This window comes from Aphidius gifuensis, linkage group LG1 (assembly GCF_014905175.1).
Source record: "Aphidius gifuensis isolate YNYX2018 linkage group LG1, ASM1490517v1, whole genome shotgun sequence".
Lineage (NCBI taxonomy): Eukaryota > Metazoa > Arthropoda > Insecta > Hymenoptera > Braconidae > Aphidius > Aphidius gifuensis.
Window position 1 is genome coordinate 11,272,067 of NC_057788.1, and position 144,179 is coordinate 11,416,245.

A 144,179-nucleotide genomic window follows, 5' to 3' on the forward strand; every position below is an offset into this window, starting at 1 on the left:
ACCTTTCTCTCCTATTTATACGTGTAATGAAGTTATAGAATTCTTCTATAACATATTCTTAAAAATACATACAAAATATGTTACCAAGTCGAAGACATTGTATACTATAACATTATTAGTAATACTTGTTCTCTTTATTACTTGAAATTATAAAAATTCAAATGTCAATGTTAATATTTTTGTAAAACAAAGTTCAATAATAAAAATACTTTCTTCAATAATTTTTTGTATGGAACAATTTATTTTTACTATTAATCGTACATATGTGATTAGTAATCACTGATTACAAGTTTTTAAAAACTATATTTTTATATTTTTTTACTAAAAACTAGTATTCATACAGCCAAAAACATTTATAAAGATTTGTCGAAAAATAAAAAGCGATCATTATATTTAAAAAATCATAAATATTTTCATCCAAGTACTCAGTAAAATTATTTGATGTAGTTTGATGATTTACTGGCTTTAACTTTTATCAGCTGACAATGCATTACATTTGGTTTATATATATTTTTTGACTACAATTTTGATTAATTAAATTAAATAGTTGAGTTATCAAGATTCAAAACTATGTTGGTAACGTAGACTTCCAACTGGGATCACGTTATCCCACAAGTGGATTTTTTTTTTTTTACATTTATATCCATTTATATTAATCCATATCAATGCATATAAATTTATTATCTTTATTTATTAAAGGTTAAGTAACAAATAACAATACATAGCACTGTACAAATGTAGCACTGTGTAGCACATTAAACGCTCAAACGTACGAAATTGTCTAATTAAAAGCGATCATCAAATTAATACATTTACTTTTTTTTTTAAATTCGTTACCAAGTAAATGACATGACACACATTGTCTAGTGAAAAAGAACAAAATTTATTGCATCAACTACTAAATTTTCACCTAATCGAAGGATCAATTACGGTAAATAAAAATTAATAATTTAACTAATTGTATTTATAAAACCATCACGTGTATCAAGTGTATTTTGACATGTTGCATAACAATCAATGTTGTTTCGCTTTAAATATATATTTATTGATGTTGATTTTACTGGTTAATCATCAACTTTTAATTGATCTGTATCTTGGACTATATATTTTTTTATGGTTATTTTTGTTCATTTTATTATTTAGGTTGAAAAAATGTGTGTTGAGAAAGACCTACAAATCTCTGATGATGGTGACAAGGATCCTAAAGTTGTTATCAACTCACTGGACTACGACTCATTAGCTAAAATCATCGTGCTGCTGCCAATAGCTGAAATGATAGACATGGAAAAAGGTATATATAAACATCAAAATTAAAATTTCTTTTGTTAATAAAATATCAACGTTTATATTATTAAGTTTTAAATTTGATGCGTTTTATACTAGTTTGTACCAAATGGAAAGAGGCATGTCGACTAGCTTGGTATAACATTAACAAATACAAATGTGAATCATCAATTGGGCGTTCTTATGATAACCGTTTGTTGACACAATCATACCTCGAGAAAATATTATTAAGATGTGGTAATTATCTGAAAGAATTGTCTCTCTCAGATGTTTGTGATTCAAGTATTATGCCATTTGTGAGTGATCACTGTAAAAATTTAACAAGTCTTGAATGTGAATTTGACGTCAAGTCATTAATTCATAATACTGATGACTTTGTTCGAGCATTTACACAGTTGGATAAATTAAAATGTATTAAAATATTAGTGAATCACCATACAGATTACATTGATAAAACAATTAGTCTTGTTGAAATGATTAATAGTCTTCCAGAAGAAATTAATGAAATTCATATACTTAATAAATATTGGTGGTACGGTAAACAAGCACTTCGTTTCGTAAGTTGTTAATAAATACAAATTAGTTGTTTATCACCAGTGACAAACATTACTATCAATTTAATACAAATTATTCAAATAATTTTTTATTACTTTTAGACTCTCCAAAGATTCAAAAATCTTCAACAATTATCATTAGTTGGCCTCTGTTTAGACGACATAAACCTACAAGAATTAGCAGACATAACAACACTTGTTCATCTTAACATTGGATTATATGATATACACACAAACCTTTCTCTATTTAATAAACTCGTTAATTTAGAGTATATTGACTTAACGATGGGTACAGCGTTTGAGGAAGCGAAGAACCTCTCCACAGAAATACTCAATACTATTTTTTGTACGTGCAAAAGTCTAAAACATCTTGATATTCCATTAGGTCCTTATGATGTAGCTAAAATTTCTCTCAAGAAATGGATAAATTTTCAAAACTTGGAATATCATGGTTTTTCTTGTAATATAACGCTCGACTTAGCAAATACAATTGTTGAATATTGCAAGAATTTAAAACACTTGCGAATACATAATAGTAATCTTTACCCTATGAATAATACCGCTGTAAAAAAGTTGACGAAATTGGAAAATCTTGAATGTTTAATTCTTTTTATAGTTCAGCTTCTCGAGGAATCAATAATCGCAATTTCAAACAATTGTAAAAAACTCAAGCGTTTAGAAATTCCTTCTTGTATTATAGTACCATCTATTGATGGTAACTTATTTTCTTTTTCATCTGTTTTTGATGAGCTATCAAAATTGGAATATCTTGAACATCTATATTTACGTACGGCATCAAAGCTTGAAGATAGTTCAATTATTGCTATAGCTAATAATTGTAAGAACCTAAAAAGTTTAGATATTCGAAGTTGTAAAGGTATTACTGAGACAGCTCTCGTTGCTTTATTGAGCTTGAAAAATTTAAAAAAACTTTATGTAAGCTTTCTTCATATAATTACTGACAGCTTCCTTATCAAATTGAAAGGATTGAAAGAATTGCATTGTGAAATTTGCAAGAATCTTACTGATACGGGTATCATTCAATTTATAAAAAATAATCCAGATCTCGAAAAGATTTTTGTCAGGGGTATAGATAATATTACTATTGATATGGTTATTGGTGCTGATCAGGCAACTAAAAATCGTACAAATGGTATTATTTTACAAATAGGAATATTTGATCCGTCAATAATAGAAGCTTCTAAGTCAATAATTACATCTCAATGGTTGATTGTTGGTTAGATTTAATTATAGTTATATACTTTTCTTTCTAATGTACGCGTAATATTCTTCAATAATTTATTCTTAAAAACATATTCAAAACGATATTGTGAAGACATTGTAAAATAACATTTTTATTGTAAATAACTTGTTTTCTGTAAAATAATAAAAAATAAAAAAAAACATTACATAGCTGTTGTGCTATTATTTTCCAAAGTTTCTGCATCTTTTTCTCTTTTTGGAATTGGAAATTTTTTGAGTTTCTCTACACATGAATCAATTTTTTCATTGGCAATATAAGTTGTTGCTTCAATTGGCAAAGGTAGAGAATGTTCAACAGGTGGCAATAGTGAATTTGGATCGATAGCACGATAAGCCAAATTGTTCCATATATGTTGAATTTTAACATCATTTATTTGACCAGGTTCTAAGACATCAGCATCTAATCACACAGTGTTAATTAAATTATCAACTGCATCATTTTCTTCCTTTTCTAATTGTTTTAAAATTGATCGATAAGGTCTTGGATCATAACACTTCTTTCATCAGTCCAAACTAATTCATACATATACATGCACTGAAAATAATTTAACACAAATTAATAATGATTATTCTTCATTGCAATAATTATCATTAATAATATTATTGTTCCAGTGTCATGTATCCACCAGAAACCTGTTGACAAAAAAACATAAAAATTATTTTAATATTTAATTTCAATTGCATTTTTTTGGGTTAATTACTTGATTAACTAAATACAAAATCATTTTTTCGCTCTTTTTTAGCTCGGTAGTGTCAATTGTTGTGGATTTTATTCCACTTGAAAAATAAAATATCAATTGTCATTATATGCAGCAGAAAATTACAAAATTAATAATATTTCTTAGATGCAAAGTAAATAAAGTGTTTCCTTGAGAATACTGTTTGAAATTTTTTGCATATAAGCTGCATTTAATTGATCAGAAGATGAATAATCATTCATCATGATCAATGTTGTTCTCAATGACCTAAAAAAAAATAACCACAATATTTTAACTTTATTTTTTTAGTATTTTGAATGATTATTTTTTGATATTTACCCTAAACATTCACTCTTTGCAACTTCAATAGCAGTATGAAGTGCCTTAATCCAATTTTTGATTTTTATTTTATTTATATTTTTTATTGTATTAATTGATACTGTTTGAACTGGCTGGAACTCTTCAATGATATTAAAAAATAAAACTATTCTGGGCTGCAACAGAACCCATTAGAATGATGACAGAAAATCTAAAAATATCTACGTCAACATAAAAAACCATTTGTTGTTACGAATTTATTTACAAAAAATATTATAATAACATATGTCTTCGTGTTGTTATTTATTGACATTTGGATCGTCTTGTTTAATTTCAACATCAGATAATAGTTTCTTGAAAATATATATTTATTAAGTGTTTGAATAATACTAATTAATGGTAAAATAAACAATAATAATATCTTACTTTCAGTGGTTGATCCTTCGTGGGATTTTTAGTTATTGATTTATCAGTAAAGTTATTTGATTGTGTTTGATGATATACTTTTGACAGGTGACAAGGTGGTTTTTTTAAAATATATTCATATTATATCGAAGATAACAATAAACAATAGCAAAATTAACGGGCAAACGTACCGAATATCTGAATAAAATTCATCATATGATTAAAACATTTATTAAAAAAATACGTTACCACAGTTCAAATGACATTGTGTGTTTAATAAAAACAACAAAAAGATCAATAAAGTAAATAAAATTTATAATTCAAAAAATTAGATCTATAAAACAATTGCTTATATCAACTGTATTTAACATGTTGCATGACATTCAATATTATCTAGCTTTAAATATAATTTTATTGATATTGATTGATGTTGATTTTGCTGATGAATCATCAACTTTTAATTGATCTGTATCTTGGACTACATATTTTTGTTGTGTGTTCAATTCATTCCAAAATGAATGCATATTGAAGACCCAACAAATCTCTGCTGATGGTGACAAGAATAAAAAAAAAGTTGTCATTAATTCACTGGATTACGACTCATTACCAAAAATCCTTATGTTGTTGCCAATACCAGAAAGGATAGACATGGAAAAAGGTGAATATTATTATCAAATCAAAATTTCTTTCTTTTTTAAGTAAAATATCAATGTTTCTATTAATAATTAACAAATCTACTGATAGTATAATTACTGCTATTGCTAATAATTGTAAAAACCTAAAAATTTTGGATATTGGATACATTGGGTTTAACTTTCAACAGCTGGCAATGAATTACAGAAAAATCTATTTGTTTATTACCATTTACAACTAATTTATAATTTTTTATTCACAATTTAAACATTTGACTACAACTTAAAACTTTGATAAATGCATTGTTAGTGTAAATAGTTAACTCATGAGTTATCAGAAGTCAGAACTGGTTAGAACCCTGTTGCCTTCGAGCTGGGATCAAGTTATTCCACACTTGGGTTTTTTTTTTTACATCCATATTAAAGGTTAACAAATGACATTATGACATTAGCACAATGAATGCTCAAACGTAAAAAATTATCTAATTAAAAGTCATTATCAAATTAATGTATTTTTTTTTTTTTTTCATACGTTACCAAGTTCAACTACTAAATTAATTATCACCTAATCAGAGGATCAATTAAGGTAAATCGAAATTTCTAATTTTAACAATGACATTTATAAAACAATCACTTGTATCAAGTGTATTTTAACATGTTGCATCGCATTCAACATTATTTAGCTTTGAATATGATTTTATTGATGTTGATTTTACTGGTAAATCATCAACTTTTGATTGATCTATATTTTGTAATATATTTCTGCTGTATTTTATTCTGGTTGTAAAATACATTTCAATTTATTATCATTTGTTTAATGTATATATTTTCAGAGTTTACTAAAAATGTGTGCAAAAAGAATATGTGTTGAAGAAGACCAAGATATCTCTGATGATAGTGACAAGAATAAAAAAAGGGTTGTCATCAATTCACTGGATTACGACTCATTAGCAAAAATCATCATGTTATTACCAATACCAGAAAGGATAGACATGGAAGAAGGTGAATATTATTGATGAATATCTAATTGAAGATTTTTTTTTTTGTTAATAAAATATCAATGTTTCTACTATTAACTTTAATCTTTGATACGTTTTATTCTAGTTTGTACCAAATGGAAAGATGCATGTCAACTAGCTTGGTATAACATTAAAGAATACAAATGTAAATCATCAATTGGACGTTCTTATGATAACGGTTTGTTGACACAATCATACCTCGAAGAAATATTATACTTTGTACCAGCATTCACACAGTTGAATAAATTAAAATGCATTAAACTTATACTGAAACCTAAATATCAAGATGAAACAGTTAATCTACTTGAAATAATTAGTAGTCTCCCAAAAGAAATTAATGAAATTCATTTATTTTCTAAATCCTTGTGGCAGCAAAAACGAAGAGTTATTATGATAAGTTGTTATTGAATACCAACTAGTTGTTTATCACCAGTGACTAACAATACTATCAATGAAATAAATACATTTTGTTCAAATAAATATCTAATATTTTCAGACTTTTAAAAAATTTAAAAATCTTCAAAAATTGACAGTGCAAGGCTTTTCTTTGGACAACATAATTCTTGAAGAAATATCAGAAAAAACTACACTTGTTCATCTCAACTTTCAACCATATGATGGAAACCACAGATTTCCTCTATTTAATCAACTCGTTAATTTGGAATATATTGACCTAGTGATGAACATGACTCGATATATATGGATAAATACGAATAACTTTTCTACAAACGTACTTAAAACCATTTTTTGTACATGCAAAAATCTAAAACATCTTAATATTCCATTAGGTCCTTATAATGTAGCTGAAATTTCTCTCAAGAAATGGATAAATTTTCAAAACTTGGAATATCTTGGTATTTTTTGTAATATAACGCTTGACTTAGCAAATACAATTGTTAAATATTGCAAGAATTTAAAACATTTGAGGATCTTACATAGTTTTAATCGCATTATAAATGATACTGCTTTGAAAAAGTTAACAGAGTTGGAAAATCTTGAAAGTTTAATATTGCTTTTTTGCAATTTACTCAATAAAGAATCAATAATCGCAATTTCAAACAATTGTAAAAAACTTAAACGTTTGGAAATACCTTATAGCTCTATAGTGCCATCTATTCATACTGAGCCACTTTTTTCTACATCAGTTCTTAATGAATTATCAAAATTACAATATCTTGAACATCTAAACTTGTGTTTTGCAAAAAATTTTGAAGATAGTACAATTACTGCTATTGCTAATAATTGTAAAAACCTAAAAAGTTTAGAAATCCAAGGTTCCATGGGTCTTACTGAGATAGCTCTCGTTGCTTTAACAAACTTAAAAAATTTACAAGAACTTAATGTCAGTTATCTTGATATAATTACAGACAGCTTCCTTATCAAATTGAAAGGATTGAAAAAATTACATTGTAATGAATGCAAGAAAGTTACTGGTGCTGGTATAATTCAATTTATAACAGATAATCCGGATCTTGAAAAGATCAGTGTCAGAGATATAGATAATATTACAATTGATATGGTTTGTAACTGATTTTTCCACCGATAAAGTAGAAGCCTCAGTTACTATGGGATCAACGAGGATTTCTCACCATCCTCCTCTCTTACCGCCAGGAGGGAGCCAGCTGGTGTATAACGGCAACCAACGGACCGTGGGGTAATTTCGGGAGCAATGGCCGCCGACGGCCATTTCGGTAGCGACTAGTTCAGTAAGAAAATGGTAGAGGGGCGCGGTCCACCATATTAGTTCCAAAACGTCACTCTGGCACCATTACTAAAATGTATATTGTTTTTAGCATTGGCCGGGAGCGTAATAACCTCACCCCGCGGCGGCGGTTATTACCGTGATCATTAACTTTGGTTTAACTCACTCGCACAACCTAAGTCAATACGAGAACGAGGATATTCGTACCTCACAGGCTTTACCAAATATCCTCCTATTGTCTACTCACTCTAGTGCACCAAGTAGTCGAACATAAAGTCCATCCGCAGCCACGCTGGTCTTACGCCGGACCACTCTATGCATCTGACTACTCGATTATAGGTTACCCTGACAGTAAGTAACCACACTAGAGCGAGAGAGCGAGTGATATACAACGTCCTACCTATACAGCGTAGCGACATCGTAAATCACCCCCGAGAGCATGCACCACGCATCGGGAGCTTGGTTGGACTCATCAGTGACATCAACTAGTTCCATCCTAGGACCCAGTCGACGTCATCGTCTAAGTCGGCTAACTCCACCAAGGAGTCATGCCAGCTTCACCAATGATATCAACTAGCTCCTCCATAGGAGCATGTCGACATCACCAAGTCACCAGCCAACTCCACCAAGGAGTCAGCTAGCTTCATCGGAAGCCAACCACGGACTGTCACCAGTCCTGGTGCCATCAGCCATCGAGAGCCGGCCGACGACTGGCAGTGAGATGCCAGCGATCACCAGTTTTATGGACTCTCTATCCCCACTCCCGTTTGACCCACTCCATACGACCATCTGTGCGCACACCTCGATGCGACTCTCCGGTGGGAGTGTCGAAGTAGGGGATACGAATCTGTCGTAGCCAGGGTAGGAATCCGGATTATCCACTCATGGTGGATGTCTACCAAGTCAACACTGACATTCAGGCGAAAATGGATGTCACTACCGAGGCCACTCACAAACCGGTGGTATTAATGGCGTCTTAGTCGATAAAACCCTCAGAGACCAGACCTCTAATTATTTTCGGGAGCGCGAGATCTGCCAAATCTCGTTACACCACCTTTCCCGCGGAAGTTTCGACCCGAAACTTAACAATCGTCAATTCTCAGGTCGCTCCTCTCTCCTCATCTCCTCGTCTCCTCCTGGGTCACGATAAAGTTTGAGGTCAACTATTGATAGTTTACCTCTATCCTTACCGCCGAGATCGGACAATCGATAGACTGTCCTCGATAGCTTCTGCGTTATAACCCACGGCCCCATGAATGGCTTGTTCAAGGCGGCCGTTCGATACGCTTGGGCTTTGGATAGTTCTCGATTTCGCACCAGTACTAACTGACCAACTTCGAATTCGACATTTCGATGTTTTCGGTTGTACTGTTCAGCTTGTCGATCACTCATCGAGAGCAAACCGGAAAGCTAGTCTTAGTGCGTCATGACACTTCATGTGTTCAATCCACTCCTCCGACCCGATTTCAACAGTTTCGAGATCCTTCGTCAAATCTCGTTGGAAGGGAACTTTCGATTCTAATTCTCGCCCAAGATTGGCGAATGCCGGGGTCGCCATAAAGAGAACTGTGTACGAAGTATTATAAGCGAATTGTATTTCGCTCATATACTTATCCACTCTATGGTCGAGATCAAGAAACGCACGCACCATCATCTTGATACTCCGATTAACCCGTTCGGTAGGGTTAGCCTGAGGATGATACGGCGGAGTCGTCGATAACTTCATCTGCGTTTCTTCCGAGGCGACAACAGGTCCTTGTTTCTGAACTCGGTCCCATTGTCCGTGAGCAATTCATGGGGAACACCCAACGGTGTATAACTCTTTCTTGTAAAACTTGACAGATAGCCTTACCTGTCGCATTTTTCAAGGGAGCTATTTCTACCATTTCGTGAGCGTATCTTGTATTACCAAGATATATCCGTGACCGGATTGGCTCTTCGTATACGGACCCATAATGTCCACCGTTATACGAGACCAAGGCCCCATGAATTTTCTGGGATTCATGTAACCCGCGGGAGTACTTTGTTGTTCCACTTTACAACGCTGACGGGTGATACATTGGCTGACGTATTTTACCACGGTTTTATACATCATTGGCCAAAGTATCTTACTGCCAATCGTTCATAAGTTCAGGTACGCCTTGATGTCCCGCCTGAGGGTCATCGTGGCATTCTCTCAAAGCACGAGATCGTAATTCCCTTGGTAGGACTAATTTCCATGCATCGAAATCTATATTCTCTGCAGAGGCTAGATGTCCTCTACGATGAAAATACAGCTGACCATGATCAATAGTCCAATTGGGGTATTTACCGGGAGCAAGACGTATTGCCTTTCTCTGTCTGATATACCAGCGATCTTTCGTAGACGTGATCGTGGTTATCGTCGCGAGAACAGCGCCGCCTTCGGGAGCACGCGAGAGCGCATCTGGAACATGATGTAGTGCACCTTTCCTATGCACTATCTCAAAATCATATTCCATCAGTCCGAGAGCCCATCTACCAAGTCGACCACCAGGGTCCTTCAAATTATGAAGCCAGCGTAAACTGCTGTTGATCGGTGATGACCGTGAACTTGTATCCCTCCACGTATGCACGAAATTTCTTGATAGCCCACACGACTGCCAAGCATTCCTGCTCCGTGACGGTATACTTTGTTTCGGGAGCAGTTAACCCTCTACTTGCGTAGGCGATAACTCTTTCTTGGCCATCTTGTACCTGGGTGAGTACAGCGCCAAGACCTACACTGCTCGCATCAGTTTGCAGTGTGAACGGGATCGTAAAGTCTGGACAAGCTAGTGTTGGGGCTGCAGTCAGTTTTGACTTCAGGATCTCGAACGCCTCTTGCTGTTCGGAGTTCCAATGCCACTTGCATTGCTTTCTCACTAGCTTGGATATTGGCGAGGCTATCGAAGCAAAGTCTGGAATAAACCGACGATACCAAGAAGCCATACCCAGAAACCTCCGTACCTCCTTAGTTGACTGCGGCGCAGGAAAGTTGCGCACAGCCGAGGTTTTCTCGGGGTCTACCTGGAGTCCTTCACTATTGATCTGGAACCCCAGATACTTTACCTGCGATCGGCAAAACTCACTTTTCTCTCTATTGATCGTGAGATTCGCGTCACGCAATTTGACGAGAACTTTCGTGAGCCATTCTATGTGTTCCTCAAATGTCTTCGTCACGATGATGATATCGTCTAAGTAGACAAAGACATGAGGATAGAATTCTGGACCCAGCAATCTGTCGAGAGATCGCTGCATCGCCGCGGGAGCGTTCGAGAGGCCGAATGGCATCCTTCGAAAGTGAAAGAGCCCTCTGCCAGGAACAATAAAAGCCGTAATTTCACGACTTTCAGGAGCTAGCCCTACCTGCCAATATGCTTTGCTAAGGTCAAGCGTAGAGATATAGTTCGCATGGCGCAACTCATCTAGCAAGACCGCCATATTCGGTAAGGGATAGGCATCCTTTTTCGTGATCGCATTGACTTGTCTAAAGTCAACGCAGAATCTTAGCGTACCATCCTTTTTCTTTACCATGACAACCGGGCTGGCCCAGTCGCTAGTGGATGGTTCTATGATTCTATTCGAGAGCATACTATCAGTCTCCGCCCATATCGCCATTTTCTTGTGGTGAGACATAGGACGGATCCTCTGTTTGATAGGATCGTGAGCGCCCACATTAATAACATGGGCCGGGAGCTTTGACAACGGGAGCAAAGAGGGGCGAGGAATGTACTTGTCTAACAGTTCCTGTAGACGACACTGCTCATCTTCTTTCGGGGCTTGAGACCATTACACACTGTTAAGTGATGGATGGTTTCAACGGGAGCAAAAACGAGAACATTTCCGTAGGCTGGTCTCGAAAATACCAGACTTGCCCAAAGAAATCGACCACGATTCCTGCTTCTCGTAGAAAATCGATCCCTATGATAAAATCTTCCGATAAAGATGGCATCCATAGAGTTTCCACGAGAATGGTCTTGCCGCCCAACGAGATAGGTGTCAACGATATTTGTCGAATGATTTCTATCTGTTTGTTGGCAACCAGAACCTTTCTACCTGGACAATCGATCGGCTCAATGTCTGATTTCCTGAGCAACTCGATGCCTCTGTGACCTGCGAAGGTACGAGTCGCTCCTGAATCCATTAACGCTTTGATCGAACGTCCTCCGATTTTAATCGTTAGGTAGAAAGTAATCTTTCGACCAGGACCGAGTGTTTTAACCTATCCCAGATAGGGTTAGGTTCCGGGGTAGCCAATTCAATGTATTTCCCTGTCTTGGGGTAATACTAACGGTCGATACGACAGGGTGCTTTACGACCGTTTTGGCGTTTCCCGGGTTGCAACGGGAGCATTCTTTAATGAGCCCCGGTTTTCCACACCGGTAACAGAACAATGTTGGTGGTTCTGGGCAAACTCTGAACTGGTGTTCAGTGCTTTTGCAATTATAGCAATGCCTTGGTCCCTGGAACCTCGGACGACCCAAAGCATCCAACATTTCGAGATCAGGATTGATAGCTTCCTCGTCATAGAAGATTCCATCTTCCTCGAGAGCGTGGGCATTGTGTCGTACATCTTTGGCCAGTCGAGGAGGTTCTCGATAAGCCAAGCTTGCACATAGATTCCTCCGGTTTACGCGGAGGTTGCCAACTACGGAGCATTCCATGTTTTTCTCCTGTCTTCGCAGTCTATGCTCTAGTGCGTCTAGAGCTAAACATTCATCGAACTGTAAACCCAATCGGAATTTGGGCAACAGATTTCGATAGAGTATACTACTCTGCGAGTCTCAGGCCATGGCGGGAGCGTCTTTGCGAATAGCGCTTTCATTTTAGAAATGTATTCGCAGACATTTTCATACCTCCCCTGGGTTCGGGATAATATCTCCATCTCCAGGGTGGCTTGAAAATCGAGATCAGAGAAACGAGTCCTGAAAGCCGTGCGAGCAGCACGCCAGCTACCGAATCGTTTCTCTCTAAACCATAATAGGGCTGTATCGCGTAGACACCCACGCAATACTCCTAAAAGGTCTTCTTCCCGTATAGGGAAACTTTCGAGAGCGTCTTCGATACGAGACAGGAAATATTCCACGTCTTCGCCTCGTTGACCCGAGAACTGTACGTTCCAGCGACTTAGTAACTCGAAGACTTTCGTTGGTGACATCGTTCGAGGTTCCCCATGATTATGGTTCCCCCCTTGACGCTCCAAGTCGATCCTCGGAATTTCCAACTCCGGAATATACACGTGGTCAACCACACGACCATTCGGTTGTGGGGGTTCTTCCACTCGAAGCTCTGGTGTTAGCCTTCCAGGAGAGGGCGCACGACTCCCGTCTTTCTTCGGTCTGCCTCTACCACGAGGCTCCAAAGCTTCAAGACGAGTTTCTATACTGCGCATTCCATCTAGGAGAGCCTGCACTGTCTTCAACAGTAGAGTGTTCCCAACATTTTTGGAGCTGCCTCCTATTAATGGTGGATTCACTACTTCTACCTCGGGAGCCTCCCCTGGTTTCTCGCCAGAGGCACCTGGTTTTTGGTCATCAGCCATATCGAGAGCGTTCAGAGAACCTTCCTCCAGCTCGTTGAAGCCAGAAGTGATTTCTCTTTACTCGGGATCGGCCTTATATACCCAGTTTTGAGTGGTGGGAGTCTTGCATCCCTCCTCTCTACTCCTGCGCAAAGCCCGTGAGCGCATCTTTCCCTGGAAGGGGAATGATGCCAGCGCCATCTGTTAATGTCCGTAGGTGGGGATCTACCGAACATTAGCGGAAATAGCCGAGAGCGTAGATTTCTGAAATATCTCAGCCTGTATGAGGACAGCCGAGATCGTCTTCAGAGACTACCGAGATCGTAGATCTTAAGACTGTCGAATCCGTACCAAACGGTTACGACCGTGTCCGAGAACTACCGAGTCCTGTATCCAAAGATACATCGGGAACCAACAACCACACGAGTCCAAGCAAGCATCCTGCAAGAACTCTGACAAATTGTCACAAGAGCGAATAACCAATGTTATCCATATCACAGCTTAGGAATTCGCTATCACACAAGATTATTCCAGAGCTGTATTCCTCATCGTGACCAGACAAGAAATGAGCTTCTTCACTCGAAGCAGCTCTTTATATACGCGTGGGAGCTCGATATTTCGCCCTTCCAATTGCCACAACAAGTATTAATCGTCTGCGCAACTCCAATCCTCCTCACCAAACACGCGAGGGGTTCACATGACCAATGAGAATGGAACGCACAAGCCCTGATGCGACAAAAGTTGGAACTACGGTACCAAGTTCCCGATTTTGCCGTGAGTGTCACTTTAAAACCTGCCATGGCAGGCCCCACGTTGGGAGCCATTTTGTCACTAATTTTTCCACCGATAAAGTAGAAGCGTCAGTTACTATGGGATCAACGAGGATTTCTCTCCATCCTCCTCTCTTACCACCAGGAGGGAGCCAGCTGGTATATAACGGCAACCAACGGACCGTGGGGTATTTCGGGAGCAATGGCCGCCGACAGCCATTTCGGTAACGATTCCAGTAAGAAAATGGTAGAGGGGCGCGGTCCACCATATTAGTTCAAAACGTCACTCTGGCACCATTACTAAAATGTATATTGTTTTAGCATTGGCCGGGAGCGTAATAACCTCACCCGCGGCGGCGGTTATTACCGTGATCATTAACTTTTGCGTAACTCACTCGCACAACCTAAGTCAATACGAGAACGAGGATATTCGTACCTCACAGGCTTTACCAAATATCCTCTATTGTCTACTCACTCTAGTGCAGCAAGTAGTCGAACATAAAGTCCATCCGCAGCCACGCTGGTCTTACGCCGGACCACTCTATGCATCTGACTACTCGATTATAGGTTACCCTGACAGTAAGTAACCACACTAGAGCGAGAGAGCGAGTGATATACAACGTCTACCTATACAGCGTAGCGACATCGTAAATCACCCCGAGCATGCACCACGCATCGGGAGCTTGGTTGGACTCATCAGTGACATCAACTAGTTCCATCCTAGGACCCAGTCGACGTCATCGTCTAAGTCGGCTAACTCCACAAGGAGTCATGCCAGCTTCACCAATGATATCAACTAGCTCCTCCATAGGAGCATGTCGACATCACAAGTCACCAGCCAACTCGCAAGGGTCAGCTAAACTTCATCGGAAGCCAACCACGGACTGTCACCAGTCCCGGTGCCATCAGCCAGCTCCGAGAGCCGGCCGACGACTGGCAGTGAGATGCCAGCGATCACCAGTTTTATGGACTCTCTATCCCCACTCCCGTTTGACCCACTCCATACGACCATCTGTGCGCACACCTCGATGCGACTCTCCGGTGGGAGTGTCGAAGTAGGGGATACGAATCTGTCGTAGCCAGGGTAGGAATCCGGATTATCCACTCATGGTGGATGTCTACCAAGTCAACACTGACATTCAGGCGAAAATGGATGTCACTACCGAGGCCACTCACAAACCGGTGGTATTAATTAGCGTCTTAGTCGATAAAACCCCTCAGACCAGACCTCTAATTATTTTCGGGAGCGCGAGATCTGCCAAATCTCGTTACAGGTTATTGGTGCTGACCAGGCAACTAAAAATCGTACAAATGGTATCATTTTACACATAATGTGTAGTCCAATAATAGCAGAAGCTTCTAAGTCAATAATTACATCTCAATGGTTGGTTTTCCGAAGTGATTTAATTTAAGTTACCACATACTTTTCTTTCCAGTCTACGCGTAATATTCTTCTATAATTTATTTCTAAAAACTCATACGAAATGACATTGCGAAGACAATTGTCAATAAACATTTTTATTATAAGTTATAATAAAATAATTTATAACTTGTTTTCGATATCACTTGGAATCATAAAAATATTGTAAATAACGATGTAATGATCAGCTCCATTTATAACTCCAAATGAATAAAAAAGTACAGAATTATCCCATCGTGTCAAATTTAAATAATAAACACAATTTTATTATTTTGTCTTTGATGATGTTTTATTATAAAATTTTACCTTGAACATTAAACTTATTCCATTGACTGATGAATGAAAACGCTCTTTCCAGTCGTATACTCTGAATGATACGTGTAAAGAGCCTCTAAGTGTTAAAACCGTTGCAGCTGAAAATAATTATATTATGATAATAATAAATGTAAATTAATGTACATATTGATTGTTTGGCTATTATTGAGGCTAAGTAAAATATTGCTATAAGTAAAAGGCGGCGGAAGTAAAAAATCTCGCTGGTAAATTAAGCTACATATTTACTATTATTTATTTGGCTATTATTGAGACTAAATAAAATATATGATTTTTTTTCTAAGTTTTCGAAAGATCTAATTTTTTTTTTTTTTTTGAAGTCTCTTATTTTTAACTTGGGAAAACTAGTCAAAACCAGATAAAATTTTAAGAGAACCACGGATGGTAGAAAGGCGTTTGGTGAATAAAATTTAGAAGATTTTGGTATATTCGACAAAAATCGACAAACTGATTCTTCTAGCCACATATTCGTCTTCGAACAGTCTACCAGTCAGATTTTCGTCTTTCAAAGTATTCTACAGTATTCTAAATCATACCTTGGCAATCATTTATAAAACTCCATTATGCGTTTGGAGTACATAGTGCAGTACTAGTTTGTATTTACGTTGAATGTATCATGTAGTACAATATACCATCTATGTACAATATTTGATGTGCGCTTGTGTGAGTGAAAGGGAAATACACCAATATGTGCCAATATGTATGTAGCTGTCTCTGGTGACAACCCCCGTGCATTGGCTAAGCATCTTCCAAGTTCCAGCTGGTTCCAGCTATAGCTTATAAGTTTCATTACCCAAGTTCACCTTTCAGTTTTATTATCTTTATATAATATGTCACTGTTCTCCGATCTGCTCCACGCTATAGAAAATATAAACATAAACTGACTTAAACATGATTTTTTAATTGTTATCATTAGAATAAATTGCAATAATAATACAATAATATACAAAAACAAATATCAATTTAAATAATAATATTCATCGGTGCTTTCAATAGAGAAGAAGAAAAATAGCTGTACTGATTCAGGTAAATCAAAATTTATAATTTTAACAATTGAGTGCATTTATAAAATTTATAATAATATAAAGATATATAAAAATAGAGATGATAAGAATGTGCATACAAAAAAAAGTCGTGCTTTTGTACCACCGTCCAACACTGGTTTATTTTATCTATTTTATCATTCTGGGGATACGTTCGGTATTTCGAGATGTGTTTTATTTGCCATTTTTTTTTATCTTTAATTGATCTATAGATTTTAGAACATATATTTATTATTCTATTATTCTGGCTGTAATACATTTAAATTTATCATTAGATTTTTAAATATATATTTTTAGAATTTACTCAAAATGAGCGCAAAAAGAAAACGTATTGAGATAGACCAACAAACTTCTGATAATGATGACGATCAACAAGTTATCATCAATTTACTTCCAAAAATTTTTATGCCGCTGTCAATACCAGAAAGGATAGACTTTGAAGAAGGTATTTATTATCATCAGAATAAAGTTTCTTGTTTGTAAATAAAATATCAATAATTCTATTATTAAATTTTTAATCTGATACATTCTATTCTCGTTTTTACCAAACGTAAAGAGATGTATCAATAAGCTTGGTGTGACATTACAAAATACAAATGTGAATCATCGATTGGACGTTCTTATGATAACCGTTTGTTGACACAATCATACCTCGAGAAAATTTTATTAAGATGCGGAATTTATTTGAAAGAATTGTCTCTCTCATATATTTGCAATTCAAGTATCATGCCATTTCTTGGTGATCACTGTAAAAATTTAACAAGTCTTGAATGTACATTTGACGTCAATAGTCATTAATTCATAATACTGATGACTTTGTTCAAGCATTTACACGTTGAATAAATTAAAATGCACTAAAATAATAGTGAAACATGATAAAACAATTAGTCTTGTTGAAATAATTAATAGTCTTCCAGAAGAAATTAATGAAATTCATATACTTTATAGATGTTGGTGCCACCATATACGAGCAGTTCTTTTTGTAAGTTGTTACTGAATACCAACTAGTTGTTGATCACCAGCCACAAACAATACTATCAATGAAATACAAATTATTTATATAAATTTGTATTATTTTCAGATTTTAAAAAAATTTAAAAAGCTTCAAAAATTGGCTTTACATGGCCTTGGTTTAGACAACCTGATTCTTCAAGAAATAGCAGAAAAAACAACCCTTGTTCATCTTGACATTGAACTGTATAATGAACACATAGGGTTTTCTCTATTCGACAAACTTGTTAACTTAGAATATATTAAAATAAAAATTGAAGAAAGTTCAGATATACAGGATGAAGCGTAAGTCGCGAACAGTAGGTATACTACGAGATTGTACGTGGAATTTTAAATAGTACACAGTAAAAAAAAGTTGGTAATTCGTTTGTAATTTGTAGACTTTAGTCGTTTGTCAAATTTTTGTTTGTTAATTTAACAAAAAAAAATTTGTAAAATCTTTTGACAAACTCTGTTTGTTAATTTTACCAACAAAAAATTTGTAAAATGTTTTTACAAACTCCGGTTGTTAATTTTACAAATTTTTTTGTGTTAAATTTATTGGCTCGAAGCATATATAAATGAAGATTTAATGTAAAAATAAGTGGAATATTTGAAAAAATAATAAAATTTACGTATCAAAAAATATTATATAAATGAATAGACATTTATTTTTTTGCTTGTACAAAAAAAAAAAAAATTTAACAAAAAGTATTTGTAAAATTAACAAACAGCTGTTTGTAAATTTCATTTTACAAACAAAAATTTGTAAAATTAACAAACAGTTATTTGTAGACCTAATTTAACAAATAAAATGTTTGTTAAATTAACAAACGTTTTGTTGGTGGACCTAAATTAACAAACTGAATTTGTTAATTTTACCAACTATTTTTTACTGTGTACATGTTTTCACAGTTTGAATCTACGACGCTTTGTGCCTGAGTTATTAACGTTTTAAGTTGACCAATGAGAATCGAGCGTCGATAATTATTATCATTATGGCGTCTGAAGCCACGTGCGTGTTTACGCGCCATGGATTAAAATGTTTTTGTTTTTTTAATTAATTCAAAATTCGAACGATTAGGACTTGTTTATTGCACTATAGTACCAACAGGTATTGATGATGGTGACCTGTCTTCTCCATCTGTTCTTAATGAGTTCAGTAATCAAAACTACAATATTTTGAACATCTAAACTTGTGTTATGCAAAAAATTTTGAAGATAGTACAATTACTGCTATTGCTAATAATTGTAAGTACCTAAAAAGTTTGGAAATCCAACGTTGCACAGGTATTACTAAAACAAGTCTCCATGCTTTAACAAACTTGGAAAATTTAGAAAAACTAAACGTAAGCTTTCTTGATATAATTACCGACAGCTTCCTCATTAAATGAAAAGGATTAAAAAAATTGAATTGTGAAGGTTACAAGAACCTTACTGGTGCTGGTATTATTCAATTTATAAAAAATAATCCAGATCTTGAAATTCTTAAAAAAGGAACTCAGCTTAGCCTTAGATGTAGCGAAATAAAAAATCTAGCTAAGTAAAATAATGTAGATATTGGTTGTGTGGCTACAATTACAGCTAAGTAAAAAATCTAGCTAAGTAAAATAATGTAGATATTGGTTGTGTGGCTTCAATTACAGCTAAGTAAAAAATCTAGCTAAGTGAAAAATCTAGCTAAGTAAAATAATGTAGATATTGATTGTGTGGCTACAATTACAGCGGTAATCGGTTTTCAATAAAAAAAAGATCTGGTAACGTTTGTTGGGGCGTGTGGCCCGCGTTAGCGTTGAAAATTAAAAATTTTCAATACTCCGGCTAGGGCCGTGTTAAATTTCATCTCTTAAATGGTTTTTAAAAGTAACAATACAATAATAGTACATTTTTTTTTACTTTTCTGAAAATCGATTTTTTTTTTTTTTTTTCGTTCAAGTTAAGGCAAGCTATAACTTCTGTTAGAATCAACGGAATAACTTCATATTAGGCTCAAAAAACGTGGTTTTTAAAACTCTATCGCCCCTTAAAGAGTTTATCTTGATTTCAATAGTCAATTTTTTTTCTATTTTTGAAACAAAAAAGACAAAAATATTTCAAAAATTCTATTTTTTACTATTTTATGAAAACTATAATTTTTTTTGATAAAAGTTTCGACTAAAAGTTGTAGGATTTTACCACACATGCTTTTTAAGTCTTATACAAAGTATCTAGGCTGATTTTCTCGAAAGTTAGAGCGTTTTTCAAAAATTACTCAAAAACTAGAAAAGCAATAACTTTTGATAAAATTGTAGTAAAGACTTCGTATTAGGCTCAAACAACGCGTCTTTAGAAACTCCATCGTCCCTCATGAGAAAGAGCATTATCTGTTCAGTCACTTTTTTTTTTTTTTCTAAAAACTAAATTTGAAAAATGGTTTTTTTTTAATTTTTATGAAAAATGTGATCCATAGATCAAAATTTTTCCAGAGAGGCGATAGAATTTTCGAACCTAATATGAAGTCTCTAACACCATTTCATCACGAGTTATTGTTTGCCTAAAAAATTAAAACGGCACAAGCTATAACTCAAAATGGAGTAGTCGCAGAGGTTTCATATTAGGCTTAAAATAATCGTTTTTCAAAATTCTATAACTTTTTCAAATGAATTTTATCGTACGAATAGTATTTTTCGTGCAAAAAAAAAAAGAAAAACACAATTTTTTTTTTTTCGTTTTTTGGGAAAAAAAAAAAAATAGCCGAATAGATATCGCTTTTCTTTGTTAAGGGCGATAGAATTTCTAGAGCCGCATCTTTTGAACCAAATCCGAAGTCTTTACGACAATTAGTTTAGAAGTTATGAACGTTTTTTTTTTTTCGGGGGATAAATCCAATACTGCGGCTGAGCCTTTCGGCTCCTAGCCTCCGTAAAAATAAATAAATTGTATTAATATATTGTTTTGAAATTATATTTAATTTTATATATGGTATGTATATATATATATAATTAAACTTACTTTATTTAAGTCGGATATTTTTTTATCTTTCACAAGTTGATTCTGAAAATTGATTATGTATATGTATAGTGTAAATGACAATTTTTCAATTCATTATATACTTGAAGAACATTAGTGATTATAAATAATTAAATTTCAAAAATTACCCAAGCAAAACTTTTTTTTTCTTTCGTTTATACATATAAATGACACGGTTATAACGTTAATTATTCTAATATTGTTTTTTTTTTTTTTTACGAAGGCTAGGAGCCAAACAAGAAATAAATAAAAATCACCATCCTATGGTGGAGTAAAAGGATAAGGTAAAAAAAAGGGATGTACGGAAGGTTAGCAGGATCAACCTAAATAATAATCTTTGATTTCTGATTTTATATAAAATGCCCCATATATATATATTATAATAATAAAAATAACAAAAGAGAAAATTTTTAAAAAACAAATAAATTTCTTTAAAAAAATATGTCTCATTTTATTTGTGTCGATGCAATAGAAAAATTTTATCAGCTCATTAACAATAATTATTTTCATTATTTTTTTTATATCATAATTAAAAAGAACTGTATTTAAAATTTAATTATTTATAATTGCTAATGTTCTTTGGGTATATAATGAATTGAACAATTCTCATTTTCACTATATATATAAATAATCCAGAATCAACTTGTGAAATAGAAAAATATCCCACTTAATTAATAAAGTAAGTTTAATAATATAATATAATTCATGTACAAAATAATAATAATAATAATAATAATAATTCATGTATAAAATTAAATATTAATATTAAAATAATATATTTAATACAGTTTATTTATTTTTTTTAATTAAAAGTATTTAATCATTTTATTATATTTTAAATTTTTTTTAAATAATTAATTTCAGATGAAGAACATATTAATATTGGTATTAATGGTTGTTTTGGTTTGAGTACACTTTTTTGTGTAAATTCATTACCACAAAATTATTATAATGAAACTTCAAATGAACATGTCAAAAGAGACACGGCGCACAGCAACTACTTTATGGATGAATGTTCCGATACCTGGGGATGTGACGAAGGAAAATGTTGGGTAGAATGTGCTGGTCTTTTAAAAATGTGGTGCTGGTCAAGAGACACGAACCAAAAAAATTCCGAAAAACCTACTCCATGTGCAGTCAATGCTGCAGATTGCAGTCCATGTTGGAAATGTGCGGATAAATGTTTTTGGTTTTAATAATTAATTATCACCGTTCAAATAAATATCAATAGTAATTAATAATAAGTAAAAACTTTATATTATATAGAATCATAATATAAAATTAGAAAAATAAAGGTCTCTTTGTTGTTATCATTATTACACTTTTAATATTATATTATATAACTTATATATATTATAAATATTTTGCGGAACAAGGGTATTAGTAAATGAGAATAATACAATCAGATAAAATGACTATTCAATTATCAGGATATTTATAAAATTTAAATTGTTTATTAATGATGTTTCAATTGATGCTGGTAATCAGCAAGTAATCTTCCAAAAATGTTGTATTAAAATTTTAAAAAATATTGTTAACTGTAAAAATAAACTTATTATTCGAAACATAATTGTTCTTGATTATTTAATCGAAGAACATTAGCAATCATGAATAATTAAATTTTAATAAATACGAATAAACATAAAGTGCATTGTATAATTATGATAAAAAAAAATAATGAAAATAATTGTAAATTTTTAAATTTTAATTGGTCATAATCGCTAATGTTCTTCGAGCATATAATGAACTGAAAAATTATTGACAAAAATAATTATTATTAATTAGCTGATAAAAATTTTCTATTGCATCGATATAGTGTAATACTTAAAATTTACAAGATAAAATATTTTTTTTTGTTGATTTATCTCGATTTTCGCAATGTAAAACGATATTTTAAATTTAAGTTAATTAATATTTATCAGCATTTTGTTAAATTGTAAATTAATAAATTCTTTTCTTTTCGTTTTTGCTGAAACATACAATATTTTAAGTCTGTTGAACCTGTAATGTCCTGCGGTAAGCGCCGAACTTTTTTATTTTAGATAAATGGTATAGCACTACGTGTATTTCGGTGGGGGCTTATTTTTTGTAACCAGTGGACCGTACATCAACGCAGAAGACCAATTTTCGTCGTAGAAAGAGACAGAGAATGAGACAGATGGACAGATAAAACGAGACGATATATACTTTCTACAAGACCGACTTTTCAATAACTATTTTACCTACATTTCATTTATCGGCATTTTTTGAACTTATAAAAATTCATTGAATTTTCTATGCTTCTAAAGTTCTAATAATTTATTAAAACAAACAAAAAACTATGAAAAAAATGGTAACTAAAGAAAGAATGTTGTTTACATGTTAATTAATAGAAATTTAATTTTGCCAAGGAAATTAACATGCAGGCAACATCCTTTCCTTAGCTAATATTTTTCTCATAGCTTTTTATTTATTTGAATTAACAAAAAGCTATTGGAAAAACAGTAGCTAAGGAAAGGAAGTTGTCACATGTTAATTTATACGAAATTAATTTTGCCAAAGAAATTAACATGCAGGCAACATACTATCGTACTAGTTTGTTTTGACGTTGACTGTACAAGATTTAATGTGCGCATGCGTGAGTGAGAGGGAATGCCAACCAATGTATTGCTAGTGCTTTCTTTTGTGTATTTATAGGTGCTTTCTTTTGGGTGTTTATTTTTTTTCCTGTTTATTTTCACGCATGCGCAATCGAATGCGCAGTCAGCAAAAAGTCAGTTTGCAACAGCGTAGGACATGAGGGGCTGGATCAGCCATGTTTCAATTCTTATTTTTTAAGAATTATTTGTTTGACGCCACTGTTCTTTCATCAAGTTTGCATGACAGGCGCATGTGCATGATCATGCGCATTAAAGTGAAAAAAAATAAATACACAAAAGAAAGCACCTTATTTCTTTTCCTATTTATTTTCGCGCATGCGCAGTTGAATGAGCAGTCGCCAAAAAGTCAGATTGTAAAAATTTTTTTTATATAGATTTTATATACAAAAGCTTCACAAGCGCCACCAGTAGAAGAAAAAAGCTCTAAATTGTAATGCCCTGTGAATACGGGTGCAGTGGGTCAAACGTACAAAATACGTTACCAAGTTAATAACATTGTGTGTAGAAAAAAAAAAAAATTTATTGCATTAACTACTAAATTAATTACCACCTGATCAAAGGATCAATTAAGGTAAATAAAAATTTATAATTTTAACAATGGCATTTATAAAACAATCGCGTGTATTAAGTATATTTTAACATGTTGCATCGTATATTCAACATTACTTAGCTTTAAATATCATTTTATTGATGTTGATTTTACTGGTGAATTATCAACTTTTAATTGATCTATATTTTGTAATATATTTCTGTTGTATTTTATTCTGGTTGTATAAAATACATTTAAATTTATCATCATTTTTTTAATGTATATATTTTCAGAGTTTACTAAAAATGTGTGCAAAAAGAATATGTGTTAGGGAAAACCAACAAATCTCTGATGATAGTGACAAGGATCAAAGAAAAGTATTCATCAACTTACTGGATTACGACTCATTAGCAAACATCATCATGTTGTTGCCAGTACCAGAAAGAATAGACATGGAAAAAGGTGAATATGATTATCAAAATAAAATTTCTTTGTTGTTAATAAAATATTAATGTTTCTATTATTAATTTTTAAATTTGATGCATTTTATTCCAGTTTGTACCAAATGGAAAGAGGCATGTCAACTAGCTTGGTATGACATTAAAAAATATAAATGTGAATCATCAATTGGACGTTCTTATGATAACTGTTTGTTGACACAATCATTCCTCGAGAAAATTTTATCAAGATGTGGGAATTATTTAAAAGAATTGTCTCTCTCATATATTTGCAATTCAAGTATCATGCCATTTCTTGGTGATCACTGTAAAAATTTAACAAGTCTTGAATGTACATTTGACGTTGATTCATTAACGGATAATGCTGATCAATTTGTTCAAGCATTTACACAGTTAAATAAATTAAAATGCATTAAAATAAAACTGGAACATAAAATCCTAGATGGAGCAGTTAATCTGCTTGGAATAATTAATAGTTTTCCAAAAGAAATTAATGAAATTCATTTATTCTCTAAACCTCGGTGGAATCGAAGCGAAACAGTTTTTATGGTAAGTTGTCATTGAATACCAACTAGTTGTTCATGACATGATAATTAGTGACAAGCAATACTATCAATTGTATGAATACAAATTATCTGAATAATTTTTTATTATTTTCAGAGTTTTAAAAAATTTAAAAATCTTCAAAAATTGACATTACGTGGCCTCTGTTTAGACAACATAATTCTCCAAGAAATAGCAGAAAAAACTACACTTATTTATCTCAACCTCCAACCATATGATATACACCACGGGTTTCTCCCATTCAATAAACTCGTTAATTTGGAATTCATCGACCTAATGATGGACATAACTGGAAATGTACATGTCGATACGTTTGGCTTCTCCACAAAAGTACTCAATACTATTTTTTGTACATGCAAACATCTAAAACATTTTGACATTTCATATTGTTCCTATGATTTAGCTAAAGTTCCTCTAAAAAAATGGAAAAACTTTCAAAACTTGGAATATCTTGCTTTTTTTTGTGATGTAACGCCATCCTTAGCAAACGCAATTGCTAAATACTGCAAGAATTTGAAATATTTGAAGATACATGATAATATTATGAATAATGTTGCTTTAAAAAAATTAGCAGAGTTGGAAAATCTTGAATGTTTAATATTGCTTGGTACGGCTCAGCGCCATGAGGAATCAATAATTGCAATTTTAAACAATTGTAAAAAACTTAAACGGTTAGATATTCCTGGTTGCACTATAGTACCATCTATTGATGGTGAGGTAATTTCTTCTCCATCTATTCTTGATAAGTTATCAAAATTACAATATCTTGAACATCTAAACGTTTGTTATGCAAAAAATTTTGAAGATAGTACAATTATTGCTATTGCTAATAATTGTAAAAATCTAAAAAATTTAGAAATCCGAGGTTGCACGCGTCTTACTGAGGCAGCTCTCGTCGGCTTAACAAACTTAAAAAATTTACAAAAACTAGATGTAAGTCGTCTTGATATAATTACCGACAGCTTCCTTAGCAAATTGAAAGTATTAAAAGAATTGAATTGTGAAGGTTGCAAGAACCTTACTGATGCTGGTATTGTTCAATTCATAAAAAATAATCCAGATCTTGAAATTCTTAATATCTGCTCTATTGACAATATAACGATTGACATGATTAATGCTGCTGATCAGGCAACTGAAAATCGTACAAATGGTATCATTTTACACATAGAAATATCTGATCTGCGTATGAGAGAAGCAAGGTCAAAAATTAAATCTCAATGGTTACTTTTTAATAAACTTCATTTCCAGGCGTATAGATAATATTACAATTGATATAAATTGTAATATCTATTATAATAATATTGTAATATATATGGTTATTGCTGCTGATCAGGCAACTAAAAATTGTACAAATGGTATATCATTTTACACTTAGAAACATCTTATCGTACATATGACGTTGCAGGTGTGAATGTGCCTGTTATCGTTGATACTAACAAATTTGTAAGTAAGGTAAATTCTTCAACATGACAATCACATTTTATTGACAACATATTATTTCAATAAATAACGTATATATACTATCGACAATAAATAATTGATTAATTATTCACCTAAACAAATATTCATCCAGCCAAAAATATTTCTAAAGATTTGTCAAAAATAGAAAGCAAATATATTTCAAAATAATAAATACTTTTAATCATTAAAACAATTAATCATGAACTATCTTAATTTAAAATGAAAAAATAAATATAAGAAAATTGAATTGAATTTATTTAAACACCCAGGATCAAAACACGTCAGTCATCAAACTGAAAAAAAAAAAAAAAAAAAAAAAAAATTTCATTTGATTTCGATAGCAATGTATCTAGGTATATATTAAATTATTAAAAATAATAAAAATTTAGAAATCATTGCCCTGCAATTGTATTACTATATTCCAAAATTTTTGTATTTTTTTTTGTCTTTCGAATTAAGCTCACATACACTTGAAAAATGAAGCATGTTGTTAGTTATAACGAACTGTTTTATAAAGCTGTATTTTTTTGCTATAATTGGGCCTTGTTTATATCGATTCTCTCAGACTATATCCTCCTCATTCTCTCTTGTATATATATAGTTAGTTACATTGAAAATATTTGTATTATTTTTCAACTAATTTATTTAAACTCTCAATTAATATTACATTTTTTGACATTCATAATTTATTATTAAAAACAACCTTGATAATTAAAAAAAAAAGAAAAAAATAATGAAAAAAATAATGCGGAGTTTTTCATTTTGGAGTTGGGTCGTTGACATATCCTGTAAAAAGAATAACACGTTCCGTTGCCAAAAGAAAAAGAAACGGACGATTTACATGTATGTCAAGAGGACCGCCATTCGCTGACAAGACCACAGCACCCATATCTGTAAAAAATTTATCAAACTTATTAAATTAATCGTAACAAAAAAAAAAAAATAATAATAATAATATCACTGATGTAAAATTACATGTTGCAGCAGCAGCTTTAGTGCCATCCTCATTTACTTCGATGAATGCTTGTTGTATAACTTTACTGATAGAAATTTTATTTCGCTTAGTGATTCCACGGAAATTGGCTTTGGATGTAAATGCATCTTTGATTCCCATCTTTACGAAAAATAATTTATTTATAATAAAAGAATAAAGTAAATTTGACATTAAAAAAAAATTTAAATTGAAAAATAAGTGAGTGAAAAGAAAAAATATATATATACATACTTTTTGCAAGTGCTCATTGAGTGATAATTTTGTTTTAATCATAAATTTTGGTAAATGTAAATGAATCTCTGATGTATCAGTTGGATATAAAGACTCAAGTGTAACATTATTCAATTTTTTTTTAATATCGGACAATGATTGTTCCCAATTGGGTAAAATGATAATCATGCTCATTGGATCACAGCCATCTTTTGCCTAAATATATTTAACAATTAGGATAAAATTTTAGTATTGAATTTAGAATTATTATTTTTGATGATATAATTTTAATTTTACCTGATAAGGAAGCCGAACAATTTCGGCACCAAGTCCTTCATGGCTTTTATAAAATATTTCAGAAATTACTTGCATAGTTGGAACGTTCTTTTGAGTATTTTTATCAACATGGAAACTTTCGTCGAATGTGTTATTTTTATTGAAACTATGTTCCCACATTCCTTTGAAATATATTGCATTGATGAGAAAGAGATAAATATTTTCATCAATGTCATCTGCAAAAAATAAACAATATATCACATGATAATTATAATTTCTAGTTAAAATATTTCTTTCAATTTTCTTTCTTCAAATTTTTACGTAATTGAAACTTTCAAAGAATCTACAGAAAAAATTGTGGAACTTCCAGAGAAAATTGCTCACCACAAATCATATTTAAAAAAAAAAAAACATATATAAAAACCATAAACTCACCAACTTGAAGAAAATCTTTGATGTTATTATTTGTTTGTTTTTCAACCCATTGATTCACCTTTTTTGCTGAATAACTAGAATTTTTAAAACTCAAAAATTCCAATATTTCATTTTTATTTGTTTTATTTAAAATGTCAACAGTATTATCAATGAATTGTTTACGTATTGTATAGCGATCATTTATGTATATTTTATTTGCCATGCTTAAAATGTTTTTATCCCACTTCTATAAATATATATAAAAGAAAATTTGTTATCTATTGTATTTTTTTATTTTATTTTCAAATAATAATTCTTACCGATGTAAAATCAAGGCTGCCATGTTCGAAGGTATCTGCTGGTTTAATATGTAAAACTTTTTCAAATTGATGTTTTGTTCCACCTCGTGATCCAGTTGAAAGAATCATTAACAATTGAGAAACACTAAATGGTGAAGAAATAAAATTACCAGTTTGGGTTTCCAGTAAAATCTAAAAAATTCCACAATGTATTTAATATCATGGTGGTTATAAAAATTGGATTTAATTAATATGCAATTTATTTTTAATAACTATAAGATAAACTTACTTTGAGAAAATCAAGAGACATTGCATTTGCTGATTCTTCAAACTTCTTCAATTTTGCAGCGTCGATTAAGCCATTGAAAAGACCAAAACATAATACTATAATAACTAATAAAAACACAAAAAGAAAAATTATAAATATTCAACTGGCATCTAAAATTTATTTATTTACTATATATATATATATATATATGGGGCATTCCATGTCAACTCACAGGGTTTTTTCCCTCACCCTCTCAGATTCGAAAACAAATATTTTTTTTGAGTTAGTCATCGACTCAGATGTACCTCTGATTTTTTTTTTATTTTTACCATCATTAACTGCCGAGCCAGAATCAAAAAACGCCTCCTTCACAAGAGTAAACTACGATTTCGCCATTTTTTAAAATTCTGATTTTTTAACTGCAGATAGTAGAGCACAAGATTAGCTCAATTTCCAAATTTCATCATGGGATAACGATGGGTTCCCTATAAAAAATTTTTTTTTCCATGTGAAAATTACTAAAATCAAGCAAGATCATTTCCCAAAAAACAGGTTTTTTTTTTGTTTCTTATAGGAAATTCTCTCACGATTACGGGAACAATACGAAAAAAATTCCCACGCATGCGCAAAGTGGTTAAATAGCTGTACGATAAATAACCGATAAATCGCCGTTTTTTCGATAATTCAACTTGATTTTTAACCACTTTGCGCATGCGTGGTAAACCTTGTCGTATTCCTGAAAACAAAACCTGTTTTGGGGATATAATCTTTGCCTGATTTATTGTACACCATGGAAAAATTTTATAATAACCCATCGTTATCTATGAAAGTTTGAAATAACTGTATTCTTTCTATTCACAGTAAAAATCAGGGTAACAAATAAAAAATCTACTTAATGAGAAAACGATCCTTCGTCGATTTGTAATGAGGAAAATAAAAATCGATGACTAACACTCTGGAGGGGTGAGTTTTCCAGTGAGTTGTAGGAATACTATATATACTCACATATTTTCATTTTCAGATCAGAGTAGATAACTAATTAATTATCTTTATTATGTTAAATTTGGAATAAAAAATATTGTTCAAAGAAACTAAATATAAAAGTTGATAATCAAAACTAAAATAATCTATTACAGACGTTCGTTGATCAACTTCATGTGTCGCGATGTGATTAAGGTGTGTTCTTCCATAGTGGGTCTTTTGACGGATTTCCACTTCCACAATTTCCTCCACCTTCTTTTTTTACCCTCTCCACTATGTAAACTGCTTAATGCGTAAAATTTTAGTTTCTGCGCTGATAGGTTTGAGCATAATGATTGGTTCACGTTCTCTTACACACACATACATACAACTTATTTAAAATTATGAGCATATTATTATTAAATTAAAACTTATTATTATTAATAGCTATTATATATTGTTAATTTTACAATGTTTTTTATCTATAAATAATATTTTTTCAAAAAACAACAAATAAGAAATACGTGATTTACTTATAAACCAAATGATTAAAACCTATAAATCAAGGATTTATTTATTTATAAATGATTGAGAAGAGAAAAAAATTAATTAAAAAAAAAAAAAAAATTCATTTTGATGTTTTAATATTGGTTTGAATATTACCATATTTGGTAAAAAAATATTGTAATCATTGGGTAATGGGTATAATAATGAAATATTTTGAAAACAAATGATTCATCCATTATCAATATCGACATGAAAAATAATTTTGAAATAGTCATAAGTATATTATATTTGTGGGTTTTTTTTATTTTTCTATTCGATGCGTTGACGTGTTCTTGTATACTATGACGTATTTTGACTTATCAGTAGCCTCTGGCTTTCTATTTCGACTTTGAACTCAACACCTGATCGGTTATTTTTATTTTATTTTTTCGTTATCAGTATAATATTAAAAATAGTTTTAAAAATAATATTAATCATCTTTCAAAAACAATATTTCAATCATCTATTAAAACTCAAATATTATTTGAAAAATAAATAAATAAAATTGAATATTATTTAGAACTGATGCATGCTTTTTTAAATTATTGATATTTAAATTGATTTATTTTTGCATCTATGGTTTTTTTTTTTTTAATAACACCCCATATATTTTTTTTTAGCTATTTAACATAATTATTTCAGAAACTATATCATTCTTAAATATTTAAATTAAATATCATATAATAAACAAGACCACGCAGGCAGGCGTTCAGTCTCGTAAGTACAAAAATGCAGAAATAAACGTTTATGTCGTATTTCATATCGCTTTAAATATCCAAACAATATATTTGAGAATTTATTATACATGTATAAGACAAAGATAGAATAACTCGACAGTTTATATATATATATATGTTTATCAGCATTGGACAACAATTGTTTATATGACTATAACAAAGTTGAAAATTCAATATTCTTGAAAAAAGAAAAACGATGCAAATATTATCATTATTGGGTATAATGATGAAATGTTTCGAAAACGAATGATTCATCTATTATCGATATCGACACGAGAAATAATTTTGAAATGGTCATAAGTATTATTCGTTTATCATATTTGAGGATTTTTTTTTTTTTTTTTTTTCTATATGATCAGTTGACGTGTTCTATGTTCTGACGTATTTTGACTTATCAGTAGTCCCTGGCTTTCTACTTCGACTTTGAACTAAACACCGAATTGGTTTTTTTTTTTTTATTTTGTTTTTTTGTTATCTGTATAATAATAAAAATAGCTTTAAAAATAAGTAAATTGTCTTTCAAAAACAATATTTCAATCATCTATATTAAAACTGGAATATTATTTAAACAATAAATGAAATTTAATATTACTCAAAATTGATGCTAGAAAATAAACTTGATGATTTAAAAAAAAAAAAAGAAATGGAAGAAACAGCATGCTGAATTAATGGAAAACAAATATTGCAAATATCAATACAAGAAATAAAAAATTAAAAGAATTATCACAGGTGCCTGATAAAAATGCACAGACAATAAGGGTAGAATTTAAAACATACTAACATAAAAAGCTCGACAATCGACATACATGTATTTGCTGCAGCAAATCGTGAAAAAGCAAAAATAATATTCAATGAACGACTTCGTAGTCTAAAAGAAAAAACAGCATCAATGCAATGAAAAAATGTACAGATCTTGAAACAAAATTAATATAACACGCTGTAAACACTTGAATTATGCTAAATTGCTAAAGCAAAATTTATCTTTTTTTTTTTCATCTCACCAACGTTAAATCTTTGAAAGTTTTCATTTTGATTATACCCTGGCATCTGTTGGTATCGATTGAATATAATTGTTTACACTGTTTATCAATTTGGTGGTTTGCGGATTGATCAATCAACAAGTGATTATGTCAGCAATGTGCCTGCACACGGCAGATTGCTCGCTAATTGCTCCAACATCTTTGTCCGTATGTAGTCAATGTATAGTCATTCCCCAGGTAGGATCCCACAACCCGTGTAGGAATCGCCAAGCATGGAAACATGGCCATACTCTGGCCGATAAACGGCAGCCCATGATTGGTAGCCAAGCAAGGGCCATTAATGGGATATACTTGGCAAACGATCGGTCCATTATTGTGTTGCCAAGATTGGCAGTCTTGTCTTGGCCAACGTCTGGCCATTAATTGGCTGGCCATTTAATGGTTACCATTCATCGGCCAATTCATGGCAAATGCATTGCTGGCCATTTAATGGTTACCATTCATCGGCCGATTCATGGTAAATGCATTGCTGGCCATTTAATGGCTGCCGTTCATTGGCCGATCGTTGGCAAATTCATGGCTGGCCATTTAATGGCTACCGTTCATCGGCCAATTCATGGCAAATTCATGACTGGCCATTAATGGCTGCCGTTCATTGGCCGATCCTTGGCAAATTCATGGCTGGCCATTAATGGCTACCAACCATCAGCTAATTTTTGACAAAAAAAAAAACAAGACAATAGAAAAAAAAAATTCAACAATGGAGCATTAAAATTAAATGAATAAATAAATATATTTGTATTTGAATAATCATCTTCAAAAAAGTCTACCAAGTCTACGAGTGAACTTAATTACTACAAGAGAACAAAAAACTTCCGAAATATATATATCGCGCTCGTGGCTCAGTTAGTTAAAGCATCGGTTTAGTGTAGGTTTAGGTTTTCGGTCGAGAGTTCGCGCCCGGCGAGAGGCAGGAAAAAAAAAACATTTATTATAAAAAAAAACAGAGTTGGACTCGATAATCTATATATGCAATTGAAAAAAAAAATATTTTTTTTATTTTTATTTATAAAAAAGTTGATTTCGCTAGTAATGGGCCAATCTTGGCAAATGTTAATGGGCCAATCTTGGCAAATTTTAATGGGTCAATCTTGGCAAATGTTAATGGGCCAATCTTGGCAAATGTTAATGGGCCAATAATGGCAGCCAATATTAGAATGGTGTAACGCGCCAGGCCCGGCGTATGAGTGGCCCATTAATGGCAGCCCATTAATGGCAAAATTTCGCCATGCATCGGCCGTTGCATGGCCGTGTTGTAGTCTCCTACACGGGAAGGGTGAACGGCCGTGCCAGGCTTGTTACAAGCTTGTGTTTCCTAGCCTTGGTGGACTAGAATGTGCCTAGCTTGGCACAGAGAATTTTTCCAGTCATTGCACAAGACTTGTTAATCTAGGCTTGTACCAAGCCTGTGACAATCGTTAATTCCAAGCCTTACACAAGGTTAAAAATTCCAAGCTCGTATCAAGCCTGTATTTACAGTCATTGCACAAGACTTGCTAGTCCAGGCTTGTACCAAGCCTGTGTCAATCGGTAATTCCAAGCCTTAAACAAGGTTGAAATTTCCAAGATTGTGTCGAGCCTGTATTTACAGTCATTACACAAGACTTGTTAATCTAGGCTTGTACCAAGCCTGTGTCGATTGTTATTTCCAAGCCTCACACAAGATTAAAAATTTCAAGGTTGTGTCAAGCCTGTTTTTCCAGTCACTAGACAAGCCTTGTTAATCCAGGCTTGACACAAGACTGTCCTCATGATTTTTCCCGCCATCACACGAGCCTCGTAATACAGCCTTGTTTCAAGCTGGTGCCCATTGTTTCACCAAGCCCGACACGAGACTTGACTTATGCATATATTTGGCTCAAAAAAAAAAAATTATAGTAATTAGATATATAAATTTTATATAAATTTCAAATAAAAATTATCAGTCTTTGACTATTGTGTGAGGCATTTGCAAGGACTGTGTGTTCAGTTTCAATAGAATTTATTTATATAAAAAATTTTGACGATCACTTTCATCAATACCCTGATGGTCGACATGATAGTGCATTGGACTTCCACGTGAGGCCCTAGATCGATCCTAAGTGTCGCGTCCCTAGTTTTTCGTTTAATTATATATTATCGTTTAATAGAATTTTCTGAAATAAAAAATAACAATGTCGGAATTATTAAATTAACAATAATAATAGATTAACTATAATAATTCATTTATATTTTTATATAAATTGTTTTGGAAGCTTGAGTCAAGCTTCCGAGGCACAAGCTCCTAAGCACAAGGCTGGAATACGAGTCTTGACACGAGGCTGACACGAGCCTTGGCACAAGGCTTACCATCTGCTTTGTAAGATAGCAATATTTCCAATCACTTAACAACCTTGGCACAAGCTTGTAGCACAAGCTAGACACAAGCATGTGAGCCTTGTGCACAAGCTTGTGCCAGGCCTGGCACAATCGTTTACTCCTACCTGGGTCGCAGACCGTGCGGTCATTCGAAGTCAAAACTGATACGCCTGTAATCCATTCAACTTATTGAAAATTCCATCGTGCTCTTTATTTATAATTATATATATATATATAATTATAATTTTGTTTGTTACAATAATAGGTATATGTATATTTATATCTTTGTGCGAGTATATTATTCATATCCCCATTTGTTCTTCTAATTCTGTTGGTAAATGTGATGCAGGACTTTCTTTATTGACTAGGGGAGATGATAAAATAATAATATTATTCATATTATTTTGAAGTGAATTTAATGAATCATGTCAGGTGCTGTATTTATTGATCATTGAAGTTGCAGGCGATAACATTCTTTATCCATTTCTGTTGAAATAAAAATATATAGATATAAATATATCAATTATAATTTTTAATGTAACATAATATATAAAATTGAAAATAAATTATTTACCAACAATTTTATTTTAAAGACCAACTGATTTAAAATTTTTATCACAAAATATACCACCCCATTCATCGTATCACTTGATGATTAATGAAATAATAATTAAGTATTTAAAATTCATTAATTTTATTTGTTCAATATAATTCCTCAAAATATCGAAGAATTATTTTTATAAAAAGAATAAAAAAATACTTCTAATCAAAAAAAAATCTCCAAAGCTAAATGTAAATTTCCTTACTTGCTATTTAAATTTGGATGCTGCCATACATCCTGCTCCATGTCACGTGATCAAGCACGCTCAGTGGTCGCATCCCACTAGAAATGTTTTCGACCTATCCAGTTCAATTATAAAAATAGTAAAAAGGGATGATCTTTATGTAATTTCACACAGTATAAAACAAAAAAAAAAAATATTAATTTATAGTCGACTGATTTAATAAATTACATAAAAAAACAGATAGATAATCATATAAATATTTAGGTGTTTTACAATAATTTTCATGGATAATAAATACTGATCACTAAATACTGTTAATTTTTTCAGACTATTCATTCACGTCAAATGGTGTCAGAACTAAAATTATTGAATATTGTCCCGGCTTGTTTTTATTGTCAATAATATTGCCTTAGATTTTGAGCTGCAATGTTCGATGGTACTAATGTAGTAGAAGTCTCAGTCCATCACATTGTATAACAAAACTTATGAATAAACAAACCATTTATTTATTTACATCGCTTCCGAGTATAAGTTTTCAAACTTTACTGTATTTTTTATTTATTTTTTTTCATGTGGCATTTTTGCCATTTGTTCTTTTCACATATGAAATAGTAAAAAGAAAAAAAAAAAAAAAATCGAAAAACACCGAAGCAACTTAATTAAAATTTAATAATGTTTTTTTATTCTGTTCGTGGAACGTATAATTTTCTGAAAATCGAATGCTTACTCGTATGCACTTATGAATTTTTAAACTTCGAAAGTTTTTTTTCCTCGAAAAAAAAAAAAAAAAAAATGTAATTTTTTATTTGCATTGGTTTCATAACTTGCAATACAAACGCCTAACGTGTACTTTATAAATAAAATGGATATTGAGATAGACGAAAAAAAAACTTGGAGTAAAGACACAAAGTATGCGTTGGGTCTATTCAAGTATTTAACAAAATGTCTTGGTAGTTGGCCACTAGACTGTTATAAATCCACTTCATTGTTCATTTTTTGTTCAGTTATGTTTATAGACGTACGTATATTTTGAAAATTGTATAAGCATACTCACAACTCTGGGGAAAAAAAGTTTCCATGTTTGATAAAAAAATTTCTTTATTCAAGAATAAGTTTTAAAGTTTTATACACTGAGAGAAAAAAAGAGTTATTTTCTCCTGTAAATTTATTTATTTTCACGTGAAAATAACTCTTTTTTTCTCTCAGTGTAGTTATAAATTTTTGTATATATATTTTTATAAAAATTTCAATTTAAGCTTATATTAATATATTTTTAATATTGTAAAATACAGAGTGTCCCGTTTTTATTTATCAATGGATTTATTTTGAAAAATATAGCTCAAATTGAAAAATGTTTCAAGTAAAAGTTGTAGGGTTTGGAAGGGGACATAGAAAAAAAAAAAAAAAAATTCAAAAAATCCAAAATGGCGAAGTTTCCGGTATAAAAATAGTTTTTTTAAATGGATACTGTATTTTTTTTTCACACCAAAATGTTTATTACATCAAAACTAATACTTTTTATTTGAAAAATTTTTCGATAAAATCACTTTTTTTCCGGCCCAATTTTATCTGTTGATGGATTTTCTTAAAAAAAAAATGGCTTTGATTTAAATATAATATTTGGAAAAGTTGTAGCGTTTAGAAAGACAAATACGAAGAAAAAAAAAATATGGTAAAAAATTCAAAATGGCGGAGTAAGAAGCATGAATACAAAAAATGGACTTAGCCAAAAAATTTTATTTAGAAAAAGTGTTAGACTTGAGGCGAACAATTTTTTGGTAAAAAAAAATTATACCTAACTTCAAAAAAAAAGATGTTCATACTTTAAGCTCCGCCATTTTGAACTTTTTTGAAATTTTTTTTTTTTTTCCGTGTTTGTCTTCTTGAGCGCTACATTTTTTCTGAATCTTATTTTTTGATTAGAGCCATATTTTTTCAGGAAAATCCATAAACAGATAAAATTGGGCCGAAAAAAAAAGTGATTTTATGAAAAATTTTTCAAGTAAAAAGTGTTAATTTTGATGTAAAAAACGTAACGGTGCAAAAAAAACTTGTAGTATCCATTCAAAAAAAATATGTTTATACCGAAAACTCCGCTATTTTGGATTTTTCGAATTTTTTTTTTTTTTTTTTTTCTATGTCCCCCTCCAAACCCTACAACTTTTACTTGAAACATTTTTCAATTTAAGCTATATTTTTCAAAATAAATGCATTGATAAATTAAAATGGGACACTCTGTATATATATATGGGGCATTCCACGTGAATTCAGACGGTCGTGACCCTGACCCCTCCCGATTTTGTTCATATTTTTTTTTCAGCTTGTTTTTAGCTCGAAAATGACGCTTATTTTTTTCAGATTTTTTGGACATTTTTTCGACCCTTAAAAAAATAAAAAACAACAAAAATCGAAAAAAAATCGATTCCGACATTTTTTAAAATTCTGATTTTTTTTCCCTGAATTCTTAAGCTCATAAAATGAGGCTAGCCAAAATTTCAGAGTGGGATCTCAATTGGAACGAAAGACTCAACAAAAAACGTTTACTTCTGATGACTTTTGCCATTTTCATACTTATATTTTTTTTTCAAAAAGGTAAAATAATAAAAAAATAATACTTAGAATACACTCACGCCCTCTTGTAACTGAAGTGACAACACAAGAATTATTCATATTGATGTACGTAATGTATTACTTTGATTTATTTGTAAAAACTGAAAAAAAAAAATTAACTTTCAAAAAAAAATTCCATAAAGTTCCAATTGAAATCCCACTCTGAAATTTTGGCTAGCCTCATTTTATGAGCTCAAGAATTCAGGGAAAAAAATCAGAATTTTAGAAAATGTCGGAATCGATTTTTTTTCGATTTTTGTTGTTTTTTATTTTTTTAAGGGTCGAAAAAATGTTCAAAAAATCTGAAAAAAAATGAGCGTCATTTTCGAGCTGAAAAAAAGCTGAAAAAAAAATATGAACGAAATTGGGAGGGGTCAGGGTCACGACCGTCTGAATTCACGTGGAATGCCCCATATATATATATGGGGCATTCTGAGTCACTTCAGCTGGTCATCTGCCTGACCCTCACGGATTAAGTTGAAAATTTTTTTACATGTTGTTTTTGGCTTTTTATGCAGCCTGACTTTTTTTTAAAATTTTCCGACGTGTTTCAGCCAGTAAAGTAGAGTGTTTTAATGTTAATTCTCTTCTTTCATAAAAAAAAGCCCCAATTTAAATACATGAAATTTTTTTCATAAATTAAGGTACTCAATCCACGTATATTCGATTAAAAATTCGAGTGGGCTGAGACGTTTTTATGCTTTTTTTTCAAATACTTTGAAAAAAAAAAAAAAAAAATTTTAATTCTTAAATAAAAAAAAATAAAACAAAATTAAAACATATTTCGGTAAAATTTCATTTTCGGCGTACTTTAGAACTAAGAAGTGAAAAATTTCAATTTTTAACGAAATGTTCCCTGATCTGGTTCTGATCAGAACCTTAACTAAATTTCCACTCGGGTTCTCACTTTTTAGTTTTGAAATATGCCGAAAATGAAATTTTACCAAGATAAGTTTTAATTTTGTTTTATTTTTTTGTATTTAAAAATTAAAATTTTTTTTTTTTTTCAAAATATTTTGAAAAAAAAAAATTGAAAAAAAAAAAAAAGCATAAAAACGTCTCGGCCTACTCTAATTTTTAATCAAATATACGTGGATTATTGAATACCTTAATTTATGAAAAAAATTTCATGTATTTAAATTGGGGCTTTTTTAATGAAAGTAGAGAATTAAAATTAAAACACTCTACTTTCTAAAGTAGAAGCTAAAACACGTCACAAAATTTTCAAAAAAATTCAGGCTGCATAATAAGCCAAAACCAACATAAAAATTTTCAACTCAATCTGTGAGGGTCAGGCAGATGACCAGCTGAAGTAACTCAGAATGCCCTATATATATATTTTTTTTTTCCTTCGTGTATATACTATAGTTTTATTGATAAATTAGTAAAAAAAATTTCAATAATTATTATTAGGTTACTATGATGATTACGCTGATTATTGAGGTATGTTTCATATACAAAAATGAAAATAATAACGAAAAAGCCCATACAATCTCTTTCATAACAGCTATAACATTATCAATAACTAAAACACTATTTATTCGTTTGAAAAGTAAAAATATGTTCAAAATCGTAAATAACGCTATAAATGATTGGCAGTCAGTATTAAATCATGAGAGCAAAAATATAATGAAGAAATTTGCTAAAAAAGCAAGAAAAGTTTTTTTTTATCAAATGGGATTTTCTTTTATAATAATAAACATGATGATACTAGATTCACTCCCAGTATCACATGATAATTTAAATTTAACAGCTGACTCTCAATTACTCAATTCATTTCCAATGAAAACAACATACTATTTTGGCTATATTGAATTATCCTGGTACAAGTATACCGCACTTTTCTTTCTTCAAATTATCCAGATTTCATTTTGTGTTATTGGTAATGTTGGTAACGATTGTTATTTTTTTGGCATGGCAATGCATCTGTGTGGTCAACTTGTAACATTACAGTTGCAAACTAAAGATTTTGGAATTGAGATGAATAAGAATGATAATGGTACAAATCATATTAGAAATTTTGTTAAAAAACATAAACAAATCATGAATATTTTGGATTGTTTGAAAGATTCATTTAACTTCATCTTAATTGTACAACTAGCGAATAATGCATTTTCAATATTATTGATGGGTATGTTATTTTTATACATATATATAATTGATATACTTATATTCTATGTATATTTTCATAAAATTTATAGATTGTAATACTATACAGAATAATATAATCATTTAACATTTTGATTAAAGGTATTCAAATGATATTAAACATACAATCAGGTGATAATGTCATGGCAATTAATGCAATTGTGATAATTTTGGTAGTAATTATGCAGCTTTTTTTATACTGTCATGCGGGTGAAGAACTTAAACATCATTCGGAAAGCTTAACATTTGCTTTATTCGAATGTTCTTGGTATAATATGCCGATTTATAATGTTAAAAGTATTCTATTTATTATGATGAGAACATCCAAAACATTCAATTTGACAGCTGGAAGTATCTATCATATTAATATGGATACATTTACAAAAATTCTCAAAGCAATGGGTTCATATTTCTCGGTTTTACAAGCATTGTTTATTAAGTAAGTTACGAATACATAACATCATGAAGAACAAATGATATAATTACGAATAATTCGAGTAGTTCAGAAAATTCGAATAATTCAGTATCCGAAAACGAGAACGATTCGAGTTTTTGACTATTCACACACTTCTTGATTTTTGTGCAAAATTCGCAATATTTGTGGTTTTTTTGTTTTTTTTATGTTTTAGTTTTCAGTGTAAGTAAGCAAACTTTTTCAATAATGATTAAATCTAAATCAAAATAGGCCTCAAAATTACGTGTAAATTATGTGTGATTTATGTGCGTATATATATATATGTAGATGGGGCATTCCAGGTCAGATCACCGAGTCATCGGCTTGACCCCTACCGATTCAGTTGAATATTTTTTTCGAGGTGTATTTTGGTCCAAAAAACGAGCTTATTTTTTTTAAATTTTGTATCACCATTTTTATTTATTTATTTATTTAATTAATTAAAATGCCCTTAACAATTCATTTTTTGGGCTACATGTGATGACAATATGATAATGAAATTATCATACAATACTTCACATGTAAATTGATACACAATTACATAATAATTTTGATAAATACATGTAATTTCTTATACGTTAAGATTAACAAAGTTAAGGTACAACCAGGGCAAAATGAGAGACATCTGGCGGATGTTTGCTAAAAACATTATATATTCATGAGTGCGAAAAGGACGAAAGATTAGAAAGAGAATACTGTTTCTCACTTCCACTCAAGTATTTAGACAAAGACAAAAATTTATTATCCTCTATTAATTAAAATTGAATATTAAAACCTATATTAAATTTGGGTGATGATTTTTCGTCTTTTTTTCGAGTTTTATCCTTTAGTTTTTGGTAAATATGGCCTTATTTTTTCAAGTATTTCGATGGGGTATTATGAAAAGCTGAACATCATTTTCCATAAGAGCCTATGTTTAACCTCAAAAAAAAGGACCACCTTTAACAGTTAATTAGTCAAAAAAACATCTTATAACAAAAAAACTGATTAAAGAAAAAGGTGTATCGTTATTTCAATTATCTACTCTATAAAATTCGTGAAATCGTCATTATTTTTAATTTTCCCTGGTTGTACCTTAACATAAAAATATTTCTTTTTTTTTTTTTTTCAAATTAATTTAACAAACAAGTGTATTAATAATGATTAGATACTATTTCTTTCTTGGTTAAGTAAATGGTCTAGATAGCTATTTTTGAAAACATCTAATGAGTCTAACGACGTTAAATTTGATGGAAGATGATTCCAAAGCCTTGCACCTGAAACATATAGGCTGTTTTCCAAATTGTGAGAGCATGAAACTGGGTAATCCAGTTCATTAGTATAAACTCTTTTTCTCAATGAGCTTAAAGAACCTTGCCTGTGTTACGTCTTGGTATAATTAGCAATAAAAAATCAATAATAAATAATAATTTAATAAGTTCAACAGATACAATGATGCCGAACAAGCAATAAAATTTTTTTTTTTTTATAATAAATTATTTTTTTTATTCACACGAAATAAAAATTCACATTTTGCATTTTTATAAAATAATTGATTTTTATATTCTTTTTTATAAATTTTTGTAAGCAGTTTTCAAAGTCACCTCTGCAACGCGAGATGCCACATCCGTTGAAGTTACTAAATTATTATTTTTTAAATGTTTAAACAATTAGAATAATGCTGACTACTATGGGAACCGTTTAATTTGATTGGTTCAAGAAATGGCACCACTTTTCATCCCTACTTTACAATTAATTTTTATGGGAATATTTTTATTTTTAATTTCAAGGAGCGTCACTCTCGTGATAACTTTGATCTGAACAACATCTAATTAAATTTTAAATCAATCTAATTCGAATTAAATACTTAGCAAAATTTCATAAATTTATATTAAAAATTATTGATCATTTTAATCGATGAAAACATAAATAAAATAAATTTAATTCTTTCAAAGAAATTAATAACAAATAAATAATATTATCAGTGTATTAAAACTTAATTCAATAACTGTGACAAATAATTATTCCTACAAATTTTACCCTTCCTAAATCCTAACATTGACTGTGAATTTCTCCGGAGTGTTGTTTTTCTGTGCTACGAGTTTGTGTTACCTATCAGATTATTCTAAATTATCAACATCATCAGGTGACCATCCGGATTGACACGCTCTCTATAATTTAATTTTGGATAAACTACAACAACAAGGTAGAATCTACAATATTTACACATTCCCTCCTAACCCGTTACCCTATAGGGAATAACAAAATAAGAGGATTTTAAAAAAACTGTTAAATATCAAGTTGATTGAATTAAATTATTCCTAATAAATTATACTATTATTTTTCAAGTTAAATATTCTTCTTTTCTTTTGTTATTTTATAGACTAATTTAATTAAATCAACTTGGTACGTAACACCTGTATTTGATCTTTTCGTTTAGCAACATATTATCACCTGATTTTATAGCACTAAAAAATAAAGAGGCAAGAAAATAATTAATTCTATTTTTAAGTGAAAGCCATCCAAGGTCCACCCTATCAGCAGAAATATGTTCTCTTTTTCTTTTCTTCAAGATAAATCTCACACAAGAGTTAAAAGCAACTTGTAATCTTGATAATTGTTGATTTGAGATGTCTGTCAAAGCTAACAATGGATAATCAAAGATTGGTGTAATTAATGATGAGACCCCTGGTAGAAATAGTTCTCCAACTTTTCTCCAACTTTTTTCCAACTTTTCTCCGCCATTTCTCCACCTTTTTACGAAAATGACTCATGGTTGGAGAAATGGCGGACAAATTTCTCCAACCTTTCTCCAACCAAAAATTTACTCCAACTTTTTCCCAACTTTTTTCCGCCATTTCTCCAACCTGAAATGTACTCCAACTTTTTTCCAACTTTTTTCCAACCTTTCTTCAACCAAAAATTTACTCCAACTTTTTTCCAACTTCTTTCCAACTTTTCTCCAACCATGGGTCATTTTCGTAAAAAGGTGGAGAAAGTTGGAAAAAAGGCGGAGAAAGTTGGAGAAATATTTCTACCAGGGACCATTTTCCTTCTAATACTTTTGGAAATTAACAAGTCAGAATTCATATGTAACCTGTGTAAAGCAGCATATACTTGAGAACATGTGTACGAGACTTGTTTATTCCATGATAGATTTTCATCTAAATAAACACCAAGATATTTAACTACATTATTGAATTGTATAACAGAATTATTGACAATGACATCTGCACAAATATCAATTGATGTATCAGAATGTGATGTATGATGAGTAGATTGATAGTCAATGGCATGTAAATTGATAGACGATAGCATAGACATTAGTTGCACACCATCATCATTACATTTTGATATATCAGCGTTGAGATCACCAAATAATAATATCTCTTTTGATATTAATGATTGATTAATGAGGAATGTTTCCAGTTCATGTAAACTGCCTGACTTGTATGGTCGGTAAGCAGTAGACCATAGAATAGTATATTTCGTTACAAGTGCCCACTCAGAGAGCCCGCTCACAACTCATTTGTAGGGCTGGACTCGAGATCGATACCAGTATCGGTATCGTCTCGGTTTTCGACGATACCGAGAAGATATTTAAAATTTTAGAATTTTTCGATACCGAGACGATACTTGGCCAAATATCGTCTCGGTATCGTATCGTGCCAGCCCTACTCATTTGGAAGGGAAACACTCGCCAAGGCTCGTGCTTCCAAATTCGTTGAGAGCACACTCTCTGAGTGGGCACTTGTAACGAAATATACTATTCTATGGTCTAAAAATGGTGATACAAAATTAAAAAAAACAGAATTTGTTTTTGCAAGATATTTTTTGAACCGCCGAACCGAATTAGTTGATGTTAAATAAAATTTATGTTTTTTTTTTTTCCCAAAAGCAATCATCATATTTATTTTCAGTTTTTGGGCTTTATTAGATTTAATTCTCCCATTTTTCGATAGGGCCCAATTTCAAATATTGACAGATCGATTCCGGCAATGTTTAAATCGATGACGCTTCATCTGTAGACTTTACGTTATTTTTTTGAAATTTTCGGTCGTTTATTTTTTTTCATTAAACAACAGAAATAAACAACATTAGAAAATAAAACAAAACAAAAAAAATAGTCATTTATTTTACAATAAAATGAAAAAACAAATCAAACAACAAGAAAAAAAATAAAAAATCTTACGGAACACTTAGGGTGCACCTTGGGGGACTTGACTATATTTTTTTTTTTATAACATTGAAAACAAATTTTTTTACGAATTTCGAAAATAAACTTATTTAATAATGATTTCTTGTAGAAAAATTAAAAACAAAAATAAATGTTATCTTGATAAATATTGTTTTTCCCTATATTTATAACGGTACAGAGATAGAAAAACTGCGATGCTTAAAATTTAATTAATGAACGCTTCAGTCATTTTTTTTCAATGCTCAGTCATCTTTTTCGATGCTGGCCGATTTTTTTCGTAGTCATAAGTAGTCATTAATTTGGCGAGGAGAATGACTCATTTTAATACTCGCAGTGTTGGTAAGGACTCTTTTTTAATGCTGAAAATGACTGAAAATTTTATCCCGGGAATTTTCCGGTTTTTTCATTTGTAATTAATTGATAGTGTTGATTTTTATTATTCATAGTAGAACAATAGATTTTAATACTTTGCACTCCTAGCCACTATTTCAACTTATTTTATAAATTATAACTTATAATTATATAAACTAAAATTTCACCAACTTTTTTTTTGTACTTATTTCTTGTTTTTTTACATTATCTTAACACACCAATAAATACTAATCACTCGATGCTTTTAGAAGTAATACGTTTTAATTTTTACAGACTATTCATTCACGTCAAAAAAATATGAGAAATAAAATAATTGTTAATAACTATGCAATTATGAATAACACATGTTTCAAAATTTGATCATTCTGTTTTGGATTTTTATTTATTGTTAACAATATTTTACGCGCTCCTTAAATTTCGATGTGCAATGGGTTGAAGAAGCTCATATCTCAATCGATCACATCGTGACAAAACATTTCATTTATTCACATCACTTCCGCGAATAAGTTTTCAAACTTTACTGTATTTTTTATTTATTTTTTTTCATGTGGCATTTTTGCCATTTGTTCTTTTCACATATGAAATAGTAAAAAGAAAAAAAAAAAAAAAAATCGAAAAACACCGAAGCAACTTAATTAAAATTTAATAATGTTTTTTTATTCTGTTCGTGGAACGTATAATTTTCTGAAAATCGAATGCTTACTCGTATGCACTTATGAATTTTTAAACTTCGAAAGTTTTTTTTCCTCGAAAAAAAAAAAAAAAAAAATGTAATTTTTTATTTGCATTGGTTTCATAACTTGCAATACAAACGCCTAACGTGTACCTTATTAATAAAATGGATATTGAGACATACGAAAAAAAAACTTGGAGTAAAGAAACAACGTATGCGTTGCTTCCATACAAGTATTTAACAAAATGTCTTGGTAGTTGGCCTTTAGACTGTGATAAATCCACTTCACTGTTCATTTTTTGTTCAGTTATGTTCATAGAAGTACGTATTATTTGTAGATTGTATAAGCATAACCACAACACTGAGAAAAAAAGTTTCCGTGTTGAAAATAAAATTTTGAATTTTTTTATTGAAATAATTAAGCTCAAGTTCATGGATGTTTTCTGGTAATTGTATATCTATATGTATATATATTATATCGTTCCATCAAAACTATTATTCAACTCGACAGTTCTCATATATACATCTAAAATAAAAAAACTTAGCTTACATAATTTTAATTAAACATCATGGTAATTTTTTTTCTCTGTGTAGTTCAATTAAAAAATTAATAAAAAAAATATTACAATCATTATCATTAGCTCACTATGATGATGACGCTTATTATCGAGGTATGTTATGTCGATGAAGATAGAGATAATAACAAAGCTCAAAAGATTTCTTTAGTAACAACTGTAATATTATCATTAACTAAAATACTATTTATTCGTTTAAAAAGTAAAAATATGTTTAAAATTATAAATAATGCTGTTAATGATTGGCAATCAGTATTAAATTATGAGAGAAAAAAAATAATGAAAAAATTTGCTAAAAAAGCAAGAAAAATTTTGATTTATCAAATGGCATTTTCTTTTATGACAGTCAACATGATGATACTTGATTCGCTTCCAGTATCACATGATAATTTAAATTTAACAGCTGACTCTCAATTACTCAATTCATTTCCAATGAAAACAAAATATTATTTTGGTTATACTGAATTATCCTGGTACAAGTATACTGCACTTTATTTTCTTCAAATTATCCAGCTTATTTTCTGTGTTATTGGTAATGTTGGTAACGATTGTTATTTTTTTGGCATGGCAATGCATCTGTCTGGTCAATTTGTAACATTACAGTTGCAGACTAAAGATTTTGAAACTGAGATTAAAAAAAGTTATAATTGTACAAATTATATTAAAAATTTTGTTAAAAAACATCAACAACTTATGGATACTGCAAATTGTTTGAAAGAATCATTTAATTTCATCTTAATTGTACAACTTGCAAATAATGCATTTTCAGTATTATTGATGGGTAAGCTACTTATATATAATTCCAATCAATTAATTTATCTATTCTCAATACTATAAGCTGAGAAGCTATTCGTCAAGCTTTTATTTATCTTGAAATAAATAAATAAATGCAATGACCTAAACTACTAGAATATAATTGCACTGAAAGTGAAAAAAAAGCATAACACTAAAAGCTGATTGTCAAACAACTTGTTGATTGTATGCTGCAAGGTAATCTATCAACCTAAAATTGTTAAAAATAAAAGAATAAATATATGCTTTATGTATAAAAATTTGAAGAGGCGAAATCTTCAGCATACAATTAACAGTAAAAAAGCGTTATATTTCGACTCGATTAACATTTTTTTTTTTTTTTGCACAAGCAAAATTTTTTTTTCCAATGTGCATGCGGAGATATCCCTATATTTTTTTTTCACATCATTTGTTTCTTTGTTGTTTCAACAATGTAAAAAAAGTTAAAAGAAAAAAAATATGACAAAAAAAATTTGGGTACCCTGGCTTTACTTTTTTTTTTTGTACATTTTTTAGTACATTTTTTTTAGTATATGCTTTTTTATCTTCAGTGCGACGATATATAAACTATGAATAGGGTGATCGAAATAATAGCCACCTTTTCTAAAATTTAAATTTGAATAATATTAAAATATAAAAAAAAAAAACTTATTTTTTTGTTTTGCTAAAATAAAAAAATAGACAGCTGTCCATTTGTTTTTACTCTATTCATATAGTATTATATTGTTCACCTATTCATAAATGAATTTAAGTTTTTTAACAATTAGTATACAAAATAATATATAATTATTTTTTATTTAAGGTATTCAAATGATTTTAAACATACGATCAGGTGATAATGTCACGACAATTAATGCTATTGTGATAATTTTGGTAGTAAGTCTGCAGCTTTTTTTATACTGTCATGCGGGTGAAGAACTTAAATATCACAGTGAAAGCTTAAGAACTGCTTTGTTCAGATCTTCTTGGTATAATATGCCCAATTATAATGTTAAAAATATTCTCTTTATTATGCTGAGAGCATCTAAAGCATTCAATTTAACGGCTGGAAGTGTTTATAATATTGATATAAATAGTTTTACAAAAATTGTCAAAGGAATGGGTTCATATTTTTCAGTGTTACAGGCATTATTTATTGAGTGAATTACAAGTACATAAACATAATGAAAAAATAATAATATACATGTATGTATATATAATAATAAATAATTCACTCAATATGTGCACAAAGTAAATCTATTCAAAATGAGACTTGTTTTTATTATTTTTTATTTATTTTTTATATAAGAAATAAAAACATTACTATTATTTGACTTGATAAATTAAAGTACTTATGAATTCAATTTAAGTTTTTGATGCCAAATTCTAATTTTTGTGCTGTAAACGGAAATTCATGTCTTCATTTATATTGATAATGCTTTATCACTATCAAATGATATGTATTCATAAAATGATTGTGTCAATAAAATTACTGTTTAAATATAAATTGAATGTTTTTATTAAATTTATAGATATGTATGTAGAAGATGTTATTCACAAAAACTTTTAGCAGTTTTTCCTCAGTTACTATTTCGAAATGAAGCATAAATTATTATATCAGATTTTTGAAAAGTATACCTCAGATGAAAATAAAAATAATAATAATAATTTATTATTATTATATTAATTAATTAAAAAAATTATTTCAAATTCAAAGTCAATTTTTGGTTTTATTTTAAATATATGTAATTATAATATTAATTTTTTGAATAACAGAAACATCGCTTTTCAAAAGTTAAAAATTTATGTTTTTAAATTAATATTTATCGTAAACGAAAAAAGCATTTCACTTGTAAAAAATTTCCCAGGTTTGGTAAATTGAAATTACCACTGAGTAAAGCTAATTATGTGTAAAACTTGTATGTGTAAAATATATATGTGCATAATTTTAATTTGTATAATTAAATATATACGTGTCATATTTAAATATTGTAAATTCAATTTGTGTAATTTTTATATTTGTATATTTTTTATGTGTAATATAATAATGATATTTGTGTTAAATTAATTGGTGTGAATTATCATGTGTAAGACTATCATGTAATAATTTTGTGCTTTAATTTTTTTGTAATAAATTACACTTTATAAAACAAGTAAATTACTGATATGCAATGACTTAATACTGTATAATATTATTTTGATTTTTAAAACGCAAGAGAATTTCATGAAAATTATATTATATCATGGATAGCATAACTCTCCATCACATACAGTGGTTTATTCGTTGATAAAATATTTGAACCAACACCCAACTACACAACATACTGCACCAGTAACCCATAAACGCGATCTTGTAAAGCATTACCATAAAGTCCAATGGGGGACTACTGGGTGAATGGTATATAACTTGAATGTTTTTTTATGCAAAAAACAACAAACACCTGGACTAAAAAGTACATGCAAATAAGGGTTCACTATATGATTGTTGTAAACTAGGAAAAAAAAAACCTTTCGTGCTGAATCGTTGGTTTTTTTTTATCCTTTTTTTTTATTAAACGTACAAATGATTCAAGCAATTTTCGTCACTTTATACAGCCACTGATTTCGGTCTCAAAATGTATTTATATTTAAGTATTATTCTTATTAATTTCTACACTTGGATATAAATAAAAAACAATTATTGATGAAAAACTTTCAAATTTAAAATGGTTATATTTTAAATTAACTAGAAAGTTTTTTGAATAATTAAATCAAATTTTATATTATAATTATTTACGAAAATGTTAATGTTGAGGAACAATTGTGCCAATTTCGGAGTAATTCGAAGTTACCCGGAGTACTACGGAACGATCGAGAAAAACTCCGGTATTGAATGGTGATTTTCCGAATGTACACCGGGGAAATTTTCCTCACTAGAGATTTTATAAAGAAAAAAAATTTGAATTGGCTTTGGCAGCATCCATGTTGCTTCAGGTCACGTGATCGAACACGCCCATCATTCATAGATGAATTCACAACAAAAAATAGTAAAAGGGGATGAAGTGTATGTTCTTTCACATAAAAATGGAGAACGAAAAAAAAAAAAATATCAATTTAGTCGACTGATTTAATAGTTATTAGTTTTTTAAAAAACATTATACAAAAAAATACATACTTATTGAAAAATTTAAAACATATCTGGAAGATTGAGTTGCACAAAAATTATATTCCATATATGTGTTCTGCACTCCACTATTTTTACACGATTTATAATTTATATCTGATAATTATAAACTAAAATTTCATCAACTTTATTTTTTGTGCTTGTTTGTGGTATTTTCTTTTCATATTAACACACATATGAATACTAATCACTCAAGGTTTTTAAAGGTAACAACTTTTAATTTTTTCAGACTATTTATTCACGTCGAACGATTATAAGAAATAAAATAATTGATAATAATTATTATTATGAAAAACACATGTTTTAGAACTTGATCAATCTGAAAATTGCTCAGACTCGTTTTTATTCTTAGTAATATTGTAAGCTCGCCTCAAATTTCTATCTGAAATAAAAATTTAAAATTCAACCCTTCCATAGGTTAAAAAAGCTCATGTCTCAATCGATCACATTGTAACAAAACTTATGAATAAACAAAAAATTTCATTTATTTACATCACTTCCGAGTATAAGTTTTCAAACTTTACTGTATTTTTTATTTATTTTTTTTCATGTGGCATTTTTGCCATTTGTTTCTTTCCCATATGAAATAATGAAAAGAAAAAAAAAAAAAAAATCGAAAAAAGACGAAGCAACTTAATTGAAATTTAATAAAGTTTTTTTTATTCTGTTCATAAAACGTATAATTTTCTGAAAACAAAAAGCTTACACGTATACACTTATGAATTTTTAAACTTCAAAAGTTTTTTTTCATTTTAAGTTTATATTATATTTACGGGGCAAAAAACTTGATGAAAAAAAAAAATGTAATTTGTATTTGCATTTGTTTCATAACTTAAAATACAAACGCTCAACGTGTACCTTATTAATAAAATGGATATTGAGAAATACGAAAAAAAAACTTGGAGTAAAGAAACAACGTATGCGTTGGGTCTATTCAAGTATTTAACAAAATGTCTTGGTAGTTGGCCACCAGACTGTCATAAATTCACTTCACTGTTCATATTTTTTACAGTTCTGTTGATACAAGTACGTATTTTTCATAGATTGTGTGAGCATATACGTAACACTGAGAAAAAAATTTCTTTACACATGAACACGGTTTAAAATTGTAGTTAAAGATTTTTGTATTTATAAAATTTAAATTCAAATTTTTATTATTATTTTCTTCGGTTTATAAAATCCATGTATGGTATGTTTTGATGTATTTTTTTTTTTTTCGGTAATTCGTTATCGTGACTATTTTCTCGTTGTATACACTTGAAAGAAAAAGTATCAAAAGAAAAGTTTACATGATGAGCAAATAGTTTACATGATTTTAATTTAACATCATGGTATAATTTTTTTCTCTGTGTGATTTTATTGATATCAATTGATCAAAACTATATTGCAATAATCATTATTATAGATTGCTATGATGTTTACGCTAGTTATCGAGGTATGTTTTGCCTATGAAGATAACAATGACAAAGCTAATACAATGTGTTTTATAACATCTGCAACATTATCAATAACTAAAATATTATTTATTCGTTTAAAAAGTAAAAATATGTTTAAAATTGTAAATAATGCTGTTGATGATTGGCAATCAGTAACAAATTATGAGAACAAAAAAATAATGAAGAAATTTGCTAAAAAAGCAAGAAAAATTTTGATTTATCAATTGGGATTTTCTTTTATAACAATAAACATGATGATACTTGATTCACTTCCAGTATCACAGGATAATTCAAATTTAACAGCTGACTCTCAATTACTCAATTCATTTCCAATGAAAACAACATATTATTTTGGCTATATTGAATTATCCTGGTACAAGTATACTGCACTTTATTTTCTTCAAATTATCCAGCTTATTTTCTGTGCTATGGGTAATGTTGGTAATGATTGTTATTTTTTTGGCATGGCAATGCATCTGTGCAGTCAATTCGTAATATTACGTTTGCAAACTAAAGATTTTAAAACTGAGATAAATAAAAATAATAATTGTACAAATTATATTAAAAATTTTGTTAAAAAACATCAACAACTTATTGATATTGCAAATTGTTTGAAAGAATCATTCAATTTTATCTTAGTTGTACAACTTGCGAATAATGCATTTGCAATATTATTGATGGGTAAGCTATTTAGAGTATAATTGATATCCACTCACGTTCTTTACTATAATCTGAGAAGACATATTCATTAGGGTTTTATAGAATCACGATTCTAAGAATAAATGCATGGACGTGAATAAAAAAATTATGTGATTTTGATAATTTCAATTTCAAATTTGTGTGGACTTTAAAGTCCACATAAATTAATAACTTTTTTTATATTTATACTTTTACACTGTAAACTATTGTTAGTTTAGTTAAACTATTGATGATATATTTCGAGACATTTTAATACCAAAAAAAAAATTTTTTAAATAGCATCTCGAGCTATAAAATCTATCATAATCTTCCAACCAAAACCCAGATTTTTTACGATAATTTTTAACTCTTCCGTAGTATTCATAGACATATAGGGTTCATTTGTAGCCTTCAAGTAAAAAATTGAAAATAAAATTATTTAAAATAAAATAAAATAAATTATTATAAAAAACGACTTTGGGAGGCTGTTATCTTAAAATTAAAGACTTAGAAAATTATACTTTTACGCCTTTTTGTATTACAAAATACTGCAAAGATTTTGTGTATGACTAAATCTTTCTAGAACTTTGAAATCGTGATACTATTTTTACAATTATCATAATGAATTGCTTCTCGTCCAATCGCACTGAAAGTAAAAAAACTCGTTGTCAAACAACTTGCGTGTTCTATGTATATAACCATTAAAAAGGTTAATCTTCAGCATAATATTAAAAAAAATATTTATATGTCTCGATGATTCGATGAATTTTAACTTATTACATTTATATCAATTTTTTTTGCTTCATTTTTTTTTTTGACAATTTGAAAAAGCTAAAAAAAAATATGGCAAAAAAAGGTTTAGGTATAAACCCTTCTTTACTTTTTTTTTAGACATTTTTTTTAGTATATGCTTTTTTATCTTCAGTGCGACGATATATAAACTATGAATAGGGTGATCGAAATAATAGCCACCTTTTCTAAAATTTAAATTTGAATAATATTAAAATATAAAAAAAAAAACTTATTTTTTTGTTTCAATAAAATAAAAAAATAGACAACTGTTCATTTGTTTTTACTCTTTTCATAGTATTATATTGTTCACCTATTTATATATAAATTCAAGTTCGCTTGAACAATAAGTATACAAAATAATATATAATTATTTTTTTAAGGTATTCAAATGCTTTTAAACATACGATCAGGTGATAATGTCACGACAATTAATGCTATTGTGATAATTTTGATAGTAAGCCTGCAGCTTTTTTTATACTGTCATGCTGGTGAGGAACTTAAATATCATAGTGAAAGCTTAAGAACTGCTTTGTTTAAAAGCCCTTGGTATAATATGCCAAATCATAATGTTAAAAACATTCTATTTATTATGCTGAGAGCATCTAAAGCATTTAATTTAACGGCTGGAAGTGTTTATAATATTGATATAGATACTTTTACAAAAATTGTTAAAGGAATGGGTTCTTATTTTTCAGTTTTACAGGCATTATTTATTGAATGAATTAAAAGTTTATAAACATACCGAAAAAATAATAATATACACAAATTAAATCTACTCAAAATGAGACTTGTTTTTATTATTTTCCATTTGTTTCTATATGAAAAAGAAATTCATTTGACTCTATGAGTTAATGATAGTTTTTAGAAATTTTCACTAATTTATCTTCTTTAACTTATCGAGTTGATTAAACTTGTTATTTCAATTGATCCCAATCAATTTGAAATAGAAAAAAAAATACTAAATATATACCTTAAAATTTTACATCACAGTATGTTGTCGATGGAAAAATATTTTTCAATAAAAAATGCAGAATGATCCCTCAATTTAGTCACTTTCAAAACTTGTAATACAAATGGAAGTTTTAGAATCTTTTTCAAAATTTGTTGTATCTTTTTTAAAAAACTTTTTATAATTTGATTTATTATTCGACATAATTACTCACCTAAAATTATATAGTTTAACATAAAAATGATGATTATCGGATAAGTCCAAGAGCACGGTATGAAGTTCCTACTTATTTATAGCAACGTAGGAGCTCCATACCTCGCTGCTAGATCTTTACCATAAGTTTTTGATTTACCAATGTTAAAATAAAAGGTGCAATCAATAAGTCTACGTCAAGAATATAATTTCATCAGTTTATACTTTGTCGGAAAAACAACTCGATGTTTAAGTACCGTATATACACTCTAACTTTATTAATCATAGTGTTATTTTAAATATTATATAGACTCATGAGTTTCGTTAACAATAAAAAAAAAAAAATGTTAAATTATGTGTCGAATTGGCATTAAAAAGTGTTCAAATATATTTAAGACATTAATTTTACGAAATAGAAATTTAAAAAATATATATTTAACATTTCTAATAGTCAAAAATTGTATGTTAACAATAAAATTGTGTAATATATGTATAGTTGTATGTTAAATTTAGCCAAACAAAGTGTAAAAAAAATGTTTCATTTTTTATTCTTTACTCTAAATTTTTTAGTGTGTAAATTTTATACTGTTGCTATTTTATTGCAGCTTAAATTGGCAAAACTACTGAAAGAAAAAAAATCATTCTCAACGTTTTATATCAATGTTATATAAAGTATCACAATATAAATCCGGGATACAATCTATCCGATCTTCGGAGATAAGCTAAGCCGATTCAGCAAGGTATACTGACTTTGTACAAGGGTACGACACGGTCTAGATAATTTTTAGAAAATTTTTTTTAATCGTAACCGATATTAATCAGTTTAAAAATCGACCATTCAATTTTATTCTTAATTTTCGGCGAAAAAAAATACTTGCCCTAGTTTTTTTTTCTTTGCCAAATTAAATAAATTTTCTCTCAGTGAATTTACAAGTTTTTTTGATCTCACTTGTAAAAATATCATTTTTATTGACCAAATTAAAACCGTAAAAATTTTTTCATAAAGTATGCCGGAACGAGGAATGTATTCACAAGAAAGTTAATGATATTTATTATGAATTGAAGTCAAACTAAGAGCCAAGTCGAAAAAGAATTGGAAGCGACGAATGAAGGTTTTTACGCACAAACATTTTGTTATTATTCACAACGACGTTTCAGTCGAAAGTGAGAGAAAGTTTAAAATTTCATATTAAATTTTCTAAATAGCATGTTTAAATTCAGCACTGCATTCTACTTGAATATTTAACATTGATATTTAACATTGAGAAATATGATAAATTATATTGTTTATTACTATAAAATTTTTCGTCAAAGCTGTCAGAGCTTTTTAATTTTCAATTTTTTATTGAAGACACTCATAAGTCTTATGATTATTTTATGATTTATTTTAATTAAAATTTAATTTTTTTTTGACCAAATTAAACTATTGACCAAAGTTTAATTAAAAAAATTTTTGAGTTGTTTTAAAATGTTTCATTTAATAAATTAATTAATCAGTTCACAAAGAAAAAAAATATAAATTTATGTAAAGAAAACGATGAAACTTTCAAAGCTCAAAATCACAGTAACTATTTTTTCACTAAACTTAGAATTAATTTTTATCATCGAAAATTATACTTCACTTTTTCCCCACATTTTTTAATAATTAATTGGGATAAATTTTTTTTATTGTTAAAAACAAATTTCATATGATATTTTTTAAATTTATCCAGTCCGCTGTTTAACTAAAAAGATGCGCACACTTTGTGTTATTCATTTGCTATAATATACTTTTGTGATTTAAATTTTTTCGGTTTCCAAAAAACTGACACTTTTAAATATACAAGAAAAATTACTGATAATGTATTATTTTAATATTTAAAATTAAAGAAAATTTTATGAAAATTATATTATATCATGGTTAACTCCACATTATATACTATGGTTAATTCGTTGACAAAATTTGAACCAACACCCAACTACACAACATGCTGCGCCAGTAACTCATAAACGGCGATCTTGTAAAGCATTACCATAGAGCCCAAAGGGGGACTACTGGGTGAATGGTGGGACTTGAATGTTTTCTTATGCAAATAACGACAAACACCTGGAGTAGAAAGTACATGCAAATCAGGGTTCACTATGATTGTTGACAACTAGGAAAAAAAAACCTTTCGTGTCGAATCGTTGGTTTTTTTTTTATCCTTTTTTTTTTTTAAATTAAACGAACAAATGCTTTGAGCAATTTCCGTCGTTTTATACACACACAAAATTTCGTCTCAAAATGTATTTATATTGAAAAAATTGTTCTCATTAATTTCCACAGTTGGATAAGTCAAAAAATATTTAATGTAAAAAAAAATTTATAAAAAACTTAAATGATTTTTGTTTAAATTCACTGAAGAATTCAAAACTTTTTATAATAATTTACGGTAAAATTTTTTCATTTTATTTTTTCAATTCACATTGGAAGCTCCAAGATACAAATGTATAATTTTTTCAAATGTATAATGTTTCGATAGAACACTGTCATTCTGGTTTTGTTATTTGTTCATTGATAATAAATGTTTTTTATTTTTTAATCATTTTTAATTGTTGTCTTGATTCAATTCATCAACCAGGTACTATTTTTTGTTATTTCAATTAACAGTACACAAATAATTTCGTCTTGGAATTTGTTGATCGTTTATCTTTTAAGTCGTTGAATCCAGGTAACTAACTGTGCCGGGTTTTAATTTATTTCTTGAATTTTACGACTATTCGCAAGACAGATAAAGAATAGTTTAAAATATTATCTTGGCCAATAAAGATTACAAATAAATATTATTTTATTTTTACTTAAAACCAGCTTATTTCTAAGAAACTATCATCAAAAATGTCATACTTTTTCTACACTATTAAATGATAAATTTCACTAATTATAAAATCAATTTTTAATTATCCAACTGATTGATAAAAACATTTCATTCCATGACAGTTAAAAATCATATAAATCATATTTTTAAGACCAGTTATTTAAAAACAATTTTATAAACTAAAAATTAATTTATTAGCTTAAATATGTGATAATTAAATGAATATTTTTTAACAATACACAAACTAGCAATATTAAAAATAAGTACTACTCAGTATGATACCGTCATCATGATGAACACATAACTAAAAATGTCGAGTAAAAAAACGTTAACTTGGTCCCTGATTTTTCATATATACATCAAGCTCGACGGGTATTTTTTTTACCTGGCCAAAAGTACGGATTATTCATAGATATTCTCTGTATCTTCCGCTTCACTAAAAGTACTTTACATAGTCGAATACTGGCCCTTTTTTTGTCTTGCATTAAAAAAATAATATAAAAAAAAAAATAGCGATATCAATCGGTAGCTATAAAAACTACAGCAGTGAATTACTAAATAACATGGTTTACTTATGCTTAAATATGAATACTTTCCTCTACCTGGAGAAAAAAATAAAATAAAAAAAATTTATGTTTCAAACTTTTTTATTTAAATATATATATATATATATAGGTACATATTAATATTCACGATGGGGTTGTATATGTGTTCCCGTGAGAACGTAAGTTAGGGATATTGTTGAATAAATTAACATAAAATTAATTTGAAATGGGACTAACGTGCAGATGGTATATTTATATAGAATTTTTTTTTTCACCCATAATAATGCTAATATGTAAAAAATTCTATTCATCAAACATATTGTCTCCAGCTCTCATTGGCTTTTTTGATAACGAATGCAATCAGATGGTTTTATCAAGATGCTAGAAAATAGAAAAATAAAACATTCTTTTTTATCGGTCAAAATATATGTATTAATTTTCAGCATTAGTCATTCAATTCTATAAAATTTTCTGTATAAGAGATTTTAACTTTTTTGCATACTTGCTTTTCTAAGATTTACTATCTTTACTTGAAAATCATACTCTGATATTTTTGGAGTCATTATTTTTGATAAGGATTGTATTACGTTGAAGTATATAAATTATTTATAAATTTTATTATTTTTTATACTTACTTATTTGTTGATAACTTTAAACAACATGAAGATTGTCGAAAAAAAATTTGCAAATTGATAATTGGTTCATGCTTTTATAAAAGGTTAAAATTAAAGTAATTACTTATTTTATAATAAGTAATTACTTTATTAATAGTAAAAGTAATATTAGTTCAACATCAATACCATTAACATCAGGTAATAGTTTTTATTTATTTAAGCACAATTAATTTGTTAATAATAATTTTTAATATTTTACAAATGACAATAGATTTGAAACAGAAATATGAAGTGATCAAAATGATCATGATGTTGCTGAAACTGGTGAGTAATAATAATAATATAATATTAATTACTAATTAATAATTAGTTAATAATAATTTTTTTGTTTCAGAGATCTTGGTAAAAATTTTTTCGTTATTCTCTTTGACTCATTGAATAAAAAAATCTGCTTTTTCTTTCTATTCTTTTTTCTAATGAAAGGAATTACCGAAGATTTTCTACGGTTTTTTAATAAGATTTTAACCATTTAAGTGGGGGAGAAAACTTGAAGATATTCTCCACCACAGGTTAATTGAGAAAAATATTTCTACCAAGAAATCAATGACAACTTCAAATGAAAAAACCAACTCCAGCTAGTTGAGCTTATATTGATATTTTACATTATAGAAAAATATAAATACAATATTATAATATTGAAAAGAATGAATTTAGCAATAAAATATTTTATTTATTATTCCACTTCCCACTGGGGCTGGGAGTAGTGATAATATTTAACTCTTTTACATTAAAAAAAAACATAAAAAATAAATTTTAAGTTATAACTTATAATCAGAGAATTAACATGTGAAAATAAAAATATATTTGATAATAAAAAAAAAGTGTATATACAAATGTATAATTTTTTGTATTGAACATAAAAAATAAATTTTTCTGACAAACTTCATTCAACATAAAAAAGGTAATTACATAGTGAAAAAAAGGAATTTTCCGGATCAAAATTATCAATATATAAATTTATAAATATAAACAAAAGTATAAGAAATTTTTTTGCCTAGGGTAAGTTATTAAATTTTCACAAATAAAGAGTGAAAATAAAACTAAACAATACAATTAAACTAATTGTAAAATGCATTGTTATCATAGATGTTCCACTCAACGTTGATGCAGTTCCTTTTGCACATGCTGTCAGTATACTGGTAGTTTGCAATTGTCGTCTTTCCAATAAGCCATGAATTCCAGTTATTTGATTTTTTGGAAGAATATGCTCTCGGCTCAATATTACTGAGTAAAGATTTACACCAGGTGATTGGGAGCAAAAGGTTAAGACAAGATGATGAACAACAACTTTCATCACATGAACTGTTCCAACAAATTGAGTGTAAGGTTGTTCTGTTAATGTGCCTGTTAAATTTTACAAAAGGGATATTAATATCATAGTATAAATCAACTTGGTCTTTAATATAATAACTTAATTGTTAATAAGTTTATTGTAGTTTTAACATTAGGTGAGTCAGTCATTTTAATGGTCATTTAATAATTGCAAATGATTTTAAATGAATTTTTAATCTTCACTGATGATATGATTAATTTAAATATATAAATTAATCATAATGAATCAATGATAAATTAATTAATTATTAATTTATACTTCAACAATATATATAATTAAATTATTTTAATTAGTTAATTTATATAATTAACGAGTCATAATGTAGTTTATATATTTTAATTCTTTTGATTATTGAATGAATGATTACATTAATAATAAAATATGAGATGAATTTTTTTATTTTAAATTTAAGTGTAAATGTAATTTAATTATAGTTATTCTAATGATATGCAATTTTAGTAATGATGCTGACGTGTAATTGATTCATTTATATTACCATTTTGAAGACCAACTGATCGCCAAATACCAGGACTTCTAATGATGTCTTCAATTTGAAATGTATAATCAAGATCACCTTTACTTTCAGTCCATAGTAATTTTATTCCACCATTATCAGTGAATCGTAAATTAACCGTTGGACATGAATCCAATAATCGTATTACTAATTCATTTTGTAAATCTGGTGTTTTAAATTTTTGCTGTAACACTTCGATGATGTACCATTTTCCCATCAGCTGAAAAATATTTCTTATTCATTGTTTAATATATAAGTTCAAGCACTACTAAATAATTAATAAATTAAAATATTAAAAAGTACAGTTGATATGAATATATAACATTTTTTATTAACTTTTTTAGATCGATTTTTTGTGGAGGACTTCAAAGGCAGATGGAAGATATTTTTTTGAGTATGAACATGACTATAAATGTATACTCTTCTGTATATGAATGAATTGAAAACAAATAATTAATGGATCAAACTAATATTAATGTGAAATAATAATTCTTATGTTAATTAATTTTAATTTAATATTAAAGAATTATAAAATTTTTTTATTCTGTCTAATGCACTTTGTCCATACATTTATAAATCTACCCTGGAGGAAAAGCGACCATAGAAATTAACCGGTGTAATAACAATCGTTTGACATTATTTCTAGGTACCAAGATGTGTTTTATTTCTTCAAAAAAACTTTTAAACTATTTGGAGATATTCAATACTCTGGCTCTACTATTCAATCTAACTTGATACTGCATTCAAAAAAAAAAAAAAACAATTGCATCTGCCGGGGCTTGAACTCGAAACTCTTAGATTCAAGGCTGTTCGAAATTTAGAATATAACAATAACAATTACTATATTTATGTCTTCTATTATTGTTTAATTACAGTGAAGAAATTTAAGAACTTTATTTAATAAGAATTAATTGATGATTATATTGTTTACATATTTTTCTTTTTTTTATATACGAAGCCAATGGTACCATTAGACAATTCACTATTAATTTTTCATTTTCATTACAGTTATTAAAAGTTTTTATTTCTACGTAGTCTATAATTAAAATAATAAATTAAATTTTCAGCATTGTTGATCACTAAATTGCAAAAAAAAGTAATTTATAAATTGATCTTGAAACGTGATCAACGAGGCCAAATATTCAACTTGACTTTATTAACTCTATATTACATATATGTTTCAGATAAATTTTCCACTAGTACCTTAGTAATATCCAACGATTCCTGTGCTTTAAGTTCACGACATAATTTCTTGACTACTCTGGGCGTTGAACTGAGAAACACTAATAACAATACAAAACACTTCATTTTTCTATTGTTAAAATTAAAATGTTTTTGATTTTATTGAACAATAATTGTACACACTGATTATGAAATTCTTTTAATTAAATTCATATGATATAATACACTGCTATCATTTGATAAAAAAAAATAACTATTATTATTTTAAATTGTTAAATGATATATATTTATCGTCATTCAAAATAAAAAATAAATATCGTTATTTTATTGCTATGATCAAAATTTAAAGAGACATTTATAAAACGTTTAGAATTTGTTACAATATTTATTGAATCTAATTTCCGAAATGATAACGGATGTTAACACACCAAAGTTGTTAAGCACTCTGAAATTTATTTTGTTGTATAAATGCTGGACCTCCTACTACTCTGACTCTTTTATTATTTCACGCAATTGTTTGTCGTCATCATGTTGTCTCTTTGTACGTAGGTCATCTTTTTTTCTATTTCATTCGATTCAATCAATTAATAGTACAAACCAACTTTGTCACATACACATAGATAGTCAAATGACCTATATATATTTATATATGTAAAAAGAATAAATTTTTTTTTAATGTTTAATGAAGAATTATGAACTTAAAAATGTTTACAACCAATGTACATCCGATTGTAGACTACGTTTTATACATGAGACAAGTTGACTCACTTATTTAATGCGTATCTGAGTCGGCATGTTATTTAATTAATTGTGTACCGTCCATTCTTAAATTATACATGGAGGTTTAAAAAAATATTATATAGCAATGGCTAAACTTGAGACTTTAATTAGGGTAAACAAGGTCATTGTTAATATTTTTTTTCTTTTAGTGCAGTTAATTTATTTCCTCTCAAAATTAATTTAAAATTTTTTAATTATTTATATTTATGAATTATACAATAATAATGATGACAATAAAAGGAATTTTGGTGACAATTATAATGTGTAAAATTGATTGATCTCTATATTGATATTGATTTTTTTAAATGAGAATCATTTTTATTTTTCTCGATAAATATAATTTTGAAGTGATGATCGAAAATATAAAGATTTAAAAGTTTGAAACTGTACGTTTGATAACGTTACACTTGTGTATTTTTTGTATTTCAAAAATTGAAATAGATAATTGTATCGTTATTTTCGAGTCCATGATTCATGTCCCTTTGTGTATGTGATAAACTTAACTTCCTCAATCAAGAAGCACTCTATGTAATGTCACGCATTAAATATAAAAACACATTAAGATGCCAGACAAATTAGACGACACAATCACAAAATATTTTATTTCATCATGATCACCCGCATATGCCAAGAACACGACGTCCAAAATTTCTATACAAATGTTAGGAGCTTGTTTCGAAGAGTAGAAAAATGTATGTTAGCCTGAATGATATTAAGTGACGATTGCAATTCTTAAAAAATAACAATTGCAGATAGTAATTTTTCTTATAGTGAATATGCACATTTACAAATATACTTTTAAATATATATAATACATATAGTCATAAAGACATATAGTCGTAAAGACATGCATCATCACAAACGATTACCCCAGCTCTTTTGGTTGTCAATTTCGTTTTCTATTGTTTTTATTTTTTTAATCGCTATTATTAAAGAACTATTTATTAATTACTATGAAAAGCATTAATAAAAAAAAGTTGTTCTTTATTTTGTATTTTAAAATCACTAAAATTAATTGCAAAAAAGAATGCCAACGGCACGTGGTGTTCCCAAGCGGTCACCCATCCAAGTACTAACCACGCTCAGCCCTGCTTAACTTCGGTGATCGGACGAGAACCGGTGCATTCAGGCCGATATGGTCGTTGGCGATAGCTAACAGAGAAGACATGGCTAAGAGGCTTGTTTGTAGTCAATAAGTCATCAAATTCATTTAGAATGTTTTAGATGTCATCAGAAAAATGGCAAAACTCTTGTCAACTATTTATAAGATACTGTACATTTTTGAATGAAATTCGATGTTTTGTAAAAAAAAAATTAGGTTTCTTAGCCATGTCTCCTCCGTCAACTATCGCCAACGACCATATCGGCCTGAATGCACCGGTTCTCGTCCGATCACCGAAGTTACCAATGAGCTTATACACTGAATGGTGACCCTACGATAGTTAACATTTTTTTGCCTTTCAATTTTTGAAGTTATAACTCTGATAGACATGTTTCTCCGCATTCTTCTGGATTTGTCTTAGATTTCTCCGTAAATTAGTTTGAAGTATTAATTGCCTATACACAAATTTCAGCAAGATTTGAAAAGAGCTTACGCAAAACAAAAACTTGGTATATTGTCTTAGTTTTTAAGAGAACACTGACATATTTGAAATCAAGACCGGACGAAAACTAAGCTCTACTTTTTTAGGACCAAGACTATATAGTATACACTGGGGTATACCCAAGACTCTTGGTGGTCTTGATCATTTTTTATTATATTCAAATGATACAAAAACAAACGAATTTATAAAAAAACAAATAGAAGTAATAATAATAATATTGCACGAAATTTCTATGCATCCAATGATTCACGATAAACTGAAACAGTTTAATTCCTTTTCGTCTTTTCCTGATCTTATTTCAACGAACGATGTAGCTGGTACAGTTGTTGATTACCCTGGTGGAAATAATTCTCCGGAATATCTCCGGATTATTCCGAAATTGCTCCGGATAATTCCGGAATTGGCTCACTTAGAAAAAATACGAGAAATCCGTAGCAATTCCAAAATACTCGGATTCCCGTGTAAAATGAAGGAAAATAAATGACTAAAAAATTTTAATGGGCCAATTCCGGAGCGATACGGAGTTTTCCGGAATTTTACGGAATTTTTCCGGAGTTTTACGGAGAAATTATTTCCACCAGGGTACTACAGCTATAGGAGCGAAATAGCTGAAGTAATCATATCAAACAGTGATCTTTAAATTGGGGGTCCTGGTATAACGGTTAAAGTTGAAGAAACGTTTGTATAACAAGACGTAAGTACAATAGAGGCCGGAATACCAAAGAGAGAACAGAAAACGGGTCGCTTTTTCAGGTTTGCCTCAAAGAGCAAGAGGGATTTATGGCCGTATTTGAAGAAATATATTTATCTACATATCATTCGAATCTGTACTGATAGAGGCGCACAGTAAAAACGTATCCAAGCATTATTCAACGAAGGTGCATTGTGTTACCAATCACAGTATTAGACACTACGTGGATGAACTCCTTCAAATACGATCAATTTCTGGAAAGACCAAATTTGATCAGCTGACAAGTCAATTAGGACTATTGGCATTTGATGCCACTGAACCAAAGGTAAAACTCCGGAAGGACTTTCTAATAAAATTGCTATGTTGTTTAACAACTAAATACATTAGTTAAGAAATTTTTAAAAAATCTACATATCGTTGAAAAATCAATTTATTAGTGTTTGAGTGATGACATTATTATTTATACATATACGCCGATACAGTTAGCCTCTCTAGGTGGGTTTATCCCAGTTTCTCTATACCGATTCCCAATTTTATATATTGTTTTTGAACTTTCTCATATTTTTGTATGTGTATTTCTTTATTAAATAGAAGTACTGGTGTACAATATTCAAGTATAGGTATTACGTCTCTGGTAGAAATATTTCTCCGGCATTACGTTTTTGGCCCATTTACGGAGAAATTACTCCAACATGACATCAATGACGAAAAAATTACTCCGGCATGAGATCAATGCTGAATTTTTGTCTCCTTCATTGATCTCATGCCGAAATAATTTTGCCGGTACTAATTTCATGCTGACGAAATTACTATGGCATGAGATTGATGCTGGAATAATTTCGTCAGCATGAAGGGCGCTACTAGGCCAAAAACGGAGTAATGCCGGAGTAATATTTCCACCAGGGCATGTTTATTATTACAATATTATTATATACTTGAATTCAATGGTTTTAAAACTGAATTGAATGAATCCCTGGTGAAAATGTTTCTCCGAATTTTGTCATCGTTGATTTCGGAAGAATTTCTCCGCGGTAACATTATTTTTTTCACATATTTCTCCGCGTGTGTTTTTTTTCGCGGAGAAATATTTCCGAACGTTCCCTTATCCAAGTTGATTCGGAGAAACGACGGAAAAATTTCTCCTCATCGTTGAATTTTGAAAAAATTTCTCAGCAGTAAAAATATTTTTTTACACGGTTGGAGAAATGGCGAACAAATCTCTCCACCCTTTCTCCAATTTTCTCCAACGTTTGTTCAATTTTTTTCCAACTTTTTTAATTTTCAATTTTTCCAAAAAAAAAATGACTAATACATATATGTTACATCAGGTGGGGTGAAGTTTAATTTTTTTTTTTTTTTACGTAAAGTAGTACGTATGAGGCTTAGAAAACTCGAAGCAATACGTATTGGGCTCAAAAAAATCAACATTCTATAAAATTCAGTGGTTATGATACAGATTTCATAAAAAAAATTATAAAATTGTCTAAATTAAAATATTTTTTAATACCATATAGTATGTGAGTATGGATATCCCATACCCAGTAAGAAATTTACGAGTTTTGAAAACATATTTTAATATTTATCAGTTTGAGTATTTTTCTATTTTTCTATCCGATAAATATCAATGACGATTTAATACACAATTTATCAATGTTATATATTAAAAAGGTTAATTCCTCGAAAAACTTGTACTTTAAATAAAACCATAGAGTTTTTACGTAATTTCGTTCAAATCTGTATTTGTTTATCTATTTAATCTTTCAGCTCAATTTTCTTATACATATTTTACTTGTCGATTGATATTTATATTGACAATAAGGTCTGGAAGTCTTTTCTTTTATGATGACGTTTACCTATTAAATACAATATTTAATTTATGTATAATAATATTTTTCAATTATAGAATTCAATTAGTTAACTTATTGCTTTATTAATTGATTCATTTTATATTTTATCATTATAAGACAATGAAATTACGATTATCATTACGGAGTTAAATGTATTTCTAATTTTAGCAGCATTGAAAAAGCATTTTTCGCTTCGTTTTATTTCAATACTTTTAAAAACTTAATGGAACTCGACTATTTGAATATCAATGATAAATTATCTCTAAAGCATTATACTGACGAATTTTGAGCTAAATATTTTTAATAACTCGTCTCATCTCAATCATTTAGATATTAGTAATAATATATGTATAATATAGCTATAGCTTGACACATCTTCCACCTGATATTTTTAATAGAAATAAAAAAACTTGAATTATTGTGTTTACAATCAAACAAACTGGTCAGGTTTGAGTCTAATGTTGAAAATAATGAATTTATTCTGACGGAAAACGATAAAATGTTCATAATGGAAAATGTGATGTCATTTGATGAGATGAAGAATTTTTATTTAAGGTCAAATTATAATAAATAATAATAAATTTATTTTTAAAAATATACCAAAATTAATAGTGTTTCATTATTTGTAGGATAAAAGTCCAAAAAATCATATAAGTGTTTAATATATTATTTATTAGTTTGTATAATTACATAAAACAACTATTCTATAATAAAAAATATATAATTTAATAAAAACATAATATATGTATCAGTTATTTTATCCGATTAAGAACTAAATCACCAACAACAATAAGTCCTTCTTGATATGGACTAGCAGCAAGTGATTGAGCTAGACTAATTGCTTCATTGCAGTGCTTTTTTGCAAGAAACTTTGTTTGATTTAATCCCTCTGAATCATGCACCAATTTAAAAGCTCTCTCGACATCACCTGGTTCTTGAAAACGACGAAGTATCATTGGATCCAGTTCAGGATACTAAAAAATATGCATGAAAAAAGAAAACATTTACAATTTTGTGTTTACAACTTCTACCTGATTTTTTTTAAATACGTAGATTACGTTGAAAAGTTGTTTAATTTATCTCAAGACTTACTTTTTCACAAGCAAAAAGAACAGGTGCTGTAGCCAAGCCAAGTTTTAAATCTGCTGCAGCTGGTTTTCCCATTGTTTCTGAAGAAGAAACAAAATCGAGAAGGTCATCGACTAATTGAAAAGCCAAACCGATATTTCGGCCATACTGGAATGCTACTTCTGCTACTCTGTCATCAGCACCACTAAGCATCGCAACCTGTTGTATCAAATATAATAACAATTATTTTTTATAATCCTTTATCTTTATATAAAATTATAATTTTATTGTCATTATCAAAGCCAGGAAGTTTGCCCGATTTTTGAGAGCGAGTTAATAACGATGGTAACCTAGGGAAAACATTTTAAAGAATAGAATTGAATTAGATTGTATTTTGTTTTTTCTGGAGTTAACATAGCATTGTGTGACAGCTGATCATTGTGTGTGTGATGAGTTTTTAAAAAGATATATTTTTTTTTTATTAAAATATTAAATAATTTTGATTTGGAATTTATGCTCTAAGCATTACTTAAATTAATTCTAAAAAAAGTGCTAAAATAATTGCTTAAATTAATTCTGAAATTAATGCTGAAAATAATACTTACAAAAAAATACAATTTTAGTATTAATTTAAGCAATTATTCTAGCACTTTTTAAATTAACTAACAATTTTAGCACTTTTTTAAATTAATTTAAGCAATTATTCTAGCACTTTTTGAATTAATTTAAGTAATGCTTAGAGCATAAATTCCAAATCAAAATTATTTAATATTTTAATAAAAAAATATTCTTAACTCATCACACAATCATATCACAATACTTATGTTAACTCCAGAAAAACAAAATACAATCTAATTCAATTCTGAAAATGTTTTCTAGGTTACATCGTTATTTCTCGGCAAATACCTGGCACAGTCATTATTTCTTTCTCCATTATGAAATAAGAATATTGATTCTTACAGCTTTTGCTGTATTGGCAATAAGACTTGCTGTTTTTCTGTATGTTTTCGTGAGATAATGAGCAAATCTTTCATTTTCAGTTTCTCTTGATCCAAGCTGCATGAACTCTCCTTGCACTAGATCGGTAATGACCTGGAAAAAATCAAGAATAAGTTATTAATTCATTGATTGAAAAGTACAGCTTGCTGCTTAGTTACAAGTACTGCTACTTGAAAATAAGACCCCATAAGAAATATGGTTTTTTTACAAAGCATTTTACCTTACTCAGCGTTATCGTAACGTTGTCATTTTTTAATTGTGCAATCATCATTGAAGCTACTGCGAGAATGAAATCTCCTGCCATTGTTACCTGTAAAATAGAATAAAAATAAATTTTTAAAATTTTATTAATTATTCCCTGCAGTGCTGGTTTGTTTCATCCATGGCCAACTGCAGGCCAGACATATGAGTTTCACAGACTACAACAGGTGAATGTGATAATCAAGTAAATACATTTTATTTTTTCAAAAAATATATCTTTACTTTTTTCTGGCTCCAAAGAACATTTACAGAAGGTTTTCCACGACGAAAGTTGGATTGATCTATAACGTCATCATGGATCAATGAAGCACTATGAATCATCTCAGAAATCATAGCTACTTGTCGTTGAGAAGCCAAAAGTTGACTAAAATTTAAAAAAAACCAAATCCATAAAAACTTTCAAAAAAAAAAATAATATTTTTTAAGAATTTAAAATAAAAAAAAAGCTTACTCTTTGTGTTCGTGATAATTGCTTGCTCGTGCCATAAGGACAGCAATCATAGGACGCAGTGCCTTTCCTTGTCCATCAAAGTAATATGTTGCAATTGTCTGAAGCTCTTCAATATTGGTGCTTTTTATGAGCTTCTATAAAGAAAGATTATTAAAAAAAATTATTGTTAATCTGCAGTAAATTAAAGTAAGACTGAGTAGAGACCCAAAGTGTAACTATTTGTACTGAGGTAAAAAGAATTCTAAGACACATTGGGTCTTTTTAAAGTCGACTTGAGTCAATTGAGAAAATGTCTACAAAGTCTAATAATACATATATACATAGTAATTATTTTTAAACAAAATAATGTTGTTCTTACTTGTCGAATATCACTATAAATATCTTTTAAATCAGCTTCAAGCAGCTTGTATGGATCAATATTTTCTTTGAGTAATGAACCAGGCTGATTTGGCAGCATTGAACTCAATAATCGTGAATTTTTTATGGCACAGTTTCCATTTTGAATATCACCGATTTGCTGGAATTAAAAAAAATGTATCGTACATGTCATCATTATATCATAATGTATAAAATGTTATATATTTTTCAATAATAATCATAACTTTTTCAACAATTGAAACTGTACGAGTCAGCGGTCTCTTAAGCAGCTCCTTGCTTATAATTCTTAACTGATTTTTTGGATGTTTATAACTTGTAAGACGGTTTATTCAAGGCCTAATAAATCAAATGAGTCGAAAAATAATACCGTACTATTTTCATCACAAGCAGTAAATAAATTTGAAAAATCGATTCTAAATATTCTAATCGTTCAGACAATATTCTAAAATACCGGTATAGTCAAACAAAAAAAAAAAAATTTATACCAGTATAGTAAATCTAGCTGTACTTCTAGTACTTTTTACCATACAGTATAGTGAATCTCTTCTGAATCCGTTTGGCAGACGGATAAAGATTTTTCAAAGACAAATTGAAAAAGAATTGAAAAAAATTAGATGCGAATTAGAGATGAATTGAACAAGTTGACAATGAATAACTTCTTGAACTTTTTTTTCAATAAATATCTGCTTGCACTGACTCCGACCCTAACTCCGACTCTACGTTTTTTTTGAAATATGAATTCCAAGTTTGATCTAAATATGTGTAAATGAACTCTTTGAATTAATAATAACACACTTAAATAAGTAAACACTCAAATTTCAAAATTCAACAATATCTACTTGCACCAGCTCTAACTTTGACCTTAAGCCCGACTCTGACCTTAAATACGACTTTACGTTTTTTTTTGAAATATCAATTCTAAGATTGACCTAAATATGTTAAAATAAATCCTTTTAATTCAATAATAACACAACTATAAATAAGTAAACACTCAAATTTTGAAATTCAACGATATCTACTTGCACCAGCTCTAACTCCGACCTTAAGTCAGACTTCGACTCCGACCTTAAGTCTGACTATGTTCTGCCACTGGGAAATTTTTTATCGTCTCTAATTTTTCTTCAATTCTTCTTTAATTTGTCTGTGAGAAATCTCTATCCGTTTCACAAACGAAATTTAGTATAGAGATCTCGAAAAGACTTAATTTTTTTATAACGAATATTATTCGTTATTTGTTATTTTTTATAATAAATAAATTTAAATTTCATTAAATATTTTTGAATTTCTTGTACATTTAACTACACTTATGTCGCTGTGTGAATTCACTATACGTATAATAATAAAAACTACAAATTTTTTCCCGTCTAGTGCTCTCATAATAATTTGTTTCAAAAATTATACTTTAATTTTTTTTAATAGATATATACAGTTGTGATTGATGCTGAAACCTTATTGGTGTTATAAATATTATTAATATTTAAAATTGCAAAAAAAAAGGCAAAAAAGAATGCCAACGGCACGTGGTGTTCCCAAGCGGTCACCCATCCAAGTACTAACCACGCTCAGCCCTGCTTAACTTCGGTGATCGGACGAGAACCGGTGCATTCAGGCCGATATGGTCGTTGGCGATAGCAAAGTGACAACATATGGCTAAGAAAGCTAATTTAACAAAACATCAAACTTCATTCAAAAATATTTTTTAATAATACTTTTCAAAATCATTTAATATCGAATTTCATTTTGTATTTGGATTGGTTCATCTTGGAATTTTGGTTACAATAATCCAAGAGACTTGATGTATATTCATAATTTTTAATTGTATACAACAATAAAAACAAAACATAAATCTACAATTGATGTCCCCGGAAGCCTCAATTTTACATGAGCTGTTTATTTTTTTATCGTAACTTTAATAATCAAAAGAAGTGAAATAAAGGAAATTTTGAAGTATAAAGTTGAATAATTTGCTGGATAAAAAAAAAAAAAAAAAAAAAATTAGACGCTTTTTTACAATAACGCATGATAATAATATTATAATAAAAAACGCCTAATTTTTTTGAAATTACAACTTTATACTTCAAAATTTTCCATTTTTTATTTCACTAACGATTGATAGGATTACGATAAACAGCTCATGTAAGCAATTTCAGACATCATATGTTTTGTTTTTATTTCACTCATTTTGTTTAACTAATAATAGTTTATGAAAATTATATTTGTACAAATCTTCTATTTTAATTTCTCCGTGAATACCATGATGAAATAATATAACTGTTAATTATATAAAAGAAATAACGAATCTTCTTGTATATGAATGAATTGAAAATTAAAGCACATATATATATATATATATTATATGTATGTATAGCTATGAAAAAATAAAAATAAAAAACAAATTCTGCTATACCATCAATGGTAAAATCACCAACACATGCCTCTGCATAAACACATGTATATGCATGGAGAGAAAAATTCAGGGGAAGGGATAGGCGCGGGGTATGGCGCGACGTATCCGAAGAAATGTGGACATTTCAACTTGAAAATTTATTTTTTAGTAAGATTTGTTACCTGGCTTTTATTGAGTTGTATATCTTTTTTAATATTCGGTAGAAAAAATCGAGAGTAGGCTTATTGGAAAGAGAGGCATCGATATATATAATGAAACTATTTTTAGTTTTTTTTTTCTAACATTAATTAAAGAGATAGAACAGAAATTAAAAATCGTGACGTCACAGACCGCTGACTTAAAATACTTATACGGTAAGGTCCCGCGCTAGAGTAAAATTGAGGCGAGACTCTACCGAGTCTCTTGATATATAATAAAGTTTAAGCTATAGTTTTAAAATTTGGAAATTGTAGGTTCAAACCTGGTTATGATATAAATTTCATAAAAAAAAATACGGCAGTCAAAAAATTATAAAATTGTGTAAATTAAAATATTCTTTTATACCATATAGTATGTGAGTATGGATATCCCATACCCAGCTTGGAAAAATACCCAGTTACAAATTTACGAGTATAAAAAAAGTATGAACTTCGTCACTGGGCCGCATACCTTTTTGAAAGGCTTTTTCTTACTGTAAAATTTTTAGTATGGATTTTTCTTACTGATTCCATACTCAATTTTTTATCTCGGGACGCTATATTTATTATTTTTGGGCTCACAAGTTCTCATAAGTTGCCATACCAGATAAATGATAATCTCAAACATCGCTGAAAAAGTGCACTAATTACTTGATCAGCTATGTATTTGACATTATTATTAATATATTAATCAATTAATGCATTTTTTCAGCTATGTTTGACTACTGTCATTAGTATCTGATATTATCAATTTTGTTATAATTAATAGACTCTTACAGTCGATGTCAAACATGACATTCACAATTGATGTGCACCCCGAGTAGAAATTCAGGTCAGGTTCGGATCAAGCCCTGATCAGGCTTGCCTGATTTCAAATCCAATCTGGATCCAGATACTGGATCCGAACCTGATCAGGATCCGAACCTGAAGAGTAGCCTGATCCATTCTGGATCAAATCTTGATCAAGAAAAAATTATTTGAAAAAAAAATAAATTCAATAATTTTTTCTTGATCAAGATTTGATCAAAATGAATCAACTACTCTATTAGGTAAATACAGATAGCCTGATGCTATCCTGATCAGGCAATTTGTAAAATTCAAAGACGCAAATTTGATACTTGTTTCTTCATCCATTTTGGATCCAGCTAGCCTTACTCTATCCTTAATAGAGTAGCCTGTAAGCCTGATCCATTCTGGATCAAGACTGGATCAAGAAAAAATTATTTGAAAAAAAAAATAAATTCAATAATTTTTTCTTGATCAAGATTTGATCCAGAATGGATCAAGCTACTCTATTAAGGATAAAATACAGATAGCCTGATGCTATCCTGATCAGGCAATTTGTAAAATTCAAAGACGCAAAATTTGATGACTTTTCTATATCCATTTTGGATCCAGCTAGCCTTACTCTATCCTTAATAGAGTAGCCTGATCCATTCTGGATCAAATCTTGATCAAGAAAAAATTATTTGAAAAAAAAATAAATTCAATAATTTTTCTTGATCAAGATTTGATCAAGCTCTATTAAGGATAAAATACAGATAGCCTGATGCTATCCTGATCAGGCCATTCCTACTCTATCTTTAATAGGGGTAGTCTGATCCAGTCCGGATCAGGACTTGATCAAGATGAAATTATTTAAAAATTGAATAAATTTAATACTTTTATCTTGATCAAGTCCTGATGCGGACTGGATCAAATATCCCTAAGAAAAAGATGTAGGTGCCTGATCCAGGCTTGATCAGGATGTGATAGAGTTACTTGAATAGGGATAGCCTTACGATATCCTGATCAGGCCTGGATCAGTGTTCAGGCTATCCTGAACAAGTTTCTACTCGGGACAAGGTTCAAAAAACTAAAAAAGTAATTTACTTAAAGTAATTTACTTACTTTACTAACGCATAGAAAATTCGAATTTATATGAACCAAATGATGATCAAGAATGCAATTTAAAAAGCATTCCCTACTTTCGATTTGAAATATTTGAAAATGTTAGTATACTCAATAAAATAATGCGAAAAAATGATTATCTAGTTCTCGAGTGGGTCTTCGATATAAATGTCAAGTATCCTAAGGTAGGGTTTCGTTTTAAAAAAAATAATTATTTTTAAAACACGTTTCCTCTCGGCTGAAAATATTTCTCCGCTTTTTCTCCAGCTTTCTATGGAATTTCTCCGTTTTTGGCCCATTGCTGAAGAAATCTTTTCAGCATGAAACCATTATCGGAGAAATTATTTCACTATCAATCTAGTGGGTCAAAAACGGAGAAATCCTAAATAAGTACAATTTATATTTTTTGTTTGAATTCAATTGTTAATTCATTATCAATGATAAATTTTATCATATAATTTTAATTAACAAAGTATAAAGATTTAAAAAATATTAAAAAAAAAAACATACAATATCAAAACTGTGGCAATGTATTCACTTGTATCCTACTTCCTAAAATCCTAATGCAATTTTTTCTTTATTCTCAATGTTTTTATTATCACTTCATAAATATTGATCTGCATATTCTTCCACTATTGGTTAGTTATAGACAAGTTTTTTTTCAAAGTCAAATTTAATGTTTTTTCATCGAATTGATACATTATATCTGTGTAATCACATTTTAAATCACTGTCTTGGCTCATTATTCACTTTTTAATTCAAAAATGTACTCGAAAAAGTGATTTAAAAAGTGATTACACAGATAATCACAAATAAAGTCACAAAAATATTTACATTTATTAATAAAATAAAAATTTAACCAAAAAAAAATGTGATCAAAAAAATGATCGAGCCTGTAACTTCAGATGCCATAATGATAATAATTTGCGACGATTGATCCTGATTGGTCAACTTCAAACGTTAATAACTCAGGCACAAAGCGTCGTAGAATAAAAATTCAATAACATTTTCTTCTTAAAATTTCATGATCTATTTCGTGGTATATATACCACGTGCGGCACTTACGGTACAGGCTGTATAGATCAATGAAATTTAAATATGCATATCCTAAGCGTTCTAAGCTATAAATATACAATGTTTAATTTGTTTTTAACTATACTTTGAACTGTGGCTTTCATTGTAATAATAATTTTATCGAAAATAAATTAGGCATTTAAATGACAAGTATATGGCCTATGTGATGCATTTTGTATTATCATTATCGATAACGTTCATTCACTTTTACTTTCATGATAGGTCGGAAGTCAGCTCGTCACTAAATAGCTTCTCGTAATTTGTATATATGTATTCAATCAGTGCAATTAGTAACTTACAATATTTCACACGATTAAAATACAAAACCGGATAACATTACGTGCTTGTTGATAATTGTCACAACGACATTTCCAACAAGTTTCTAGGTCAAGTTTTTCGGTTTTTTAAAATGACATTCAAACTGTGATTGCAACGTGTTTTAAAAACGTATTTTAATATTTATCAGTTTGAGTATTTTTCTATTTTTCTATCCGATAAATATCAATGACGATTTAATACACAGTTAATGTTATATCAAAAATGTTAATTCTGACATGTTAACTGACATATATTTTTTTTAAATAAAAATTTAATTGTGTCAAATACATATATGATATATGTATAAAATTTTAGATTCATTTGAAATTTTTTTTTTTGCAATTCAATTTATTATTTCTCAAAATTTATGACAACAGAAGAATAAATTATGAAAATTTCTCTGATTGAATTTCGAAAATTATATATTAAAATCTCAAGATTGTAGAAATTTTATTTTGGAAAGTTTGTTGACAGTCCAAGAGTCGTTTACGATTTTTATCAAGCTCAGATTTAATAATTCGAATTCCATAAAAAACAATATGATTATAATCATAATATATTAGAAAATAAAAAATAAATTTTATGTGTATAAACTTACATTGTGTCTGGGGACGAGAGTAGAAATTGGGCGGCAAAAACCATGATTAATTCCAACACTTTTAACACTAACAGGTTGAACTTTAACAATATTTTTTAATTCTAAACACAATTTTTCGACTTGAATACAAAGTTTTCTTGACCCTAAATATGCCATAATGATAAACAGAGTATGTCAAAGACAGCCAAAGAGCACTCACACTTGTGGCTTCTTAAAGAGAAAACCAAAGTTAACTCTTAAACTCAATCATGAGTTTATCGAAATTCTTTCACTCCCCCCACTATTATTATTTTCAATCAGCTTATACCACAATAGTACAGGTGTTTACGTTATCTGTGCCACTTCAGACGATGAGAAATAAAAGGAGTGTACGGTTATGAAAGCGTATACTTTCAAACGGTACTCCTTAATATATCCCGCTCAAATCCACTATATTTACTCTCGCATTTCATGTTCATATTATTATCTTCAGTATACTTACAGTATTTACTTCAAATTTTTTATAAACAGTAATGAAGTTTTACACGGTCAAATGATATGATTATCAAGACTAATCCATTAATTTCACTAATTATAAAGTTATTTTTAGACTATGAACATTATCTTGTAATTTTTCAACGTTTTGTTATTAATTTAGAAGATTAATTTTCGAAATTTATCTCAAAAATAGACCTGAATTTTAACCGACAAGAAGCAAAAAGTTGACTTCAATTGACTTAGTTAATTGTTGCAAAAGAAATCACATGAAAATTTCTATATGGAAACGTTGGAACGAATTTCGAATTTCGAAATCACACAATCCACGTTTTCAGATAGACATTTTCGACTGACTTTTATTTTCAATGGCTTGGTTAACATTGAACCTTTTTAAATATTTGTGGAATAAATTTTAATAATTGACCTTGAAAAATAATTTAAAAAAAACAAGTAATTATTAATATTGTCGAGAAGCTTTTTACATTAATTTTTTTTTACATACAATTTCATTTTGAATTTTTGATTGCTGATTTATCGTTGTTTTTCAAGGTCAATTATCAAAATTTATCCTACAAGCTAGTTTGCATTCTCACTGGACACTGACCTAATAATAAAAAAAAAAATCAGCCCAAAATATCTTATTATCAGTTTAGTATTTATGTGCCACGAGTCTGTAAGATACTATTTTTTTCTACTCATCTTTAGAATAAATATAAATAAATAAAATCGTTAATAAAATAAACGTACTTCTTTTATTGATAAATATTTTCGTTCTCTACTTTTTATCCAACATTTAAATATTCTATATAAACAATCAATAATTAAAGATATAGAACATGAAATTTACTCTTTAAAATTTAATATATTTTATTATTTTTACCATCAATACATTTTAAATTTATCCTAGTTATAAAAAAGATATACATATTTAATGCTATATACATATTTAAAAGGTACGAATCGTGACCAAGAAGACTAGGCCTTCAGTCTCCTTGATCGTGTACAAATAAATTTTTATATTCATACATACTGCTTTCATGTTTTTTTCATAAATCAATATTGATCATATTTTTCAGTGTTTATTTTGATAATATATATTTTTTCTGTGGAGTTTTGATATGACTTCATGAACTAATGTAAGCTGACAGTATCCAGAGAAATCAGAAGAGTATACGATTAAATAATCCATCAACGATAAAGTAAACGAAAAATTGTAAAATCATTGAGTAATTAATTTTATTGTTTAAAAATTGACTGATTAAGACAATCATCTGTTGTTTAAAAATAAAAAACTACTTTAATAATTACTACTCATCTCGTCTCTTATCTATCAAAAAAATTAGAATAATTATTTTAGATACTCTATTATTTTTAACTATCAATTTCATCTGTAAGCAATATCAAAAAAAAGAAATATTATATATTGTCACGACGAATTTAATTTTATATATATCTTGAAGATAAAAATCTTGCAGCATGAAGATCTGTGCTGCAGATATTTTATTTGATTGTATCTTTCAAATCATTGCTAAAAATCACAAAAGACTTTTATTCACAAAGATCTTTTCAGGTAGATCAGTGACACGATTGATTTTCGATATTTAAATAGCAATTTGTTGACTTGAAATGGTAAATACTACTGGAATAAACTCGACTTCATATTTTCACAATATAACTATAAAAATTAACGAATATCAACATTTAAACGATGCATTGTATTTTTTTTATTGTTTAATGTTCCTGTTATGACTCGGTGTGTATCTGTTGAATCAATCAGTATGAACATAATAATGAATCTTATCATCATTTTAAATTTCATAATCACTTGAAAACATAATAACATAAATAACATCAAAATAATATAAGTCTACTTGTTTTTTTTTTTTTTTTCAATTTAAATTTTATTTTTTTAATTGATAAAGCTGGTGAGTAAATATTTAATATATTTATTATTAAACTAAGCAAATTATTTTCATATATTTCGAATTATCTTTTACATTTATAGTTAACTTTAGTCTAAATAATATTTAAAATTCTGCTCAAGGATACATAAATTCTCTGCCTCTAAATTTTCCAATCAAGTATTTTTTTTTTTTTTTCAAATATAATCGGCCAACAATGTTCAAATGTTTATGATATTTAACAAGCACCCAATCAGAAATGTTTTCTTGATTGAAAATTTTGAAATTAGATAAATTTTCAATCATTTAATTTAAACAAAACCTTTGGTTATTAAAATTAACAAATTATTTTTAGACTTAATTTTATTAGTAAAATAAAAATAAGTCATCAAATAATTTTTAGATACAACAAACGAATAATATTCAAAGAAAAAGCTTTTATCTTTACATTTTAATTTACAAAAATTATATTTGTAAAAAAATTAAGTTTTTCATGGAACATCTTTGGTAAGTTGTTCAAAGCATGTTGTACATTTTAGCCGGTTTTAAATTGTTTTTTAATTTGAATTATATAATAACTTATTTAAATATTTTTCTTTATGAGTTTCTATAAAAAATTTAAATTGTGATATCGAAAATATATCGATAGGACTGTTTTAACATTATAGTGCGTTTTATTATGCATTTTGAATGTTTAAAGATATAATTTTGAAAGGTATTTGTACTTATCTCTTATTGATTTTTGTCATTTTAGACTTAATTTATTTAGAATGTGCCATTTGTTGATGTTTTAATTTTTATATTTACTAATAATAAAAAATAATAATAATGCAATAATGAATTTCAAAAACTTGGCAAAACGTAAAAGTTAAACATATTCAGTTTTTTACGTTTGTTATTCCAATTTTGTATTATTATATTTTAATTTTTTACACACTTGACATGACGAGATTTTGGATTACGTCTCAATTTTTTAGTAGAATTATTACTAAGTAAATTTTCGGAAAGTTTTCGTTTAGATGCGGAATTGAGACAGGAAGTTTTGGGCAGTACAATATCTGATTGTTGTGATGATGATGATGAAGATGACGATGACGATGATGATGAGGATGAGGATGATGATGATTGTGATGGAGCATTTTGTATTGGCAGAGACAAAGTTGAAGTTGAAGTTGACGTTGATTCAGTTGGACAATCAATTGAAGTATCATTTTCTCCAATTGGTATGAAATTTATTGGCTCAAATGCGTCTGATGAAGTTGCTTGATTTGTAAAAGCTGTCAGATCATCAGCTGGCAGTGGAACAGCTTGACCACAACCATTACACATTGATATTGCAGGTGATTTTGATCGCCAATATTGGAGTTCTGTTTTACACTTGTTTAATTCCTAAAAAACAAATTGATTTTAATTTTTTTCCATGTCACATAAGAAGCTTCTTCATTCTCAAAAACAAATTTCAATTAATATTCTTAATTTGAAGCTATATTATTTTTAATTTAAATGAAGGGTTTTCCAGAAAAAAAAATTAAGAAACAAACAAAATAAGCGTTTATTTTATTTTTTGTCAGGACAAAAAGAAAACCCTTCGGATCATTTATTGTACCTTGGTAAATACCTGTAGTAACGTGCTGAATTTACGTGATGTTTCTTCATTTTTTTTAACATTGTCATCTAAACGATTAACATATTCGACAATTTGTTTTTGTTGTTCAGCAATTTTAGTCTTACAACTTCTAAGATCACGACGTACAAGTAAAAGTTGACAATTATATCTTTTCATTCCTTGTTTTATTTTACGTATACGTTTACGTAAAATTATATTTGATTGCGATGATGATAATACATGAGAATCCATAAGACAAGAATCATCAACTAAATTTCTTGGAGTACATTCTCTTCTACTACCACTTGCTTTGTTATTGTCACTCGTCATTGGTGTTGAGTCAAGTGATGTAAATGGTTTATTTGAATTATTCGAAGCTATAAAAATAATTTATTATAAAACTAATTCAAATTATTATAAAACAATTAAATAATTTAAAGATATTTACATGAAAATGTTCCAGCAAGATCCAAAAAATCTGGTCCAAAGTATGAAATTTCTGGTAAAGTTGGTTCAATTCTTTCTTTAAAATATTCCATTGCCATTGTTGTCAAATCAAATAGCTCATCTGTTACTTTGTATGGTTTTATTAACTTGGGTGTAACTTTTATGTAGTGCAATATACGATACACTTCATCCAAAATCTAAAAACAAATTTAAATATTATATTTATAGAAATAATTATATGATAAAATATTTTATTTACTTCTCCAGGAAAAAAGCAACAATGTTTTCGTTCAATATGTTTTCCAAAGCTCATTTGCAAAAGTGTTAAACGCATATGAAGTGTTTCAATGATATCACATTCACATGCTAAAGGATGATTACGTCTTGCTGATTCTCTTCTTGGCATTTGAGATTTAATTGATTGAAAACGACTCAACATTTGTGATTGCAAACGTTGAAAAGTCGAACTCAATCGAGAGGCACATACTGTGTTTATCTGATGACATACCTATATTGAAAAATAAAAAAATATAATTATAACAAATTATGTATATTAATAGTGGATGAAAAATTATCGTGTGTTTGTAAACCTGTTTCGCTGATAAGAATAACCGGATAATTCTTTTTTTTTTTTCAAACAAATTAATCAAGACTAGTTAGTAAAAGTATAAATTTTTTAAATAAAAAGAACACGTGTAACATCTAGGCATTTAAAAAAATTGTTATCAGCATATAAAATAATGGTAAATTAACGTTCGATGATCGTTAGTGGTTATAAAATTTAGCCCAGTCCTTTTTTTTTTTCTATCATCAATTAATATTTTTTTTATCAATGCTTACAAGTGCTTACCAAACACATTATTTGATTGGAATAATATTGTAACTTATTATTGGTGTTTTTATTAACAAACCAGGCGTAAGTTGGCAACAGTATTGAAGTCCAGATGAGTTGTTATTTTTTCAAGCAGCTCAAGTGGTAAATCAAGAAGAGTGCATCGTTGAACTGGTATTGATTCCAATGATAATTGTGAAGTATTTCCATGATTAGTTTGATTTTTTCGACTTAATCCAGTCTCAACAGATTCACCTGTTCTTCCCGAGCTGCTCCCACTGCCTATATTACTAGTTTGTCGAGTCGACACCATTTTGTTTTTGTAATTTTCTTTGTCTCAATCCTAAAAAAAATAACAAATAAGTCAATTAATTGACTGAATTTTATGAATACATAAAAAAATGTTTTTGTAATTATTTTTCTGAGTAACTTAGGGAAGTACTAGGTTCAAATCCAACCTGTGACATATTTCTACAAGCTATATATGAAATGACAGATAGGCTGATAAATTGTTGTTGTCTTCAGGTTGATTATAATTTTTTCAGACATGGATAATGTTCATTAACATTACTTGAACATCTTTTAAATATGTAAATAATTTTTTTTTAATTATATGACGTTTAACTAGTCAAGTCAATGAACTGCAGTGACACTTTGGTGAAAAACAAACTGTGTTTATACCACATACTGAGAAATGTAACAGAATTTACTGATCGTTTCTATTTTTATCAAAAAGTTCTATCAAATAACAAGAAAATTATGCATTTATGGCAAAAATTTATTCATCAATATTATGAGTGATGTTGTTTAGCTGAACTTTCCAAATAGTTGTGATTGGCTGACACTGGTACCAGATGAAATTTTCGATTTAACAGATAGTACATATTTTCCAACTGAACAAAATAATTTACTTTTTTTTTTTTTTATTGCTATGATCAAACTACTTTGAGGCATTACAATTCAAGAATACGTGACTTTTCAAATCACATATTTCAATGGTATCAAGGTCATAAAAAAATACTGAATCCCTGATGTTCTTTTGTATCAACAATCATCAAGTGATACAACACAACTAGGTCTAATTTGCATTTACATAATTATTTTTTTCAGTTCAATTATAAAAACTAGATAGAAAAAATATTGTAGCATTCAGCAATTAAATTTCTTTGACTATTTTTTAAATTTAACAAATACTTTTGTTAAATTAATTTTCACTCTGAGTATTGATAACTTTGTTGACAATAATTAGCCTATTTTTAATTCCTCACTTTCAAAATATAAATTAATTTAAAATCTGGATTTATAGATTAAATTATTTGATGATTTCGGTCTTTGTTAAATTTATTTTTTTTTTTAATAAATTAACCACTTATGTTTCTCAGTAGATATTAAATGTCAATAACATCTTGATAGCTGCATTTGACATGGACATGATTATTTATTTATCAAACAATGTGAGTAAAAAAAAAAGTTGGATTTCATTGTTATTATATTTTACTAAACAAGAGCAGAACAAAAGAAAAAATATGCTTATGCGTAAATTTTTTCGGAGCATGTTAAAATGATTTTTAAAATAATATGAAAGTTATTTAATAATTAATTTAATTTTCTTACCAGAAGGATTCAATGATAGCTCACTAAATGATGAGTACTTATCGAATTGTCTACAACAGTCTACAATGACGTATTGAAAGTTGAACTGGCACTGTAGTTTCTAGAAGTTCGACATGGAAACTTTTGACATTTAATTTTTTTTTTATTAGAATTTATTATTGCTTGTTAAAAATATTCATGTATTTCTTTACTTTAATAAATAATTAATGAATGTATATATATTTTTTTAAATTTTTTACAATATTATATTGTATTTTTTTTGTTTAATTGTAATTGCACACTTTATTGGCAGCCAGCCCAGTCACTACTATGAACGTTAGTCAACACTTTTTTTATTTTTTTTTCTAGATATATTTTCTAGCACCGAAAATATATATAATAAATATAATGCCGGCTGCTACGTTGTCAGAATGCAACTTCGAATGAAAGTATTAAACATAATTTCAATAACTGTATTAAAAAAACATCATCTACGGTACACAAAGTATCATGAAAGATGAAAATAACTGCAGGGTATATATGTAACAAAGTATATCTAAACTTTTATGTATTTACTTTACATATATACATATTATATATACATACTTTGTACATATGTAGTATATATATATACATACTTCTCAAGTCGACTTTACACTGTTTTCATTGCTTTTTTACAAAGTCCCTAAATAAATCTAGAGACTTTAGATTTTATAAAAATGAGTAACTATGAGAATAAGATGAAAGCGCCATCTCCTAAACAAAACTAAGATAAACAAATAGATTGAATAAACATAACCTAGTTTTTTAATTGTTATCATTACAATAAATTGCAATAATAATACAAAAATATACAAAAATAAATATCAGCTTAAATAATAATATTTAACGGTACTTTCGATAGAGAAAAAGAAAAATTTGTGACACTAGTAACTGTACAGGTAACTGCTAATCTAATTGTTTATCTTTTTGCTTATAATTAGTCAATTTTTATTAAACATTTCATCTGTCAATGATAATGTAATAATTACTGTAAAATACGAGGAATTGTTATATTAATATTTATAAACATTTTAGACGACAAAATGAAAGCAGAGTTGAGATTAATTCGTTCATTAATGCATGGTATTCGTTCAACAACCAAAGAATCACATGCCAAAGACAATATTATGGTACGATATATTATGGAGCAGGCAAGAGCTCATAAAGAGACATCAGAAACTCTTTGCAAAGCTCGTGAAGAACTTACACATTTGGCAGATACATACAACTTTTATCTTGGTTCACAAAAACTTTATAATGACATTATTATAAATTATGGTGGAAAAGGAGAGCGAAGTGTACGTGAAACTGCTGATCTTGTTGGTTTTAAGCTTCCACATGATCCTCAATAAAAATTATTTTTTTAATAATTATTATTATAGTAATAACATGTTAATATTAGGTAATTAAATATTCTTTAACTTGAAATTTTTCTACATATTTTTCTTTATTTAAAAGCAAAATCTATAACTTACCTTGAACAACTTGAATTTAATGCATATTTCATTTTTTTTAACTAAAAATAACAGAGCAATGTAATTTTAAAAAAATAAAAAATTCGATTCTTATTTTTATTATTCAAGACATGGAGAATAGGGATCTATTTTATATTTCAATTAACGTGTAAATTAGTAGAGATAATAATGAACAAAGTAAAGACGTGCAGATTGCTTAGTTAAAATAAAAATAAAAAATTATTTTTTGTCTAAGAGAATATAGCAAATATTATTTCATGAATCAATTCAGCTATATAATTTCAAAGATACCAAATATAAATAATAATTGCTTTCGTCGAAATCACTTTGCCAGGACTCAATTAACTGTTTCAAAATTTATCTGGTAGAAAAATATTTTTGACACAGATTTCATGCTGGAAAAATTTCTCCGATACTGTTTGCATGCCGGAGAAATCACCGAGAATTATTTCCACCAGGGTTACACCGTAAATAATTATATATTTTTTCAATGAAATCTGCTAGAGTTTCTTGAGGAAACCATGATTATAAGTTCTTTTTGAGTTAGATGAAAGGAAATTTCGCATTTAATGAATCACCTCAACGAATTTTTTTAAGAGCTAATAATAAAGAACCGTACTTTATACCTTCATGATCAAGTAAATATGATATTGATATATATTCACTTGGTTATAAATAAACATCGAAGAAAAATAGAAAAAATATCGGAGAAAATCTGAGAAAAAATTTCCGTCAAAATTCTGCAGATCGTAGGTCCGAGGAGTGCTATACAAAAATTACGTGAATGCTCAATGCAGCGTTTTTTAAACCGCGATCCCTTTAATCTTTACAAGGAACAACTAAATTTTCAAGTGATAAGTTGATATCTGAGAAAAATCGTGATTTTTTTCTGGTGAGAAACGGACTTTGGCAAAGAACTTTGATCGAAAAATTAGCTAGTGGAACTTTATAGAATAACAAATCCAATCTAATCTTAAAGTGTACAACAAAAAACACTATCGAAAACATATACTGACATATATATTACATGTTTTCATCTGGCTTCTGTAGGAGAAACCCCATACATATAATTTGATGAAATATAATAGCACTCATATATCGCTTATAGAAATTTTCTTCTAACGAAAATTTATTTAATATATAATGCTTTTATAATTTTTACCAATTTTTTTTTATTATAATTCCTTGCATGTAATTATATTTTTGAATAGTTTAAAATTTTTTTTATCATAAAATAACAAATAGAAGAAATAAAATCATCCTTTGTATGTAAAAAAAAAAAGCCTTAAATACAATTTGCCATTTATGTTTTATTATGGGTTCAAACGAAAAAAAATTACAACAAAAATATTAAAAAATCACTATATAATAATTTCCCAAAGATAATTAAATAATAAAACATTTTTAATATTTTTTTTTTTTGATAATTCACATACAGAAAAAATATGCAATTAGTTAAGAATATGAATATTAATTCGATACATAATTACAAGATTTAAAAAAACGTTATAAATGCTTAAAATTACAAAAAAAATTTATATGAAAATAAAATTATAATTCTGTATGTTGCGATGGAAATTTTTTTAAAACAGCATGATAAAGATTATAAAATGCCCAAGCACTTGCACTTATAACAACCACAAATACTCCACCAAAAATAAGAGACAAAAAATTTCCATCAATAACATCAGTTCTTATTTTTTCTTTTTTAGCTGAAATATCTCCAAGTGTATATCCACTTTGTTCTTTCATCATTCTTTTAACATTTGCTAGACGCTCTCTAAGATCATCCACAGACTCCGATATATCCTCAATTGTTTCTTCAGAATCCAATTCTTCATTGAGAACTATTTCGAAAAAATAATAAAAAATTTAATTTATAATAAACACAATTTTACAATAAGATAAATTTATTTTATATATACTTTTATGTTTTCTATAACAAACATGATCTGGTGACACCATTCTGTATATCAATGTTTCTCAAATTAAACTGGACCAAATAACACAATGAATTGCAGTCTCTCTTGAAATTGATATAGGTCCAAGTATTGATCATCAAAGTATCATGCGCAGTCTCAGTTTTAACCTTCATTTTTCCAACAGTAAAAATTTAATACTATAAAAAATTTAGCTACTAATATTTTATAATTAATATATATTTAATTAACAATTAATTTCATCAATCATATAATTAACAATATAAAATTAATTAATAATAAATACAAATAAATTAGTTTTTCAAGTTTAAGTATATATTTTCATGTAAATATCATTTGTATTTGATAAAATAAGCCTAAAATAAAAACAAATTTCATGATAAAATATTAAACGTAAAAATTGATAATGACATGATCATAAAGCTGATTAAAAATAAAAATAAACGTTTTAAATTTCCGCTGTAAACAGCATGTGTAAGATAAGTATCCTTTCGATTAAATTCGTGTATTTTCGTGACAACTCGGAAAGCAAGTTATAATCCTGACGTCACATTACAAAATGGCGTCGTTATTGGAACTGGAGACCTGGAGTATAGTACAGTAGCATACAGTAGAAAAACTGGGCAGTAGTAATAGTCGTAGGTGTGTCAGTTTGGTGTTTTTTTTTTCACTTATTTAGAATTTTTTTAATATCGTGAAAATTAAAAATAATAATAAAAAAATATCATACTTAATACAAATTAAATTATTGGTTAATAATATATTAAAATAAATATTTATCTAATAAATTATAAAACAGAAAAAAAAAAAAAAAAATTTCTAAAACCATTACAACCATTTTTCATACAAATAAATTTTGTCCCTTAATCTCATAATAAATATATTTTTCTATAAGTTCCATAATAGTGTAATATGTAACAATAACAAAAAAAACATTTTTTTTTTTTTTTTTTAATTGATAACACATCAACATTTGACGACTGAAGAAAATTTATTTTTCCAAAAAAAAAAGTTTGTTATTAATTGTTTTTTTTTTTTGTTTATGTAAGTTTATTATTATTATTTTGATAATTAATTTATATTGCCTTAAGTGTGTCTATAGAATAAACATTATGGATGTTATGTTGTAATCATGGATGTTATGTGTGTTACAGTAAAATGATGATAACGTAGATATCAATAGGAGCTGCACAAGTTTTTTCACCGGTATACTTATATATACACATATAAATTATCAATAATAAATAAATTTAAAAGCATCCATGGAACGAATAGCGATGAATATTTATCAAAATAACAACAATACAAAAAATATTTTGAATTTTTTTTCAAGTAAATGATTGATAAATAAAATAATAAATAAATAACCAAAAAAAAGAAAATGTCAATCAAAGTGTTTTAATAATTAAAAAAAAATATCAAGTAGTGAATGTGTGTGTTTATTGTGATTGAGTGATAAGTAAGTTATAATATCATGTGGAATATGATGTGTGATGTAATGCCAACAATTGCTGAAGACAGTATTAGCCAAAGAAGTTCACAATTTTCTGGTGAAGATGCAAATTTTGAGCAACTCATGGTGTCAATGCTCGATGAGCGAGATAAGCTCATGGATTCATTGCGTGAAAGTCAAGAAAGACTTCAAGATGCTGAAGGAAGACTTCAAGATGTTGAAAAAGAACGTGATGCTCTTAATCGACAACTTAATGCTAATATTCCTCAGGTAATTTTATTTATTGTTATTTGCATAATAAACTTGGATATACAAATGTCAGAGGTAAACAAGTTTTTATGTTTATTATTGTTACATGTGTCAAGTGTTACTTTCATCATATATATTTTTGATTGTATTTTATTATTTTAATTGTTGTTTAAATGGCATGTATAAAAACAAAATTAATGTTCAGTATTCAGGGGGAAATGGTAATTTAAAATTACATTTTCCAAGTGTGTTAGACACTGTCTTTCATTAACAATAAAAAAAAAACAAAAATGTCGCAACAAGCGCTAGCGTATGTGGTAAAAGCACTTACTATTGTTTAAAATCAAAGGTAATATGTACAAACATGATAGATAACAAGAGAATTATTGGATAGTCAAAGTTTCTATGTGGGTGGTACCACATTGAATTAGCACATTGTTAAAATAACTGCATAATTTATTTATTCATTGAATGAATATCTAGGCGTGTACCTAGTTTGTCATTTACAAAAATAATATGTATGTTTTATGTTTCCCAAAAAAAAAGATGTAATGTATATTTTACAAATTTGTTACAGGAATTTTCTTCACTCACGAAAGAATTATCTTCTGCTCGTGAAAGCATTCTTGAACGTGAAGAAGAAATCTCAGAATTAAAAGCAGAACGTAATAATACTCGGGTATGTTTATTAACAAATTATTATTGAAAAAGACAAATTTTTCATTCAATTTATTTAATTTCGACAATGAAAATATATTGTCAGACTAAAAGTAAACATAATCTTGTGTTGAAGGTGAATAAATGTATCCAATTTATTTCATTTTTTCATGCTGTTGAATGTACAAACTAAAAAATGAGGTGAAAAGGGCGTGAGTACTTGTAGATAATGAGAAGACAGGCGTTTCTAAACTCATGATTTTTTACATTTAATCATTCTACAATAAAAAATAAAAAGATGCATAATTTTTTCCAAACAATTGCTTAATATTTATTTACTTTTGTTGAAGATAAAAAATAAATTTCTTCTTTACTTTTAGCCTGACAATAATGTAAATTTAAAAAATATTTACATGAAATTATTTTCATCAGGATAAATATTATAATAAAATAATTCAATCTTTATTTATTCGTATTTTTAGTTATTACTTGAACATCTTGAATGTCTTGTTTCACGTCACGAACGATCATTGAGAATGACAGTTGTCAAGAGACAAGCTGCTGCACAATCTGGAGTATCATCTGAAGTTGAAGTTCTCAAAGCTCTAAAGAGTCTTTTTGAGCATCATAAGGCACTGGATGAAAAAGTCTGATTTTAAATATTTTCAATAATTTAATGATAATTAAGAGAATATTTTGTTTTTAAAAAAAAATTATTATTTTTATTATTTTCAAGGTGAGAGAGCGATTGAAAATGGCATTGGAACGTAACACTACCTTAGAGGAAGAGCTTTCACGTACCAAGGAAGAGGTTAAATTTTTTTTTAATATAAAATTTTCAATCATCAATGATGGTCAAGTTCAATAATTGATTATTAATTCATTTATTTTAGCTTCAACAATATAAAATAAGCGGGCATCCACCAAAGAATCTAGATGAAAGGCCAAAAGAAAATGGTCAATCTGATGATATTCACACGACTAAGGTAAAGCTCACAAATTTTGTTAAACATATATTTCTATAAATTTATCACACAATTAATTAAATAAAAAAAAATATAATTTTTTTAGAATTCTGAACTTACTGCATGGCAGCGGAGAGCCAGTGATCTTGGTGGACGAGTTTCTGAGCTGGAAGAAACACTTTCAAAGGCACAAAAAGAGCTTGTAAAAACCCAAGATACAAATGTTAAATTACAAAGAGATCTTCGTGAAAATGTTGCTCAAAAAGAAGATCAAGAAGAAAGAATAGCAACTTTGGAAAAAAGATATTTAAATGCTCAACGTGAATCAACAAGTTTACATGATTTAAATGAAAAATTAGAGCAAGAATTACAGCATAAAGAAGCTCAACTCAAAGTAAAAATTATTATTTATTTTTTCAAAACTAATTTGTACAAATATTAATTTTTTAATTTTGTTGAAATATTTAAGCTCCAAGAAGAAAAAATATCAGCGATTCAAGAAAAATTGGAACTTGCCGAGCAGAAGTTGGCACAATTTTCAAAAATGCCCGAAATTGAAGAACAATTAAAAGCAAGAATGGAGACACTGACCCAGGTGAGGAGGCCCAATCAGGTACGCAGGGAATCACAAACAAAAACTGAACATGACATTCAACCACAACATTACAGTTGCATTTTGCTATTAAATTTATCATCAATCTCTTTTTTCCAATATTTTGTTATAAAAACATTTTAATATTTCCAAATTTTTTACTCATTTATTTCTATTGGAATTTTTCTTTGATTTAAAGCTATTTTTTCTTTTTCCAGCTTAATGCCAATAGATTTGTTTTGTAAACTATTTTTTTAAACAAGCAAACATAACAAATTTTTATTAAATGTTATTTCAATTCAAGTGCAAATTACTAAGTGTTACATTGATGTTTTTTTTTTACGCATGCACAAAAAATACGACATATTTTCTGTCATTTTCATGTGTAAATAACTAAAATTTAAAGCAAATTTTTCAATTTTAAATTATTGGTAAATTTAATTCAGACTTGGAATCAATTTTCTTAACTGGTGGTTGTTGCAACTAGACCCTAACAGACGAAACACAAAAAAAAAAGACTTACTTTGACAAACTGTTGCCTTTTTATAAAAAAATTAATTTTCGATTTCCCTGGTTTTTTTTTATGACTAGAAAAAAAAAATATACCATCGACTAAAAGATCAATAATAAAGATCTAAAAATTATCCAACAAAATAAAAGTTACAGACGGACGAAAAAGTGATCTTAATAGTGATTGACGTAACGCTAAAAGTTGACAGAATAAATTCGGCACACGTGCCATTTGGAAATAAATTTAAAAATTCCCGGATGACACGTATGATTATGAGAGTACATGTCTAACATTATAAGCAATATAATAAAATAAATTAGGGATTTGATAAATGTCAAATTGAAATGAACGTTGAATATTTTTTTTTTAAATATATGAATAAAAGTTAATTTTCAATAAGCAGGTACAAGAACGACATGGTAGTGCAGAAGACAGAATTCAAAGACTGGAAGGTCAACTTGAAGAAAAAAATGCTGAATTAATGCGTTTAAATCAACGTTTAAAAATGAATGAAGATCACAATACACGTTTAAGTTCAACAGTTGACAAACTTCTTTCAGGTAAAATAAATAATTTTAAATAAAACAACATTAAATTATTGTAATTTTAAAAATATTTTTTAACTTTGCAGAATCAAATGAAAGACTACAAGTACATTTGAAAGAAAGAATGCATGCATTAGAAGAAAAAAATGCATTAACACAAGAGCTAGATAAAACAAGAAAAATTGCTGAAGATTTACAAAATGAAAAATCAGAAATATTAAAAGAATTAGGAAAAACACGTTTAGAAATTGACAATGTAAAACGTCAAATGTTACAACAAGAAATTGCATTTAATATACAACAAACGGATGCATTAACAAGAAGTTTATCACCAAATGCAATTGATCCAACATCATCAAGAAGTGCTAGTCACAGTAGTTTTGATACACATTCATTACCAAGAAGATCAACAAAAAGATTAATTGATGATGATTCAGCAAAAGGTTATGTTGCAAGAACACTTGCTGAACAAGAATGGGAAAAACTTCAACAAGCTCATGTATTAGCAAATGTACAACAAGCATTTGATGTATCAAGTGATGCTGAGGGTGATGGTGATAATGAAAGTATTTTCAGTTCAGCTGCTGATGTTATTAGTCCATCTGGTCATACTGATGCACAAACACTTGCAATGATGCTACAAGAACAATTAGATGCAATTAATATAGAAATTAGATTGATACAAGAAGAAAAACAAAGCACTGAAGCAAGAGCTGAAGAACTTGAATCAAGAGTTGGAAGTTTAGAACATATGAATTTATTAACAAGAGGTCGAAGTTTAGAACGTACTTCACCACCACTTAGTGGAAGATCTACACCAAAATCTCATCATAGTCCAAACAGAGATTATCTTCATAAATATCACACGGTAAGAAATTTATTTTTCAATAATCAAACATAATTTAACATACCAAGAAACAATTTATAGACAAACTTACATACAAATTAATAATTCGGGCATGATCTTGAACGGTTTATTTATATATACGTGCTCATTTTATTTGCATAACGTTCATATATTTTTATGCTAAACTATTTTCGTTATTTCGATTTTCCAATAATTCTTTAAACATCTTGAATTATTTAATAATAACGCGAATAGAATGGAATGATTTAGTGAAACACTAACGCTTCAACATAAACACACAAACTTATTTCAAATAAAAAAACAAAAAGTGTATAGAAAATTGGAATATCAAATTCCGTTTTTTTAGGCACCGGCCTCAATGTCACCTGCTCATCTCCATCAGTATGCAGCGTCATTGGTTAGCCCAGGACAACTGTCTGAATCCTTACCTGCAAGCCAGGTTCGTTTGTTTAATTGTTTTTATTAATTTTTCTTTTTTTTCTTTACTCATTGACAAGTTCAATGAGTGAATTATTAAATGAATATTGTTGATATTATTTCAATTTATCGGTTCATATTTCGGTTTAATCTCTTTGATAGTTGTCAGTTATTATTTCGTTATTTGTATTTATCGTTTTAAATCGATTCAAAGTCGTTTATTCCAACCCAAAGCATCAAGAAACACAAGATATATATATAAATATTTGAAATTCGTTTTACAAGTCATATCGAAGTGTTAAAACTCTGCATATTCATTCAGGAACTACGTTACTAATATAAATCGTCGATCCAGAAATTTCTTAGAAATAATTATTTATTTTTTTTCTCAAGTTTTTTACTGAATTGATAGTTGATAAATTATCGAATAATAAAAATGTTCTATTGATTAATAAGCATTGTTTACATATTATTATTATTTTTAACAAAATTTAACACGAGAAAGTTTAACTCGTTTTATTCTTTGCTACATAATATGTAAATAATTCTTAAATAAAAAATGACAAAAGTAAAAATTCTGCCTGTGGCAGTTGCAGTTGTCGGGTGAGGAATTACATTCAGTTAGTGAAAGAGACAGTGGTGGCGGTGGAAGTGGAGGAAGTGAAGCAGTGTCACCATTAACAGCAAGATCATTGAGACTTGAACGTGTTGTTCAAGCCTTAGCACATAGTCAAGAAGAACTAAGAAGGTAAATTTTGTTCCTCAATTTTACACATTAAAATTTTTCTACTGCTCATTACTAAATTTGTTTTGTTTTTTGTTTCTTTTCATCTAAATCAAGGCGTACTGGTCAAAGTGGATTTCCAAGTGGTTTCTCAGCACACAGGTTAACTATCATTTATTAAATATATTTTTAAGCAACAATAACATTCTAAATTGCTAGTTGATATGTTGAAAGTATACCACACCATTAGTGATAAGACTAATTTAAACTCAAAAATTAACAAAAGGGTTTTCTTGTTGATGAGTATGGTTCCTGGAGTTTGTCAATATATGTTGAATAATCATGGTCATTATAATTTATTATATCAAGTGTCACAATCACAGGATGTCGTTTTTTGTAACGAAATAAATCAATCACAGCATATTTTGACACCCTCCAGCCAAAAATCTTGTCTCTCTCTTTCTCTATTGTTAGATTTAAACCAGTCACATTGTTGAATAAATCTCAAATTGATAGATGGATTTAAAAAAAAACAAATGAATTAACAATTTTACTTTTTCATGCAAAATTTGTCTTTGATTTAATAATAGTCTGAATTTTAATATACTCCCGGGTAATTCAGTACAAGTGTTTAAATTTTTTTCATTTCATTCTTCACTATGAGTTTTTCAATTTGAGATTTATTCAATAAATCAGGGTGTCTAGTGAACAATAAAATTTTAAATGCTTACTTATTACTCACAATTGAATCATAAAAAACTTGTTCCGCTATATGTAAATAATGTAGCTTAATAACCCAACATGGGAAAGAAAATTTACTCATGTTGAAGTTAATGTAATTGGTAAAAAAGTATATTATTCTTGATGAATCAATAGACACCTTGAATAAAGAATCCGCCAATTCGATTTTCCTTGTGAAGAAAGATACTCATTGCTTATAAAAAAATGGACTGTTATAATCCTGGGAAGCTTGTATTATTTTGACCAATTTAATCGTTCAATTAATAACTTATCTTGTCAATTAAATAATTAATTGCATCTCTACTTTTTTTTATATTTCTTCTTGAAGTAAAGTGTAGAACAAGCCAAGTAAACTCATGTAATTTTGCTTCAATAGTATCAATTAATAAAAAAGCTTTTACAATTTTTTTTGTAAAGAAAATTTTTAAGCTGTATATCTAAAAAAATCATAATAACTTTTGATTGACATAAATGATATTTAACAAGAGCTTTGATTGAACTTGAAAGACAAATTTTCAATCCAGTCAACTTTTTATTTTCCTTGGTCATGCATGTCCAAAGCAATGATAATTCTTGCTGATCAAAGTCAAGATTAAATTAGTTAGGTAGATAGTAATTATAGTAGAAAAATAGAGATTAGATTAGTGCCTCCATGCAAACAGGCATGGGCATCACAACAACGACACAATGAATTCTGGAACTACTCCTCCTTCACCGTTGTCTTCACGCCACAGTAGCCAAGACAGTTTGCATCAAAATCATTTGGCCAGTATGGGACTTCCAATCGGTCAATTGTCAAGTTTACATTTACAACATATGCAAGTTACAATGAGTCCAGCAACAGCAGCAGCAGTTGCAGCAGCACAAAAGAAAAAAGGAATTAAAAGTAGCCTTGGAAGATTTTTCAGTAAAAAAGAAAAGGTAAATTAAAAATAAATTATTATTATTTTCTTAACAAACTTGATAAATTATATCAATACATTGTATATATATATTTTTTTTTTTAATTTAAGATAAAAGGTAAAGATACAGCAATGCCTGGTGATGTACCAGGAATGGGTGGCCCTAATACAATGGATTCTGATTATGGTGATAATATTTCTTTACCTGGTACACTTAGTGGCAAAAGTGATTTTGATCGAAGGAAAAAGAAAAGGTATTGTATAAATATATTAGCATTAAAATTAATACCTATAAATAATGAAAAATGAATGTGTCTTTTTATAAATTAAAAAATAACAAGTGTCATAAGTGTCATGAGTATAATTTTTGTATTTTTATATTAAATAGTATGCTGGATTTATCAAGACATGAGCTTTTGGGTGAAGCAATGAAAGCAGGAACACCTTTTGCACTTTGGAATGGACCAACAATAGTAGCGTGGTTAGAATTATGGGTAGGAATGCCAGCTTGGTATGTTGCTGCTTGTCGTGCTAATGTTAAAAGTGGAGCTATTATGAGTGCATTAAGTGATACTGAAATTCAACGTGAAATTGGTATTAGTAATCCACTTCATCGGCTAAAACTTCGTTTAGCAATACAAGAAATGGTATCATTAACAAGTCCATCTGCTCCAAAAACTTCACGTACAACTTTAGCATTTGGTGACATGAATCATGAATGGATTGGTAATGTTTGGTTACCAAGTTTGGGATTACCTCAATATCGATCAACTTTCATGGAGTGCCTTGTTGATGCTCGTATGCTTGATCATCTTACTAAAAAAGATCTTCGTGGACAATTAAGAATGGTTGATAGTTTTCACAGGTAAAATAATAATTTATTTATATTAAAACTACATCAATTGACAATCATTTAATGAATTAATTTTTACAGAACTAGTCTCCAGTATGGTATATCATGTTTAAAAAGACTGAACTTTGATAGACAACAACTTGAGGATAGAAGAAGAATGGCAGAGAGTGCAAATGCTGATGTTTTAGTGTGGAGCAATGAACGTGTAATTAGATGGGTTCAATCGATTGGCTTAAAGGTAACAATAAAAAAATCATGAGAATAAATTAAACTACTATTATTTAATATATAAAAAGATTAATAAATAATTGTATTTTTTTTTTTCAGGAGTATGGAAATCATCTTTCTGAATCAGGTGTACATGGAGCATTGATTGCATTGGACGAGAGTTTTGATGCAAATTCATTTGCTTTGACTCTTCAAATTCCAACTCAAAATACTCAAGTAAATATTGCATTAAAATAATTTATTATTATTAAAAAATAAATAATTAATTAATATAATTTGATGATTTATTAGGCTCGACAACATCTGGAAATGGAATTTTCAAATTTACTTACTGTTGGTACTGAAAGACGATCTGACGAATCAAACAGCATGAAGTCTTAATATACTTTAAATAAATAGCTATAAATTATTACACAATCTTATTATTTCTAGTCGAGACATCCCAGTTAATTAAAATGATTATTGAAAAATAATCCATATATTATTTTTTAATTTTCACATAAATAAAGTGAATGTAATTCAAAAATATTAATATATAATTGTGAAGGTAAAAGCTGTATAGCACTTTATCAAAGATAAAATATATATTTGGCTTTCACATTATTTAATTCCACTGTACATTAATTTGTTTTAAAACATCATTGTTTATTAATATTTACAATTCAGTAAATATATTATTATTATTATTATTGATATCTGTTTTGTTTAGTTAAAATGATCGATAAATGCTGCGATGCACAAAATAATAAAAGTGTGACAGAAATGAAAAAAAAAAATAATGCATTAAACTCTATGTCAGAGAAGAATTTATATATAATATTAAACAATAATTGTAACAAACTTCTAATGACAATAATTCTGTCTGATTTGAATTTTAATTATCATTCGCACTGAGTATATCTGATCAATCAATTCACAAAAGAGAAAATGCCAATTTATGTGCAGCACAATTCCATGTTTTTTTTTTTTTTTTAACCATGTGCAGATGAAATATAAATTTAAAAACCATTCGCTGTATTATTATGAGAAAAAAAACATATACAATAAAGATAAGAGAAAAAAAAAAAAGTAGATGAAATGAAATTTGGTATGTTAGCTATCTATTAAACTGAAATTAAAAGCGTTAAAAAGAAAATGTGAGAATAAAAAATCGTAGATAATGTTAATGATGGAAAAAAAACGAAAAATCAATTGATAGGAAAAAAATGAGGTTGGTGATAACTAAAGTCTACGATGTTAAAAAGTAAAAAAAATTACATAAATGATGATAAATAATATGTTAACCATGAAATACTAATTATTTACTCGAATTTCACTATCACTATGCTTTAAATTTTTTCGGAATGTTAAAATTTCATTCCCATTCTACGGTTCAGAGTATTGCATGATCATAATATCATTATTTAATAATTGAGATAAAATCTTTGACAAGAACAAAAAAAAAAAAACTAAGTCGAATTTATTTAAAGAATAATAAGTGAAAATTTTATACTTGTGACAAACGAAAATGTATAAATGCAAATGCTCGGGTAATTTCTGTGAAAAATAACCGATATTCTGGTGTGATTATTATTATCAATCAATAAAAAGATTAAAATTCAATTAATATTATTGTGTAAAATAATTTTTTTACCGACAAAATTTCAAATAGGCCCATCGTTTTGTGGTAAGTTGTTTTTGTTGATTTTTTTTTTTTTGTTAAATTCTTCGAAAAAAATTAAATTGATTATAAATAAAATTAATAAGTTCACTTCGAAATTCTTTGCTGATAAAAAGATTAAAAAGTAATTGTAAAAAAAAAAGAAACTGCATCATTAAAAACGTTAATTTCTATGAAAATATTTCGAAAATATTTTACACTTTAAAAACATAGTAAAATAATAATTTAATATCAGTTTATTTTCGTATTATTGCTGGTCGTTTACTTGAAAAATAATCGTGAAATGTGAGATAATACGTAGATGACCTCTGTCATGCACATATCAATTTATATTATAATTTTGTTTTAAATATAAAATGATAAATCAAACTTGTAATCAATATACATGTGTTAAGTTTTTTGATAAATCAGTTTGTGAAAAACATTCATTGTAAATTCATCATATTTTTTAACATAAGAAAATTTAGTTTCAGTGAAAAATGTTTAAAACAAAATGTCATCAATGGTACTTATCAAATAGAGCATACAAATTTAATCGAATTGAAGTGAAAAAAATTTCTTCAAATTCACCTGAAGTTAAGAAAACATGCATGTATGATTTTCATGTAAAAAATAATGGTAATATTAATTTAAAAATTTTTATATACTTACTTTTTTTATAATTAAAAAAAAAATTTAACGTGTTTAGGAAAAATGGTAAATTTTTCGAATTTTTTACTTCCATTAAAGTATGAAGATTCAATTGAAATTTCTCATCAACATACTAGAACAAATGCATCACTGTTTGACGTTGGACATATGCTTCAAACAGAAATATCTGGAAATAATGCTGCTGAATATTTAGAAAGTCTTACAACTGCTGATTTAAAAAATCTCAATCAAGGTGCATCTGTTTTGACAGTATTTACTAATGACAATGGTGGAATTCTTGATGATCTTATAATAACAAAAGACAGTGAGAATAAATTTTTTGTTGTATCAAATGCTGGTAGAAGAAATGAAGACATGGAAATTTTCGAAAAACGTAAGGTAAAAATTACAACTGATTTAAAATAAAATAATAAATTGACAAATCATTAATTAGTTTAATTTTATTATCATAATTTTATACTCTTTTAATTGTAGAATGAATATAAAATTCAAGAGAAACAAATTTCATTGATTCATTTCGATCCATCTGAATATGGACTTGTTGCTTTACAAGGACCAAGTGCAGCTGGCATACTTCAATCATTTGTTGATATTGATTTGACAAAATTAAAATTTATGAATTCAGTTAAAACTAAAATATTAAAAATGGAATGTAGAATAAGCCGATGTGGTTATACTGGAGAAGATGGATTTGAAATATCTTCACAAGGAAATAATATTAAAATATTAGCTGAAAAATTTTTATATTCAACTGATGTTAAACTTGCTGGTCTTGGTGCTAGAGATTCATTGAGATTAGAAGCTGGTTTATGTTTGTATGGACATGACATTGATGAAAATACAACACCAATTGAAGCAGGACTTGGTTGGCTTGTTGGTAATATATTTATACTCACAAAAAAAAAACAAATTGTTTATTTAATATATGTATTTTTATTTCAGCACGACGACGAAAACAAAATAGTGATTTTCCAGGTGCTAAAAAAATCTTATCACAAATCAAAGAAGGTGTTGAGAAAAAGAGAATTGGATTGACATTAGAAAATGGTCCAGCAGCAAGAGAAAATACTCCAATTTTATCACTAAATGGTGAATTTATTGGTGCTGTAACTTCTGGTGGTAGAAGTCCAACTTTAAAAAAACCCATAGCCATGGGATATGTTCCACCAGAACAAGGAAAAATTGGATCTAAGGTATTAGTTGATGTTAGAGGAAAAATTTACGAAGCAATTGTTACAAAAATGCCATTTGTTCAAACAAATTATTACACTGATAAAAAAAAATAAGTAATTCATATTTTTTATGTATTATTTTTTCATAATTTTCAATATTTACATCAACAATTATTGATGTTTAATTAGAAAATTTATATCACAAATTGTTTAGAAAAAATTTAACATAATTTTTAGAAAAAAAAATCTTCTATATGTAATTCATATGAAATATTTATAAATTTTGATGGTTTTTTACACATTTTTTTAAATAAATGATACAATGATTTGTTGACAATTAAAATAAGAACAATATTATTAGTACGATATCGTGTAAAACCATTTGCAAATAAAAGTGTATTAACAGTAATTGGAGTTTCTCTGAGATAAAGTCGTTCAAGATTTCTCGAACTTTTTAATAATTTATGAATTGATATATCATTTACATTGGCACAGCCAACACAAGATACATTTTTTAAATTTCGAAATTCACTAAAAATTGTATCTTTAATATGTGGAAGAAATTTAATTCTTAAATTTGTTAAAAATTCTAATTTTGCTAATTTTTCAAGACCTGAATTAGTGACTTTTTTGCAACCACTTATATTTAAATCTTGAAGTTTTTTACAATTAATTGAAAGACCAAATAAAAATTTATCATTAACATGATCTAATTGTTGAACATCTAAATACTTTAAATTAACTAAATTTAAAAGTGAAAATAAGCTATTTTTTATATTTGTACGATGATCAATTTCAACATGAGTTAAAGAATTAATAAGGCTTATTCCTTTGATTAATTCATCAGCAAAATAATACGGTGTACTTAAATAATTAAAACGTCCACCAAGATCAAATTTTATATGTTGTAAATTTTTCATATTTGAAAAAATACTAGCAAGTTGTTCGCCATTCCAGGCATCAAATTGAACCACTAATTTTTCAAGATTTGGACAATAAGCTTGAACAGACAATAATATACTTGAGTAACACCTGTCCCAAATTTCTAAACTTTTTAAAAAATATCCACATCTGAATAATATTTGTTCAATGTCTTCCTGTGTCATGTCACTGTTCTGATATTTCGAAAATTTCAATTTTTTAATATCATGCCAAGAATTTCGACCTACAGCTTGCCACCATTGACAAACTGTAAAACAAAACAAAAATTTCTATTGAAAGCTTTTTAATAAATATATTACCTATGTGCTAAAAAATATTGTCTCGAGAAATTTCAAGTTAAAACAATCACAAGCAATTCGAAATAGAAAAAAAAAACTTGCTCATTCGTTTTGAGGCACCTTAATTTACATACGGCTCTGAATCATTCTTACTGGTCAACACAGTAACAATTATTCATTTTTTTTTATTTACACTCAAACACAAATTGAAAATAATAATTAGATCATACATACCTTCTTCGATTTCTATTCTTTTTTTAAGTGGTAAATGGGTGAATATTTCAGCAAGGCAATCGTCATCAAGAATTTTTATATCAATTTCTTTTCGATTTTCCATTGAGATATTATTTGTTTTTTTTTTTTTTCGTTACACTCAGATGTCAACGATATGTCTTTAAACTGACCTTTAGAATAAGTCATTTGCCATTAACTATCATTGAATGGCAATGAACAAATCATGTTTCGACATATTTTATGCTAAAATAAACAAATAAACTAATAAAAAAATCAATATCAACGAAACAACTATATAATATTGAATTTTTTAACATTATTTTTCGAAATAAAAACAATTTAATTGACCAGGAAATAGAAAATCATATTTTTTTTTGTTAAATTTTTTTATTTTTCATAGATTATAGAATATAATATAAAGTTTTTTTTTTTTCGACACTAATTTTAATGATTTTTTTCAGATGTTTTTCTTGATGAATATATACATTTTTTTTTTTTTTTTTTGTATTTTCAAGTATATATAATATATTCTTCAAATATAAATCTAGAAACATATAAATTAATTTTTTTTATCTTTTAAACTGTAAAACAGTTTATGATTGATGAAAGAGCGTTAATAAAATTTGGAAATAATTTTAATTTATACTCATGTACATTTTTGAACAAATATTTATCTCATTTTAATTGAGAAATTTTTTTTTTTTCAGTCGGCTTATTTATAAATTTAATGAATTACAATTTTTAACAAATTTTTATTTTATTTAAAAAATACATCAGCCTGGTAAAATCTTGATAAATTATTACACTCTTTGGTCACACAAGATTTAATAATTTTATGTGAAACATTTTTTAAAAAAATGAAAAACATGTATACAATTTTTTACCAAAAATTAAATGTTGCATTTTAGAAATTAATATAAAAAATAAAAAAAAAAATATATATAAATAAACGTACATTTAAAAGTAGAGAATAAAACGCTTCACGTTCTTGAATTATTACTGATTTTGTAAGACTAGAACATTTGTTGAAGGCCAAAACAGCATCGAATGTTTTTTTTTTTTTATATATTTTTGGTTTTTTTAATTGGCTGTTTTATATTTTATTTTTTTCGACAAACATGAAAACCATCACACATTACATTTATTCGAAGAAATTAAATTTAATTATGATATATTTTAAAAACTAGAGAATATGATATAAAATAATTTTATATTGATTTTTTTTCGAAAAAAAAAAAAAGGAAGAAGAACACTCATAAAATGAACACTGAGTTTTGTGACTATGTATAGTAAATAGTACATGAAAAATTAATCATCTAAAAAACATCTGTATTTATTTTAATAATTTTAATAGATATAAAATTTTTTTTTAAAATAATTTATGACTCATTTGTAAAATAATAAAAGAAATAATAAATTAAACAAACTGATTCATGATACAAAATTTTATAGCATCTTTTCAATAAAATATTGGCAATGATTATTATAATTACCAATTTGAATTTTTAGTAATTATATAGATTGACAGTAGCAAAGATGTTATGAATTATTTGAAACATGTACTATCTTCAATGGCCATTAAAATTTTGAAGGATAAATTTGTCCAATTGAGCTTAGTGCAATTGGTTTATAATACGTTTCCTTTTTTTAAATACAAATTTGGTAAATTTTAATCAGCATCTTCTTCAATTGTTGGTGGTAACATAGCAAGATATTTTTGACTTAATAAACCTCTTGACAAAGCATACTCTGCTAATGCACGATGACAAAATACATACTGATCAGGCATTTGAATACTGTAAGCACGTTGTGCTCTTATTTTTTCAACTGTACCACGTATATCAACAGTACCAGTATCTTCAAGTCGAGATATGCAAATGTCTAATGTACAAAATGTTCCTAAAAAATTAATAATTATCATGTAAGATTAACCGTTTATTTTTTATGAAGAAAAGTATAAATTTAAAAGAAAAAAAAATACCTGTTCGGCCAACACCAGCACTGCAATGCACGACAATGGGTGGTCCTCGAGGATGACCAGCCCAAGTATCTCCTCTATTTGCTAATAATTTATTTTGTTGTTGTCTGACAAGTGATAAAAATTGAAGAAGTGCTTTGGCTGATTGTGGCACTCCATAGTCAGGCCAGGCAGTATACAGCATATGAGAAACTTCTCGTGTTTCTTCAGTCTATTATAATTTTTAAAAAATATAAATATAATACTATTGTAAGAAAAAAAAAAACAATATTTAAATAATATTTACTCACCTTGTCATTAGTTAAAAGAAGCATAGATATTGTATAATCAGGATTTGTATTTACTTCCAATGTTGTAACTGTAAAATCACCAGCTGAAAATTCATCACCAAGTCCAGGTCCCCAATATTGCGCGCATTTTGTAAAATCACGTTCAATAACTCTGAAAAAATATTAAAAACAATTATAAATTTTATTTTTATACAATTTAAATTATATAATAAAAAAATTAAATTTTACCTTGTTGTCATAACAATAACAAGTGTTTGTTGTTCCCAAACCATTCTCCAAAAATCACCACATGTTTTTGGTAATGGTCCTTGTGTACTGATAAATGCATTTTTTTGTTTATAACCATCAACAAAATTTGCATTTATATAATCAGATTGATTTATATCATTAATTTGTGATAAACATACACGACTATGATCATAACAGAGTACATCTCTGTAACGATTTTTTGGTTGATTTGGACGTAATTTTGCAATTTCAAATGAACCATCTGGTGGACGTTGACGAATTTCAGCATACTCAGCAAGAAGACCAGCTCTACCACGTGTATGTATTGTTTCAATAAATTGTTCAATTGTTATTGCTTGTAAACCCAAATCTCCATGTAAACTATCATCATCACTAAAGCCAGAACTTGCTGATGATGGAGGTTGAATTGGTGATGGTGCTTCATCACTTGCTATCCAACAATCTCTATTTGCTATCTCAACATCACTATTATTTTGAATATTAAATTTTTCACTTGTTGGTGTTGTTGGAATGCTTATATTTTTATTTTGAGATTCTTGATTATTTGGTGACTTTAATGTTGATGATAAAGGATTACCCACATGAGGGTTAACCTAAATAAAAATATATAAATTTTATAAATAATCTTTATTGATAATTTTAAGATTCAAAATTTATATTTTAATGTACCTCACAAAATTCACTACCGCTTCGATTCGTCATGGATTTGAAGCAATGCAACAACCAGTCTTCATGCTGAATTTCCAACGTTCCACCTAGAGGTTTTGGTAAAGATTCACGTGGTATATGAAGTGTTAATTGTGGTGATGAAACAGTAAATACACGATCACGTAATTTTTCTCTAACAAAAAGTCGAAGTATTTTAAAAGGTGCTTTAAACCACAAAGGTGCTGTGACAATAAGCACTTTTTTTAATTTTGCTGGGTAACCTCCCTGTTTTAAATAAAAAATAACAAAAATCATTATTTTATGTTTACATACTTTTCAGATTATAAATTATTTAAATTTACATTAAAAATAGACTAAAAATTTATATGAAAATTATACTAATTTATTTCGAATTTAATTTTTTCGTGAAGTATCATTTAAAGTTATTTATACGCGCGTACAATCCGTATTTTTAATGTTAAAATACTAAAAAAAAAAAAAAAAGACAATTTAAATGCTTACAATATTCATTTGTTTATTAAGATAATTTTTGGATGAATTTTTGAATCATTGACCAATTTAATTAGTCAAAAACAAATGTAAAAGTTTGTTTTTGAAAAAAAAAAATTATACTAGTTATACATCTACCATCAAAATACGTATAATTATGTAATAATGAAAATTATTTTCTTTCTAGTAATCAACAATGTCACAGGTATACATTTGATTCAAGTTGTACGTAATGAAACAAATTTTTTTTTTCTCATCAATCTCTCGTATCTGTCGTGTTAATAATTTATTTTCCACCTCTACTTACACCAATGATCTTTGCAATGACCCTGCGATCATCTATGTAATTGAAATATATTTTTTTTTTCAAATAAAAAAAATAAAAAATAATAATCCAGGTTTATATATTATAGTACTCTTGACGACGGTTTCTTTAATCGATAACACTTGATTCTTATTTTTTGTCACCTGTGAAAATGACCGAGTAACATAACAGAAAAAAAAACTAGGCTAATTTTTAAATTCACAATGAATTTATCAAAAATATGTAACGATTGATTTAAAAAAATTTAACATATTCATTAAAGTTAGAGCTTATTTAGCTCTAGAACTTGTAAAATATTTAAAAATTTATTCGAACATTTTTTTGCACTTTGTTAAAATGTAGATAATCCCACTATACTGACAAAATGAATACTGTATGGTGTCGACAAGTACGAGTCTGCGCATTTTGTTAATGTTTCTTCCCGTATTACATTTTTAGCGTCACACAGTTTTACCAAATATAAAACGACTTCTATTTTGCCCGACTTTTACGGCACTCAAGCAATCCAGTCATGCATTACTAATATATTTTAAAAATCAATGTTTTAAAGTAAATATAAATAACACTAAATTTCATATATAAATAACAATAAATTATGAATTATTTTTAAAGTAATTTACCTTTAAAAGTGTGAGAATTTTTTGAGATAAATCGTAATCAAAATTCTGATATTTGCTGTCTGACATATCATAAATAAAAACTAAACCATGACGTTGTGTTTCAACACTTTCCAATGCAGCATCAAGCTGATAAACTATACCCTGAAAAACGAAAAAAAAAAAACGTAAATAAATTCAACTAGAAAAATGAAAAAAAGAGGTAAAGAAAAAACTAGTATTATAAATACATTTGCAGATTGAGACATTAAAATTCGACATACTAATGAATATGTAAAGCTTGGTGCAATTTTTAAGCTGTGATGTAAAATTTATTCACAGACTAATAAAAAATTATAAATTTTATCTTATAAAAGTAAAGAGCTATTCATTGTCATTTGTTTTGACACAATGAATATGATAATTGTAGTGATTATGTCAACAAAGATACTGTAGCAACATCAGCAACACACAAAACTACTACTAACTACATCAACTGCAAAAAAAAATTACCACCAATTGTTCAAGTGAATTGATTATGGAATAGTGTAATACAATCAATATATTTGCTAAATTTTTAGCAAAGATATTTATCTGACTGAATATTTATTTGACTATTCAAGATTTTAAAAAAAGTGTCAATTGCAACAATAAATAGCCCTGCTTGTATTAGTGTTTGTTTTTTTAGTAAATGATTTCAAGTATTAAGAAATATTAGTATCTTGGAAGGATGAATGCTTACAGGTTGAATACTGACCTGCAAGGTCGTCTGGTGTGATGTATCTTGTGGTATATGCAAATGAGCTGTGAAAATAGCAATAGCCGCACCTGAAGAATCTCTCGAAGGCTGAAACACGTAATCGAAACTCGTTTAATTTAAAAATACAAAATTGCATTGCGTTTTTTTTTTTTTTGTTCAAACCTAATTTATTATTATATAAATTTGTGATTTTGTGTACATAATGATTTGCAGATGAAAATTAAATTTACATTTTACAAAAGCAACAATAATTTCAGCTGTCTAGCTCAACCCAAAGTACTTTTTTACCATCAAAGTTTCGAAGATCAAAGTTCAAATTAAACTGGTAAAATGTCAATAACAAATAGTGATGAAAAAATATTTTTTAAACGTCCATCTGAGAATTGTTTTATCTTATTTTGACTTGATTAAATAGATGAGCATTTAAAAATGTATATTGTTAGAAAAATTACAGCTGTTTCAATCATATTTCTGTCGATTTAATCTACCTTTTTTTAGCATAGTAAAAATTTAATAAATCCACTAGAAAAAAAATGAGTTAAATATTTGTAAATATTACATTCAAGCATGAACAATATTAAAATGATATTATATTCTTACATAATTTTTATATTTTCAGTCTAAATCATTTCTACATTTCCTGCATGACCGTTTCATGTTGTGAAGGATTTACAAGATCTTTTTTTCTCTTTACAAAATATTTAAAAAACATACTGCAACATGTAACTGACACATGTAATTCAAAATTACTTGTAAAACTAATCAGTCAAATCTAAAACTATGGGAAATTAGTGAAAGTCATAAGGAGTCATTGAAAGGCATAATTGAATTACTAAAGAGCCGCTGAAAGTTCGCGAAAGTCAAGGAAAAAATAGAGAAAATTATTGTAATTGTTTGTCACATAAAAAAAAAAAAAATTTTATGTTTTTAAAAAACTGTAAAATTATTATCATCAATAATTGTCATTAAATTTTTAAATTATAAATCTTTAAAAATATAATTTTTAAATGATAAATAATAATTATTTTTATTTAATTATTTGACATGATTTTCGTGACTCACATGACAAATCACAGGATATATTAGTCATGTAAATTTTAAGTTACAGGAAGTCGGAAGCCAGCTCGTCATAAAAAAAAGTCATTGAATCATAATATCAAGATATTAATACTAAAAAAATTTTAAGAATTTAATCATTTAAAAACAAAAAAAAATTAATTTCAAACAGTTGTAACTAATGTAATTATTTTTTCATCACTTTACTGAAAATTTTAATAGTTAAAATGATATTTTCTCATTTATTAAATATGAGCCAAAAAAAAATTCATGAACTGGCCAGTTGAGATAGTTACTTACCAAGATTGAGCTAGTAAAACTGGAATCTTGATATTAAAAATAACGTATCTATTGATTGGAGATAAAAAATTATTTTATTTCTTGTAAAATATTTAGATCTCAGGTTCATCTGAATAGAATATATTACAATGAAATAATAGAAATTTTTTATTATTTTATTATAGATTATATTACCAATACTGTGAATTTTCCAGTTCTCAATTCACTGCGAAGTGGCTCTTGTGTTGGAACAAGAGATGAAAGATTTTCGAGACGTCTGGTAGCTTCATGTTGCTCATACAATGATATTGCTCTTGATATATCAAATTTTCTTGCTAATAAAAATTTAACTGCTGTACTCCATGAAACTGGACTAGACTGATTTTTATTAACTGCTTCTATGAATTTTTTAGTTACCTAATACAGAAATAAATAATTAATCATACAATCATAATAAAAATATTAAATTGTTTAATTTAAAAAAGCTCTTATCAATAATCTATTTTAAATCCAACAAGTGTATAAGATGTTTTGTCAAAATAAAATACAAAATAAAAATATTTTAAATCTGGCTTGTTGAATTTGTTGATGATTCTAATATCCTAGTCTTGATTTGCCAACTAAAATTTGTGTTGAAAGTAATTATTTAATTCTATCAGCTGCAGATATGATCTTGAATGAAAATGTTGCAATACTAATTCGTGTTCTTCATGTTCATAATAAATATAGAACTCCTTACATTTGAGATGTTTTTTTTTTGTTTTCAAAAGAAACAAAAGTAGAAATATAAATGTTTAATTTAGTGAACTAATTATTGAGTTTGAACTAGCAGTCATCACAATTTGATAACAACACTATCCAATTTACACCAAAACAGAATTCAATTACTTTTAAAAACTAGAAAATTAAAATGAGGTTTAAAAAACAAAAAATTAAAAGGAGAATTTTATTTATTTTTTAAGGTAATTTGGTGAGTATGTTACTTTAAACTATAAACTCTCCTTGCTTGAGGGTATTATCAAGAGTTTGAATGCAAAAAATACGTTAATTTCATTTGGATTTTATAGTGTCTTGTTGGATACAACAGTATCAAAGTTAGGACAATAAAAGTTGCTTTATTATCAGACCTAATAGAAAAATATAATAATAATTTGTTGAAATTATCGTTCACAATCCAACAAGAAGCAAGAGCCTGATCATTGGAACTATAAATTTATTTTCAAAGATATTTGTTGAGTATCTTCTAGACTGACACATCATGTAACAGTTGATTTTACTTTGTTAATGTTTATATTAATAATACAATTGATATAAAAGCAATCAATGATTAATCAATGATTAATCAATGAAGGACAAAATAAAACATAAATAAATATACAAAGAATATTTATCTAAGGATATACAAGGAAGCGAATATTTCTCTTTACTCCAAAAATCTCCTGGAAGATTAAAATCGACAAACGTCAAAATATATACCTATAGTAAATGACAAAAACTTACTTGCTCTTGCTCGACAGTCAATGCAGCGGCCATTTTTTTTCAAGATTAACAGTAAAAAAAAATCAGCAACGGATGTCCATGCATAAATATATCAATGTAAATTTAGACGTCAAAAATATATACAAAATAATGTCAATATTTATTTATTGATGTTTCACTAAAAGTTATTGTATACAATTAAGTATCAAACACACACAATACTTATCAAGTCTAGTTTTAAATAATAAAAATATCTGTGTATAATTAAAGTTTTAATATACACGATTGAAAATAAATAATGACAAAACCGCCTTTCTTTACAAACAAGGTTGACACTTGACAGCGAAAAAGGATCTTGCTCACAACGACACAATTTGTTTTTCTTTAATTTTATATTATATAAAGGTAATTATAAAGTTAATATAAAATTACAAAAATTATTAACTAACAAAACGAAGAAATTAACAAAAAAAAAAAAAAGTTATTTTTATAAAGGAAACTCAGCAGTTAAGAGTATACTAATTATATCCATATTATCTCTAAATTCCAAATATATATTTGACAGTATCTAACAACTTGCCGAGTTGCCACAAATCACCACAAATAAAATATGATATTTATTTACAGATATTTATGAACAGTGAACGCACACATCTATAATCTATATACATACATAAAGGCTGCAGTCCACTAGATTTTTTCTAGTGGATTCTAGATATGCAAACACTAGGGGGCTTAATAAAACTTGTGACTAACAAATGTTCCTACAGATTCATTAAATTTGATTAAATTATTTAATTTAAATTTAATTATTATTATTTAATTAACTAATTATTATTAATTAATTTAAATTTAATTTAAATTCATGTTACGGTGGTTTATATTTTTTTTCACTTTGATGCGCATGATTATACACATGCGCATATCGATATCATGCATGGGTCCGTTCAAAAACCATATTGAATATAAATTATATTGTTACATGTAGGAAACATCCTTTCCTTAGCTAATTTTTTCATTGCTTTTTTAATTTATCATTTAATTTAAATAAATCAATAAGTAAGCTACATCCATTCATTTGTCAATAGCTTATTTTTTGTTTAAAATAATTATTTAATAATGAAATTCTTTCGTAATAACAATTTTCTCTAATATACTTATTAAGTAATGTAATATATAAACAATAACCTTCTATTAATTAGTATATATCCTCATTGAAGATAAAATAAAATATTTAAAATCACCCGCGCAAACGGTGATTGGCTCTGCCTTTTTTGGTTAAAAATGATTTATTACCGGTAAAAAATCCGCTTAAAAATGCTAAAAAAATAAAACACCGGTATAAATCCATGGTGGAAATATTACTCCGACATTACTCCGTTTTTGGCCCACTTCCGGAGAAATTACTCCAGCATGGGATCAGTAAAGGAGAATTTTTTCTGGCATTGGATCAGTGAAGGAAAAACTATTCTGGCATGGGATCAGTGAAGGAGAAAAAACTCCGGCATGAAAGTAGTGCCGGAGGAATTATTCCGGCATGGGATCATTATACTCCGGAGAAATTATTCCGATACACCAGTACTGAAGATATTCGAGTGCTTTAAATTTTTACAATATTCAACTATTTTTATTATGCCATTTGTAATGTAATCGTCCAACAAATTGTCAAATTGTCAATGTCAAATATTCCAAGTTTTTTATGTTTTGACAGTTGTCATTGCAAATATGCGATCGGCTGAATCATCTTTTGCGGCCACAGAGTCACATCAAAATGCTTTATATTTTGACATGTGTTGAATATTGTAGCGCTCGCAAATTTTCAGCGAATATTTTTGCCCCAAATTTACCAGCTAACCAGCTTATTGAACATATTGACATCATTTCTCAAATAGTTAAATATCCGGCTTGATACATTGACAGTTTGACACTAACAAATCACGTTGATTATCTTCTCGTGTGTCCAAAGCGACTGTGGTAGTTTTTTTATTTCATTAAAAATTCTTTTAAATTCATTTGGATGCGATAAAATCGTATTGACAAAAACCATTGACAATTTTCTAAACAATTCACAATCGAAAATCGATTATAAACTATTTTATGATTATTACTAAAAAAAAATTTATATATATCCTTCATATTTATCTTTTAATTGGTCATAAGTAATCTGACAGGTCTAGTCAAATTTTCGGAAATTGTGGCAGGTATCTGATCTGGGATTTTTTTTAATATCCTAAATTGACCCATGCGGAGGAATGAGGGAAAAAATTTTCTCCTCGCCGTTGATTTCGGAAGAATTTCTCCGTGGTATAATTAGTTTTTTCACACGTATTTCCGCGTGTTTTTTTTGCGGAGAAATATTTCCAAAGTTTCTTCACCCAAGTTCATTCGGAGGAACGACGGAAAAATTTCTCCTCATATCGTTGATTTTGGAAAAAAAATTCTCTGTAGTAACACTTCTCCAGTGACATTCTCCTCACATGAATCTTCAACTGTTCTATATTCAACAAATAAAAGTGAAGATCGTTGAAAATTTTATCAAGCTGCATAGTTTAAAAAATAAATGAATATAGCTGCCGGAGTTTTTTCTCTTTCACTGATCTCATGCCGGAACAGTTTCTCCTTTATCGGACCCATGCCGGAATAATTTCTCTTTCACTGATCCTATGTCGAAATAATTTCTCCGCCATCAATCTCAAGGTGGAGTAATTTCTCCGGAAATGGGCCAAAAACGGAGTAATGCCGGAGTAATATTTCCACCAGGGAGGGTAAAGGATTAGGAGGGACCAAAACCAATAAATGTTGAGAGCCTGTCAATCTGGAATCTGGATGGTCGCCTAGTTGATGATGGTAGTTGAAGAATATCCAATAATAAAAATTCGAAGTACAGAAAAACTACACCACGGAGAAATTTCACAGTCAATAATATTTATAGGATTAGGAAGGTTAAAATAATAAAGGAAATAATTTAATATCACCAGAATTAATTTATATTTTAACTTGACTGAAATTTATTTTATTTATATTTATTATTGAAATATTAAATTGATTTTATTTTTATTTGTTTGAAAATTAAATAGATTTTGTATTTTATTTAATAGATTTTATATTCTATTTTAAAATGAATTTAATTATTTTACGATTTGAATATAACAAAAGTCGTCGCAAGAGTAAAGCTCCTTAAAATTATAAAATAAAAATTCCCATAAACTTATTAAATTAAGAAGGGATGATACCAGGTGGGAACATCTCCTGACTAATAGTAATTAAGGATTCCCATGATAGTCAGCAATTATAATTTGCTGAGACAATTCCTAACAATATTCACTAATTTCAACGGATGTTTAAATTTTAATATCGAGTTGCTTATATAAGGTAAAATTGTAACTACGGCTTAAGAAAATAAAATTTAAATAAAAAATAATATTAAAACAGGTAAAAAAACAAATATTTAAATAAAATGTCAATGGTGCAAAAGCTGAAATAATAATTATAAAAAATAAAAGAAAAAATTTATGTACTACTCGATATTAAAATATGTTCCTTGAATTTACCAAATATTATTTATTAATTAATTAAAAATACCAATACGTAACAAATATTTTTTTTAATTTGTTGTAATGTCAAAATATTTTAAAGTTAAAAAAAAAACTATATCTCAAACAATCAATGATTTTCTCAACAACAAAAAGTTGCCCAATTAAATTTAGAGAGACTTTTATAGTCGTTAATTTACTAATTTATTAAATCCACAATACCTTTGAAAATATCACTTGAGGCAATAATGGCAAGCATCACAATTATTTTTCTACAAGCCATATTATAAAATTAGCCAAAATAACAAATGATTAATTTATACATATTTAATTGCAAATGATTAACAATACAAATTATTCACTTAAAAAAGTATTTAAAAAAAAAATTAAATAATGGAGTTAGAAAAATGTGTGACTCTACTCGAATAATGAAAATTTTCTACTGAGAAGATTCAGAGTTTTCTTTTCCTCCGTTTTTCAGTTTTTGTCCTTGTCAGATGTAGTTTTTTGAAAGCTCTAATAGACATATTTTTCAATAAAATATCCAATGTCCTTGTCAGTCATTATACAAGTTGGAAATCGGTAAATTTGGACCTAGGTAAATTTAGGTTCAGATCTATGGCACCCTGCAGTGAGGGTCACGGTTTGTTATGCCTTTTTACTAATAATAATTTCGTGGACACAGGTAGATTCAGTTCCAAGGTTTCTAGTTTTGTCAAGTCATATAAAAGTAAAAAAAGGACTTTAATTTTTTACTTAGCCACTAGATTTTTTACTTAGCCTTAATGACAGGTGAACAATCAATATCTAGCTTAATTTTTCAACTAAATTAAATTAAATTTTTTTATTGTGTGTTTAAAAAATAAAAAATTACATGTGGTTTAAACGGTGCAGTGAAATTTTATTCAATGTTTGAACATAGATCAAAAATATCAATTGTTATAATTATAAAATGTGAAGCCAATGCAAAGCTGTGATCCACCATGATTCCTGAATGCTGTCGGCGTACTTTTTTTCTAACTGATTGATGATGTCATCAATTTCGAATTCAAATCTTGTTCCAATCTTATTCTTTCTTTTCATCTTTTTTAGCAAGTCTATATAAAATTCATTTTTCAAATCGGCCACTTCCAAATCCGCAATACGATTGATTATTAAGTCAATAATTTCAGGATTTAAATCCTTTAACTCATGGTCAATGATCCAATATCCCAGACTATGTAGGCGAGTACGCTCAATATCGTTACGCTTTAAACTATCCCAGACGATTTCTGCCTGTTTTTCAAATTTAGCATATTTCCTTATATCTGCTTGAAATGTTTCTAAAAACTCTCTTCTGGATAATTGTGGACTAGCTGCTCTAACTGCACAGGTTACTAAAATAAAAATTTTTTTATAGAATTAATAGTTTAAATTTGCAAATTTAGATACAATATTAAGATAATGAATAATTTAATAATATTTATAAAATCTACAATACTTTCAAAAATAACACTGGAAGCAATAATAACAAGCCATAAAATTGTTTTGTTAAATGCCATGTTACAAATTTATTTATTTAATATTCAGTAAAAAAAAAAATTAAATAATTCAGTTTGAGAAAAATGTGACCACACTTGAGTAGAAAAAGATTAACACTGAAGAGGAGAATGGAGATTCAGGTTTTTTTCTTGTCCTTTTCGTCAGTTTGATAGTTTTCTACAGTTCCATAAAAATTGAGAAGAAACCAGCTGATTTGGTAGGGATAGTTTTTATTTAGTTTTTTTTTTTTCATTTTTAAAACATTATATTCGCTAAAATAGATAGTGTGCATTATGCACGAGCGTGATTTAGTAAATAATATTTAGCAATGATTGAATACAGGTGCAAAAAATAATAAACAAATAAATAAATGCTCTTAAAAATATATTATTATAATAATGATTATACAAGTAAGAAAAATATGGAATAACAAATATACACAAATTCGTCCACATTTTGTGTAAATAAATAAAGAATGGCATGTATCAAAGGGTAATAATCGAAGCCATGTGTTTGTATGTGTTTTGATGATAATGAACCAACGCAATCATATATTATTCTTTTGTTTGTGTGTTTACATGAATTATATAAACATTTTGATTTTTTATTAATTTCAAATAATAAAAAATTTGTCATTATTATTGATAGTTTTTTATTGTTAATTTTACAATGTTGTTTATTTATAAATAAGATTTTTTCAACCAACAACAAATAAGTAATACGTTAATTTACTTATAAACAATCTAATTAAAGTCTAAACTGAGGATTATTATTTATTTATACGTAATCAAGAAGAGAAAAGAATTCATTAGTTAAAGAAAAAAAAAAATTCATTTCGATGTTTTTGTTGGTTTGAATATTATCATATTTGCTGAAAAAAATATTATAATTATTGGGAATAATGATGAAATATTTTGAAAAAAAATGATTCATCCATCATCAATATCGACACGAGAAATAATTTTGAAATAGTCATAAGTATTATTTGTTTATCATATTTGTGGATTTTTTTATTTTTCTATTTGATGCGTTGACCTGTTCTCGTATTTTGACTTATCAGTAGCCCCCGGCTTTCTATTTCGACTTTAAACTGAACACCTGATCGGTTTTTTTTAAAAAAAATATTTTTGTTATCTTTATAATATTAAAAGTAAAATTAATCATCTTTCAAAAGCAATATTTTAATCATCTATATGAAAATTGAATATTATTCGAAACTGATGCTTTTTCAAATTATTGATATTTAAATTGATTTATTTTCACATCTATATGGTTTTTTTTCTTTCCAATAACCCCATATTTTTTTTTTACCTATTCAACATTTTTCATTTCAATAACTATCATTTTTAAATAATCATCTTTTAGGATACATGGAACAACGGAAAAATCAAGTACTGTACTCGAGCCTCGAAATAACAGATACTCTGGATAAAGATTACAATGATCAGATTGGATCAGATTGACTCTGATGAAGAAGGTGGTGTTCAAATAGACAAAGATATTTATAAACCATTACCTCTAAACAAACTTCAAGATAAAAACAGTGGTGCTAGACTTGTATTATTAATTAAATTGTAAACACAAATTTCAAGAGTTATGCGCTGAAGTCAAAATGGTTATGATACCAGAACGTTTAAATTTCTTGAAGACATAATTTGTACAACAAGATACAAATTACCAATTGAAATTAATGGAAAAAGTTGATTATTCATCAAAAAAAAGTATGTAAAAAACTAAATCGTTTAAATATCCTAATATAAAAAGGACAAACATCATCGGTCTTCCGGACATTTGATTGGTCATTGTCTTTTTTTTTAATTACTCTCATACGAAGTTCTTTCTGTTTGCCTTTTTCTATTATTTTTTTATTTATTTTGTTAGCAACGAAAAAACAAAAAAAAAAAGAGCGAGTAAACAAAATTTTTTTTGATATTTTTTATATTTTTTTTTAAAATTGACAAATTAAGCTAGCACAACTTTCTCAATAATCATCGGATCTCAATGCACTTGGGCTCAAAATTTTGCGCGAATTATGTGTTTTTTATGTGTGAAGGAATAAATTTGAAAGAAAATTTTTTTTAATATTTTTTATATTTTTTTTAAAAATTGACATATTAAGCTAGCACAACTTTCTCAATAATCATCGGATCTCGATGCAATTGGGCTTAAAATTTTGTGCGAATTATGTGTTTTTCATGTGTGAAGAAATAAATTTGAAAGAATATTTTTTTTTTTTACATTTTTTTAAAAAATTCAAATATTAAGCTAGCACAACTTTCTCAATAATCATCGGATCTCGATGCAATTGGGCTTAAAATTTTGTGCGAATTATGTGTTTTTCATGTGTGAAGAAATAAATTTGAAAGAATATTTTTTTAAAAAATTCAAATATTAAGCTAGCACAACTTTCTCAATAATCATCGGATCTCGATGCAATTGGGCTTAAAATTTTGTGCGAATCATGTGTTTTTTCTGTGTGAAGAAATAAATTTAAAAGAAAATTTTTTAAAATATTTTTTACATTTTTTTTTTAAATTGACTTATTGAGCTAGCACAACTTTTTTGAGAATCATAGGATCTTGATGCAATTGGGCTTAAAATTTTGTGCGAATTATGTGTTTTTTATGTGTGAAGAAATAAATTTGAAAGAAAATTTTTTTTTATTTTTTACATTTTTTTTTAAAATTGGCGTATTAAGCTAGCACAACTTTTTTAATAATTATTAGATCTTGATGCAATTGGGCTTAAAATTTTGTGCGAATTATGTGATTTTATGGGGAATATAAATTTGAAAAAAAAAAAATTTTTCTATTTTTATATTTTTTAAATTAAAATATAAGGTTGCAAAATATATACAGTGTAAATGGTCTAGGTAAATGTAGTTTAAAGGTCTCTTGATCTTTAATCATGATATAAAAATCTCCATGCTGTGTATTAATTAATAAAAATATATATACTATTCAGTTCAATATTTAATAATTTTAAAATACCGCTTAAGAATTCTCCAAGTCGGAAAAAAAAATAGTAGTTCGAGGCAAATATCCTACATAACCAAGTGCGTAGTTCACATGCTCTATGCTAGATTATATTTGCCCTAAACACGAGATTACAAGAAACGATTATAATTCAATCGTAACAACAATCATAAAAACGATTCTTTCCGATGATACTTTGGCAAACCCATCTTAATTTCTGCATAAAGTAAACATCTCACCAGGTTATTCGAACTCGAACTACAAGCACTGAAGGCAAGACTCTTGCCAACTTAACCATCATGTCTCTCGACTTGTTAATATAAAAAAAATAATTATAGTTCATTATTGATTTGAAAAAAAATTCAACTTAAATTTAAATTCCTCATTATGTCACTGCATTTACTCTTGTAAATATAAAAAATAATATATACTCAAAAATAATGTATAAATAATATATAATATATTTAATTCAAATTTTTTCCAAATCATATGATAAATAGATTTTTTATAGAGTGTGTAATTAAATTAAATTGGTATTATTAAGAAATATATATTTGAAAGATAATTAATCAAAATATATAGAGTGTAAATGGTCTAGGTAAATGTAGTTTAAAGGTCTCTTGATCTCTAATCATGATATACATATACAAGTTCTCCACAGTGTGCTATTAATCAATAAAAATATGACTTTATAAGGATAGGTTACGTCTTGGGGCTACTTAAATTATACCAGGTTCTAAATACATAAATTTATAAATATTTTAGACAGAAAAAAAATTCAACAATAATTATATGTTGTTGTGTTACTAATAAGAGCTGAGCTTATCTCAAAAATTAACGCAAAAAAAAAAAAAAAAGGATTTCGAGCTTTTTAATTTTAAAGATTTGTCATTTCTTAATTACAGCCAAGCTTAACTTTCATGGATTAAATTTTTATTTTTAAGAAATATTGATAAAAAGTTATTAATTAATAAAAATCCATGGAGATGAGGATTTTTTCTCGTGAAAAAATAAAACTACAAAAAAGGCTTATCTTTGATACATGGATTTTTTATTTTTTCCAAGACACGAACCCTTCTGTCATGTATTTTGTTTGAAAAAAAAATCATCCCCAAGCACTTTGAATTTATAAAACATTAAAAAAAAAAAGTCTACCCTTTTACAATTGACAAAAGGCGAATTTCGAAAAATAATAGTTGTATTTTTTCTGTTACAGTAATGCGACAATAAAAAATATAAAAAAATAAAAAATAGATAAATATTTAAGGCAATAATTTTATTCCCAAGAGATATTTTTCAGCTTTTTCGTTGTTAAAAAAGATTAGAAAAAAAGAGAATATTCAAGAGCTAGAACATAAAGTTGATGATTTAAAAAAAGAAAAAGAAACATCGGATAAAGAAAAAAATATTATTCATCGTAAAATGAAAGACAATGAAAATGAATAGAATTCTACGCAAGTTAAAAGAGACGAAGCATCAGCAAAAAATGGAAAGTAATTAATGTAATTGATCAAACAATGCATGCTGAATTAATTTAATGAAAAAAGAAAAACAAATATTTCAAATGTCAATACAAAAAATGAAAAATTAAAAGAATTATCACAACTTCTTGATAAAAATGCACAGACAAGTGAAGAATTTGACTCGACATACAGCAAACCGTGAAAAAAAAAATAATATTCAATGAACGACTTCGTAGTCTAAAAGAAAAATCAGCATCATTAATGAGAAAAAAGTACGAATCTTGAAACAAAAAGTAATATAACACGTCGTAAACAAATGATGATGCTATAAACCCTTTTTTTCACCTCTCTAACGTTCAATCTTTGAAAGTTTTTATCTTGTTTATATGTTGGCATCTGTTGGCATCGATTATATAGTTGTTTCCTGTATATCAAATTGGTGATTCGATGATTATTCAATCAACAAGCATCACGTGATTTTGTCATTAACAAAAATCATACGATTATATGATCAATGTGCCACACGGCACATTGCTTGCTTCAGCATCTTCGTCCATATATATAGCCAATGTATAGTCATTCGCGGGCCGTGGTCATTCGAAGTTAAATTTGATACACCTGTAATCTGTTTAACTTATTACAAATTTCATCAATTTTTTGTTTGTTACAATGATTGGTTTTTATTTGTATTTTTGCATATTGTGAGTATACTATTCATCCCTGCATTTATTTTTCATCTGAATATAAATAAGAAAAAAGATTAAAGCATATAAAAATTTTTATTTTTTTTTTAAATGATAGTCATTTGTCTTGAATAAATTGTTCATTAAGGGCCAGTTTTTTCATCCATAGTTATAGAAATCTACAAGCTCGACGCTCTGTAACCTATAGTTAACTAACTAATGATTAAATTACCGACTGTCTTCGATATAATTATAATTTTATAGAAAAAAGATGTCGCTACGTTGATATTATTGATTGTTTATATATAGGTATATTTGTTCATATATTATATTTTTTTATAATATTATAATTAAATTATTTAATTAATTAAATTACATTCATATGATACTTCATAAAATAAAATTCATCGTATCCAATATGAGGATTGAGAGCAGTGACTAGCATCAAACTTTCATTCATAATTTTGTCAATGTTATCAATATTTGGTTCAATTCCATCAACACAATTTTTAGTAAATGCTGAAGCATCATCACCAAGAAGTCTTGTTGATCTAAGTGTATTTGCAACCATAACTGGTTTCAATACATTTAATTCAAAATGTCCATTACTACCGGCAATTGTTGTTGCAGCATGATTTCCCATAACTTGTGCACAAACCATTGTGATTGCTTCACATTGAGCTGGATTAACTTTACCAGGCATTATTGAACATTCATTCATTCATTTTCTGGTAAAGATTTGGAAAGTCTTGGAAAAACACCCAAACCACAACGTGGTCCACTACCTAAAAATCTAATATCATTGGAAATCTAAAAAATAAATGAATAAATAATACAAAAATGTTAATTGTGTTAATTGTAATAATTTGGCGGTTTTTTAAATATCTTCATTATTGATACAGCAAGTGTATTCAAAGCACCATGCACTTCAACAATAGTATCATGTAAGAGCTTCAAATTTATTTGGAGTTGTGACAAATGGATAACTTGTTAATTCAGATATTCTTTTAGCTGTTTTTTCAGCAAATCCTTTTCTTAGATTGAGACCAGTACCAACAGCAGTACCACCAAGAGCAAGTTAAGAAAGTCTTGGTAGAGTACCTTTTACTCAACAAATACCATACTCAATTTGTGTTGCATATCCTAAAATAATAATTGTATGTATTTTTTTTAAACATCTTCTTGATTTAATAATTTTTTAAAAAAATATTCACCAGAAAATTCTTGACCCAATGTCAATGGTACTGCATCTTGTTGATGTGTTCTTCCAATTTTAATAATATTTTTTCATGCATCAGCTTGACATTTCAATGAAGCATGAAGTTTTTTAGGTCCAAGTAATAAAATATATTTATTTGATTGTGTGCCTGAACCAGTTTGCCATATAACTAATGGAAAATGATCATTGTATAATTTACCACTTATAACATCACCAGCAGCTTTACTTATTGCATCTGATACTTTTGGATCTAATCGAAATTCTTCATTAACAAATCCATTTGACATTTTTTTGTGGTGTTTGTATACAAATAAATATGACATTTGTGGTTAATGATTGGTTTTCATTTGTATCTTTGCATATTGTGAGTATTATACTATTCATCCTCGCATTTATTTTTCATCTGAATATAAATAAAAAAAAAGATTAAGGCATATAAAAATTTGTATTTTTTTTTTTAAATGATAGCGCTTTGTCTTGAATACGTTGTTCCTTGAGTATAACATAATTATAATTGATAAAAGTAAATAATTATAACTTTGTATTTTTTATCAACAGACTTTCATACTTAATATCAAACTGCAGTATGGCAGAGGACAACTTGAGTACTAGTGGCTGCAATGCAACAAACACCTTTCCAGTAGAATGCTCAGCATTGCGTGAAAATTTTTTTGTCATGATAAAATCACATCCATGTAAAATTGTGAAAATTTCACCACTTACTAGAACTGAGGTTCGTGTTACTGGAATTGATGTTTTATCATCCCAGAAGTATGAAGATATCTGCCGTTCAACCATGGATATCGTCGAAGTCGAGGAAAAATATTATACAGTAAGACAAAAAATTATACCATATTTATTTATTAATTAATATTAATAAATGAATCAATGATGCAATTATTAAATATTATTACAGTTATTAGATATACATGACGGTTATTTTTCCTTATTGTCTCGTGACGATCGTAGTATACTTCGTAACGATCTTCCACTTCCAAAAACTGATTTGGCCAAAGAAATAACTGCTGCTAAATCTAAGAAACTATCAATTGTTGTAATTATATATATCATTTGTTTACTATACGTTCATTAAATAAATTCAATTTTTATATTTATTTATTAACAATTAGATTTTTTGTCTTTAGTGCACTGTAACGGAAGCCTGCGGTAAAGAAGCTGTGACTAGCTTCGAAAAGTACTTTTTTACAGAACTGCAGTCGGCGCAGTCGAAATAATGTTTGAATTTCCAGAGTGTAGTAGAGGAAGTGCGTTTTTTGCCCAATCAGAGAGTCCGCTTACAAGTCTTACAACTCATTTGGAAGGGAAATGAAACACTCGCCAAGGCTCGTATTTGCCCCTTCAAATTCGTTTTGTGTGAGCACTTTCTGCGTGGGCACTTGGTAACGAATATACTAAAATTATGTTCAGTACTGTACACAACTTCCAATCAACTGCAATCAACTACCAATCGCTCAGACTATTTTTAAAAAAGCTAGATAATATAATTATTTTCTCAATTTAAAGCCATTTTAAATGAAATAATATTTAACAGAGTAAATTTTAATAAGAAAATCACAGTAATATAGTAAAAATTATTGATAAAATAAGTTTATTGACTCATTGGTCTATACAATGACATTTTAATTAAAAAAAAACTTGTTCTTATATTACAGTGGCAATAAATTCCTTTTTAAATTTAATTAATTACTCAAGTAATATATTTTTACATAAATAATAACTCTTCTACTCTGAATATTATTTAAAATTGATGCTTTTTTGAATTATCGATATTTAAATTGATTTATTTTCGCATCTATATGGTTTTTTTCTTTTTAATAACACCACATATATTTTTATTTACTTATATATTCAACATAAATTATGTTACATAATTATTTCAGAAACTATATCATTCTTAAATAATTAAATTAAATATCATATAATAAACAAGATCGCGCAAGCAGGCGTTCAGTCTTGTAGTTTGAAAAATGCGAAAATAAACGGTCATGTCGTATTTTATCGCTTTAAATATTCAAACACCATATTTGAGAAAATATAATAATGTATAAGACAATTAAAGATAGAATATATATGTTAACCAGCATTGGACAACAATTGTTTATATAATACGATGGAAAAATATTGAATACTATAATAAAAATATATCAAAAAATTACCTGGCATTACACAATTCACAGACATGACACTAGTGCAGTGTATAGTGATGGGTAATTTTTTATTAACTTTTTATTTGTTATTTCTTTTTTATGATTTAAATTATGGTGAGTTGAAGTATTAAAAATTTTATAATAAAAAAAAATATTTGTTTATATATCGATCGTGTTTTTTTATTTATTTATTTATTTATTTATGTATTTATGTATTTGATCATAACCCAGCAGTACATAGTACCATTACAGCTGGGTACAGGTTAAAATTACTGCACCAGGGTAGTAATTTAACACATTATATTATTAATATTAACATATTATTATATTACATTATTATCATACACAGTGAAAACATATTGATATTACTATATAGCATATTTGTATTTTTGTATTTTTCATATACGTAGAGGTTGATAATTATTACTTCAATGATACTAATAAAATTAAATAATTAGTCTATATATATTAGATATCTGTAAAATATAAATAACTAGATATTTTTTTATTTTCATTCTTTTTATAAAAAAAAAAAAAGAAAAATACATATAGTTACATTGAAAATATTTGTATTTTTTCTATACAAATTTATTTACTCTTAATTAATATTACATTTTTTGACATTTATAATTTATCATTAAAAACAACCTTGATAATTGAAAAAAAAAAGAAAAAAAATAATGATTAAGAGGAATTTTTTATTTTGTAGTTGGGTCGTTGACATATCCTGTAAAAAGAATAACACGTTCGGTTGCCAAAAGAAAAAGAAACGGACGATTTACATGTATGTCAAGAGGACCTCCATACGCTGACAAGGGCATAATACCCATATCTGTAAAAAATTTATCAAATTTATTAAATTATTCGTAACAAAAAAAAAAAAAAAATAATATTGCTTATGTAAAATTACGTGTTGCAGCAGCAGCTTTAGTGCCATCCTCATTTACTTCGATGAATGCTTGTTGTATAACTTTACTGATAGAAATGTCATTTTGTTCAGTGATTCCATGGAAATTGGCTTTGGATGTAAATGCATCTTTAATTCCCATCTTTACAAAAAATAATTTATTTATAACAAAAGAATAAAGTAAATTTAAAATGAAAAAAAAAATTCAAGTTAAAAAACTGAGTGGAGAGAAGAAAATAATGGATATATACATACTTTTTTCAAGTGCTCATTGAGTGATAATTTTGTTTCAATGATAAATTTTGGTAAATATAAATGCATTTTTGATTTATCAGTTGGATATAAAGACTCAAGTGTAACAGTATTCAATTTTTTTTGAATATCGGACAATGATTGTTCCCAATTGGGTAAAATGATAATCATGCTCATTGGATCACATCCATCTTTTGCCTATATATATTTGACAATAAGGATAAAATTTTAGTATTGAATTATTATTTTTGATGATATAATTTCAATTTTACCTGATAAGGAAGCCGAACAATTTCAGCACCAAGTCCTTCATGGCTTTTATAAAATATTTCAGAAGTTACTTGCATAGTTGGAACGTTTTTCGGAGTATTGTTATCAACATAGAAACTTTTGTCGAATGTTTTATTTTTATCGAAACTATGTTTCCACATTCCTTTGAAATATAATGCATTGATGAGAAAAAGATAGGTATTCATATCAATTTTATCTGCAAAAAATAAACAACATATCACATGATAATTATAATTTCTATCTATACAGAAAAATTTGTGGAAATTCCAAAGAAATTTGTTCACCACAAATCATTTTTAGAAGAAAAAATAATACAAAAATTGTTAACTCACCAGCTTCAAGAAAATTTTTGATTTTATTATTTGTTTGTTTTTCAACCCATTGATTCATATTTTTCACTGAATCAGTAGGATTTCCAAAACTCATGGATTCAAATATTTCTTCTGCATTTGTTTTATTTGAAATATCAACAGTATTATCAATAAATTGTTTACGTATTGTATAGCGATCGTTTATGTATATTTTATTTGCCATATTTAAAATGTTTTTATCCCACTTCTATTTATGAATACATAAAATAATGAATATAAAAAAAAATTTGTTATCTATTGTATTTTTTTCTTTTATTTTTAAATAATAATTCTTACCGATGTGATATCAAGGCTGCCATGTTCAAAGGTATCTGCTGATTCAATATGTAAAGCTTTTTCAAATTGATGTTTTGTTTCATTAAGTGATCCAGTGGAAAGAATCATTAACAACTGCGAAACACCGAATGGTGAAGAAATAAAATTACCAGTTTGGGTTTCCATTAAAATCTAAAAAATTCCACAATGAGTATTTAATATCTTGGTGCGGTTATAAAAATTGGATTTAATTAATATGCAATTTATTTTTAATAATTATAATAAAAATGTTTACTTTGAAAAGATCAAGAGACATTGCATTTGCTGCTTTTTCAAGCTTCTCCAATTTCGCAGCGTTGATAAAGCCATTGAAAAAGCCAAAAAATAATGCTATAACAACTAATAAAATCGCAAAAAGAACCATTAGTATTTAATTGGCATATAAAATTTATTTATTTAATACATATGCGTATATTTATACTCACATATTTTCATTTTTAGATCAGAGTAGACAATCAAAAGTAAAGTAAAATCTATTCAAATCTATTATACAGTCGTTCGTTGACTAACTTTATGTGTCGCCTTTTATTCGTGATGTGATTAGGTGTACTTTTTCATCGCGGGTTGTCTGGCGAGTTTCCACTTCCACAATTTGCCCCTCTTTTTTTTTTTTTACCCTTTCTACTATGTAAACTGCTCAATGCGGGAAATTTTAGTTTCTGCGCTGATAGGTTCAAGCATAATGATTGGCTCATGTTCTTATACACACACATTCATAGAATTTATTTAAAATTATAAGCATTTTGATTTTTTATTAATAATAAAATTAATAATAATCAAAAGTATGTCATCATTATAATAGCTTATATATTTTTTTTCAAGCATAATGATTGGCTCATGTTCTTATACACACACATTCATAGAATTTATTTAAAATTATAAGCATTTTGATTTTTTATTAATAATAAAATTAATAATAATCAAAAGTATGTCATCATTATAATAGCTTATATATTTTTAATTTTACAATGTTGTTTATTAATAAATTTATAAATAATATTTTTCCAACAAACAACGAAAAAGTAATACCTTAATTTACTTATTATATAAACCAAATGATTAAAACCAAAATCGAGGATTTCTTTATAAATAATCAAGATGAAAAAAAAATTCATTTTGCTGTTTTTGTTGATTTAAACATAACCACATAATAATTTTAGTAGTATTATTTTATTTTATTAGTATTATTTTATAAGTATTATTCGTCTATCATATTTGTGCGTTTTTTTTTTTTTTTTTTTTTATTCTATATTTGATACGCTGACGTGTTCTATGCTCTAATGGATTTCTAGTTATCATTAGCCTCCGGCTTTCTATATTTCGACTTTGAACTTAACACCTGATTATTTTTTATTTTATTTTTTCGTTATATCAGTATAATATTAAAAATAACTTTAAAAATAAAATTAATCGTCTTCCAAAAATAATATTTCAATCATCTATTAAAACTAAAATATTGTTTAAACAAAAAATAAAATCCAATATTATTTAAAACTGATACATTAGAAAATGAACTTGATGATATAAAAAAAAAAAAAATGAAACATGAGATAAAGATAAAGATATCCTGAAAGGAAAGACAAAATATGAAAAAATTAATAAAATTAATCAAACAATGCGCATGCTGAATTAATTAAATAAAAAAAAAAAACAAATATTGCGCGAATGTCAAACATATTGTATTAACAAACGACAAATAACTATAGTGAAGGAATAAAATCTCACAGAAATAACTGCTGAATTTGAAAATGGAGCAGTACTATTACTGTATAATTATATATATAGTTTGTCGACTTTACGTTCATTTAATGAATTAAATTTTATATTTATTTATTAACAATTTTTTGTCTTTTGCTCATTGCAACAAAAGCCTGCGGTAGAAGAGCCGTCACCACCTTCAGAAAGGAATAATTATGTTCAGTTAATATACTGTACACCTATTTTTAAAAATATACTTATACAACGACTTATGAATATTTTTTAACAACAATCTTGTGTTGCAATACCACCATGATCAATAAACCCTGGTATCCATGTTACCATTCAGCACCATCCATTCTATTCCATCTTGTTAATACATCTTGGATTGTAACTGTATAACCATGTCCTAAATGTATAATGCTCCAGGTGGTGTGGTGGTAATATCATTTTAAATGATGAATTTTCAGGACCATGAAAACTAGGAAGGACCAAAACCAATAAATGTTGAGAGCGCGTCAATCTGGAATCTGGATGGTCGCCTAGTTAGGAATTAAAGTCAATTTGAGGTCACTTTTTGACTTTACATGTTAATTACTTATAAAAGAAGTCAAAAAATTGAGTCGTATTTCTACCTGGAATCGTCCTCACAAAAAAAAAAATCGAAACAAAGTAGAAAATATTGAAATTAATTTTTTTTTAATGAGTTAAGTTCACCCCCCTGTCGCCATCGCTGAATCGAGCAAAAGGCTAACATCGTGACATTCTTGAGTACTTGACTCTGTGGTTATTCCACAAAATATCTGGCCAGCCCCTAAAAAGCAGGGTTACTCTGTTAAAAAATATATTCAGTGACGTGATGATTTTCGAAGCACCTGCAAGTTCTCAATAAACTTTTGGCAAATATTCTTCATGTCTTAAAATATTTAGAATTGTGGTACACAATATATATTTTCGATATTTTCTCGTTGTACTTTTCTGCGCTAGCAATTGAAATATATAGGTATTAATTAAATTTCTAATAGATTCGCGACGGAAGGGGACAAAATATTTGATGTATAATAAGGCACGGTAGTAGTAGTTAATCTCGTCTCACACATATTCTCATCAACACACATACAATATCGAAAAGCATATTGATTTGTTACATTTAATCTAAAAAAAAGAATACAATTGAAAATGTTATGTTTAAAATTTTTATTCAAAAATTCTCATGGATATATTAAACTCGACATACAGAAAATCGTGAAAAAGAAGAAATAATATATTCAATGAATTACTTGGTAATCTAAAAGAAAAATCAGCATCATTAATGAGAAAAAGATACATATCTTGAAACAAAAATTAATATAACACGTCGTAAACAAATGGATGACGCTATAAAGCAAAATTTACCCTTTTTTTTCACCTCTTCAACGTTCAATCTTTGAAAGTTTTTATCTTGTTTATATGTTGGCATCGATTATACATATAGTTGTTTCTTGTTTATCAAATTGGTGGTTCGATGATTATTCAATCAACAAGCATCACGTGATTTTGTCATTAACAAGAATCACACGATTATATGATCAATGTGCCACACGGCACATTGCTTGCTTCAGCATCTTCGTCTATATATATAGCCAATGTATAGTCATTCGCGGACCGTGGTCATTCGAAGTTAGATTTGATACACCTGTAATCCGTTTAACTTATTACAAATTTCATTACAAATTCAATTTTTTGTTTGTTACAATGATTGGTTTTTATTTGTATCTTTGCATATTGTGAGTATATATACTATTTATCCCTCCATTGATTTTCTATGTAAATATATAAATAAAAAAAGATCACAGCATATAAAAATTTGTATTTTTTAAAAAATGAAAACCCTTTGTCTTGAATACGTTGTTCCTTGAGTACAACATAATTATAATTTATAAAAGTAAATAATCATAACTCTGTATATTTTTTGCAACAGATTTCCATACTTGATATCTAACAGTATGGCAGAGGTCACTTCCAACGGTAGTGCTCGTGACGATCTTCCAATTCCGAAAACTAATTTGACCAAGAGCACTGGAACAAAAGCCCCCGGGAAAACAGTTACCGGTATTTTAAATACAGGCTACTCGGAGATAAATATTTTGAACTTGGCGTAAAGTATACCATTAAGGTACAACCAGGGAAAATTAAAAATAATGACGATTTCACGAATTTTATAGAGTAGATAATTGAAATAACGATACACCTTTTTCTTTAATCAGTTTTTTTGTTATAAGATGTTTTTTTGATTAATTAACTGTTAAAGATGGTCCTTTTTTTTGAGGTTAAACATAGGCTTTTATGGAAAATGATGTTTGGCTTTTCATAATACCCCATCGAAGTACTTGAAAAAATAATGCCATATTTACCAAAAACTAAAGGATAAAACTAGAAAAAAAGACGAAAAATCATCACCCAAATTTAGTATAGGTTTTAATATTCAATTTTAATTAATAGAGGATAATAAATTTTTGTCTTTGTCTAAATACTTCCAAAAATTCCGGTAGACTACAGTGAAAATTTAGATGAAATATAATAATAATCATTATAATAAGTGGGAATTAGTCGCTTTAATGACGTCAGCTATGATTTTTACGATACCACTACAGTAATATTTGCTGCGGATTTCTCTCCGTGTATAACTATTTTCACAATTTAAAGCCATTTTAAATGAAATATTATATAACAGAATAAATTTTCATAAATAAATCACAGTAATATGTATAGTAAAAATTGTTGATAAAATGAGTCTATTGACTCGTTGGTTTACAATGACATTAAATAAAAAAAAAAAAATTGTTCTTATATTATAGTGGCAGTAAATTTCTTTTTAAATTTAATTAATTACTCAAGTAATATATTTTTACATAAACAATAACTCTTCTTTCAAATGGACGCTAAAAAAAAAAAAAATTGTTATAAATAATTGTTAAATCATCTAAAACTTGTATAATTATATACTCAATAAAAATGACAATAATAATTTTATTTTGTTTCTGTAATGATCATGAATAAAATAATATAATAATTTTTATTAAAAATAAAATAAATAAATACCAAATTATTTTATTTATTAACAATATTTTTAATTGTGATATTTTTTGTTCTTTCTTTTAATTATTTTTATATTTTTATAAACACATATCGTTATGTTTTTTCTCATAGTTAACTTTTTTTTCTTCCTTACAAATTCAAGATAAAAAAAATAATGTTTCAGCAGAATTAGCGGCTATGGTGAAAAGTTAATTAAATACAATTATATATTTTTTTTATATAATAAATATATAACCCGCCACAATAAATTCCCTGCATTATCATTATTAATATTATATAGTTAGATAAGTTTGAAATTTGAATGATATTTATAATTTATTAAATAGAATAAATTGAAAAAATACTTAGTTAGATTTAACATTATTTATCAGCTCAAATTTTATCACCCATTAATATTTTTCATGTCAACACTTGATTTTTTCTAGCAAATGTCAATAAAAAAAATAGACACAAATATTTATACATTTTTCATGATTATACTACGGCGTATTTATTATTATAATAAATAAATTGGAAAATCAATAAATAATGTCACCAGTATTGTACACCAAGAATCAACGTCATTCGGCATGCTTTTAATTCAGTTTAATATAATTTTATTGTATTTTATTGAAAGTGGATATATATATTATATTTATTTCAATCATTATAATATATTTATCATTATATATTTATTTATACAATGATAAATATATATATTTATTATTATTTATTTATATATATATTTACTATTATTTATTTATATTTATTTATATTTATCATTATATTTATCAATCATTTTTGATAAACGAACGCTCGTTAACTCAATCAAATCAATTGATATTGCAATACTGATAATCTGATATTGATTGATTGATTGATCCAGTGGCTCGCTGGTGGAAGAATTATCCCCCCAAATGTTCCGTAAATTCCCCGCCAAGATCCTGATTCCTGCCACAAAATATGTGACGGAATGTTTAATAATCCACTATAATATTCGAAAGTTCTACCATATACAATTGTGAATTTTACAAAAACAGTCCGCCCCTTCTCTATTTTTTTTTTTTTTTTGATTGGATATGGTTGGATATGGTTGAATATAAGTGCTGTGAACATCGAAAATGGTTAACGAACCGAACAGATCAATTGTATATCATAATTTTCATGAGTCAAGAGTTCGGAAGCTAGACTTTATTTTGCCTTCTTTGTTTTTCTGAAATATATTCCATAGCTAAGAAACATATTTCAGGAAAAAAAAAAAGGCAAATGAAGGCTAACCGCTGCAAAAATGTAAATGATAAGCTTCACTGTGTTAAAAAAAACAACTACAGAAGAAATCGACTATAGTTTACAAAAATATCTGTCATAATTCATAAACTAAAACTACTTCATTCTAAAAACTGTGTCAGTATATCACGAATTGCATGTATCTTTTATAATTTGAAACTGAAAGTATTTCTAAGGTGAATCCATTTGTAAATATTGTGAGATAAAACAATAATAAAAAAGTTGTTATATTACATTTATCAAAAATGTGAATAGACATGAATAATGGATATGCATATAAAACTCGGTTTCATTGATAATTAAATTTTTTTATTGTTAAACTCTAATTACTAATCGTGCAGACACACTCCGGTGGAAATATTTCTCCGATCATTCTCCGGCATTCTCCGTCTTTTTTCAAAATTTTTTCCCGCCCGGAAAAAACCTATATATAAAAAAAAACCCAGTCTTAAGCCCGATCTCCACTCGCAAAGTTTTCGACCAAAGTTTTCGAAATTTATTACCAGAAACAACTTATAAAACTTGTTTTTGGAACTCGGACTTAAATCGAAAACTTTACTACTGACAATGGACCTTGGTCTTTAATAGTGGACTGATAAGTGATAGTCAAAAAAGAATTTTTTGTGCGAGATTAAAAAAAATTAGAGATATGCGCATGCGTACTAGCCCTTACTTGGTTATCAATTCAGCTTATTATTTTAATTAATTCATTAACATTAGGAAAATAACAAGACAATGTAGATCAATTTCAGCAAATCAAACTCTACAAAATAAGGATTAAAAGCCCTGTGATAATTAATCAGATTTTTTAATTTTGTTTAGTTTGAAATATGGTTCTCTTTTGACTTCTTCAGCGCCTCACACGGTTGTCATGGCACTAGATATCTGACAACAGCTGGCAAGTTGGCAACTCTCTCTCTGCTTGATCAGATCACGTCGATTTCAGTCAGTTTCACGACTGACGGGAAATCAGAAGCACCACTTCATTTTGATTCGGAAAAAAAAAAATAAAAAAAAATTGCAAAAAGTTGTTTAGTGTGTGTTGTTTGGCAAGATCGCAATGTGTATACCTAGTTAAAAAAAAATAATAATAATAATTTTACAAACATACCTATATATATTAAATGAATTGATTTCTGTTTTTACAAAACCCCAGGTTATCATTAAATATAATTGACAGCAACAACTGTCAACCTGGGTAAATAAATAAAAATAAAATAAATAAATAATCCACTCTGAAGCAATATATTCATTGTTGATTTTTTATATTTTACACATTTTATTTATTTTAATTTTACAATAACTACTAACGTCACTGGATAAATAATTTGTCGTCACGAGATTCAATTTGTTTGATCTTGATATACGCATTGCCTTGACAAATAATTAACTTAAAAAAATTGAATAACAAGTTAAATAACAACAGTGTTCAAATATTAATAATAAAAACAAATAAACCCCGAATAAGTCAATAATTTATACAACATAATTTATTAATTTTTTTAAAGGATATTAATAATTGAATGGTAAGTTAAATTTACAAAATAATATTTTTTTATTGAATTGCGTAACAGTAGGGTTTAATAAACGATAGGTTATACTAATTGATTATTCAACGTCAAAAAATCATAATAGTTATAATTCTACAATTATTTTATTACACATTTAAATGACATCTCTACATTTTTTATTGAAAATTTATTTTATTCATCAGTCATAATCAAGTATCATTAATGTTATTATAAATTTTTTTTTATTTATTTTACAACACAAACATACACACTCAAAAGTAAAGGATTATTGACTCTTTTTTACACACACATATTTTTTAAGGATGAATGATTCATAACCCCTTTGGTTTGTAAAAGTTTCTTTTTTTTTTTTTTATTTCACTTCAAGATGACTTATCCACGTCATATTGTGGAATTTTTTTTTTCTTGTTAATGAATAAATTCTAGAATTTAAATCTCTTGTTATGATTCATATAAATATTTATAAATAAAAAAAAAGTTTTACCTTTTTTTTATTAATTTTAAAAAGTGTGTCAGTTGAGTGTGTTTAGTTGGTTGATCATTCAAACGTATGTTAGTTTTTTTTAATTTATTTTTAATATTTTCTCTCTCTCTTGTTCTAATTGCTAGGTTAGGTAAATAATGACAATAACATTTAAATAAAGCTATTAATATTGTTAATTTTTTTTTGTAGATTTTTGATTTTTAAAATATAAATCATGCCTCTGTTCGGAAAATCACAAAAAAGTCCGGCTGAGGTTGTTAAGGCCCTGAAAGAAGCGGTCAATGCACTGGAGCGTGGAGAAAAAAAAGTTGAAAAGGTATTAATTATTAATTATTTTCTCTTGTATTACTTATTAAAATTATTTTTTTTTTTTTTAGGCTCAAGAAGATGTTAGTAAAAATCTTGTTCACATAAAAAATATGCTTTATGGAACTGCTGAAACAGAGCCACAAGCTGATATTGTTGTTGCTCAACTTGCCCAAGAATTGTACAACAGTAATTTATTACTAATGCTTGTACAAAATTTAAGTCGTATTGATTTTGAGGTATATTATTATAAATATTACAAATTATTTTATATATTTATTTCTAATTTTTTTTTGTGTATTATCTCAATTAGGGTAAGAAGGATGTCGCTCAAGTATTTAATAATATATTGCGACGACAAATTGGCACAAGATCACCAACTGTTGAATATATCTGCACAAAACCAGAAATATTATTTACACTTATGTCTGGGTAAGATACTTGCCAATTCAATTGATGATTAAATATTTAAACTATTGTTTTTTATAATAAAAATTGAAAAATTAATTTAATCATTTTATTTTTATAGTTATGAACATCAGGATATTGCATTAAATTGTGGTACAATGTTGAGAGAATGTGCACGATATGAAGCACTTGCTAAAATTATGATTTATTCTGAGGATTTTTATAATTTCTTTAGATACGTTGAGGTATCAACATTTGACATTGCATCTGATGCATTTTCTACTTTCAAGGTAATATACATTATTTATAAAAGGTGATTATTTTAATTGTTTAATTTTATTATTTATTGCAGGAATTATTGACAAGGCATAAAATACTGAGTGCTGAATTTTTAGAAGTCAATTATGATAAAGTATTTTCACATTATCAAAGGTTGTTGAACTCGGAAAACTACGTAACTCGTCGACAGAGTTTAAAACTACTGGGGGAATTATTACTTGATCGACACAATTTTGCTGTAAATTAATTCATTCATTATTTATTATCATATTACAATTATTTCCTTGTTTAATTTGATTAAAAATAATCAATTTTTATAATGATTTATTTATTTTTTTATTATGCTTTTTCAAGGTCATGACCCGATATATATCGAATCCAGATAATTTAAAATTAATGATGAACATGCTTAAGGAAAAATCACGCAATATACAATTTGAAGCCTTCCACGTATTCAAGGTAATTTATTAATTAGTTAAAAAAGATATTTCTATTGTCAAAAAATGTCTAGCAATTTTTATTAAATTTTTTTCTTTTTGATTTTTAGGTATTTGTTGCAAATCCAAATAAACCAAAACCAATATTGGATATATTATTACGCAATCAAGAAAAATTGATTGAGTTTTTAACTCGCTTCCATACAGACAGATCAGAAGATGAACAATTTAATGATGAAAAAGCATATCTTATTAAACAGATCAAAGAATTAAAGTCTGTCCATGAAAATTAAAAATCAATTGTTTTTTTTTCTTCTTTTTTTCTTTTTTAAGTTTTAACAATTTACAATTTTGAGGATTATTTTTTTTTTTTTGTTTTTTTTCACTGTAGTTGTAAATAAAATTTACATCCAGATTTAATTAATTAATTTACTACTGTATAATACAGACTCAAAACAACGTATGACATACTCCAACGTAAAAAAATAATTTTATGCAAAAAAACCACGAGAAACATAATGAAATTTATTAGTAAAAAAAAAAAAAGAAAAAATTTATTACGAATGATTAATCTAAAAAAATAAACGTAAATTAAATCGAATAATACTAGCCTAGTATGGCAGCTACAATAAAATTAAAAATAAAAAAAAAAAACAAATTTATATTGATAATAACTAATGAATAATTGCCTCGTATAAAATAATTAGTTGCAACGATGATAGCGGTTTAGTGATATCGCATATGTTGCGTTTTGTGATAACAAAGAATAAGGATATATTTTTTTTTTTTTTCTAATCACCTTGATTAATAATAATAAATGAATAAATAATAGCCCTGGCAAGCATTTTTAATTAAAAACAATAAATTATATTATTAATACTAGAAAGAAAAAAAAATAGAACGTAATAAATTTATTTATAACAAAATCAAATGTTAATTAAAAGAAAATTTATAGTTGAATTTTTGTTATTGTTAAAAAGAAAAATAAATACCAATCAAATATTGAAAAAAAAAACATAAACTAAAATATAATATGCATGCATATAATAATGATAATAAAATGTAGCTGCTATACTTTGATTTTAATTTCAATTTTTAATTAATTAATTAAATTAAAAATTTATTTGACAAAAAACAACAACACGCTGCATATGTATTAATTATATCAAATATAAATAAATTAAATAAACAAGCAACAATGCTTTATGCTTAAAAACAATAAAGAAAAGATGAAAAAATAAAAAATATTGTAATCCAATATATAATATATGTATAGAATTGACTGTTAATGAAAATGTAACGCCAAAATAATGATTATTGTTTTATTATTATATTTATTGCAATAAAAGTATTATTAAAAAAGGGATTACGTAAAAAATTTATAATATATATTTTTTTTTTTTTACATTCACAACTGCAAGAAATAAAAAAAAACCAAACATTCCACTGGTAATTAACAAAGTTTTTCGATCAATATAATAATAAATATTAAAAAAAAAAAGAAAAAAACATTCCAATTAATTATTAGATAAACTAAAATATTATAATATTTATAAATATTTAAAAATAAAAAAAATCATTGAAATCCTTGTGTTATTTTAAATTTGGCCATTAGGGCACTTATGGCATGATGAATTGTTGTAAAAATACGTGGACGTTTTGTTACAAATCCCCAGTCAGGTCTTGTGTTTGGTAATAAAATTGTTTTTTCAACTGACATTGTTCTTTTACCACCAGAAATTGTTAATTGTCCATTTGCTTTTCCATTGTTATATTTAACAGCTGTACCACAAATATTTTTAATAAGCCAAATTGTACGTTGATTATTAATAATTTCTTGGGCAAAATTATCATCACCAGCAATTAACCATAATAATGTTGCAAGATGAAGAAATAATTCATGTTCACGTTTTATTGTTGCATTTAATAATCTAGCAATTGTTTCCATGTAATATATTTCTCTTGTATAATGTGATGTTGTTGGTAATTTTGTTAATGTTATTAATATATTTGTACAACGTAAACAAACATCCATCCATGGTAATGAACGATTTGATTCTTCTAATATTGTATATATTTTTTCAACCAAACTATTTTCACAAAATGACAAACATCCAGATGGTGATAAACGTGTTAATGTATCAATACAAGCTAATCCCATTGATAAATGACCAACTGAATTATAATTTTGTAATACAATCATTGCATCACGTAGTTTATTTTCAACACTTGATGATGGTTTTGCTAATTCAGTTGCTTTTTTAGAACGTTCACGAAGTTTTGCAATTATTGGTGATTCAATTTTACGTATTTTATAACCACGCCATATTGATTGTATCAATATAACACTTTTTATTATTTTTTTTAATTTTTGTTTTTCAATATTGTCCAGCTGTCGTTTATTTAACCACCAATTTTCAATTTTTAATACAGCATATTTATGTTTTTTTAATAATTCATTTTGACATTTTTTCTTATAAATATAACGCCATAATATTTGAATTTTTATTACTGATTTTTTTAAATTATTATAATCATTGTGTATTTTTTTGGCAATTTTGTAGGCTCTATATCTTTGTTGAATAATTATTATTGATTTTTGTTTTAATTTAAAATCATTTTGACATTTTTCAGTTAATTTTTTTAATCGCCACCAATTTTGTATCACAGATGCTGCTTTTTCACATTTTTCTTTGTGTAATTTAACACGTATTTGTTGCTGAATTGAGATGATACTTGCATAAAATTTGATGTAATTTTTACGAATTTTTTGACCAGTTAATTTGGCACGATAACGTTGTTGTATATTTATTGTTGATTTTTTAAGTGCCAAATAATGAGCTCTTGTTTGTCGAGAAATTAAAAATGTTCTCCAATAATTTTGTATAATTATAACAGATTTTTTTATTTTGTTATAATTTCTTTGAGCTTTTATCATTCGCCATTGTGACTGTAGACAAATAGAAGCTTGATAAAGTTGTTGATACTCTTGATGACATTTTTTTGCTAGAATTTTGGCTCTCCATTTTCGTTGAATCTTGACAACAGCATCACGAAGATTCAGGAACGATTGCCTTGACTCTCTGGCTTCAATTGTTGCTCGATATTTTCTTTGAATAAATACAACAGCAAGTTTATGTTTTTCATATGCTCTTTTTGCAACAATCATTTGCCAATCTTCTTGTATAACAATACATGCTTTTCGCTATTGAATATAATTATTTAATACTAATCTACCAACTTTTTTAGCTCTCCAAATTTTTTGCAATTTAATTGCCAATTGTTGAAGAAGTTTGTAATCTTTTTGAACTCGACAAGCTAATTTTGTTGCTCTGTATTTTTGTTGAATCATTGAAGCTGCATTTTTTTGTTTAACAAATTGTCTTCTTGCTAATAACATTTTCCAATTTGCTTGAAGATAAATACAAGATTTACGAATATTTTGATAATTCATTTGTTCTTGTTTACAAAGTTTATTTGCTCTCCAACGATTTTGTAAATTAACAACAGTTTTATGAAGTTTCAAATATTCATTTCTAACTTCTCTTGCTTTAACAGTAGCCCGATATTTTCTTTCAATAATCAAAGTTGCATAATGAATTTTAATATAATTTTCTTGTATTTCTTTTCCAATTTTTTTAGCTCTCCATTTTCTTTGTGTTTTAATTATTATTTCAAGAATATCTTGATATGTTTTTTTAGCTTCACGAGCTGCAATTGTTGCTCTATATTTTCTTTGAAAAATTATAACAGCTGAACGTTGTTTATTATAATAATTTTTAATCTCAGTACCAATTTTATAAGCTCGCCATTTTCTTTGGATTATTATTGCAGCTTTATGACGTTTTAATTTTTCTAAATAGCTTCTTTGAACTTGTACCATTCGTAGTTGACTTTGAAATTTAATAATAAACATTTTTATTCTTTGATATTCTTGTGATTCTTTTCTTGATAAAAGCTCAGCACGCCAATGGTTTTGTATCACCATTGTTGCATTTTTAATTTCAAGATACTTTGAACGATAATACCAAGTTTTCTTCAAACATCTCCACCAGCTTTGGATACAAACTGCTGATTTTTTCATTGCAAGATACTCCAGATGAATTGATTTTGATTTTTTAATATTTCTATACCATCTTTGAATCTTCAAAGCACTCTCTTTCATTGAGGAATATTTTTTCTTGCTCAATTTCATTCTCCAATTTTTCTGTATAATTACTACAGCTTTTTTCAATGAGTTATAATTTTTTTGTGCTATCTGTTTGTTAATGATTGCTCTGAACCAGCTCTGAATGACAATAGCACTGTTTCTTTTTTGTTTATAATCATTTTGAATTTTAACACATCTCCACCAGGTCTGAATGACAATTGACGAATTGCAAACTTTCTTGAAATACAAGACATGATTTTTCGTCTCATGATGACGTCTCCAAGCTCGTTGAATGACTATTACATTTTTTTTAACATTTAAAAATTCATTACGTTGTGATTCTAGTAGCTTTAAACGAATCCACCATGAAGCAATAATTCTAGCAGCACTTTTTTGAATAACAAAATTATTTCTAACTTTTTTCATTTGAGCAACAATTCGCCACCAGCTTTGAATAATTTTTGTGGCTTCTTGCTTTTTCATGTATAATGATTTTGTAATTTTCATTGACTTATTAGCTCTCCATCTTGATTGAACAAATAATACAGTTGTTTTTAGTTTTTGGTAATTGTTAAATTGTCTTTTTGATGCTGAGGCATTTCTCCACCATAGCTGAATTAAATTAACAGACTTTAGAATATTATTGTATTTTTTTTGTTCAATTAGCATCATACGAGTTGCTCGCCAATGTTTCTGAATAGTAACAATTGCATTTTTCTTTGCTTCAAGCTGCTGACAATATGGTCGAGTTACTCGAAGTCTTCTAAACCATTTTTGAATAACAACAACAGCTTTTTGAGTATCCAAAAATTCATGTCTAAGTTTTAACATAATTTTTCTTTGTCTCCAACAAGCTTGAATAATTTTTGCTGCATTATTTTTCTTAATAATTTCAGTTTGACGTTGATTATTCAGTGTTTTCATTAATTGACGTGCCTTGAAACTTCTCCAAGAACATTGAATAACAATAGCAGCATTTAATTTTCTATTTTTCAAAAAATTACGTATTTTAATATACCATAATTTTGATCGCCACCATTTTTGTATAATCATTGCTGATTTTGAAAATCTTGGTGCTTGAAATTTATAAATTATTTGCCAAAGAAGTGATAATGTTTTTTCACGATGACCATCAGCAACTGCTTTAGCATCAATATGTCCAGCAATAATATAACCAGAATCACGTAATGCTGTTAATGCTAGTTCAGCATTATGAATTTTTTGTAAACGTGATATTGCTGGTACACGACAACGACATGTTAATGTTTTAAGTCCAGTTATTAATTCCATAACACGACATAATCTAACACCATCACGTAAATCAACTGATAAATCTTTTACAGCATAATCATATTCATCAATATATGTTTGTTTTTGTGTAACAATATAACCATGTGTTCTTAATATTTTTGTTATATCACCAACACCACTCAATGTTTCACGTGAAAATGTCAATAATATTTCTCGACTTTCTTTGTATGTTGCTTTTTTATGAAAAAGACATGGATCATGACCAATTAATTTATTATTTTTTGCATAATCAACAAAATAAACAAATAATAAAAATTTTTTAACAATAAATTTGTTTAAATTTGGTAAAAATGATGATAATTTAAGTGTCGTTAATGGATGTGAATGTTTTTGTTGTATGAATGGATCATTAAAAAATCTTGTTAATAAAAATTTTGTTAATCCAATTAAATCATTATTTGAATTAAGTGGTATTGTTTCACCATAAATAACTTCAAGACCAATTCTTAGCCATAACGGATTATAACTTAATAAAAGTTCAAGTATTATTTTTTGTAATCCAATATCACGATTAAGATCACGATCTTGTCTAACAACAAATATACCACGTTCAACAAGTCCAGCTGTTGATGATAATACTTTTCTAACTTCAGCACGTGTAAAAATAGCAAGTGCTGCTTTTCTTAATGTATTTAATCTTGTATTTGTATGATATCTTGCTGATACAGCTTCTTTTGTTTCAGCAAGTGTTATATTATCTTTTAATCTTGATGATTGCCATACTTTAGCAATATCAATTTTAACTGTATCAATATCAGTATTTAAATGTTCAGGTGGTGTTAATAATTCATTAAGCCATTTTTTAAATTCCATTTCTTGTTGAAATATCCATTTTTCATCATAATAAAGTGTACTTGCTAAAAATGGATCCTCAGTCATTGTTGCAGCAAATGGATCTGGATTATGAAATATAAATTCATTTGGATCATACATTTTAACAATTGTTTCTTTCTTTTGTGGTTTTACAACTGTTTTATTTAAACCAGCTAATGATAATTTTTTTATTCTAACTGGTGGTATTGTACATCCACCTCCAGGACTTTTTCTAATTGAATTATTAACAATTGATTTTTTTTTAATAACTGAATGTTGTAATATTGATTTTTCTTTATTTATTTTTAATGTTTTTTTTGGTGATATTCGTTTGATAGACGTTGATGTTGATGTTGTAGATGATCGTTTTATAGACATTGATTTTTTAATATTAACTCTTTTTGTTGGTGATATTTCAAAACAAAATGCTGATTGATTTGATGATGAATAATTTAATGTTCTTGTAAATGTTTGTGTTGTAAATGTAACTTGTTCTTCAATAATTTTATCAAGACCATTACATTTACTACGAAATACAGATGATGATGCTTGCTGTTGCAGTTGTTGTTGTTGTTGATGTTGATGATGATAAGCTGTATCTTGATTTTTAACCCAAAGATCAGCTTCAAGAACATCTCTAACTGATACATTTTCACCATACTGATATCGAGATACAGGTGATGATGATATTGGAGTTGCTGGTATAATCAATGAATCCATACCTTTAACTGGTGATATTTTGCCAAAATTATCAACAAGTTTATTTGGTTGTAAATTGATACTGGTTGGTCTTATTGGTGATTTATCATACTCAAATGTTTCATTATTATTTACAACAACATCAGATGAATTTATTTCAAATGTTGTATTTCCAATTGATTTATCTGTATCGCTTTTTTGTCCAGTTGAACATGCATTTATTGATAATCTATTTGTTTTAATTGGTGTCACAAAATTTGCTAAATTATCAATCATCATTGAAAAATCAGAATGTGTTGCTTTAAATGTTGTTGGTTCTGGTGAATATGAACGATAATCATCATCGTAAATTTCTTCTTCAACTTCCTTAGTTGTACATTTATATTTACAAAATTTTGGATTTTGATTAACATATGTTTCACGACGTGGATCAACATCACTATCATCAAATGGTGATGGTAATTCATGATGAATATTTGGATGTACAAATGTCTCACGACGTAGTTGATATTCATGATTATTATTTGGTGATGTTATACCATTACCAGGAGAAAATTTTATGTCTGATGTTATTGTTGATTTAACACGATTATTATCATTTTTAATTGGTGTTAATTGATAGCTACTTATATCAAATATACCAGATATTTCAGTTGGTTTTGATGATACATCAAAGTGTTTTCTTTCAGATCTTTTTTGACAATTATTTTCTTTATTTTCTTGACATTTTAATGATGATAATGATTGTTGATTATTGTTAAATGTTTGTTGTATATTATTATCATTTGTTGGTGCAAGAATTCGTGTTTTTGTTTTTGTTTGTATTTTTTTTGCTTGAGTAGCTGTTGTTATAATGGCAATGTCATGTTTTATTCTACGTGAATCAATCAATTGTAGTGTATCACGCCATGATCCAGCTTCTTTTGGAGTCCATGATATTGTTAGCTCTGCTTGACTCTCAGATGGAATGCTTACTGTCCATGGATTTAACAATATTTTTCTCTCATCTGGAGGCAGCTTTGAGACTTTAACCTGCAAAAAAAAGGGATAAGTAAATTTGGCATTGCATGAGGAGATTGTTTGATGTTCAATTAAGATTAAAACATACATCTAGCTGTCGATTGCCTGGATTTTTAATTAACAATGTTGTTGATGCTGATGAATTGACAGTTGTCTCAAGATTTATATGAGTTTGAGGCTGAAATGGCGCCAAAACCAGAACTGACTGGGGCTCTGAATGATCTGTTGACAATTTTTGAGGCTTTCTTGCCTCTGGAGTAACATTTATCTATTAATTTATCAAAAAAATACATTAATAAACAACATAAAGTCACAGAAATTATAAAATAAACAATTGGGTTAATGACAAACCTGGAAAAACATTGTTTTTTTTTCTTTGTTAATAACAAGGTTGATTAAATATTATTTTATCACTAAATACTAAATTGTTGTTAACATTTTGAGACACTTTTAAGACACTTTTAATAAAACAATAAATAAATAAACTTTTATAAAGTACAGAACGCTTGGGATGAATCCGGTTTTTTTGTCGTTTTTGATGACAAACGGTTGAGTGTGTGTGTGCGTGATAAAATTTGAATTCTCAACTGTTTACGTGTGTTCCTAAACTCACCAAGATGGCGATCAATATGGCGGCGATAATTCCTTTTGCGTGTTCGTAAACCACTTTTTTTGAATCACTATTTTTTTTTTCAGACAAATTGAGGGTTTTATTGCAAGTAGCAAGTAATAATTTTATAATTTTTGGCTTTTAAACGAGGAAAAAAAAAATAAATAATTTTTATACTTTATAAAGCTAATTTTTGAAATACTTTTATAAAGTCAATTTTTTAAATTATTTTATTAATGATTTGAAAGAAAAAATGTTTGAATTAATAATGCCAGCAACAATATAAGAAGTTGAATAGGTATTAAAAATTCTAAATAAATAATATTATAAAAAAATAAATAATATTTAATCGTTTTATTTATTTGACTTTTTTTTTTTTTATCAGGTAATTTAGGTATCTTAAAATAACAAAAAACAAAATATGAAAAAATGATATTTCAAGGGAATATTTTAATGATAAGAACAAAATTGTTTTTAAAATTTTAATAAAATTATATTTCACAAAGATATATAATTATTTATTTATTTTTAATTAATTATAAGGTGAAAAAATCACCATAAATCCAGGTTTTAATTAGCTGATGAATTTATTCCCAAAGGGACCAATCGATATGTTGTGGTTTAGCAGGACCTGAATAAATAAAGAAGCAAAATTAACGCAATTGATAAAAAAAAAAAAAAAAAAATGCAATTATTCCGGTAATAAACTTACCCATTTTGCTGTTGATATAAAAGCAGAGATGTAAAAATGGTCCATCAATTTTTAATGTCTCATAGAGGTCAATTGTTTGATTTACTGGAACATTTTCGTGGGACCAGACAAGTTTATTGTTTGGACCTTCAAACAGCTAAAATGACATGTAAGAAAATAGATAATATAAAAAAATCTTTTTTAATAAATAAATACCTTAATGTTGACCCATTGATAAAAAATAGGTTGAACGTTGTATACCAAACGTATTTCACGCTGATGATATGATTCGTGTCTTGTAAGTGTAATTACTTGACAATTTGAATCATCGGATTCATGTGTAGTCGGATTATATGTTTTACTGTCTCCATATGCTATCTGTTTCGTGTCCCAAGCTCTGGCATTTACTATAAATGCCAAAATCAATACGCAAATAAATTTCGTTGAAATCATCATCTTCAATGAATTCAATAATTGAAAGT

General features: G+C 27.8%; 17 protein-coding genes, 2 non-coding genes and 1 pseudogene across 31 annotated transcripts; 7 read left to right on the forward strand and 13 right to left on the reverse strand.

Annotated features, from left to right (window-relative positions):
* Window positions 1-27,346: 27,346 nt before the first annotated feature.
* Window positions 27,347-28,621, reverse strand: LOC122848335 (serpin B3-like). Its single transcript, XM_044146334.1, has 5 exons — window positions 28,528-28,621; window positions 28,114-28,328; window positions 27,838-28,032; window positions 27,588-27,726; window positions 27,347-27,503 (listed from the first exon to the last, which is right to left on the reverse strand). The coding sequence occupies exons 2-5, from the start codon at window positions 28,270-28,272 to the stop codon at window positions 27,370-27,372; spliced, it is 627 nt and encodes a 208-aa protein (XP_044002269.1). The 5' UTR covers window positions 28,273-28,328; window positions 28,528-28,621; the 3' UTR covers window positions 27,347-27,369.
* On the reverse strand, window positions 28,569-29,196 carry LOC122851144 (serpin B5-like). Its single transcript, XM_044150234.1, has 4 exons — window positions 29,095-29,196; window positions 28,827-28,997; window positions 28,667-28,753; window positions 28,569-28,601 (listed from the first exon to the last, which is right to left on the reverse strand). Exons 1-4 carry the CDS (start codon window positions 29,113-29,115, stop codon window positions 28,569-28,571), a joined length of 312 nt encoding a protein of 103 aa, XP_044006169.1. The 5' UTR covers window positions 29,116-29,196.
* A 7,144-nt stretch (window positions 29,197-36,340) lies between these two features.
* On the forward strand, window positions 36,341-40,679 carry LOC122851226 (odorant receptor 4-like). Its single transcript, XM_044150360.1, has 4 exons — window positions 36,341-36,496; window positions 39,688-39,762; window positions 39,952-40,219; window positions 40,339-40,679. The coding sequence occupies exons 1-4, from the start codon at window positions 36,341-36,343 to the stop codon at window positions 40,677-40,679; spliced, it is 840 nt and encodes a 279-aa protein (XP_044006295.1).
* A 10,612-nt stretch (window positions 40,680-51,291) lies between these two features.
* LOC122848297 (odorant receptor 4-like) lies at window positions 51,292-54,048 on the forward strand. Its single transcript, XM_044146276.1, has 3 exons — window positions 51,292-51,447; window positions 51,827-52,538; window positions 53,708-54,048. The coding sequence occupies exons 1-3, from the start codon at window positions 51,292-51,294 to the stop codon at window positions 54,046-54,048; spliced, it is 1,209 nt and encodes a 402-aa protein (XP_044002211.1).
* A 5,174-nt stretch (window positions 54,049-59,222) lies between these two features.
* Window positions 59,223-62,939, reverse strand: LOC122848327. Its single transcript, XM_044146322.1, has 3 exons — window positions 61,572-62,939; window positions 60,351-60,588; window positions 59,223-59,865 (listed from the first exon to the last, which is right to left on the reverse strand). Exons 1-3 carry the CDS (start codon window positions 61,674-61,676, stop codon window positions 59,537-59,539), a joined length of 672 nt encoding a protein of 223 aa, XP_044002257.1. The 5' UTR covers window positions 61,677-62,939; the 3' UTR covers window positions 59,223-59,536.
* Window positions 62,940-63,358: 419 nt separating this feature from the next.
* LOC122847949 lies at window positions 63,359-63,477 on the reverse strand. The gene has a single exon (XR_006373406.1). It is a non-coding gene; the product is annotated as a 5S ribosomal RNA (ribosomal RNA).
* A 3,692-nt stretch (window positions 63,478-67,169) lies between these two features.
* On the reverse strand, window positions 67,170-76,384 carry LOC122848277 (all trans-polyprenyl-diphosphate synthase PDSS1-like). The gene is made up of 8 exons (XM_044146253.1): window positions 76,093-76,384; window positions 69,610-69,768; window positions 69,252-69,385; window positions 69,023-69,164; window positions 68,760-68,849; window positions 68,501-68,632; window positions 67,565-67,759; window positions 67,170-67,446 (listed from the first exon to the last, which is right to left on the reverse strand). The coding sequence occupies exons 1-8, from the start codon at window positions 76,246-76,248 to the stop codon at window positions 67,225-67,227; spliced, it is 1,230 nt and encodes a 409-aa protein (XP_044002188.1). The 5' UTR covers window positions 76,249-76,384; the 3' UTR covers window positions 67,170-67,224.
* LOC122847950 lies at window positions 71,138-71,256 on the reverse strand. Its single transcript, XR_006373407.1, has one exon. It is a non-coding gene; the product is annotated as a 5S ribosomal RNA (ribosomal RNA).
* A 2,290-nt stretch (window positions 76,385-78,674) lies between the features above and the next one.
* LOC122848246 (F-box only protein 28-like) lies at window positions 78,675-83,494 on the reverse strand. Of its 3 annotated transcripts, none has more exons than XM_044146206.1 (6): window positions 82,970-83,494; window positions 81,435-81,698; window positions 80,783-81,031; window positions 80,525-80,720; window positions 80,089-80,453; window positions 78,675-79,859 (listed from the first exon to the last, which is right to left on the reverse strand). In XM_044146206.1, exons 2-6 carry the CDS (start codon window positions 81,666-81,668, stop codon window positions 79,392-79,394), a joined length of 1,512 nt encoding a protein of 503 aa, XP_044002141.1. In that variant the 5' UTR covers window positions 81,669-81,698; window positions 82,970-83,494; the 3' UTR covers window positions 78,675-79,391. The 3 variants fall into 3 exon arrangements, with proteins under 3 accessions (XP_044002141.1, XP_044002132.1, XP_044002150.1); XM_044146197.1 differs by having other exon boundaries at window positions 80,077-80,453; XM_044146215.1 differs by lacking the exon at window positions 82,970-83,494 and having other exon boundaries at window positions 80,077-80,453; window positions 81,374-81,552.
* A 249-nt stretch (window positions 83,495-83,743) lies between these two features.
* Window positions 83,744-84,523, forward strand: LOC122848349 (protein FMC1 homolog). Its single transcript, XM_044146361.1, has 2 exons — window positions 83,744-83,889; window positions 84,026-84,523. The coding sequence occupies exon 2, from the start codon at window positions 84,034-84,036 to the stop codon at window positions 84,340-84,342; it is 309 nt and encodes a 102-aa protein (XP_044002296.1). The 5' UTR covers window positions 83,744-83,889; window positions 84,026-84,033; the 3' UTR covers window positions 84,343-84,523.
* Window positions 84,524-85,987: 1,464 nt separating this feature from the next.
* Window positions 85,988-86,566, reverse strand: LOC122848344. The gene is made up of 2 exons (XM_044146346.1): window positions 86,391-86,566; window positions 85,988-86,312 (listed from the first exon to the last, which is right to left on the reverse strand). Exons 1-2 carry the CDS (start codon window positions 86,428-86,430, stop codon window positions 86,017-86,019), a joined length of 336 nt encoding a protein of 111 aa, XP_044002281.1. The 5' UTR covers window positions 86,431-86,566; the 3' UTR covers window positions 85,988-86,016.
* Window positions 86,567-87,005: 439 nt separating this feature from the next.
* LOC122848181 (liprin-alpha-1-like) lies at window positions 87,006-97,157 on the forward strand. Of its 9 annotated transcripts, none has more exons than XM_044146075.1 (19): window positions 87,006-87,449; window positions 87,560-88,128; window positions 88,685-88,786; window positions 89,247-89,411; window positions 89,501-89,575; window positions 89,658-89,750; window positions 89,836-90,123; window positions 90,199-90,342; window positions 91,236-91,392; window positions 91,464-92,245; window positions 92,592-92,684; window positions 93,253-93,410; window positions 93,504-93,548; window positions 94,790-95,048; window positions 95,141-95,283; window positions 95,418-95,894; window positions 95,964-96,120; window positions 96,210-96,326; window positions 96,402-97,157. In XM_044146075.1, exons 2-19 carry the CDS (start codon window positions 87,880-87,882, stop codon window positions 96,489-96,491), a joined length of 3,594 nt encoding a protein of 1,197 aa, XP_044002010.1. In that variant the 5' UTR covers window positions 87,006-87,449; window positions 87,560-87,879; the 3' UTR covers window positions 96,492-97,157. The 9 variants fall into 9 exon arrangements, with proteins under 9 accessions (XP_044002010.1, XP_044002048.1, XP_044002020.1 ...); XM_044146113.1 differs by having other exon boundaries at window positions 94,862-95,048; XM_044146085.1 differs by having other exon boundaries at window positions 93,259-93,410.
* A 550-nt stretch (window positions 97,158-97,707) lies between these two features.
* On the forward strand, window positions 97,708-100,713 carry LOC122848287 (aminomethyltransferase, mitochondrial-like). Its single transcript, XM_044146266.1, has 4 exons — window positions 97,708-98,388; window positions 98,459-98,799; window positions 98,896-99,298; window positions 99,364-100,713. Exons 1-4 carry the CDS (start codon window positions 98,250-98,252, stop codon window positions 99,705-99,707), a joined length of 1,227 nt encoding a protein of 408 aa, XP_044002201.1. The 5' UTR covers window positions 97,708-98,249; the 3' UTR covers window positions 99,708-100,713.
* Window positions 99,827-101,150, reverse strand: LOC122851305. Its single transcript, XM_044150483.1, has 4 exons — window positions 101,048-101,150; window positions 100,378-100,782; window positions 99,958-100,245; window positions 99,827-99,843 (listed from the first exon to the last, which is right to left on the reverse strand). Exons 1-4 carry the CDS (start codon window positions 101,148-101,150, stop codon window positions 99,827-99,829), a joined length of 813 nt encoding a protein of 270 aa, XP_044006418.1.
* A 264-nt stretch (window positions 101,151-101,414) lies between these two features.
* LOC122848360 (tyrosine-protein phosphatase non-receptor type 9-like) lies at window positions 101,415-109,830 on the reverse strand. Of its 2 annotated transcripts, none has more exons than XM_044146392.1 (9): window positions 109,239-109,830; window positions 107,934-108,155; window positions 106,401-106,490; window positions 105,668-105,808; window positions 104,234-104,497; window positions 103,544-104,157; window positions 103,316-103,466; window positions 103,029-103,236; window positions 101,415-102,946 (listed from the first exon to the last, which is right to left on the reverse strand). In XM_044146392.1, the coding sequence occupies exons 1-9, from the start codon at window positions 109,269-109,271 to the stop codon at window positions 102,717-102,719; spliced, it is 1,953 nt and encodes a 650-aa protein (XP_044002327.1). In that variant the 5' UTR covers window positions 109,272-109,830; the 3' UTR covers window positions 101,415-102,716. The 2 variants fall into 2 exon arrangements, with proteins under 2 accessions (XP_044002327.1, XP_044002317.1); XM_044146382.1 differs by having other exon boundaries at window positions 106,386-106,490; window positions 109,239-109,826.
* A 9,486-nt stretch (window positions 109,831-119,316) lies between these two features.
* Window positions 119,317-121,756, forward strand: LOC122851381 (eukaryotic translation initiation factor 5A-like). The gene is made up of 4 exons (XM_044150605.1): window positions 119,317-119,410; window positions 121,170-121,443; window positions 121,528-121,665; window positions 121,742-121,756. The coding sequence occupies exons 1-4, from the start codon at window positions 119,379-119,381 to the stop codon at window positions 121,754-121,756; spliced, it is 459 nt and encodes a 152-aa protein (XP_044006540.1). The 5' UTR covers window positions 119,317-119,378.
* On the reverse strand, window positions 119,597-120,931 carry LOC122848365 (annotated as a pseudogene).
* Window positions 121,757-123,435: 1,679 nt separating the features above from the next.
* LOC122851458 (serpin B3-like) lies at window positions 123,436-124,655 on the reverse strand. Its single transcript, XM_044150733.1, has 5 exons — window positions 124,562-124,655; window positions 124,211-124,425; window positions 123,993-124,136; window positions 123,690-123,828; window positions 123,436-123,611 (listed from the first exon to the last, which is right to left on the reverse strand). The coding sequence occupies exons 1-5, from the start codon at window positions 124,653-124,655 to the stop codon at window positions 123,478-123,480; spliced, it is 726 nt and encodes a 241-aa protein (XP_044006668.1). The 3' UTR covers window positions 123,436-123,477.
* A 7,202-nt stretch (window positions 124,656-131,857) lies between these two features.
* LOC122848371 (protein Mo25) lies at window positions 131,858-135,057 on the forward strand. Of its 2 annotated transcripts, none has more exons than XM_044146420.1 (8): window positions 131,858-132,483; window positions 133,163-133,289; window positions 133,351-133,518; window positions 133,593-133,711; window positions 133,809-133,977; window positions 134,040-134,204; window positions 134,321-134,425; window positions 134,514-135,057. In XM_044146420.1, exons 2-8 carry the CDS (start codon window positions 133,188-133,190, stop codon window positions 134,694-134,696), a joined length of 1,011 nt encoding a protein of 336 aa, XP_044002355.1. In that variant the 5' UTR covers window positions 131,858-132,483; window positions 133,163-133,187; the 3' UTR covers window positions 134,697-135,057. The 2 variants fall into 2 exon arrangements, with proteins under 2 accessions (XP_044002355.1, XP_044002363.1); XM_044146428.1 differs by lacking the exon at window positions 131,858-132,483 and adding an exon at window positions 132,825-133,037.
* A 736-nt stretch (window positions 135,058-135,793) lies between these two features.
* LOC122851533 (protein abnormal spindle-like) lies at window positions 135,794-142,911 on the reverse strand. The gene is made up of 6 exons (XM_044150858.1): window positions 142,748-142,911; window positions 142,485-142,664; window positions 138,047-142,408; window positions 137,681-137,983; window positions 137,015-137,608; window positions 135,794-136,909 (listed from the first exon to the last, which is right to left on the reverse strand). The coding sequence occupies exons 1-6, from the start codon at window positions 142,757-142,759 to the stop codon at window positions 135,980-135,982; spliced, it is 6,381 nt and encodes a 2,126-aa protein (XP_044006793.1). The 5' UTR covers window positions 142,760-142,911; the 3' UTR covers window positions 135,794-135,979.
* Between the last annotated feature and the right edge of the window lie 1,268 nt (window positions 142,912-144,179).

Bases quoted from the DNA above. Each gene is read 5' to 3' on its own strand.
- LOC122848335 (XM_044146334.1), bottom strand. From the start codon at position 28,272: ATGTGGGAACATAGTTTCAATAAAAATAACACATTCGACGAAAGTTTC. The intron at 27,727-27,837 runs GTATGTATATAT...TTTTTCGTAAAG, and splicing joins TCAATGAGCACTTGCAAAAA to ATGGGAATCAAAGATGCATT. The intron at 27,504-27,587 runs GTAATTTTACAT...AATTTTTTACAG, and splicing joins TAAAGCTGCTGCTGCAACAT to ATATGGGTGCTGTGGTCTTG.
- LOC122851144 (XM_044150234.1), bottom strand. From the start codon at position 29,115: ATGTCTCTTGATTTTCTCAAA. The intron at 28,998-29,094 runs GTAAGTTTATCT...GGAATTTTTTAG, and splicing joins TGTCTCTTGATTTTCTCAAA to ATTTTACTGGAAACCCAAAC. The intron at 28,754-28,826 runs GTAAGAATTATT...ATATATTTATAG, and splicing joins GCAGCCTTGATTTTACATCG to AAGTGGGATAAAAACATTTT.
- LOC122851226 (XM_044150360.1), top strand. From the start codon at position 36,341: ATGGATATTGAGATAGACGAAAAAAAAACTTGGAGTAAAGACACAAAG. The intron at 36,497-39,687 runs GTACGTATATTT...AATGATTGGCAG, and splicing joins GTTCAGTTATGTTTATAGAC to TCAGTATTAAATCATGAGAG. The intron at 39,763-39,951 runs ATGGGATTTTCT...CAAATTATCCAG, and splicing joins GAAAAGTTTTTTTTTATCAA to ATTTCATTTTGTGTTATTGG.
- LOC122848297 (XM_044146276.1), top strand. From the start codon at position 51,292: ATGGATATTGAGAAATACGAAAAAAAAACTTGGAGTAAAGAAACAACG. The intron at 51,448-51,826 runs GTACGTATTTTT...TCATTATTATAG, and splicing joins TTACAGTTCTGTTGATACAA to ATTGCTATGATGTTTACGCT. The intron at 52,539-53,707 runs GTAAGCTATTTA...TATTTTTTTAAG, and splicing joins ATTTGCAATATTATTGATGG to GTATTCAAATGCTTTTAAAC.
- LOC122848327 (XM_044146322.1), bottom strand. From the start codon at position 61,676: ATGAAGTGTTTTGTATTGTTATTAGTGTTTCTCAGTTCAACGCCCAGA. The intron at 60,589-61,571 runs GTACTAGTGGAA...AATATTTTTCAG, and splicing joins AATCGTTGGATATTACTAAG to CTGATGGGAAAATGGTACAT. The intron at 59,866-60,350 runs GTAATATAAATG...AAAATTTAACAG, and splicing joins ATCAGTTGGTCTTCAAAATG to GCACATTAACAGAACAACCT.
- LOC122848277 (XM_044146253.1), bottom strand. From the start codon at position 76,248: ATGGCATATTTAGGGTCAAGAAAACTTTGTATTCAAGTCGAAAAATTG. The intron at 69,386-69,609 runs GTAAGAACAACA...CTTTCTTTATAG, and splicing joins TTTATAGTGATATTCGACAA to AAGCTCATAAAAAGCACCAA. The intron at 68,633-68,759 runs GTAAAATGCTTT...GATTTTTTCCAG, and splicing joins TTACGATAACGCTGAGTAAG to GTCATTACCGATCTAGTGCA.
- LOC122848246 (XM_044146197.1), bottom strand. From the start codon at position 81,668: ATGGTGTCGACTCGACAAACTAGTAATATAGGCAGTGGGAGCAGCTCG. The intron at 81,032-81,434 runs GTTTGTTAATAA...TTTTCAATATAG, and splicing joins CTGTTGCCAACTTACGCCTG to GTATGTCATCAGATAAACAC. The intron at 80,454-80,524 runs GTAAATATCTTT...TTATTTTTATAG, and splicing joins TCTTGCTGGAACATTTTCAT to CTTCGAATAATTCAAATAAA.
- LOC122848349 (XM_044146361.1), top strand. From the start codon at position 84,034: ATGAAAGCAGAGTTGAGATTAATTCGTTCATTAATGCATGGTATTCGT.
- LOC122848344 (XM_044146346.1), bottom strand. From the start codon at position 86,430: ATGGTGTCACCAGATCATGTTTGTTATAGAAAACATAAAA. The intron at 86,313-86,390 runs GTATATATAAAA...TTTTCGAAATAG, and splicing joins TTGTTATAGAAAACATAAAA to TTCTCAATGAAGAATTGGAT.
- LOC122848181 (XM_044146075.1), top strand. From the start codon at position 87,880: ATGTGGAATATGATGTGTGATGTAATGCCAACAATTGCTGAAGACAGT. The intron at 93,549-94,789 runs GTTAACTATCAT...CCATGCAAACAG, and splicing joins AGTGGTTTCTCAGCACACAG to GCATGGGCATCACAACAACG. The intron at 95,895-95,963 runs GTAAAATAATAA...TAATTTTTACAG, and splicing joins ATGGTTGATAGTTTTCACAG to AACTAGTCTCCAGTATGGTA.
- LOC122848287 (XM_044146266.1), top strand. From the start codon at position 98,250: ATGTTTAAAACAAAATGTCATCAATGGTACTTATCAAATAGAGCATAC. The intron at 98,389-98,458 runs GTAATATTAATT...TAACGTGTTTAG, and splicing joins TTTTCATGTAAAAAATAATG to GAAAAATGGTAAATTTTTCG. The intron at 99,299-99,363 runs GTAATATATTTA...TTTTTATTTCAG, and splicing joins AGGACTTGGTTGGCTTGTTG to CACGACGACGAAAACAAAAT.
- LOC122851305 (XM_044150483.1), bottom strand. From the start codon at position 101,150: ATGGAAAATCGAAAAGAAATTGATATAAAAATTCTTGATGACGATTGC. The intron at 100,783-101,047 runs GTATGTATGATC...TTTGTTTTACAG, and splicing joins AAGAATAGAAATCGAAGAAG to TTTGTCAATGGTGGCAAGCT. The intron at 100,246-100,377 runs GTACAAATATAA...AAAAACTTCAAG, and splicing joins TCATGTTGAAATTGATCATC to ATTTAAATATAAGTGGTTGC.
- LOC122848360 (XM_044146382.1), bottom strand. From the start codon at position 109,271: ATGGCCGCTGCATTGACTGTCGAGCAAGAGCAA. The intron at 108,156-109,238 runs GTAAGTTTTTGT...TTTCTGTATTAG, and splicing joins TGACTGTCGAGCAAGAGCAA to GTAACTAAAAAATTCATAGA. The intron at 104,498-105,667 runs GTAAATTACTTT...TATTTAAAACAG, and splicing joins AAATTCTCACACTTTTAAAG to GGAGGTTACCCAGCAAAATT.
- LOC122851381 (XM_044150605.1), top strand. From the start codon at position 119,379: ATGATTGGTTTTTATTTGTATTTTTGCATATT. The intron at 119,411-121,169 runs GTGAGTATACTA...TTTTATCAACAG, and splicing joins TATTTGTATTTTTGCATATT to ACTTTCATACTTAATATCAA. The intron at 121,444-121,527 runs GTAAGACAAAAA...ATATTATTACAG, and splicing joins TCGAGGAAAAATATTATACA to TTATTAGATATACATGACGG.
- LOC122851458 (XM_044150733.1), bottom strand. From the start codon at position 124,655: ATGAGTTTTGGAAATCCTACTGATTCAGTGAAAAATATGAATCAATGG. The intron at 123,829-123,992 runs CCAAAATTTATC...TTTTTTGTAAAG, and splicing joins CAAAAATGCATTTATATTTA to ATGGGAATTAAAGATGCATT. The intron at 123,612-123,689 runs GTAATTTTACAT...AATTTTTTACAG, and splicing joins TAAAGCTGCTGCTGCAACAC to ATATGGGTATTATGCCCTTG.
- LOC122848371 (XM_044146420.1), top strand. From the start codon at position 133,188: ATGCCTCTGTTCGGAAAATCACAAAAAAGTCCGGCTGAGGTTGTTAAG. The intron at 133,519-133,592 runs GTATATTATTAT...TATCTCAATTAG, and splicing joins TAAGTCGTATTGATTTTGAG to GGTAAGAAGGATGTCGCTCA. The intron at 134,426-134,513 runs GTAATTTATTAA...TTTGATTTTTAG, and splicing joins AAGCCTTCCACGTATTCAAG to GTATTTGTTGCAAATCCAAA.
- LOC122851533 (XM_044150858.1), bottom strand. The intron at 137,984-138,046 runs GCTAAAAAAATT...GCAACTTTGATT, and splicing joins AAACACAAAGAAAATGGAGA to ATTGAAAGAAAATATCGGGC. The intron at 136,910-137,014 runs AAATTAAAACAA...AAATCAGTAATA, and splicing joins AAAAATGTCAAAATGATTTT to AAAATTCAAATATTATGGCG.